At 34.7% G+C, this 144,179-nt stretch overlaps 3 protein-coding genes, 1 long non-coding RNA gene and 1 pseudogene across 4 annotated transcripts; 2 read left to right on the top strand and 3 right to left on the bottom strand.

Moving 5' to 3' along the window:
* Positions 1-1,118, bottom strand: part of LOC145575224 (uncharacterized) — a 5,108-nt pseudogene extending 3,990 nt beyond the window's left edge.
* Positions 1,119-17,220: 16,102 nt separating this feature from the next.
* LOC145575223 (uncharacterized) lies at positions 17,221-17,781 on the bottom strand. Its single transcript, XM_081633120.1, has one exon. It carries the CDS (start codon positions 17,779-17,781, stop codon positions 17,221-17,223), a length of 561 nt encoding a protein of 186 aa, XP_081489246.1.
* Positions 17,782-49,294: 31,513 nt separating this feature from the next.
* On the bottom strand, positions 49,295-96,038 carry LOC145576303 (uncharacterized). Its single transcript, XM_081634079.1, has 9 exons — positions 95,355-96,038; positions 87,177-87,757; positions 85,556-86,066; positions 70,158-70,636; positions 69,444-70,047; positions 59,119-59,588; positions 51,294-51,909; positions 50,641-51,119; positions 49,295-50,109 (listed from the first exon to the last, which is right to left on the bottom strand). The coding sequence occupies exons 1-8, from the start codon at positions 95,899-95,901 to the stop codon at positions 50,953-50,955; spliced, it is 3,975 nt and encodes a 1,324-aa protein (XP_081490205.1). The 5' UTR covers positions 95,902-96,038; the 3' UTR covers positions 49,295-50,109; positions 50,641-50,952.
* LOC145577018 (uncharacterized) lies at positions 90,743-93,709 on the top strand. The gene is made up of 3 exons (XM_081634716.1): positions 90,743-90,859; positions 91,416-91,679; positions 92,921-93,709. Exons 1-3 carry the CDS (start codon positions 90,743-90,745, stop codon positions 93,416-93,418), a joined length of 879 nt encoding a protein of 292 aa, XP_081490842.1. The 3' UTR covers positions 93,419-93,709.
* Positions 96,039-114,800: 18,762 nt separating the features above from the next.
* On the top strand, positions 114,801-115,850 carry LOC145576302 (uncharacterized). Its single transcript, XR_014098353.1, has 2 exons — positions 114,801-115,211; positions 115,697-115,850. It is a non-coding gene; the product is annotated as an uncharacterized LOC145576302 (long non-coding RNA).
* Positions 115,851-144,179: the final 28,329 nt, after the last annotated feature.

Genomic DNA, 144,179 nt, shown 5'->3' with positions numbered 1-144,179 from the left:
ATAACAATTGATTATTATAATTCTTAACGATTTTTAATATTGTAATATATAAATACTAACACTTGATACATCGATTAACAAAATAGTGAGATTATGTAAAAATAATCATTTACAAAATAATAGTGAAGAGTTAAAATAAAATGATGGAGAGTTATAATAAAATAAATATGGATTACAAATAATAGATATCGGTTATTTAAAAAATATTAGTATAATTTTGTGAAAAAAGATTTAAAAATGCAAAATATGTAAAAGTAGTTTGAAAACATATTAACAATAATACTTCAAATTTTCGAAATTTTGTTTACATCTTGTAAAGACATTTTCAACTAACATTACTAGTTATGTTTTCATTTCTTAATATTAATATTAATACCAGATAACTAATAATTATAAGACACACCATTCATTAATTTTGTAATATAAAATAAAATAGAAACTCTCGATCAATTGTTGTTTTTTAGAAGGGAAATTATGCTCCTTATTGAGATAATTTACAACTAATTAAATCCCGAATTCATTTTTAGTAAATGTTGCGAGTAATAAGAACCGTACTGGTGGTAGAAAAACATACCTGCGTAAGTGGCGTATCGTGCTATCACATGAAGAACTGTCTCACCATGATCATTCACATCGGCAATCTCAAATTCCTTTAACTCGGATTTATTCCAATCAGACTCATTGCAACTCATAATCGACGCCCAAAATGAAGATGCATCGTCGCCATCCGTGACCTCATTGTTATTGATATGTAGCAACGCCCAAAAGAATGATATAACGTTAGTGTTACCCGCCCGTGCTGCTTCATGAAGGATTGTATCACCTCTTGATAAATTTCTCACCATCCACGGTGGGTTATAAGAACGCTCAGAGATCCAGGTACAAATACACGACTTAAAGAAATTCAATGCATCATCAGAAGGTTGAAGCCTAGCAGCAATATGTAAAGACGTATCTCCTTTCGAGTCCTCCTTATGTATTAAGGCAAAGATAACAGGAATTTTGAGAGCTCTCTCAATGAAGGAAAATTGATGATGTCGAAGGGCTATGTGAAATATATTACTTCCATCTGGGGTTTGGGCTTTCAGCTTTTTATTTTGAATGACATATTTATCCATATTTGTAAATGGATCTGCCTCACCTATATATTCATCAATTACAACTGTATTCCCATTTGTAGCCGCCACATAAAGTTTATCATCCAATGTAGTTTCTACACTGAGTAATTGATTGATGAGTTTCTTCTGCAAAAAGATGAATGCATGCTATAATTATTTTAATCAAAGTTACAAATTGATAAACTTATATATTTATGGTAATTAATTAATGAAAATATATTGATAAGATAGATTACTAGGATTGGAGGAATGTCTGATCCATTTGAAATCATGATCAATTCCTTCATCTTTAAGCTTGATTATTGGAGGAATCTCAGGATTACGATGCAAGATGCCAACATGTAATGGTGTGTTTCCATCAATATCTTGTTAGGTCACTCATAACAATGGAATCATCTTCCATAAATTTTTAAAGAAAAGATTCTAATCGACTGATGCCTTAGGATAAAAAAGTTCATGATTACCAAATATAATTAGTTTTTTTGCAATTCACTTAAAGGAAAAATTAAAAAATACAGTGTTACCAAAGAGAATTTCCCAAAATAAAATTATATATTCCGTATTTAGTTGTTAATGCTCCGTAATAATTTCACGAGCTAATTACTTTTAGTTTTTTAGGTTTTTCTTTTTAAAACATATTTCTAATTCTAACTAATATGTGCCTAAAAAAATCTAGCAAATATCTTTTATATAATTAAGAGTTTCAAAATTCCAACTCTCAATTCTCACGCATACCTTTTTCTTTTTTTAAATAACTTTCAAATAATTCCAACAACTCCAAATATTGACTTAAAACTTCCAAATAAATCCAACAACTCCAAATATTGACTTAAAAAAAACAATAAACAATAACTTCTTTTCAAAAAATAAATAAAAAAACTTACATATATCCCATCCTTTACTTTTGTGGATTCCTTGTTTTTGTTTGTTTAGTTTTGTTGCAATAACCTCCAAATAACTTCCATTTCTTCAATCAATAATTCAATTTTTTTTTTTTTTTTTTTTTTTTTTTTTTTTGGGTGGATGTTTGGACCTCCACTCACAAACACATGGATACCTTTCTATCTCAGATTGGATCCAATATTATATCCGACTTTTCATTAGTCAGGACAGAATTTCGAGTTCCAACATTAGTACCTTCGTTGGTACTCTTTGGGCTATGTGGTTATTCAGGTTTAACAGGGTTTTCAATCATGATACGCCTGTTACACTACCAGTTGGTTTGCACATTTCAAACATCCTGCAATCTCATATTATCTTTATGAATACGGATACTGTTGGGACAGTTTCCCCATCTTCTGCTATTCAGGAGGGTTTGCCCCCGCCAGGGTTTCATGTGGCCCGTTTAGGGGTTTCTCGTACAAGTTCTAACTTTGTTCAGATTCAGGTTGATGGAGCTTGGTACAAGGACACTAGGCATGCAGGAATGGGGTGGTGTCTTGATAATGCAAATCCGCTGGATGACAGGATTATTGGCGGGAGTAATTTTGGACTTTGCACTTCCTCCCTCCATTCGGAAGCTTTAGCTTGTTTGTATGCCCTCCAATGGGATTCGAACCATCACATTCGTTCGACCCTAATTTTTACGGATTCTTATAATCTTGTCACCCTTTTGTGGGGCGATGGCCGGGGGGATATTTGTGTTTTTTGGCTAGTGCGTGCAACAGATACTGCATTTAGGCTCCACCTTCCAACATTGCGAGATTTACAAGGTTGACAGGCAACGTATTCACTGGGCCCACCAAATTGCAGGAGAAGCTGCTGTCCTTTTTATTTGTTTTAATAATACTGTGCTGTAGGTTTGTTCTGTCTTTTTTCCTTTATTACATGTTTTTGTATTATGTAAGTTTACGTTACAGTAGATATATGTTTACCATTAGATCTTGTTAAAACTATTTTATTTTCAATTTAAAAGAAGGGGTGATATATAATGAGTTGACCTTACACTCATAATATTAAGTTTAACTTGAGCTTGAAAATTGTAGCAAGCTTATACTGTTCTATATGTTAGAGAACTATCCTATGACCAGAATTTGGCTAGCGAATATGTTGATGTAGTCTAGCTTGACTCATGAACTTCTCAAGTTGAGGTTTATGTTTAGGTTTATGAACCTCATAAATAGTCTGCTTGGAAATATAGCCAAATATAATCCATCCCCATTGCAAAAAGAAAGCTGACTTGTTTGTCCTCTGCCTATGTGCAAAAGTATTATTACTATGTGATTTTAATTTCTACACAATTATATTATATGTGAAATCCTATTTTAAAATGGATCTCATCAATAATCTTCTGTGAAATGATACCTTCTGGACTAGACCAAGTAATGACACTTTCTATAGTTTATTTTTGAATTATCTTCATACATACTTGTCTTGCATTTTTCTTTGGGAAATTCTCTTTGATAACACTGTATTTTTTAAAATTTTCAGTGGTGAATTGCAAAAATTCTTATTATGTTTGGTAAACCTGATTTTTTTTACACTATTAAGCTAACCATGATATTAATGATAAATTGTAGTTAAATATTTAACTATAGTTAGTTTACTTATTTATTATTTTTTTTTTTACTTTAAAAAAAAGAAATAATTTTTTTTTAAAAAAAAAGCCCCTTCCCCCACCAACAACTAGGGGTGTGAAAAAAAAAAACCGTAACCGTTAACCGCTATAACCGACTCAATTTATAGGTTAATTAATCGTACCGTTAAAAATAAACGGTTACGGTTAACCGAACCGTTAAATATAGCGGTTAACGGTTAATGGTTACGATAACGGTTACACTTTTGAGGAAACGGTTAACCGATGGTTAACTGTTAAAATAAAAGTATACTTTTTATATATATTTTTTTTGGGGGGAAAGAGAAGTATAATTAATTAAGTTAACTCTAAAATAATCTTTTGATTTGTAATAAACTAATTGGAGTTTATTCTTGTTTATATCCAAATTTGTATTAGAGTTAAAACTCTTGGAAGGGCAAAAAGTATTGATTTATAATTTATTTATTGATTAGCAGTTAACCGGTAACCGTACCGTTAAGAAATGGTTAACCGTTGCCGTACTGTTCCTTAACGTACGGTTACGGTTCGTGTTTTTAAGTAACCGCTCTAATGGTTAACCGCACTGTTAAGGATTAACGGTACGGTTAACCTAATGTGAAAAACCCTACCAACAACCCACCACTCTCCGCCTCCCACTCCCACCGCGCCAGCGCCAAAGCCCTCTCTCGTCGGCGCACCGGCCTTCGCCTCTCCCTGAACCGACAGCAACAGCGACCCACCGCTCAGAATCTCGAGTATGCTCACCCTTTCACCCGCCAACCAACCACCACCAACCTAGAAACTCAAACCACAACCATCCTCTCTTTCTCATCTTTCCACCGCAACTGCAACTGCAACCACCTGTAACCCCTCCCCTGGCTGGCTACCTCGATTCCCTCCCCTACTAGACTCCCCTTCCCTGATTCCCCAATTCCCAATTTCTATCCAAAACCCTAACCCTAAAAAAATCACCAATTTAATTTCTCTCTTGAAATCCCAATTGGAAGCGAATTTGAATAACAATATCTGATTGATGTCGGTTCAGGGGGAGGGGTAGGCCGGTGCGCCGGCGAGAGAAAGGCTGGGCGCCAGCGTAGGTGGGGGTGGGGGCGGAGAGTGGTGGCTAATTGGTGGGGAAGCGGGTTTTTTTTTTTGTTAAAAAAATATTTCTTTTTTTTTAAGGTAAAATAATAATAATAATACTATAGTTAAATATTTAACTACAATTTATCATTAATGTCATGGTTAGCTTAATGTAAAAAATTTAGGTTTACCAAAAATAATAAGAAATATTGCAATTCACCACTAAGAAATTTAAAAATTACAATGTTACCAAAGAGAATTTCTCTTTTTCTTTTTACAGTGAGTTTATTTTCTTATTTCTACCTTTCATCTCCTTTTCATATTTCCTCCTTATATTAAATACAAAATATACTTTACTTTTAAAAATTTATACGATGAATATAACAAATGAAATTTTTTAAATTACCACCCAAAAATGTAACCATTTTCGAACTAACCACCCATTTAATTTTTTATTTTAAATTACCACCCCTTAAATTAAATAAATGCTCAAATTACCACCCATTTAAAAAATCCGGTGGATTTTTCGTTTGTGAGCCCCACCTAACTAACTTCCCTCCTATTTTTTTTTTCTTTTTTTCGCTCAATTTAATCATCTCACTGATATATTTCACTCAACCTATCATCATTTCCTTCATTGATTCAACACACTAATTTAATTTCATTTCTAAACCCCCAAATTTTACAATTTAAGACAAAAAAACCAACATATCACCACCATTACATTGTCACCCTTCTCATTCATTTTCTCTCTCCTCCCCTCACTACTAAAAGCTGAAGATGGCGGCTCTGGCAAAGAGAAGGTGGTTGACACAGCGGAGAAGATCATCTCCGATGGGATTCCACTGTTTTCGAGGAATCTCGTGAATTCAAAGCCCCAATTTCATCCCCAATTCGATTTGAATTCAAAGCCCCAATTTCAATCCCAATTCGATTTGATTCCATGAACCCTAATTCCCAAATCTACCTATTTACCCCAATTATAGTGAAATTTGGTAGAATTTGGTGAAAAGAATGTGAATTGAAGTTAGGAGAGCGTTTTTAAAGAGAAAAATCAGGGAAAAAAATCAGTCAAAAGGGTCAAAATAAGCATTAGGTGGGACCCACAGACAGAAAATCCACCGGATTTTTGAAATGGGTGGTAATCTAAGCATTTATTTAATTTATGGGGTGGTAATTTAAAATAAAAAATTAAACGGGTGATTAGTTCGAAAATGGTTACACTTTTGGGTGGTAATTTAAAAATTAACCTATAAGAAAATGGGATGAGAATCTTGGATGATAGATTCAATGAAGCATATGCACATGGAGTTTTGGGGTTTCTAGAGTATACCTTTTTCAAAACCAAAGGTTGTCATCTTATCGCATGCCCATGTAATAAAAGCAAAAATGCTTCCCATTACGATAGGAAGACAGTGAGTAATCATTTGGTTGTATATGGGATGGATAAGGGTTACGACTTGGTATTTTCACGTCGAAGGTTAAGTTGTGTGGAACTTGAAAAGGATGAGTATACTAATGAGTTAGATGTTGAGGATGATGATGAGATCGGAGAAATGTTAGGTGATATGTTTCCTAATATTGGTCTAATGACTCAAATAGTAATAATAATTTCAAATGATACAAGTATAACTTTAGACTAAATCAAATGACTCAAGCATAGCCTTAGAAAAGATTGGAGTAGTTGTACTCACATAAATAAATAAATAAATATACTTGCGTAGACTTGGGGTCAATACTCTTGTAATTGACATTGTATTGAGTACAGTGACCTTAATTTTAACATATTAACCTTTATTAACATATTAAAACTTGTGAATTGCTATTCGTTGCTCCCATTTTACATAGTAACGCTCCTATTTTGACTTGAATGGACAAAGATGCCCTTTATGCAAGTTGTACTATTTAAAAAGGACTTTGTTCCCTTCATGGACATTTTATATAATAACGGTCCCCTCAAAGTAGTACACCGTGAAAGCCGAGCCCACCACATCGATCCCCACGTCCTTCAAACCAAATTGGTCCCCACGACCACCTTCAATCGTTTTTTTTTAAAAAAAATTTAATCATCAAGTTTATTCTGACGGGTCTTGGATGATGGATGACTGGGACATTCGTACGCCGGAGAATGCTTTGGAACATTCTGTAAGTTTTTTTTTTATTTTCTGAAAATGGGACATCCGCCCAAAAATTTCGGATGTCCCATGGTGGATCCGCCTAAAATTTCCGGATCCACCATGGCACATCCGGAAATTTTAGGCGGATCCACCATGGGACATCCTGAATTTTTGGGCGGATGTCCCATTTAAATTTTTTTTTTTATTTTTTTTAAGTTAATTTTTTTTTTAATTGTTGTTGTGATTTAGTTTTTAATAATGTTATTATTGTTTTGTAAGTGTTGTTATTATTAGTAGTAATATTATTATTATTATTATTATTATTATTATTATTATTATTATTATTAGTAGTAGTAGTAGTAATAGTTATTTTATTTTTTGAAACCTTATTATTATTATTATTATTATTATTATATTAATTAGTAATTATGTTAGGGTATTAATTGTTTTGTTATTTATATAATTAATATTGTTATTGTTGTTGGTGGTGTTTATGATTATTGTTGTTGCTATTATGATTGTTGTTATTATTAGTATTAGTTATTAATGTTAATAATATTATTAGTTGTAATATTGTTTTATAAATATTATTATTAATATTATAAAAAAGAACATAATGACATAAATCGTTGTTTTTTTTAATTAGTATAGGATATAGAATCTGAAGACGGCGGTGACGGTGTGAATTATAGTGGAAATTTCGTCACGGATACGTTTTTTCCAATGTTTGAGGATGCGGTTACATGGGCGGATGCTGTTTCCATAAATCTGGGATTTATTTTGGTGAAATCGTCTTATAACAAAACCAGAGATGGTCGGCCGTATCGATATTTGAGATGTGATCGGTCACGGAGGAACAAGCCGAAAGATTTGGAGAACGCGATACGGAAAGACACAAAAACTAAAGCTAATGGTTGTCCTTTCTACATCAAGATATATTATGAAGTCAGCACTGATAGTTGGAAGATTCGTGCGAAAAATGATCACACCGGGACACATAACCACCCAATGATTGTGTATGAAGAGGGTCATCGTAAAGTGAGCGCATTGAGCCCGGGTGCAAAACAGGTTGTGCATGACATGACAAAGTCCAAGGTTGCGCCCTGTAACATCATGGCAACTATTGCAAAGCAATTTCCTAATGATCATCCAAACATTAGGCACATTTACAACTGTTGGAATGACTTCAGGATGGAGATGTCCGAAGGAAGAGGAGTTGTTCAGCAATTTCTTCATTTGGCGAGAGAGAGTAAGTACATTTACTGGGTCATGTCCGATGATCTCGACGTCTTGCAACATGCATTTATGGTGCACCCTATCACGGTCAACATACTCCGCACATACCCACACGTCATAGGGATGGATTCTACTTACAAGATCAATCGATATGGCATGCCGTTCTTTGAGATAGTAGGCGTGACACCGACAAACCAGAATTTTCTAGTTGGTTATGTTTTCATGCGCAACGAGTGCACGACTAGCTATCGGTGGGTGTTGCAGAGATTAAGGGAATTGATTGGGTTTGATAAAGAGCCATCGGTATTTTTGTCAGACCGTGAACTTGGGCTATGTGCGGCTTTGAGAGAAGTGTTTCCTGGGACGTCGCATTTACTATGTCGATGGCACATTAACAAAGATGTGGAGGCTAGGGTGACGAAGATGTTCAAAAACAAGAAGATTGGTGCCAGTTTTAAAAATGGCAAATGGAAACGTATTATGGATGCATCAACTGAGGCGGAGTATGATCATGCTCTGGCTACCATGAAAGCAAGGTGGGCAAGTTTTCCGGCAGTAATTAAGTACGTTGAGGGAACATGGTTGTGTCATAAAACCAAATTTGTGACGTATTGGACGAACCAAATTCTTCACTTTGGTAACACCACCAACTGTAGAGTTGAGAGCCAACATTCAGCAGTGAAAACGTGGTTTGAATCATCCACAGGTTAGTTATTTTACTATATTAGTTGTTGTCTTTATTTCGTAACTGTAATTATAATAAAGAATAGCAAAATGTTTTTACTAATTAGAATCTGAGCACCACGAGGCTAGTGTTAATGGATGGGATCAACAATATGAAGCTAGAAGGAACATGTGGGATGCATTAGTTAGATAGTAGGTGCAACAAAAACTAAGAAATATACACTGTCCAGTTCTTATTGTACATGACTAATAAAAAAGAAATATAAAGCAATTCAAAGAAGTTCACATAAGAACCACTAACAAGACCAAAAAAGCAATCTAGAGTCCCATTTTTGACTTCCAATCAAATACAAGCTGCTCCGTCATTGTCCTAGTCTCACTAGACATGTGAGGATACTCAGCTAGTGCTCTTTGGTGAATCTCCATGGACCGACTCATTCACTGCAAATCACATAATAACATATTATATAAACAACAATTATTATAAGTCATTCTAAATAGTAAAATAAACGCAAAAACTTACATAATCAGTGTTAGTCCGCTCTGGTAGATTGCTTATAACTACCCTGCCAAATCGTCTTTGTGCCGCAAATCTCAGACAAATCATCTAGAGTCATATCCATGGTAATCGAGCACGCGTCTCGTAAGTAGTCCGTGCTTGGTGTAGTGGTGACCATCTTGCCATGTACACGTAGCCCAAGAATGTTGTACACATCGTGCAACATGATCGTGATCTCCCCAAATGGCATATGAAAAGTGTTTGTATTTGGCTGCCATCTCTCAACAAAAGCAGAAATCAACTGCCAATCAAGTTTTTTAAACATCAGCCCGGGCAAGTGAGACAACCAACTACCATCAATCAAGTGGAGGTTCTCCGCTTATTGACTACCTCGCCACGTAACCAAGTTAGAACACAACTTTGACCTACTCAAACACCGCAAAACACCTCGCTCCTGCTCGATCCATATATATCGTGCCACGTGACCACCAAAACTAGGGATAACAGTCCCATCCTCAGGACCACCCGGCATCGGCTCTTGCACTAACCATGCCTCTGCAGAGCTGGTAGTAGGTTGACTCGATCCACTACCAACAAATCTCCCATACTGACCCCTATATACCATATGATAATCCTGAGGGGGGCTCGATTCTTCATCCCGGTCACCAGCATGACTAGCCGAGACTTCCTCCTCGTCAGATGTAGGTACTCCACCTGGCGAATACATAGGCCGACTACTTCCTGACTGTTGGTCTCCCGACCAACCACTAGTAGACCCGTATTGCTGCTCGGGCTGAAACGGTGCTGAACGAGATGATTGTCTCCTAACAGACGCATTCAAACGTCGTGATATTGCATGTCGAGCACCAGAACCCTTGATCTACATAAAATAAGTACAAAATCCAATTTCAGTAATAATTACAAAAAATACTACTTGTTTAAAGTTGGACTACAAAAAATACTATTCAAACTAATTAATTTCATACCAACACACCAACAACAACAACAACAACCACAACAACAACAACAACAATAATATTAATAAGAATAATAAAAATCATACTCAACAAAATAATCATACCAACCACAAATTTTAAAATATAATCATAATCATAATAAGCACAATAGCAAAAACAATAATCATAATCACAAAAATAAACTAACAATAACATACTACTACTAATAATAATAAGAATAATAAGGTTTCAAAAAAAAAAAAACCTAAAAAAAAATAAGAATAATAATATTAATATTAATAATCATAATAACAACAATAAGAATAATAATAATCATAATCACAAAAATAAACTAACATTTACATACTACTACTAATAATAATAAGAATAATAAGGTTTCAACAAAAAAATATAAAAAAAAAGGGAAAGAAAGAATAATAATAAGAATAATAATAATATAAATAATCATAATAACAAAAATAAGAATAATAATATAAATAATCATAATAAAAATCATAAAAATAACAATAATAATAATACTATTACTAAATATAACAATACCATTACAAATAATGTACTACTAACATAATAATCACAATAACAACAACAATAACAACAATCATAATCACAACAACAATAATCATAATCACAAAAATCATGCTAACAATAACATATTACTACTACTACTACTAATAATAATAATAACAATAATCATAATAAAAATCATAAAAATAACAATAATCATAATAATAATAAGATGTATTCACGAAAAAATAAAATAAAAAAAAAATAAAATTTTTTTTTTAAAAAAAAAAAAAGGAAAAAGGGACTTCCGCCCTAAAATTCCGGAAGTCCCTTGGAGGATCCGCCTGAAATTTTCGGATCCTCCAAGGAATTTTCGGAATTTTCAAGAGGATATGGACTTCCGCCCAGAAATTCCGGAAATTTCAGGCGGATCCTCCAAGGGACTTCCGGAATTTCAGGGCGGAAGTCCCTTTTTCCGTTTTTTTTATTTTTTATTTTTAAAAAATTCTACCTGTTCGCCGCCGCCGCCACCTAATCCACGACCATCGTAAGTCACCCTAATTCGCCTCGAATCAGCCATCCCTTTGCCTTGTTCTTCAAGTGGTGGTTGTAAGGTGGTTGTTGGTGATTTTTTTTTTTTTTTAGGAGTTAAATTTCAGATTTTTTTTAAAAAAATTCAGATTTTTATAAAATTTTCAGATTTCAATTTTTAGAGAGAGAAAATGAGAGTGAATGAGGTTAGAGAGTGAAATATGTGACTTGTTGAGTAGAAACTCCGTAATTATATGCTAGGGGTACAAAAGGAAATTTCTTATAAAAAAGGGAGCGTTACTATGTAATTTGCGAGCGACGTTTAACAACACCCTAAAACTTGTGTGACCTTTAATATTATTGTGAATCACGTAAACGTTAAGTTAAACATAGTGATCCTAATTTTAACATATTGACTTTTATTATTTATATTGACCAGTATGTAGAAATATTTGTTTAAAAAAACTAACCTCCTAGTTACTGTTTGACGAAATAAAAATACTCATGGCGACATTAGTAATGACCTACAACCCTTATAAATAATCTTTTTTCCCTTATTCAATCTTCCTCATACACCACCATCTCCTTCACACTGTTCACCAAGTCGCTACCACCCACAACACCATTACAACCTAAATGTCAACAACTACCGGGGAAGTGCCGACAATTTTTTTTTTTAATTTTTTTGCTGGTTACAAACGTCTGTCAAAGATGTCCTCGACGTGGTGGAGACATCTGTTGGAGATGTCCCTTCCAAAGTGGAGACATCTGTTGGAAATGTCCTTACCATGTAAGAGACATCATCTTCAGATGTCTCCACCACGTGGGGGACATCTGTTGTAGATGTTCTTCCGTTGGTAAAGATATCTGTCGGAGATGTCCCTTCCACGGTAGAGACAACTCCTTCAGATGTCCACCGATATTTTTTTAAAATTTGTTTTTTTTTAATATTTCAAAAATAATTAGTCAAAATTAGTCAATTAATCAAAATTAATGTTTTGCATCTAAGTCGATTTTTCATAATTAGTCAAAATTAATAATTTTGCACCTAATATGTGTCGGAAATGTCCCTACCACGTAAGGAACATCTATGGGAGATGTCCCTTCCACGTAAGGGACATATGTCCCTCCCACGGATAGGACATATGTAGGAGATGTCTTTACCATGGTTAGGACATCTCCCGCAGCCGTCTATAATATTTATCAGAGATAAACTAATACTATTTCCGATAGCTATTTAACTAACATCCGGCGGTATGGTGGTGGTGGTGGTGATGACGGTGGCCGGGGTATTAGTGATGGTGGCAATGTAGGTGTTGTGGTGTGGTGGTCTGAATTTGTATTTTGAAGGTAAGTATGGGTAAGGATGTAATAACATTTGTAAGTAAGGGTAACATAGTCAATAATAATGTCAGTTTGAGTATTTTTATGTCATCAAATAGTAATTCAGTTACTTTAACATAGTGATTATTTATTTTAATCAATAAAACAATCATTATTTCCAATAATAGTGGTCTAAAATAAATTAATGTGCACATGATCTATTTAAGAGTGTGTAATACTCACAAGGTTTGCAGGGATGTCTGAACCAGATGTAATCAAATCGATGATTGTCTTGCCCTTGTCATTTTTTATGCTCAAAATCAAATTCCTCCTTTCTTTTAATCGTGGTTTCTTTGATTCTTCTTTATAGGATGATTCATATTCAACACATGATTGGAGGATCATGTATGCAAAATCAAATTCTTGATCCAAAACAGCCTTATGCAATGGTGTGTTTCCATCTTGGTCACATGAAACTTTAAGAATATCAACACCAGGTATTTCAAGGATCTTCTTACTTATCCACAATGTATGATCTTTATCACTTGCATTAAGATCAGCCATTCTTAGCCGCAAGTGGTGCAAAAAAATTCCTTCCGTTCAGATCACGACATTCAATTGCATGTATATGATCAACTAGAATTCGATGAACAACAAGAACATGACCATATTGGGCTGCTCTTATTAGAGGGTTCATGCCTTGTAAGTCATGTTCAAATATAGCCAATGGATTTACATTGATCATTGCATCGATAAGTTTTGGCTTGCCAACTACATTATTGTTGTCATCATGCTCTAAGTCTTCTGGGATGATTACTCCTGCATACTCATAAAAATTCTGAACGTGTTAATGTACTACTAATTTCACTACTCATTAGTACACTACTAGAAAAAGACTGTTTTTCGACGGAAATTTTTCCTCGAAAAACGGGTTTTCGATGGAACTGTTGTCGGAAAAGCAATGGTAGGAAAAATGACCTTTTCCGACGGAATTTATGTGTCGGAAGAGAATTTCCGGGTCAGAAAAGTCCGTCGTAAAATAACGACGGAATATACATCCGTCTAAAATTACAACAGAATTTCCGTCGGAAACTTCTACCAAAAAAATTAAAAAAAAAAAAGCCACCCACACACCACCACGTTCAACTGCCACTGCCCACCCAACCCCAACCCCAAACCCAAACCCGAACCCAGTAACCCCAAAAAACCCTCCCACACACACAGATCCCCACCCAACCCCAAACCCTTACCCAGTAGCCCCGAAAACCCTCCCACACCCAGATCCCCACCCAAAAACCCACCCCAACCAGATCCCCACCTATCCACCACCACCACGGCTTCCACCTTCGATGGCAATTAAACCCAAAAAAAAAAAAAACACACACACACACACACAACACAAAATACACCACATTCACCACCTGAAATCCAAAAATTAAAATTTAAAAAAACAAAAAAAAAATTAAAAACACAAATACAAACCTTAAAACTTGAATTAGCTTCGAATTCAACCTTGAATTTGGTTTAACAAGGCCAAATTCGACCATCAAAACACTAGATCTAGTATTTTCATGGTCGAATTTGACCTTAGAAAACCCTTAATTTGTTTAACACCATCCCTATAGCGAAATCGACCACCATGCCGCAACTATACCACCGTCAAACCGCCGAGAAACATAAAAGGCCGAATAGAAAAAGAGAGGAAAGAGAGAAGAGGAAAGAGAGAAGAAGAAATAGGCGAGAAAGAGAAGTGATAAAGAGAAGTGATAAAGAGAAGAGAAAAGAATAGAAGAAAGGGAAGGAGAAGGAGAGGGTGAATCAGAGGCAAAGTCAGAGAAGGAGAAGGGGGAAACATGATGAGAGAGAAGGAGAAGGGGGGAAGGGAGGCGGATAAGAATAGGGGATTTAGGGTTTCTATTTTTTTATTTATGTTCCGACGGAAATTCGGTCGGAAATTTCCGACGGATTTTAATTCTGTCGGAAAATTAACTTTCCGACGGAATATTCCGTCAGAAAGCCCATTTACTCCGATGGATTTATATTCTGTCGTAAATTTCCGACGGATTGTTAAAATCCGTCGAAAATAATCGATGGAATAAAAATCCGTCGGAATTTCCCACGTTTCCGACGGATTTTCGTGTCCGTCGGAACCACTCCGTTGGAAATCAACCTATTTCTAGTAGTGGTATCATTTTATGTTGTATGAAAAACTGAAGAAAGATTGAAGAAAACGACTTAGCCTTTGTATTGATATTAACGACGTATACACAATACAAAATAAAACTTAACTTACCTAAAACTCCTAACAAGACAAACATGACAAATATACAATATTAACATATAATAAAACCAACAGACTTCTAATAATTGATACTCTATTTTTCAATCTATAAAGTTATTTAATAAAAAAGTTTATGTTGGATTGTTGGGTTTGTGGTTAACCCAAAGAACAATGCTGTCAAGGTGATGCTTTTGAGGGCTGCATATCTCACCCCTCCCCCCCCCCCCCCCCCCCCCCTAATATTAATCAACTTTGAAGTAACTCTAATCGTGCTAGTATATATGCTCCTTTTGGAACATTGTGATTGATGCGACACCACATTTTGACCCTCCACTAAAGGGTGGATTTCTATGTATTGTACTCATACATGCATCAATGTATGACGTACAAAAACTAACCAATCTTAATACTCCATTATTCATTGTGAGAACAATATATATACTCCCTCCATTTTAAATACTTGTTCCATTTCTTCATGCGCTGAGTTTTAGGAGAAATTGGATAAAATAATAAAATATGGAGATGATGGGGTAGGTGGAAGAATACAAAAATTGTTTTTTTTTTTGTTTTTTTTTTTTAAATTTTTTTTATGGGAAGAATAGAAAATTATAAAAAGCAAAAGTAGTGGAGAGAATTAAAGGAGAAAGAATATGAAATTAATAATATATGATTTATGATGGGTCCACTACGTGAGAGAAATTAATTAAATAGTGTGAAATCTTTCTAAATAAGGAAATGGAGAAAGTATTGATAAAAAAAGACAGGAAATGAAAAGTTGAGCAAGTATTTAAAAATGGAGGGATTAATAATTAAAAAATGATTTTTTTTTAAAACAGATTAAAAAGTGATTCTCACAATAAGAGAAGATATCTTAAAAAAAGTAGGAATACATTTAAAAATTGGCTGATTTGAATTAGAAAAGTGGTGCAATAAAATAATGGAGGGAGTAATCAATTTTCATAAACATAAGTATTATTTTTGTTAAACTTAATTTATTAAATCTATTAAACTAAACACAAACTATTGGGTGTGTTCACCCGCACCCAACACTTTGTGCGTCCACGGCGTCAGAAATAACCCTAGATCGAAACAAAGCAAAAAAATTTACAATTGGAGGTGCTAATGGTGCGACAGCGGAGGTGGCTTAAGTTAGAGGTGGTGATGGTGCATCTTCGGCTTAAGGTAAAGCTGGTGGTGGCTGGGCGGCATCGGATTGAGTGAGGAAAGACAAGGATGGGTTCGAATCGAGGTGCGTGCGAATGAGTGGCTAAGGATTTGTGGGCGGCAACATGGTTGGTTAGGGTCGTGGGCTAGGCTGTGGCAGCGGCTTGGTTGGTTGGTTGGTTGGTTAGGGTTGTAGGTTAGGGTGTGGGCGGCAACTTAGTTGGTTAGGGTCGTGGTTGGTTAATTGGTTAGGGTCGTGGGTTAGGGTGTGGGTTGTTGCCTTGTTGGGTGGTGGTGTTAGAAGGTTTGTTGCCTTTGTTGGGTGGTGGCATGATAATGAAATAATGGAATAGTGGGGAAAGAGGAGAGAGAAGGTTAAAATAGTAGTATCATATAAGTCAACAACTAATGCATATTAGCCATCCAAATGCACATATCAGTCAATATTAGAGACATATGAGATATTAATATAATCGTATCAGTCAACACAAGAAACCTATCAGCCAACAAGAGTAAAATATCAGCCAACAAAAGGTACTTATCAGCTAAACGACGGAACATATCATCCAACAAAAGAAGCATATCAAACAACGGAAGGAACATATTAGCCAACAAATGAAGCATATCAGCCAACAAAAGGAAATGATGAAATCAGCAAACAAAAGCAACAGGTAAGCCAACAAAATAAACATATCAGCCAACAAAATAAAACATATAAGCCAACAATTAAAATATACATATCAGCCAACAAAATAAATATATCAGCCAACTAAAGAAGCATATAAGCCAAATGCTATCTGATATAAGCTAACAAAAGGAGGAGGAAAAAAAAAAACATATCAGCCAACAAAACGAATATATTAGACAATACAAAAATCATAGCAGCCAACAAATGAAACATAGCAGCCAACACATATAACATATCAGCCAACAAGTAAAATATATTCGTCAAGCCTTCCGCACCAAACAGTTCGTGCATCCGTCCGCACACAATACCTTCTCTAAACTAAAATTACTTTTTAAACTGATTTATGAATATTTGTTCATTTATAAATATTGATTTACTATTTCCCTCAAAAAAAAAAAATTTGTGTGACTCGTCTTCAAAAAAAAAAAAAGTAATGTGTGAGTAAAAAATTTAGAAACACCAAAAACAAAAATGAGTAGTTAAAGTAAATTACCAGCGCAATATCGGACATAAAGATGTAGAGGAGTCTCCCCAAAATTGTTGCTGATGAGCAAGAGTTGTGGTTGAGCCTTAACGTGTGCAAACAAGGCCTCAATTGTAGCCAGGTTTCGGGTTCTAAGCGCCGAATGAAACGGCGTATCTCCCTCGTTATTCACCTTCCACAAATACGCCACACTAGTATTATTGACACTAGTATTAGTACTTGTGTCACCCGAAGCAGAACCACTGCTAACACCATCCTTGTCTTTTGGTAAGCGAGAAATGATGACATTGATGGTATCCTTGGTTCCCAACTGAGCAGCTTCATGAAGCGGGGAGTTACCCTTTTTGTTCTTCTGTCGAACAAGGTCGGGGAACCTTGTAAGAGCCACCCTGATGAATTTCGTGTGCCCACGCTGAGCAGCAATGTGGACAATGTTGTTACCAAGATCAGGTGTCTTTAGGAGGTATTTGTGTTCCTCTTGTTCACCATCCTGCAGCACGCTGGTATTTCCTAACACGGCTGCTTGGAACATCGAGGAATCCATGTATCCCTCCATTGATTAGGTCTCACTATGCTTTGTGTTTGCTATGGATATGTAGTTTGTGTACGTACCTCATAAAATGATTGGTAATGATATATAGAAAGAATTTTATGATTTCTCTACTTCTACTCCACTGCTCAAACCTTTTTTTTTATTCTTTTCTTTCTTCTTTTACTTGTTCTCCTCACTTCTTTGCAAGCATTTGCTCTGCTTCTTCTTCAAGTGAATATAAAAACAAAAAAGAAGAAAAAGAAAAGAAAAAAAAAAAGGGAACTTGAAGCAAGGAAATTAAAGCCAAAAAAAATTAAAGGGTAAGAAAATAGCTAGCATAAACACAAACCACATACTCTTCACACTTTCACTACGAGTACAAATTAATGCATCATAAGAATAGGAATCTTCGATTTTGACTATTAAGGTTATTTCACCATGTTACTAATAAGAGGTGGAGTACTTTACAAAGCCTACTTAAACATGTTTGTCATATACTCTCTCCGTCCCAAATTACTCGCAACGATTTGACTTTTTGCACTATTCACACATCTCCCTTTGACCATCTTTTTTAACTAATATATGAAAGTCAATATAATCATGTAAGATGTTTTTGAGTCTATTTTAATGTATAGTTTCTTAATATAAACTTTTTATAACTTATATAAATATACAATAAATATACCAACGGTCAAACATATACATCGGCAAGCGTGTCCAGTTAAAATGTTGCAAGTAAATTGGGACAGAGGGAGTAGACAAGTTTCAATCAATCAATTACCGAAGTAGAATTTTATAAAATTAACTTTTTAACCATTTTTTTTAATAAATATTGAATTATATACAAGTGACATATGTGCCATGTTTGACCGCATCAATTATTTTAAGAAGTATAAAAAATATAGTAAATTACCTTATTGGGATTTAAAAAAAAAAAAAAAAAACCTAATATTTATGATTTAAATTTTATGAAGTACTTGATTTTTAGGAAAAAATTCTCTAAGACCCTTTATAAAAACAACAAAGTTTAGCCCTATAATGATTTGGGGTCGGATAACATGAATCATATATCATAGAAGTTTCTATAAATGAAATAGAGCATATTAAGGTAATTACTCCCTCTATTTTTTTTTTACACTATTCATTACCTTTGACTAATTTTTTTTAATATATAAATAAATGTTATTACGTAATTCGTAATATATTGTTGGATTAGTCACAATAATAAAATTTAAATTTATAAATTTTACAAATATTTAATTAAAAATATTGATGGTCAAAGTTGTGGTTCGAAAACCCAAGAGATGTTTTTATTTTTTTATTTTTAAATAGGAATAGTTGAATAAAATTTGTGATTAATAGCGCGTTTTCTGTGTGGTGCGGGTCATTTATTTAAAGGTTACTCCGTCGTTCAGGGGTTACTCGATCAGGAGTTACTATTACTCGATCATGTGTTACTTGATCAGGGGTTACCCGACCGGTCAAGAGTTACTCTATCGGTCAGTAACCCAACCACACGGTGTAGCCAACCACAAATAAAAATTTTTAAATTTGTTTTATGCATGGTAAGTTACTCTGTGATTTGTTTCAAAAAAAAAAAAAAAATTACTCAGTTATTGTATAACACAACTACAGGTAACAAGTAGAGATGACAATGGATCGGATTTGGATCGGGTGGAGCTTCACTCGCATCCATCCATTATTCTATTAATTGCTCCATCCACATCCATCCGTCATCCGCTTCACCCATCATCCATATCCGTCCGTCCATCCGCGGATAAAACGGATGGAGCGGATAACAAATGGATGAGTATTAAAGTGAAAAAAAATCACATAAACTTTAATTTTCGGTTATTTATATAATAATTTTTTTTATTAGTAAAAAGGAAACAATAACAACATATTGTTTGAAAAATTAATTTGCAACAAAAAAAAAAAAAGACAAGTAATTTTCTTGCACATTTCATACATTATTATTAAAATTCTTAGATTAAATATATGTTAAACTGGGGGGTGGATGGTGAGCAGGTGAAAAAAATATCATTCACATCCGATCCAATCCATCATCCGCTTCATCTGCCACTCACTTCTCATCCAATTTGTTCGGGTTTTTTTCCATTTATTTAAAACGGGTGAAGCGGGTTAGCGGATATGCACTTAATATTGCCATCCCTAAGGTAGGTTGAAGATTACCATTGTACGTAATAATGCGTCAAATTTTAGTGAAATGTGAATTGTTTTGTTGTTTAAAGAGCCACAAGGGCGGTCCCAAGATCTCCTGGAATCGAGAGGGAAGCTCTAACCACTTGAGCTATCCCTCACTCTCAGTGAAATGTCAATTGTAATTTAAGTGGTTTCTGTTTATGCTACGTAGTAGCTAGCTACTTTTATACCTCTTTTTTTTTTCTTTTTTTCTTTTTTTTTTGGGGTTTTCTATATGGTAACTCTATTATTTTCACTTTTTTATGTTGTGTCTCAACATATATCATTTTTCATACAGTAACACCAATATAAATTTTGTTTCCATATGGTAACCTTGTCGTTATCCAGCCGTTAAAAAACTCTGTTAGTGGGGCCCACTATCCATTTATTAATATTTTTTCATTGATTTGTGCATTGGATGTTTCGTTAAAGGTTTTGGGGGCTATTTTATCCTTAAGGGTCCAAATTGAGCGCAGATTTCGAGATGATGAGTCACCATCAATTATTAATCACTATTGAAAGTACTTTTTTTTTTAGTCCCAAATCTAGTTCATATTGATTTCAAGCCAAAAATTATTTTATAACCAAATTGATTTCAATCCAAAAATTGAACACAAAAATCCATACTACAACCGAATAGAAATAAATAAAAATTCCCTCATACAAGCCAAAAGTAGAAGAAATAACATATTACATACAAATGGTACTATAAAACTATTACTTCCTCCTTTTTTTTTTTGTTAATTATACTGGCAACACTTTCCTAAAATGGAAATATCACAATAGTTGCAACATACTATAAAAGGAAGGTTTTTATGGTGAAAATTGTACAATTACCTTTATTTAAAGCACATGGCCACTTGATTATACTCATAACAACCACTTAACCCCATTTAAAGTATATTATATCATGTGAGGTTCACTTTTATTAAATACCGTGATAAAGTATGTGTTGCAACTATAAAGAAAAAGAGGAAGTATATTATAATCTATTTAAAAACATACAATACCAACTATCTATAGTCAAAATTGTTATATAAATAGACAGAAGGAGTAAACTTTTATATTGATATACACTTCTAAGCTTCATTGAATCATAGACTTTTCAAACACACATCACTACTAAAAAAAGCCCATTTCCGACGAAAAAATTCCGTCGGAAACACCCTGAAATCTGTCGGAAATGGGGTTTCCGACGAAAATTCCGTCGGAACTGGTTGTCGAAAAAGGTTTGGTAGGAAAAACGGTCTATTCCAACCGAATTTCCGTCGGAAACAATTTTTTGACGGAATTTCAGACGGAATTCATTAGTCGAAAAAGAGTTTTCGGTACCGGAAAAATTCGTCATAAATTTCCGACAGACTCAATTCCCTCGAAAATTTGCAAGGGAAATTCCGTCGCAAAATTCTTTAAAAAAAATAAAAAAAAAAACGCCTCCCACCACTAGCCACCACCCCACACCTCCAGCCTCTTTAACCTGTACTCAGCCACCAGAACCCCTACCCACCTAATCGAACCAGACCCACCCCTAAACCGGATCTACATCTACCACCTAAACAAACTCAACCTTGACAAACCCAAATCTAAAAAATATTAAAAAAAAAGCTCCACCACCAAAACTACCACCTTAACCCACCACCTTACACGATCTGACCCACCACCTTAACTCACCCAACCTAACCCAGATCTATAACCTTAGCCACAACCACTGGAAAACCATAACCACAACAACTACCAAAAAAATTAACCAAAAAAAGAAAGAAATAAAAAAACGAAACATACCTTTAAAACCGAAATTGGCTTTAAATTTCACCTCAAACATGGTTTATAAGGCCAAATTCGACCAAGAAAACTCTAGATCTAGAGCTTTTTTTGGTCGAAATTGATCATAAAAACCTTAAAATTAATTAAAATCGCGTAGAAGCTGAGCTAGGAGGCAGCAGAAGTGGCAGTGGAGCAGCGGGCGTGGCAGTAGATCTAGAGCAATGACGTTTGGCGGTGATGAAGGATGAGAGAAAAAGAAAAGGATCGAGAAAAGGAGGAAAGTAGAAGAGAAGTAGAAAAGAAAAGAAATAAGGAGAAGAAGAAGGAGAACAAGATCAAGAAGGAGAAGAGAAATAAGGAGAAGAGAGAGAATATGAGAATGAGAGGAGAGAGACAAGAAAGTGAAATGAAAGGGGAAAGGGGGCGGATGATGTTGTAGGGTTTTGTTTTGTTTTTTTTAAGTTAAATCCGTCGGAACTAGTTAAAATTCTGTCGGAAATTTTCCGACGAAATTTAATTCCGTAGGAAATTTCCAACGGAATTCAATTTTGTAACACCCCCAAATCTCCCTCTACGGAAATAATAGTATAATACGTATAATTATACCGTAAAGATAGACTTTGGCATATTACCGCCGCGTGATTACGCAAGGCTACCAAACTTACTAAATAAAACCATTACTTTGCAGCGGAAACTTCAATACTCTTTTTATTAATTAAACCATAATAATAACCATTATCATGAATACTCAAAATAAAACATAAAGACCAACATTTCCTAATCTAGGTGAAACCATTCCCGGGACTCTATATGCTCAATTATTGACTCCACCTGAAAATAGTCAACACTGCTTACCATTACGGTAAACAGGGCAAATCAAAACAAATAGGAAATACGGATTAGAAAAATATGCTAAGTACGATAAGTGCAAGATAATGTAAACTCAATTTATTTGCAAACATGCTTTCAAAACCAATTCCAATAATTAATCCAATAATTTCAAACTCATTATTTCAAAACCGATTCCAATGATTCAATATTCAAAATAATAGTTAATAAAACCAATTCCTTTATTAAGAACCAATTTCTTTTAATCCAATTCCTCACCCAAGTGTGCACATCCCCTAAGCTAGTCTCCTTATATTACAAGGCTATTCTTGAGGAAAGACCCGGTCATACAAAGTCTAAGGCCTTATCAATAAACCAAATCTGCATAGTGGGATTACCAACATGCTTATAAAGCATTAATAATAATAATTCAATGGTTCAATAAATCCTTTTAATATCCAATAAATTCCAATATAATTCAAACTCCTTTTTAATAATTCCACATACTTTCAAAATCAAAACCTTTTAAATAAATACTCGAGAATAAAATCTCATATTAATTAATAGCTTTTCAAAATCAACAACTCTTCCTTGAAAAACCTTTATTTAATTCTACAAACCTTTTAAAATCAATTCTTTTATTTAAACACCATAAGTAATTCAACCATTTAAAACATGATTTAAAAATCAATCATTCAAAATACTTTTATTAAATATCAATACCTTCAAACATAATTTATTTCAAAATCATAATTCAAATCAATTTAATCAATCACCAATCAAATCATGTAAAACGTGTTATTCAAACCAATCACTTTCAAAGGTATCTAGCCACCTAAACGTACCTTGATCCTTGATAGAAAAACCACACAAAAAGAACCTCAAGAACCTTGATTTCGAATATCAATCAATATTTCACACTTTCAAAGTTCAACCACGAATACACCTTGCAAATAATATAACCATAAGGTTATCACAACATAAACTCAAATCTAATGTGCATGGGCTATAAAACTCTTTTAAAATAATACTTTAATATAAAATTATAGCTTTGAAATAGGTATTTGTATTTTAGAAAACTAACCATGAAAAAAAAATAAAAGAATAGGATTAAAGAGAATTGAATTTTCGTTGGAAAGAATAGGCAGAACTTACAGAGGTCATAACTCCTTCAATATAACTCCGAATTGGGTGATTCTTAAGCCTAACCTCAAGGATTTTTTGAGAGGAACAATCTTCTATGAAACATCAATACCCCAAAAACTGACCAGAAGTGCCCGAAAACTGGCTTTAAAGGTATACGGGATAATATTTGTATGAAAAGAGGAGAAGAAAAGTATGAAAAAGTTTAGGGAAAAAAAGAATAAGAGAAAAGAAGAGAATTGGGTTTTTGGTGTGAAGAATATGAGAGGTATGAAGGGGTATTTATAGGCTAGCTCATGAAAGAATTATGGCAAGAGAATGTGGGATGAATTATGGGAAAAAGAATTAAGGAATTACTTGGAGAAGAGAATGAAAGAAATATGAAAAGTTTTGATATTAAGGTGATTGTGTATAACAAAAATATGGAAGGTATGTTGTCATGAAAAACAATATGGAAAAGAAGATTACTTGGGGAATAATCAAGAGAAATAAAAGGTAGGAAAATAAGATGATCAAATCTTTATGAGATGGAAAATAGGAATTAAGGAAATAAGGAATTTGAGGAAGATAATTAAAATACAAAACTAACAAAATAATTAACCCAAAATTAGCATATGGTGGCCGAAAATATTGAGCATATCTATGCTCATATTTTCGGACCTCCACTTATAGTTTTAGGAAAATATTTGCTAGATTTTAAGGATTAAAAATGATTGCGTAAATAATATATTTTATATAAAATAATTAATTAGGAAAATACCAACTATTCACTAAATAAAATAACTAAGAAAATCAGATTTTCTACACATAGAAAATTCGAAAATCATAGTTAATAATTTAGGAATTTTCGGCCCTTTTAAATAAATAATAAAATATAATTTTGTTTAATTAAAATATCCGAAATATATATAAATAATCCTGTTTTTAAAATAAAATAAATAGATGATAAATCTTATCTAAAATCCAAAAATAATAATTAAGTTTTAAAATACTTTAGGCGCCGAAATTCAAATATCATTTTGGCTCCAAAATTCAAATAGTAAAATAAATTACTAAAATACCCTTTTTAAGAGAATACTAATTAGAAAATACGTTTCAAAAATACGGGGTATTACAAATTCTGTTAGAAATTATTTGTTTTTTGATGGAAAATCCGTCAGAAACCAAGTTTTTTTCGACGGATTTAAATTTCCGTCAGAAATTTCCGACGGAGACGGATTTCCTACGTAAAATCTAAATTCGTCGGAAATTTCCGATGGAATTTAAATCCCTTTGAAATTTTAACCTTTTTGACGGGTTTTCGCGTCCGTCGTAACATCTCCGTTGGAAATTGAGCTTTTTCTAGTAGTGTATATGAGTGTCCCAACCAAATATAAATATTAATGGTGGATCTACAATGAGGCCTGAGCTTCACCAATATCAATATATATGTATTTTTTTAAAATTCTTGTAAGGTTCAATTTTTTAGCTTAATTACAATTTTCAATGTAATATACGATATTTAACTAGCTTTGTTTCACTGGTAATGCACTTACTTTACCTTTAGCTTGATCCGTATTTTTTTTTACTAGATGACTCTTTAAACTAAAATTTCTACATTCACCACTGATATTTATCAACATATGTTGCTCCCATACTTATTTGGCATAATTTTTACCTAACCCAAGTTCAGCTTATTTTCAGTTCAGCTCCAATAAGTTCAGTTCAGTTCAATTCTTAACTTGATTTCCTTCTCTCATAAAATATTCAGTTCACTTCAATTCAGTTCAGTTCACTTCAGTTCAGTCAATTAGAACATGCCCTTATTCATATAGACATAACAGATAACACGCAATATGAATTTACAATGGAACCTACTTATTCGATATTGTGAAATAAACTCTTTCTCTTAATATATGATGGGTGCAAATGCTTACTCCCTTTAAATTTTAATTTTATTTTAAACTTTTTTAGGGTCAAACTTACTTCTTGCACAATTTTTAATGTAAAATTGTAATTATAATTTATTTTGAAGCATTTATTTTTGTATTAGATTTTATTTACATATGATCTCTCCAAATTCCACATAAAAGACAAGAATTAAGTACATTAAATTTAAAATAACATAGTGTAAATCAAATTAACTTTTAGCTAGTCTTTTTGGCATAACTTTAAAAGATTGAAATTGAGATAGAAAAAGTACTTGGTAAGGATGAATCTATAGAAGAATCAAATATCCCAAAATTACCATACATTAAAGCAAATTTGATAATAATAATAATAATAATAATAATAATAATAAAAGACAACGTTCAAATTGCATCCATCTACCTATTTTTATGTGGTTTCTCACAAGGTTAAGAAAGATATACAATTACGCAACTTTATGTTGCTTAGAAATTAGCTTAATGCAACTACTTGTGTAAACATATGGTCAATTGCTTTCAATTCAAAAGTATGGCCAAATCCTGAATTGTTTCTCATGGACGATTTTTGGATACAAAAACATTTTCAAAAATAAGACTTTGAGCTCATACCCTTTGGTACAGGATGACGAATATGTCCCGAAATACCACTTGCCTATAGAAATGGCACATCTAATGTTGGCTGCTCAGCTAATTCATTCAATTGGAAGTATTTTCATGGAAATATGGAATAAATCCATACAATATAGCCTTGGAAGAAAAGTTTGGGATTACTTTGCAAAAAGTTGTGCGATTTGAGGCTTTTCCCCTCTCAAGATGATTGATTCACTCCATTTGTTTAATAAAATTGCAACACTACTTCGTACTTTTTATAAGAAAATGTATCGTATTATTATTTATCATTGTTAGTTGTTTCCCTTATATTTTTGTTTCACGTGATTACATAGTAGCCTTAAAATTGGGTAACAACGATGTTAGATACTAAGATTTTCCATAATCTTTTTAGAAAATACCTTGCATAAAATTTTATGGCATTTATTTAGTAACTTCTCAAGTAGTGTAATTTATCGAGCACTCTACACGAGTCCAAATACTAGTTTCTAATCATGACAGAATATTCAAGAATTAAGCTCATGCGAAGAATCAAACATAAGTCACATACTGTACTACACCGTTTTTTTTTTTTATTTATTTTTAAAGGCAGAGAAAAATTAATCATTCATGGTAAGAGAGTCCATAAATACATAAGGGGTAATTTTTGAAGGAATACAATTATCCCAGATTTGCTGAAAGCCAAAAGGATGATATTTTGCTAAGTTGTGAGCCACTATACTCCCTTTTCTTTTAACATGTTTCCACTGGAGGTTAGTAAAAGAAGAAGCCAAGACAATAGCATCATGGAGAATAGTGTCCAATTGACCATATATTAACCAAACATAAACCATAAATTTTAATTACTAAAATAGAGTATTACACAATCAAACCTCAGATATCCCAAAATTACCATATTAAAAGCAATTTTGAAAGAAACGTTAAGATTGCACCCATCTGCCTCATTTTTAATCTCTCACAAGGTTGAGAAGGATTTACAATTACGCAATTTTATATTGCTTAGAAGCTCAACTATTTGGGTTAATGTATGGTCAATTGGACGCAATTTAAAAGTATGGCCAAATCCTGAATTGTTTTCTCTTGAACGGTTTTGGATATAGAAATTGATTTTAAAGGTCGAGACTTTGAGCTTATACCCTTTGGTACAGGAAGACGAATATGTCTCGGAATGCCACTTGCCTATAGAGTGACACATCTAATGTTGGCTACTGTTCTTCATTCATTCAATTGGAAGTATTGTCATGGAACAAATCCATACAATATAGACTTGGAAGAAAAGTTTTGGATTACTTTGCAAAAAGTTGTGCCTCTTGAGGCCATTCTGAGAGAATATGAGAATATTTGCCGTACCTCTTCTCATTGATTAAACATCAATATATAGACAAGTGTAAACTAGGGTTAGGGCTAAGGATACAAAAGTAATTTACAAGCTAAATATATATAAGATTATTCACATAATCTAACACACCCCCGCAGTCGAAACGGGAGGACTGCGAACGCTGAGACTGTCTCGAAAATCATCAAATAAAACCTTAGGCAGACTCTTGGCAAAAATGTCTGCAATCTAGTAACGGGAAGGCACATAGAGGACACGAACTTTGCCCCGTTGCACTTTCTCACGAACGAAGTGAATATCCATCTCAATATGTTTAGTGCGCTGATGTTGAACCGGATTACTAGAAAGAAAGATGGCACTAACATTGTCGCAGTAGACTAGGGTTGCTTTCGAAATAGGACATCGTAGCTCTAGCAACAAGTTTCGAACCCAACAGGATTCAAAAACAACATTGGCAACCCCTCTGTATTCTGCCTCGGCACTTGATAAAGTAGGTTGACGTTTAGAGGACCACGAAATCAAGTTATCACTAAGAAAAACACAGTACCCTATTGTAGATCGTCGAGTGTCCAGACACCCGCCCCAATCGGCATCCGTATAAGAGAGAAGAGAAGTAACAGATGACTTATACAAATGTAAACCATAATCAGTCGTACCTTGAATGTAACGTAGAATACGTTTCAATGCATTCATGTGTTCGACACGAGGGGAATGCTTAAACAAACACACTTGCTGAACCGCATAAGAAATATCCGGACAAGTAAAAGTTAAATATTGCAAAGCTCAACAAAGGCGGTGATAGGTAGTAGGATCATCATATGGAGCACCAGAAATAGTGCTTAACTTCACTTCAGAATCAACCGGAGTCAAGGATAGTTTGCAATTGGCCATGCCTGCTTTTTTAAGAATTTCTCGAGCATATTTCTTTTGCGACAAAAATAAGCTAGTTTTATTCCGGGAGATAGCAATACCAAAAAATAGCTCAATGGACCTAAATCCTTCATATTAAATTCAGAGCTTAAATGAGAAATAATATAACGGCGCAGAGACTCTGAAGAAGCAGTTAGCACAATATCATCAACATAGAGAAGAATGTATGCAGTATTGTTACCATGACGATAAATGAACAGAGAATTATCAGACTTGCTATTAACAAATCCAATAGTAGACAAGAAATCTGCAAAAACGCTGATACCAAGCCTGAGGTGTCTGTTTTAAGCCATATAGAGATTTACGAAGAAGGCAAACATGATCAGGTCGATGTGGATACTTGAATCCCAAAAGTTGATACAGTAAACAGTTTCATTCAAATTACCATGTAAGAAAGCATTCTTGACATCCAGTTGATGTATAGGCCAAGAGTATAATAAAGCAATGCTAAGAACCACCCGAATAGTAGCCGGTTTAACCACCGGACTAAAAGTCTCATCATAATCAATTCCCTCCCTTTGAGTCTTACCATCACCAACAAGATGAGCCTTATGTCTCTCAAAAGATCTATTAGGCTTCGTTTTATGCCGAAAAATCCACAAGGAACAAATAATGTTAACATTAGACGGGCGGGGAACTAACTCCCAAGTACCATTTTCAATCAAAGCATCATATTCTTCCAACATAGCATTTTTCCAATTATGGTCACGAAGGGCATGAATTAGGTTATTTGGAACAGGAGATATGGAGGTAGAAGCATGGTGAGCTTAATGTTGATACTTTGGATTCGGCTTAGTGATTCCATGTTGACTACGAGTAGTCATGGAATGAGAAGGAGGTGGTGGAGGGATTGGAATAGAGATGGGAGAAGAAGAGTGAATGAGAGGAGAAGACGAGTGCACGCCTTGCTCGGCCACGCCTACACCAGCGCTCGTTGGATAATGAGTGGGCTGGCAGTGTGATCAGGAGGCGTGACACCTCTACCACCAGCGCCCGCTGGTAACCCTGCGGGGGTGGCAGTGAGTAGTGCAAGACCACGCTGTCGACCGCTACTGGGAAAGGCATCAATGGCTTGTTGATCAATTCGTGGGAAGAAGGGAGAATACAGTTGGGATGAGGGAGATAAAGGGGGAGTGCGCTGCTGACTCAAGGGAGAAGGAGGAGGGGGCAGTGCACCCCGCAACATGCTTGCGGTAGGTGAGTGATCATCTCAACCATGTTGCGGACTAGGCTTATCCGTACCTCTGGGGGGATTAGGAGAGCTTAGTATTTGTTGCCTCACAATGGGATGATCGAGAGAAGTGGATAGATCATCTAAAAAATCATATGTATGAGGATTTAGTGTATGGACTTTAGAAAATGGAAAAATCGTTTCATCAAACCACACATGTTTAGCAATAATTATTTTCCGACTAGACATATCATAGCATGTATACCCTCTATGGTTGGATGGATACCCAAGAAACACACAAGGAGTGGACCGAGAGCTAAATTTGTGTATTTTAGAAGAAGGAAAAAGAGGGTAGCATAAACAACTGAACACCCGAAGATGCCAATAATTTGGATGCTTTTGCTATAGAATTTGAGTTGGAGATTTATTGCTAAGAATTTTTGTGGGTAAAATGTTGTGGAGGTAAGTAGCCATTTCCAGAGCATGATGCCAAAAGGATGGAGGCATAGAAGCATGACAAAGGAGAGTACGGACAATGTTGTTGATCGTTTATATTTTACATTCCGCTTTGACATTTCGAGGAGAGGAGTATGGTCCAAAGAAGCAAAAAGTCATTCCGTTTTTGACACAAATTTTTTTGAAAGGATCATTATCAAATTTGCGGCCATTGTCACATTGGAATGCTTTTACTTCTCGTTCAAATAAAGTCTTAAAATATGTTCTAACACGAATAAATAAGTCATAGACTTGAGATTTAGATGACATGGGAAAGGTCCACAGAAAATTCGTGTAATATCAAGGAAAAGAACATAATATTTATGACCAAGAGAACTAAGATTAGGATATGTCCATAAATCACTATGAATTATATCAAAAGGCATAGTAGTGTGAGACATAGAATCGTAAAAAGGAGTTTTTATTAATATCCTAGCTTATGGTCCAAAGGAAGATGTTCATTCATTTGAGGGATATGAAATAAATGGGTACACATTCTGGACTGAGTGTCGGGATCATAAATCCTCATCGACTCAAAATAGTGGTGTCACTCTTGTGGCTTTATCAAGAGAGTTTGCAAGTGCGAAGGATACATCACCAGTTGCCGCACTATTATCCTACTATGAACAAATTTAGGAAATATGGGAACTAGATTACCGTGAGTTTAAGGTAGGTCAATTCAAGTGTAAATGGATCGATAATAATAGGCGCAATGTCAGACATGACGACTTCACTCTTATAGACCTTGGCCAATTGCGGGATAGTTTGGAACCATTCATCCTTGCATCTCAAGCTAAGTAAGTGTTCTATGTAACTGACCCATCCGATCCAAAATGGTCCATCGTCCTTGCTGGAAAAAGGAGAATTTTAGGGGTTGGAGATGTTGAAGACGAGGAAGAATATGATGCATTTGATGATTCTCCCCCTTTCACTGCTCTTACACTTGATGTAGCAACTGATGTAGACAATGAGGCTACTTATATTCGATCAGACCACAATGAGGGAATACTTTTATTGATGTATCAAAATAAAAATCTCAAGCTGTATTAGATGTGAACTAGTAATGAAAATAAAGTAGTTGGGAAAGTTAGAACCTCATTTATGTCATTTAGACTTCTTTCAATCCTATAACCTTGACTTTTAAGCATTTTCAACTTATAAACATGTTATATATACCAAATATGAGTTTTTATAAGGATTTGATGTGAAGGTGGAATGAAAATAAAGAAGTTAGGAAAGTTTGAACATGTTTTATATACTAAATATCTTTTGCTCCTACAACCTTGTTTTTGCATGAAATATTTGACTTTTAAGCATTTTGAACTTATAAACATGTAATATACACTAAATATGAATTGTTAAGAGGATTATATGTGAATTTGTTATGAAAACAAATAAGTTGGGTAAGTGTTTGGCTTTTTTGGTGCAGCACCTTTGATTGCCTTTACTGATGACTAACAATTTGCTTTGCTTGTGATGGTAGGTGTGTATATATCATGGGTAGTGATGAGAACCTTCATTATGATGAGGATATGGATGATGAAGACCGTGGTTCTTCTCACTCTGATGATGAGTTGTATGATATTAATAAGGACAGATTTGGGCGAACCGGAAGACCAAGCTCATGACGAGTTGCAACGTAGGCTTGATAAATATGAGCTTATAGCTGAATGTGCCCCCCTATTCAAGATAATGTTGTTTCCGAGTTTGTAGGTGATTCACAAGGACAAAGTCAGATGCAATGTCAAGTGAAAACCACCAGTGGTGGAGGGGGGGGGGGGGGGGGGTAAAGGCATCGGTGAAGAGAAATGGTAGGGGTAAAACAAAAGCTTTTAAGAAACCCAGGGTTCCCATAGTGCTTGAGTATGATGAGTTAGGTCAACCTATTGGCCAATGGCGCAACAAATTTTCCAGTCACATTGACATACTTACTCGTAAAATACCCATTACACTTAAGTGGGCCGAGATACCTCACGGGTTGCTTCAAACGTTTTGGGACGATACAATGGTAAAAGAAATGAATTTGCCACGATACCCATTACATTTGAGTACATGAATGAGGCATAACCTGCAACGGCCCAATGGTTTGCAAGGCATACCCAAAGGACTGATTTAGCTGCCTGGGCTGCTGCAAAGCCTAGACTGCTACCTGGGCAACTGCTACAGCTGCCTGGCAGCAACCTGGGCTGGTGCAACTACCTGGGCAGCAGCTTGGACAGGTGCAGCTGTTTGAATATCTCAGTTTTTTTTTTTTTTTTTTTTTTTTTTGCATTTCCTAACGTGGACGTTTGCCATTCTTACAGAGTGTGTTCAGTATTCCTGATGAGCCAGCCAAGAGAAAATGCTTTGAAGCTTTTGTACAAGAGAGATTTAGAAACTTCAAAAGTTACTTGAGAACCAGATGGATCCATAAGAAAAAAAAAAGGAAAAGACCAAAGAAAAATGTGAAAGCTACTGAAGGAGAGGAGGAACCTGATAAGAAACCGTGGGATTTATATCCACAAATAACGGTGCAGGACTGGGAGAAGTTTATGGCAAAATCAGTAACTAGAACCGCACTTGTATGTTTTATATATTAATTAGAGTAGGCTACTTAATTTTTGTTTACTACAAAGAATGATGCTAACATTTCTTAATGTGTAGGAAAAAACTGAACAAGCTAGAATCAATGTTGTGAAGAAATTGTATAGCCATTATATGGGTTGTAAGACATTTGCGGAATATAGACCAAAGTGGATCAAAGAGGGTCTATACCCCAAATCCAAAATATCATCATATGGTAAACCACTTTCTTCCACGGTCACAATTTTGGTATGTCGTGCAATTGACTGGTGGTGTGCTATGCATGGGATTGACAAGAAAACCTACAAGTATGTCATGTAGCCGGATACAAAAATAGTAGCAGATGCACTTGTAAGCAATCTATGCTACTTATGCTAATATTACACCCTTATTATTAAATATTTTCATATAAAGTACATTTTACTTAGAACTGGTAACTTTTTGTTTTGTTACAGCTCAAGCATACGTCGGAAGTGATTGAAGGCAAGCTCACTCCAAGCATTGAAAAAGATCCTTTCACCCTAGCTTTGGGAAAACCATACCACCCTGGGCGAGGTATTGGTTCTGGAGGGAAACAACTAGGGTGGGAAAAGGTAATGGGTTCAGAATACACTAGATCAAGAAGAAGTAGATCAAGTGTTAATTCGCCACATCGTATGGATGAAAAGGAAAAGGAATCAATTAAAGCAGCGATACGCGGAGAGGTGCAAGAACAGATACAAAGTCAATTCAATGCCATTTTGAAGCACATGAACTTGCCGACTTTGCCATTACCCTCAATTACCCCAGTGGACTCATGTAGTCACCCAGAAGGCGTCGAGGACGATCCACTTGTTAAGAGAGAGGTAATTTCATTACATTCAAATTACGTCATATGAACTTGGTCAAACGAGGTCTTTTACATGCTTAATTATTTTACTATTGCAGGTTCCTAGTCTTGTGGATGCAGAGTCAATGAAGATTGCAAATCCGACACCTGAACCTTTCCCTAATGTTAAGGTAAACTTCAGTAGCTAATCAAATTTGCTTCTATTAGGCTTTCGTTCGTTATTTCATAACTTATGTCCTAATCAAATATGTAGGAAGAGACGCCTTGTGAGCTTCTTCACCCTGGGGAAGAAATGGATGGAGAGTTGCAGTTGGTGGGGTATGGTAGTGCACAACCTTTTGACAAGGTCCATTTCAAGTTTAATACTAGCACCCACTATATCTTGGTTGGGATCAATTCTACAGTAGTTGGGTTTGAGGACTTACCACTACCGATGCCTAGAGAGGAATATGATTTCTTTAAGCCACGTGATGCGAACGGTAGCTTTGTGCAATGGCCACGTGATCGGGTGAGATTGATAGGAGAGGTAAGTATACACTACTTGTATTTAAAACATGTCCACAATATCTTGTAATATGACCATGTGCTTTTATGTAACTAGATTACAAAGAAAAATTAGTCCGCTAAGAGGAAGAAGGTGGAGAAGCCAAAATCCAAGGAAGAAGGTCCTCCAAAGAACATGGAACAAGGACAAGGGTTGAAGGGTGAACACTTGTCAAAGAAGAGTTCGAGAGCTTATTCTATTCCACTGGTAGAAGTCGATGTCCTTAAGTCGCTCTCGAAAGCATGTACTTTTCTTCACAACCGTGTTAGTGAGTTGCCTAGGGATAGACATATTTAAGTGAATTTACCTAAGGCATTGTTCCACTACGATGAGGATGCGATCGCATACATTTCAAGAGTGGATGTGACGGAATTTCTAACCGGTTCCATGTTAACATTTCCATCATTAAAACTTTCATGAGGTAATTCAATGCCACTATTCCGAATCATATTATTTTTATGATATTTCGGAATGTAACCAAATGCTTATGCATCCCTCGTGATGTGGAAGATTACCTTGATCAGAGTATTAAAGAATCAACGCCTGCGGGAGACAAGTTCATATTAGCCCCATGCTTTGAGGAGGACGTTTAAATATGTCATAACTAAGTTGTTTATTAAGTATATATGTTGACATCTAACAACTGATGGATTTTTATTTGCTGAATATATATATGTAGTGCTCATTGGAGCCTTATGATGATTTGTGTTTCCAATAACACAATCTACTACTTTGATTCAGCTCGTATCTGGCCACCAAGGGAGTTGCTAGTGAAGAACCTACTGAATAGGTACATACTGCTTCCTATTGTTGTACATCCTCACCTAAGTCATTGAGTAGTTATGTTTCTTACTTTGACCTTATTTTCCTGAAGTGTTATGAAGAAGCTAAATTGCAGTTCAGTTGCGAGTCCTACTTAGAAATATTCAAAGGTAATGCCTTTATATAGTGATTTGTTTAATAAACTTGACTTCGGCTATGGCTATGCATGACTAGATTAGATTTGTGTCATGTTAGTGTGCGCAACAAGACAACGGAGTTGATTGTGCCCTATACGTGATGAGGTTTATGTTTAACATAGTCAATAGTTTCACGGAAGCTCAACACGTTGAGGAGGTATGGTTTTTTTTCGTTCGATCAATACTTGCTTCCATTATTGCACCGACCACATAAACGGGAAAGTGAGAACCCGAGGAACCCACCCAAGTATATGCAAAACCCGAGGCAGCTGCAGCACCCTCAAAGCTGCCTCGGGTTCTGCCCAAGCAACTACAGCAGCAGCCCAGGCAGCCCAGGCTGCTGTTGCAACCATGAAAACAACCTAGGCAGCTGCAGCAGCAGCCATGGTACCAGCCCAGGCAGCTGCAGCAGCCCGGGGAGTAGCCGAGCCATGGTGATAGTTGGGAATTTTGGTGAATTTGGTCAATTGGGTAAAATTTTGTGAACTTGGTGCGTAATTGTTAGTGAATTTGGTAAATAAGTCATATAGGCCGATTTTGGTTAAAAAGCGTCCTAAAACTTAGTAAAATGCTCTTTTGAAGTGATTTCAATCCTTACACACCTAAGACTAGGTAATATGGGCATGCTATTGATATGTCTATTTTATATAGTATTTTACCCCCGTCCCTTGGTCATAATTGGTAATGTTTTTGGCTCTTTGGAGCCACTTTTATTACTAATTGGTGTTTTCTAGTATTTTCGTAGTTTTGGTTGAGTTTTGTAGGAAATTGCACTTTTGGAGCATTTTTTCGGGATTTTATGGAACGACTACGAGCTTTGGAGGAGCACGACCACTTTTCATAGCCCAGGGCCGGTTAGAGTCATTGAGCCGGTGATTAAGGGCTCGACATTTGAAAAACCAAGCATTGGACACCGAGTCGTCAAGCCCCAAAGTGGAAATTCGGAGTGGGCTAAGAAGTGAAGCCCAATCCAAGTCCAACTAAAAGCCGGGCCCGATCGGGCAATCCTTAGCTCGATCGGGAGGCTGCCCAGATTTAAATGTCAATGAAAAAGGCAGGCCCGATCGGGCGCGTGTTTATGAGGGGATGTGTTCAGCGATTTACTTAGTTTTAATTCGGATTATTGAAGAGTTTTGTATAAGTACGTTTTAGTGTTATTAGTTTGAGGATCTCCTCTCTTAGACTTTCTCTCTCTACTTAGTCTTATTTTCTCTCTATACAACTTTGCACTAGTTCTTGATTCAACTCATTATTTCCGTTAATTTTGGTAACGATTTCTTCTTTATTAATTTCCGTAATTTTATTTCTTTTATTCATCATGACTTATTTAATTGCTTTGATTAGTTTAGATTTAATTATGTGTGAGTAGTTTTATTTCTAGGGTTTATGGGGATCCATAAATAATACGAAGGAGTAATTTATTGTTGTTGATTATCAATGCTTGATTAATTTCCTATTGATTAATTTAATGCTATGCAACTAGATTTGCGCAGGTCTATTGTGTATGAGTTTAGCAATATTGATTCGAAATTCGAGATATGAGAATTGATATTAAGGCTTAGTTTCAATAGGCAGATTAATTTATAAATGATTAAGTCGAGATTCGAGAGATGAGATTTAATACCGGTAGATTAATTTTATGATTGTAATACGTAGCGAAAGCCCTTTATGATTTGGTTAATTGATGCATTGATGATTAATTATTATGTTTTACTCTGGAATATTGTTTATTGGTGAACCTATGCCCTAGGTCTTTTATTCATTGATTTTCTCTATTCTTATTCTTCCCTACTTCTACTCTTCGTAGTTTAGATTCCTTTCACCACAATAATAATTTGTTACTTAATAATTTGGATTGCTTTAATTAATTAGGAATAGAAAGACTAGTTTCCCTGTGGATTTGACCCTACTTCCCTATCTACTTTAGTTAGAGGATTTAGGAATTACTTTTTATTGGGTGATAAGACTTTAGCCTGTCAAAATTTGGCGTCGTTGCTAGGGAGATGGTTTTATTTTTATTTCTGACCCGGAGCTCCAAATTCCGGGATGGAGTGAGGTGGTGGTAACAAGCATGGAGCAAAAGACTAGGATGCTCAACCTCGTCGAGAGACAGGTAATTCCTACTCGCTTTGTTCATCACCCTACCTTGTCTAGACTAGGAATTGACATGTTTAAGGGAATTGGAATGAGTGGTTTATTTAACTTGCATTATGACACTTATGATTACTTGAGTGTGGAATTTATTTCTACCTTTAATTTGATTAAGTCTAGTGCATCTGTTTATCATGTTCAATTCCATCTACTTAACAATGATGTGAGAATGTCCTTGAAAGATTTTGGTAAACTTTTTGAGCTAAAATCCGATAGCCCTACAGAACCACCTAGGGATTATTGTGCCGAAGTCTACTTAGCTTTAACTGGGAATGTGTTAGAGAGTCTCCAACATGCCAAGGGAACTTGGATTCAACATCCCGTGTCAAAATTTTGGCAAAGGTTTGTTGGCCTCACCATTTTCGGGAGGCATGAACCGGCAAATGTGAGGAGGGATGAGTTAGAATTATTGGGCATCTACATAATTCCTAGGAGTAAGAAGCTAAACATCCCACTTAGGATGGCTCAACACTTCCAAAGAAGTGCTAAGGCGGCCGAGGCCGGTAAAGCTAGGACCCCTATCTACTTTGGTGGGTTAGCCACCCACATTGCGGTGAAATTGATGGATTTTACACCTAATGACCATAGGAGAGTAGATGGCCCTACCCTTATGGACCTCACTTACCTAGGAAGCCTCAACTGGATCCAACCTACCCATAGCGTGACTCAACCTAGTGAGATGTGGTGGATAATTCAAAGAGAGTCGGGTAGGAGGGATCAAGCCTTCACATTGCCTAACCCGAACTTGACCAAGTTCGATAAGGGTAAGTCCACCTACACTTTTGAACTAGGTAACCAAGGAGAGGCTCGAGAGGCTCACCACTCACCACCTCAACCACAACCCCTATTCCAACCTCCTCCACAACCCCAACCCTACATGCATGATATCCCTACCTCTTCCTTTGACTACAACATCGATCCCAATGCACCATATGACTTTTCGGCTTTTAGGAGCCAACTTGATAGGATCAAGAGGGCGCAAGGAATGGTGGAGGGTTTAGTTCAAAACCTCGACTCTAGAGTAGGTTCTCTAGATAGACGGGTTAGGCACGTGGAGAGAAACCTAGGGAGGGGTTTATACCCCGTGTATGATGATTACGCACGCCGATGGGGCTATTCCCCCCGAGGCTCTTGTTCTCGATTGGTTTCAATATCCACAAGGAGGATATTCGACCCCCGGTGCCTTTGGTAGCTATGTGGACTATTCTTCGCTCCATGGTTATGGGACCAATGTTCCTTTTGGTGGGATTTGGGGGGAATGTAGATCCTAACTACTTTGTAGGTGGTTCAGGTTATGGTGGTGTCGGCTCTAGCCATAGAGGTGGCTATGCTAGGATGAATGAGGATGATGAGGAGGAGTAGCTATTCCTAGCTACGTTCCCAAGTCAATAAGGACATTGCTTGATTTGGCTTGGCCTGGGGGGATGATCTTGTATATATGGTATTTGTATATATGGTATTACTCTCTCTCTTTTCTTCTATTTATTGCTTTCTAGTATAGACTTATTGCTTTCTAGAGTAGTTTTATTGCTTTGGAATAAGATAAATACAAAAAAAAAAAAAAAAAAAAAAAAACAAAAAAACAAAAAAATTGAAAAATCAAAAATACAAAAATACGTTCCAATGAATTGTAAATCATGCTTCCCTGTGCCCCATACTTGAAAATTGTTTTGATTCTTGGTATATGATGATGAGCATTGTGGATAGGTTAGCCATGATTTGATATTTGATTTCTTGGATACTGTAACATGCGTCAATTTTGTCCAACTGCTTGTGAATATAGTGCTTGACTAGTTGATTTGGTTAGGAATGTGTGTTATTTCTTGGTATGTCAATGAATTTGAGTATTTGTTTGCAACTTTGAGTAGTGTTTGTATGACTCAACATTATGCACATTGAGGAGGACGAAGGCATTTGTTCTTGTAGGTGACTTTCAGATGATTGTAGATACATTTGTTCCCTTCTTGCTACCATGTTGTTGCCTTGACTTTTTGTTGTTTATTAGCCACATTACAAGCCGATTTGCCCAATTGGTTACTAGTCCCAAGCTTGGCTTGGGGGAGCTATTAGTGAGTGAGGTGAGGGAGTTCTGTGGTGTGCATATTAATTGCACAATTTGGGTGGATATGAGGAGTTATTTGTTCTTGATTGTGGTTTATTTTTGATGATCTTGAATGTTGAATTTATTGGAAAAAAATAAAGCATGATAGAACAAAAAAGAGGAGTTCAAGAAAAAAAAATGAAAAAAAAAAGTGAACTTCAAAAGAAAAAAAAAAGAGCAAAAAGGAAAAATTGTTTAATGTTCAAATGTTCTAAATGAAGGTTGATCAAAAGAAGGGAAATAAGATGATGAGCTTCAATGAAAAAAAAAATTCAAGTGTGGAAGTTAAAGTTTGTTATTCACTCAAGTTTACATTGTTATATTTTTGTGAGTGAAATTGTAAGTGTTGGGATTTGTTTGATATGATTGGAGTTGTTTGATGAATTTTTGGGGAAGTTGAGTTGTGTTGGTGATGATATGGTCATTACTTGTGTTTTGACCTTGGGTTTTGATAGGATATGGCTCCCTTGAGCATAGATTTACTCTCACATTTTCCCAATTTATCCTACCTTTTACCCTATCCTTACATGACAAGCTTTGAAGACCTTCCGACCTTTGTGCATAGAGTTGTGTGAATGTGAAATTAGTTGTTTATCAATGCAAAGAATGATTTGACAAATTTCGAGTTGACTATTAGGTTGAGTGCATGTTTTCTTAAACACACGAGAGTGTGAGTTGGGAGGGCATTGTTCACGTTAAAGGGGGTTGGGATGGAGAGCGATCGAGTACATTCTTTACTCACCACATAAATGAGAGTTGAGTGTGTGAGCACTAGTCTTGAATTCTATATGCTCTTGTGGTTTGCTCTATTTGGCAATTGTTGGGGAGGATGAGTGATTGGATGGATGAGATTGGTTGATGTTGACGCATACTTGTTGGAATTGCCTTGAATTGGTTGTTCTTGATTTTGAATATTTGGGGTGAGGCATGTTTTATTTAATCATTGATGAGCTCTTTGCTTAGGGACAAGCAAAGGTTTGGCTTGGGGGAGTTTGATATGTCTATTTTATATAGTATTTTACCCCCGTCCCTTGGTCATAATTGGTAGTGTTTTTGGCTCTTTAGAGCCACTTTTATTACTAATTGGTGTTTTCTAGTGTTTTCGTAGTTTTGGTTGAGTTTTGTAGGGAATTGCACTTTTGGAGCACTTTCTCGGGATTTTATGGAACGGCTACGAGCTTTGGAGGAGCACGACCACTTTTCATAGCCTAGGGCCGGTTAGAGTCAACGAGCCGATGATTAAGGTCTCGAAATCTGAAAAATCGAGCATTGGACACCGAGTGATCAAGCCCTAAAGTGGAAATTCGGAGTGGGCTAAGAAGTGAAGCCCAATCCAAGTCCAACTAAAAACCAGGCCCGATCGGGCAATCCTTAGCTCGATCGGGTGGCTGCCCAGATTCAGAAGTCGAAGAAAAAGGTGGGCCTGATTGGGCGGTCCTTCGCCCGATCGGGCGCGTGTTTATGAGGGGATGTGTTCGGCGATTTACTTAGTTTTAATTCGGATTATTGAAGAGTTTTTCTATAAGTACGTTTTAGTGTTATTAGTTTGAGGATCTCCTCTCTTAGACTTTCTCTCTCTACTTAGTCTTATTTTCTCTCTATACAACTTTGCACTAGTTCTTGATTCAACTCATTATTTCCGTTAATTTTGGTAACGATTTCTTCTTTATTAATTTCAGTAATTTATTTCTTTTATTCATCATGACTTATTTAATTGCTTTGATTAGTTTAGATTTAATTATGTGTGAGTAGTTTTCTTTCTAGGGTTTGTGGGGATCCATAAATAATATGAAGGGGTAATTTATTGTTGTTGATTATCAATGCTTGATTAGCTATTGATTGATTTAATTCTATGCAACTAGATTTGCGCAGGTCTATTATGTATGAGTTTAGCAATATTGATTCGAGATTCGAGAGATGAGAATTGATATTTAGGCTTTGTTTCAATAGGCAGATTAATTTATAAATGGTTAAGTCGAGATTCGAGAAATGAGATTTAATACCGGTAGATTAATTCTGTGATTGTAATACGTAGCGAAAGCCCTTTATGATCTGGTTAATTGATGCATTGATGATTAATTATTATGTTTTACCCTGAAATATTGTTTGTTGGTGAACCTATGCCCTAGGTCTTTTATTCATTGATTTTCTCTATTCTTATTCTTCCCTACTTTTACTCTCCGTAGTTTAGATTCCTTTCACCACAATAATAATTTGTTACTTAATAATTTGGATTGCTTTAATTAATTAGGAATAGAAAGACTAGTTTCCCTGTGGATTCGAACTTACTTCGCTATCTACTTTAGTTGGAGGATTTAGGAATTACTTTTGATTGGGTGATACGACTTTAGCCTGTCAGCTATGAGAAAGAAAAAGTTCATTTGAAAAAAAATGTAGAAAATGGGAAAAGTAGAAGTCATATATCCCTTATTTGTCCGATTTTGGATAAAAAACATCCTAAAACTTAGTAAAATGGACTTTTGATGTGATTTCAAAGATTAGACACCTAAAACTAGGTAATATTAACATGTTAAGAGAAAGAAATAGTTCATTTTGATAAGAAATGTAGAACATAGGCAAAGTAGAAGTCATATAGGCCTTATTTGGGCGATTTTGGATAAAAAGCGTCCTAAAACTTAGTAAAAGGCTCGTTTGATGTGATTTCAAACCTTAGAGACCTAAGACTAGATAATATTGTCATTTTATGAGAAAGAAATAGTTCATTTGGTAGAAAATGTAGAAAATGGGCAAAGTAAAAGTCATATAGGACTTGATTGGGCCATTTTGGATAAAAAGCGTCCTAAACCTTAGTAAAATGCTCTTTTTATGTGATTTCAAACCTTAGACACCTAAGAGTGGGTATTATAGGCATGCTACGAGAAAAAATAGTTCATTTGATAGAAAATGGGCAAAGTAGAAGTCATATAGGCCTTATTTTGGCGATTTTGGATAAAAAGCGTTCTAAAACTTAGTAAAATGCTCTTTTGATGTGATTTCAAATCTTAGACACCTTAGAGTAGGTAATATGGGCATGCTATGAGAAAGAAATAGTTCATTTGATAGAAATTGTAGAAAATGGACTAAGTAGAAGTCATGTAGGCCTTATTTGGGCCATTTTGTGAAAGAAACAAACCTATATATGTGGCCTTTGAAATACTTGACATACATTTGGTTTGAATTTTATGTAATACGCATGATGTATAATGTTTGGTTTTTTCTTTTTTTCACAAAGGTTTGCAAGATTCAAAGGGAAGACCCGTTAACAAGCAAAGAAATTGATGAAATTCACGACATGTGGGCTTTTTTCGTGATATTTGATGGCATCTAGAATTGTTGAAGTGGGTGCACACACACTGAATTAATTAGTGAGCTTGAGTTTAGTTATTATAAACAATATTATAGTTATGTTTTTTTTATATATTTACATTAATTATAATTAGTACGTAGTATTTGTGAGTGTTATCTTTATGTATTTTGGTGTAATTACATATTATTGTTAATTAAATATATTATTGATGTTACTTTTGATATATATATTTATTTCATGTTGTTATTTTATTATTATTCTTTGTAATATTTTAATTATTATTAATTAATAATATTAATATTATTAATAAATAATAATATTAATATTATTAATAATTAATAACATTAATATCATTATTTATTCATAATATTAAAACAGATCAATATTTATATTAAAACAGGTCACTAATACTATTATTTTTAATTAATAATAATTTGGAAAAAAAAAAATTAAAAGGGAAGCGGTTTGGCGCCAAAACCGCTTCCCATTACACTTGACATAATACTATGTCAAGTGCAAATGGCAAGCGGTTTGGCGCCAAAACCGCTGCCCTATCTCTACTAATGGCAACCGCTTGCCATTTAAAAGGCTAATGGCAAGCCCCCTAAGCCCATGCGGTTCAAAACCGCTTGCCATTAGGGGGTATGAAACGCTTGCCATTTAGTTTTTTCTACTAGTGCTAATTTTTGGTTGATGTGTTATACTACCCCTGTTATGCATTAATTGCAATTTTGGAATATTTTATATCTCATAAATAATACCCCAAAAGTTATAACTAATATGTAACGGAGGTAGTTACTAACCAAATGTTTGAGAATATATATCGTACATATTTATAATTTCTGTGGCAGTTAGATAGTAACTTATAGAGGAGTGTTATTTATCAAACACTACACAATATTGACATTACTTACTGATGACATTCGTTGTTGACATCTTATAGAAAATTTGCCACTTAAATAAAAATAAAACTAAGGTTGAACTTGTTGTAATATAAGAAGTATTTTCAAGGCTATATTGAAATTAAAATAAGAAGATCGAAAAGATGATCTTATGACAATGAAAGAGTACGGTGTGTCGTGATGCAAATCACTGACTTGAAAACGAAATTCCGGCGCAACCGGGGTGCACAATTGTATTCGCCGGCACGTTACCTAAGGTTAACATACCACTTTCACACAAAGGCACTTTTGGGTGGAAGGTTGGAGCCAAGTAACTTATGCCCAATATAGAGTATGTGTTTTAGCAAGCTTGTGTTTGATATGTATTTCTTGTATATCTCAAAATCAGAATACATCCTCCAATTTATAGAAATGAATGATGGAAGAAGATGAAAGATCATGGAGGAATCTTCGATGAACAAGGAAATGAAATCAGAAATATTATGGTGATTAAAACACCATAATCAACCTATTAAATGGGGGGTTACAAGAAATCAAACAAGAAGAGGAATCCAAGGGAACCGTAGGAGTCCAACGGACAAACACGCGCCTGATCGGGCGGAGCTCGCCCGATCGGGCGGACACTCCCTTTTTCCAGACGTCTTCTCGCACCCGATCGGGCGCCCATATCTGACCCTTTGAATTTCCTTTCTTTATTTCCAACAATCCCCCACTAAAGGAAGGGAAGAAAAGCCAACAAAAGATGAGGATAAGCAACATATTGGGCATAAGAGGAAATCAATACATAACACTTAGATATTACATAAGTAATTTAAAATCTAGTGCTTAGTGAAATGAGGCAATGAACTACAAGTCTAAGGGTGAACAAACCTTGAAACCCTTAAGACTCTTGATCATGGAGTGGACGAACCTTGAAACTCCAAAATTTAGTGCAAGACCCCCACAATACATCACTCCAAAATTTGCTTGAACTACGCGAAGAGATATGCTCTTTTATAGCCAAGCATATTCACATTAGGTCTAGTGGAAGCTTTAGGAAATCCGCCCAACTTTTCCATAGAAGATAGCTAGTCTTCACAACCACATAGGTGAATCACAAGCACTTCTCAAAAGCACTTAGTCAATGGGGTTAAAACATGTTCCTAAGAACTCAACAAACGCTACATTGTAGCCATTAACCCCTAGAAGACCATGGATTCATTAAGAGCTTAATGCTCAACCTCACAATAATCATAAACAACGGTGATTCCAAAGTTTTAGCGCGTCCACTCAAACATTTGGATTCATTAACAGAGTCAAAGGAATCAACCTCAAGCGGTAGATCAGTCAAGTGCGTCTCAAATAGCACCAACCTAAATGGTTTGTTGACCCATTGAAAACTCAAAAGAGCCCTCAATCAAGCATTACAACACATGCCATAGGGATAGGAAAGTAATGCTTTTAATCTTTCCACACGGGCTTAAGGCCTATCCCCCTCGACATTTCCACAAGTTTATCAAGGATTGTTACATGTCCCAAATTTCCTTACCATAGTGCAAAATTATTTTGTTAGAATACTTTTCCAATAAGGAAAACTAGCATGTTACCAACATCAACTTAATTTGCACAAATGGTTAGAAAATATGTCACTTTCACCATTATGTGAATAAAGTAACAAGACAACCCAAAACTTGAATTGCCAAAACCTTAATTAATCGAGTCCAATCCTTGAAAATAACATAGCGCATTAATGAACATACTTCATCAACCACCAATCTCCAACACTTGCCTTCCGGAAATTTTATGAACAACTTTTCCTGTAAGCTAGTGTATTTCACAACCTTTGTACCTAAAAAGATACTTAGTAAAAGATGAAGCAAAATTAAACAATGTTAAAAATCATTCACTAATAAAATTTGTAAAATATTGCACACCATTATTTCACAAATATATGCTATGTTAAAATAAATTGCAATGCATGTCACTATTTATCACATTGCTAAGCGTATTAGCATACTCCACTCAAGAAATTCTTTAAGACCTCTTTAAGGTACACATAGATCATGCTAATGCAAAACATATTCTACTCATTGATGACATGAATAAAAAATATTATATCATCGCAAAAATCTTTCCAATCACGAAACATGTATGACACTTTGGGAAAAACCAAAACCTCATAATGATTTATTATTTTCAAAATAATAAAACATATTGTCATATTCCAAATCGTGAAAATGCTCAAAAAAATTGGAAAGATAAGAAGTTCAAGAAATTTGTTAACTACAAATCACATGTGATTCTCAACACCACCACATTATTCACATTGTAGACATACAACAAATATATTTCCTTGAAGCAAGTAGTAAGAAGCAAAATTAATCATAAGTATCAAATCCTCACAAGGTACTAACCAAATCCTTCTACCACTTTTTAGGTAATAAACCTAAGTCAACTCACACTTGAACTTTCAACAACACTTAGAGAATTGATATTGAAAAACTTTAGAAGAAGTTTTGAGAAGCATACTCCATAAGAAGATAGGAGAACTCTAATCATGTTAGAAATAAACTTACTTATCCTCAATAGCTTCTTCCAAGATAAAAAATCACTCACGTCATCAATTCATTAAGTTAAGGAAACACTCTTCAAACATAAAGATATCAAAACAACAAATCTAGGCAAACAAATAATAATCTTTAGCATAGCTAGTAGTCACTTTCATGCTTTGCATCAAATAATAGAAATGTCTAATATTAATGCCTCTTATTCCTCATGTAGTCAACTTGTTCACTCAATAAACAAAATAAATACATAGAAGAAAATATAGCAATCAAGAGACATGAGAATTCCAATATGCATAGCCAATCACTCGTTATATGTATAAACATGGTATAAGCACAAAATTGCTAAAACGAATTATTATAGTAAAAGAGATAATTCAATTGTGATGCATGGAGATTGCCAAATATTGTGGTACATGGAGATAATCCAACAATCACATACAATAATCCAACATTGTGGTGTATGGAGATAAACCAACATTCACATATAAAGTCATGGAGCATGAATCAATTGCTTAAAAGCAAAAACAAAATATTCCACCACCCAAGACTTTGAGTCCAACACTAATTCATCATATTACTCTTTCCCCCACATTGGATGACAAAGGTCTTTCACTATGTATTGAAATTAGACATGAAAAATTCTACACATTTCACATGGGGTTCATAAGAACTAAATTCCTACAAGAAAAATCTATAAACTCATAGAACCATAACCCCCACATGCCAAAGTTAAGTCTAAAATCAAAATATAGTTGATAATGGAGAAAAGGAATATGTGAACATACTTTCATAGTGCCTCTAATAATTTACCTTAGCAATCAATGACGAAAAACGAAATGACCACCACTTGTAGTGATTGTACATCCACTAAGCATTTTTAGCTTCTTGAAGCACATTTGGATCCATGTTCTTTACTTGAAACATATTGACATTATGTGGAGTTTTACTAGGCATAGCATCAAAAGAAAAAAAATTCTTAAGAATCACATTCCACACAAAAAGAGATCGATAATGATACTTTAAACAAATGCCAATAATAAACCAAATCGAACCAAGTAAGAACAAGAATGAACAAAACATGCAATAAGAATTAATAACTCTTGAAAACTCTCTCTTAAGGTGGACAATTAAAGAAGTAAAATAATCTAACCATTGAAAATAATTCAAACATTATCATACTTCAAAAATTCATCGCAAGGTTAACACAACTTAGTTAACATACTAAAATATCAAAAATAGTCACCAAAAGTATTTCAAGAGTATTAAAAAAAAAATTAATAAAAGTAGTCATCCATTCCCAACAAGAACTATGACACCACTTAGAGTCACAAATACAACAACCACTAAGGATGTTCTCCATGGAAATGATACACATATGACTCTTAGCTTCACAAAATAATCACATGATTCTCATTCAAAAACTTTTCATATTTACTAAATTGATAGAATTAACACAAGTTTTTGAAAAGAAGTATGCAAAAAGAGCGTTATCATGAGCATGAAAAAAGTCTCCACAAGCAACATAAACATATATATGTATATCAACACATATGTACCAAAAGTAATAGACTTTGACATTGCATCACACTGTACATAATCACAAAATTCATGGTAAAACTTTTAACTTACAATTTAACAAGTCTTAAACATGAACTATCTATTAAGATAGGCATGTAGACATTAGGAACACAACATATTGCTAAAAGAAATTTAATCTAAAGCAATAACCTAACATTTACTTTCTCAATGAACAAAACAACATATATGTTCAAAGAACCAACAAATTGGTAAATAAAACCAATTAATATATTTCTAAGTACTAAGTCCAAACCACCATCTTAGAACAAGGGCATAGAAATAATCAATCATACCATGTAATATCACACATATATAGCATGGATTATACATTAGCCTATAAACTAATAATCATGTAACAAATACTACATTATGGACAAAATAATCATCTAATATTATAATGCCAAAAGTCACAACTCATGTATTTGCCAAGATGATTATTAGAATTAAAATCACATGCTAAGCATACTAAAAATTAAATTTAGTTTAGAGAGGACCTCTCTTGAATTAATTCAAGGGTCAAAGATGAGCATTCTCCGTAGTACGCCCAAATTTCCTCTCCAAAAATGCAGCTCAACTTTGAAGCCATAATTCTCAAACGTGAGCAGCTATCAACGATCCAACCGTTGAAAATGAAGCCTCATATGTCCCGAACAAGCTCCCAAAATTTCGGCCCAAACGGAGAAGGATTGACCTTTGATCGGGGACCATTTCCGGGACTGTTCCCAGAAAAACGTGAATAGAATTTTTCTTCAAAAAATAATTTTCCTTGCACATTTAATCTTTCGATCAATACCCAATTAGTAGCCAATGAAAATATATAATTTTGTTTTCAAATTGATGTAATATAAGAAGTATTTTCAAGGCTATATTGAAATTAAAATAAGAAGATCGAAAAGATGATCTTATGACAATGAAAGAGTACGGTGTGTCGTGATGCGAATCACTGACTTGAAAACGAAATTCCGGCGCAACCGGGGTACACAATTGTATTCGCCGGCACATTCCCTAAGGTCAACACACCACTTCCACACAAAGGCACTTTTGGGTGGAAGGTTGGAGCCAAGTAACTTATGCCCAATATAGAGTATGTGTTTTAGCAAGCTTGTGTTTGATATGTATTTCTTGTATATCTCAAAATCAGAATACATCCTCCAATTTATAGAAATGAATGATGGAAGAAGATGAAAGATCATGGAGGAATCTTCTATGAACAAGGAAATAAAATCAGAAATATTATGGTGATTAAAACACCATAATCAACCTCTTAAATGGGGGGTTACAAGAAAGCAAACAAGAAGAGGAATCCAAGAGAACCGTAGGAGTCCAACGGACAAACACGCGCCTGATCGGGCGGAGCTCGCCCGATCGGGCGGACACTCCCTTTTTCCAGACGTCTTCTCGCGCCCGATCGGGCGGCAGAACTCTAGAATTTTACAACTCTTCTCGCGCCCGATCGGGCCGGGCTCGCCCAATCGGGCACCTGATCGGGCGTTCATATCTGACCCTTTGAATTTCCTTTCTTTATTTCCAACAGAACTTAACTTGATCACTTCAAAAATAGAGGATGTATGTAAAAACTAAATAGTGTACGTAATCAATATGTAAACAGAAAAGTTCAAAAATAAAATCTTTAATTTATTCAAAAAAAAATCTTTAATTTGGGTGTACAATAAGCCAATAATCTTTGCAAGTAGAAGAAACTAATCACCCACGTATGAGAAATATATAAAGCTCAAATTGTATCATTCAAAGAAACACCAAACACAATAAAAAAAATTAACCCTCCTAACACACTTGTTACTATTATTGGCCATGTCCAATGGCTAGCAACACTACAAGGAACATACCTGACACACCGTGATTACGATGGCATCGATCCCTTTCAATTTCTCTGTTCCTCAACACCGTTGAATTGCTGTTGAATTGGTTTCACAATAAACTTTTTAAACTAGTTAATAGCATCAACAATACGTCTGACACTGTCAGCAAGAACTGCAACAAATTTGATTGAATGCTTCCTCGTTAGAAGGAGGGTAATGAAGCAGAGTCCACAAACCAAGAGAGCCAACCATAAACTCTTTTTAGCAGTAACCACAAACACACCCATTGTGAAAGTTAGCAGCGTGAGGTAGAACGACAGACGAAGTAGGATGATAGAGATATCTAACACCTTTAGGGAGCCGTGAGTTTTTCCAATACCCATCACCCATAGGAGTAAGAATAGGCAAAGCATTGAGCAGCACATCGCAATTGTGTTGGCTACCATGAAAACTATAAACGCCGGCTTCATAAGAAGAACTGGGAAACCATTATCACCATCGAACCCGCCTGGCACTTGAAATGCCGCTGCAAATGTTATGGTAGCCAACAGGGCTGCTACCACTGACAGAGCATTGGCCGACTCTTTCATTTCTGTCTTTCGGATACCATAGGAGCTTCTAGCTAAGTACACCGCCTTTGGCATCTTCTTTCGAATTAGCTCTATTATCTGTGTATTCAACGGATGAACGAAACAAATACTCCAATATTATTGATATTATCTATCATAATTCCCCTGTTTTATTTTGTACAATTTCTTTAAACATGCATCAATAAACAACAGATGGATTAAGCTGCAAAATTTAAATACTTCCTCCTTTTTTTTTTTTTAAATGCATCACTTCTGATATTATGGACTCCTACGCAATTTTTGGAGTAGCAAGAGATAGAGAGAATTTATTAGCTAAAAGAGAAAGTGGTGTATCTAAATTAAAACTTCTACTTAGAAAAAGTAATGCATTTAATTGAAACTTTCATTTATAGAAAGTGATGCATCTAATAAAAAACGGAAAAAGTATGAACAACTTAACACTTTTTTCTTATCGGACATGTTGGTGATAAATTTATTCCATTTAATTTATCTGTTTACCAATATAGTTCTTAGAGTGCATATCGAAGTATTGTGTTGCAGGTATAAAACGAAGGAAGTGTATGTGAAACTAAAAACTTTATAGAATCATAGATCAATACAATTACTTACCTCATTTGGGACGTTATGTATTGCAAGTAAATCTGAAACTGTCTGGCCCTGTTTATTAACTAATCCAAGTTCTGCTTTGTCATCAGTTTCTAAACATTTTTGAGTCAACACAATTGCAGCTATAGAATTCCCAGTCTTTATGGCATAATGGAGGGGTGTGTTGCCCTCGTAATCTTGCACCAATCTCTGTGCATCTGCTTCTGCGATTTTGAATAATTGTTTCCCCGTCTTCTTAAAAGTTCCAGCAAAACTCTCATCAACGTCCTCACCTGTAAAACGCAACAGATGCAAGAATGTTCTGCCGCTTGGATCTCATAGATAAGCTGATTGAGGATGATGTTTCAGGATAGCACGTGCAACAACAAAACGACCTGATCTTGCTGCTCTTAGTAGGGGCGTGAGGCCTTGATCATCTCGCATAAACGCAGCTCGCTCGATTGACTTATTCTTCATCACAAACTCCTCTACTTCTTTATCATCTGCATGATTATACATTTAACCCATAAAATTTATATGTTAGAATCTAAAACTAATAATGAGGCTCTAATCATAGCTTAAATTTTTGCTTATTAGATTTTTGTTTAAGGTGAAATCTCATCTAGGCGTGACATAATATAAAATTAAACACACTGTCACATGGAAAAGAGACTTACTTATAGAAAAGCCATTTTTGGCAAAAGAATGGAGTGGAGTCTCGCCCAAGTCATTCACACGAGAAGCGGCCTCATCGTCACATTCAAGCAGAATGGACGCATCTTTGAGATTGTTGGTCTGTAAAGCCTCATGAATCGGAAAGTTACCTTTGTAATTTTTCACTGCCCATGGGGGAACATGAAATGATTTTTGTCTTTCAGCTAAACCGTCTAGAAAACGTTTCGATGCACTTACTAGTAATTCCCCTGATTTACCGCCCTTACATTTCACAGCAAGGTGAAGGGGCGTGTCTCCATTATTATCCGGTCGCGTGCTAAGAATCGGGAAGTGTTCTAAAGCAATCGCAACAAATTGCTCTGCATTTTCACTTCCATGTCTGAGAGCTATGTGAACAATATTATTTCCACCTGGTGTTTGACGACAAAAGTAGTCCTCATTATCAAGTTTTGGCTGCCCACTTTCCACATCGATTTCTGTATGAGCTTCAGCCATAGCCTTTTCAAATATTTCAACACTTCCTTTTACAGCTGCTTTGTAGAGATCTTCATTCATCATTTTATCCATTGATTCCCTTTCTTTCACATTGCTTCTGCTTACCAATGGTAGCAGTTGCTTCTGCACAGGTAGTCAAAAATAACACATTTATTAGCATTGTTCCAATTTTTAGAAGATAAAATTGTATTTTAAAAAGGAAAATTTGTCAACCCCTACTTTTTGAATTACCATTTTTGCGAACAACTAGCTTATGATGCGTATCCAAGGCATCAATATCATCATTTAATTATTTTTATTGATTTTTATTGAGTCGTCTATTAATCATGAGGCTGAGTGGCGACAACCCTAAAATTATGCGTGATTAATCGAATTAGAGTTGGATTAGAATTAGAAGATTGATAAGATATTATTTTCTAATATTATTATTAGATATATTTTGTTATTTTGGATTAATATTTAGTATTTTAGCAGGTTTTGTGTGTGATTGGCAGTGGCCACACAGTGTGGCCAGCTAACACACAAGTAACCCTTCCAACTTAGTAACCCCTGATCAACCTAGTAACTCCTTTGACCTAGTAACCCCTGACCAACCTAGTAACCCCTCCGACCTAGTAATCCATGGCAGACCAAGTAACTGAGTAACCCCTACCTGACCTAGTAACCCTTGACCGAGTACAACCACCACAACAATAATCAATCATCTTCCCACGACCAGCTGTGCGCCTCTAACCACCAACATGACCAGTCGCCTACTTCCAGCCACCAACATAACCAGCCGCCCCGCCTCCAGCCACCAACACGAACCGATTAAATTAGCTTAAATCAATTGAGTTTACAAATTAACTCAAATTGAGGGCAAAAAATGAAAAAAAAACATTGACAATGCAAAAAATGAAATGTCGGAGATTGATTTCGCCGTTGATAATAGTGGATACGACATCGCCGGACCTCAACACTAAATCAAACTTTATGTTCTTCCTCTTCATTCTTCGAGAGTTGTTCGATTTGGAACCTAAAAACCCCAACGAAATTCAAACGAGAAAGTGGTTGCGGTACTAATGGGCTTGATTTAGCAAAGAGGAGATAGAAAATGGGTGGAGCATCAGTGATAGGGGTCAACTTCGAGAAGAAGAGGAGAAGAGAGGAGAGGAGAGGAGAGAGTTAAAAAAAATACATGTGGCTGGCCACACCGTGCGGCCAGCTGCATATGAAACTTAGTGGTTTTGTGTGTGGCTGGCCACACAGTGTGGCCAGCTAACATACAAGTAACCCCCTAACCAAAAAAGCCCCTGACTGATCTTGTAACCCGTGACCAAGTAACCCCTCCAACCTAGTAACTCTTAAGTAACCCCTGACCGAACTAGTAACCCCTGACCGAATTAGTAACCCTTGACCAAGTAACCCCTCACCGAACTAGTAACCCCTGACCGAATTAGTAACCCTTGACCAAGTAACCCTCATTGAACTAGTAACCCCTGACCGAATTAGTAATGACCAAGTAACCCCCGACCGAACTAGTAATCCATGACCGAATTAGTAAACCCTAACCAAGTAACACCTAACTGATCTAGTAACCCCTGACCGACCTAGTAACCCCTAATCGACGTAGTAACCCTTGACCCAGTAACCCCTAACTGACATAGTAACCCCTGACCTAACCACCAATTCCACCGCTAAAGCAGCCATCAAACCACCAATTCTAACCACCACAACAATCAACCATCTTCGACTCCTCAATTCTCAAAGACTCAAAAATACACTCGTGAAGTCCATAACTAATATAATTGTGATAACTAGCTTTAGCAAACTTTGCAATCATTTATCACAAAATTTTCTATTAGCACCAAATCAAATGATGAACTATTTGGTATAGAGAGTGAGAGCCAAAGTTAATGTATTAATTAGCATGTTCTACCAACCGACCTCCCTTTCACTTCTATTCTTCACAACGCACTTATCGTAACCATGGATTTCGAGCTCCGAGTTTTCAAAAATGGCGTCGTTGTCTTCGATGGCGATAAAATCACCGACATTGGATCGGAAAATCCAACAACATTCTCCGTCGGCACCGTGCTTCCGTCATCATTCTCATGGATTCCGAGTTTCGAGTTTTCGAAAATGGCGTCGTTGTCTTCAATGGCGATAAAATCACCGACATTGGAAAATTCGATGACATTCTCCGACGACACCGTGCTTCCGCCATCATTCTCAACGACCTTCATGAAATTTGATTGAGATTGAAGAAGATGGAACCCTAAAAAGGAGAAAATCTAGAAATTAGGGATTAATTGAAGAAGATGAATTAAAGAATAGAAGAAAAGAGGAGAGAGAACGTGATTTTGAATTAAAAAATAAAAATAAATAAAAAAATTGTGGTTGGCCACACCGTGTGGCCAGCCATATATGAAAGTTTGTATTATTATTTATATTTTATATATTTTATTTTATCTTTTAGTTATCCTAACGGCATGGGATGTTTGCCTATAAATATTCTTTATTTTCATTAATGAAGGCAGAAAAATTTTGAATTATAATTGATCAATTTGTATGAATTGTTTTAGCAAGAGAATTGCATATGATATTTGCTGAGAAAGCTACATACCAATTTAGTTGTTATTTAGTCTTGGTTAGATTAAATAGTTTTATACCCCCGAAATTCTTGAAGAGCCCATAAAAATACGCATTAAATTGGTGTGGCTGCTGCTACTACTGTTAGGCGAGGGTAACGGTGCACTTCTTGAAGTTTCGTGCAAAACTTTGTTGAAATTAGGCCTAATAAAAACCAGTTATGCATGTCAGATTGTTTCGCTTCGTTCTCCTTTGTTTCTAAAGCGTTTGGGGTGATTTTTTTTTTCAATTTGGTTAATTTTTTTATCTTGTTTTAACATGAGAAATTTGAGAATTTTTCAAGTAGCGTAGATATTAAGCTGGGTTCGTTTTTGGGAATTGGTCAAAAATCGAATTAATCAGGCAGCGTTAAGGAAAAATTATACTGCAACCACTTGGCTTGGAATGTTTTGCTGAATTTTTGGTCGAGTCTTTTAGACATATAGGGCTAGCATCATACAAAATTTCAGAAGTTTTTGAGGTGTTTTGATTGGGTTTTGTCCTCGAACGTTCGATCAATGTCTGGACTGGTTTTGTGTGTTTTCTTATTCACTTAAACATGGAAAATCAAGCAGAATTTGCGGCATTTTTGGATGAGCTTAAGAAAATTAATGCTCGATTGTATAAATCAGAAGAAGGTAAAGCAACACTCCAGCAAGAACTACATAACCATGACTTAACTCCGCACACACGCACTCACACGATTGAAGAGATCAAACTTGCTGATTTGCCCACTTTTGAAGGCGATGGAGACCAGAAAACTTATCTTTATTGGGAACGAATGTTAGACTGTCTCTTTAGGTACACGAACCTAGATGATACTAAGAGGTTTCACTATGATATCCTCAAACTGACCAAGTATGCATCTCTTTGGTTCGAATCCTTTCAAAACCAACGAAAACGAGATGGGAAAGCACAACTTACAAGTTGGACTGAATTAAAGCAAAAGATGAAGAAGAAATTTGTGCCACGATCGCATAAGCAAGACTTGTTTTTGAGGCTAAACTCTTTGCAACAAGGGTACATGATAATTTATAGTTATATCTAGGAATTCGAGAGGTTATATATAGCATGTGATTGTAAGGATGAGGAGGAACAAAAAATTGCTAAGTTTATTCTTGGCCTCAATGCTAGCCTGCGTTTTAAGGTCGAATTGTAGCCCCTAACTACCTTCGACGACGTTTGCTCATTGGCTATGAAACTGGAAAAATAGAACTATGGTAAGAGTTCCGTTTTTGGGCAATTTTCGACACCAAAACCTAAGCATACTGCTGTCCCTGCTGCCCACGAAACTGAACAGCAAGCTGCCCCCAAAGCCGACATCATAGCTGCCTTAAAAAGAAAACTTGAAAAGGCTCCACTCTCGCAGCAACCAATAAGGAAGATAGTATGTTTTCGTTGCCAAGGTTTGGGTTATCTTGCCAAACAATTCCCCAATCGATCCAACGGAAATTTTAACGGAATTTGTCAACAGGTAGTGATACCAAAATAAAAACTCAATTTAAGGTAGTTATTCACAAATTCTAAAGTAAAAGGTAGTTGTTCACAAAAGAGGTAACTAAGCAAAATTTCCTTTTAAAAATGTAAATATTTACGAAAACTATACTAATATAATAAAAGATGTTCCTAAGAACGTTTATGTGCCACTTAAAACCCTCTTATATAAGGAGTTCTTACCGGATCCCTCCCCTATATATATATAAACACAAACAAACAAACAAACACACACACACAGATATATATATATATATATATATATATATATATATATATATATATATATATATATATATATATATATATATATATATATATATATATATATATATTCAAATGAAAAGATTCTTAAAATGAGAAGGATTTTATATGCATTTTCTTTTTATTGAATTTGTATTTTTTTCCCTAATGAAATGTGCAAAATAAAAATTAGATTCAAACTCCTCTGCTTTTTCTTTCTCCAACGCTCATTTCCTCAAGCTCTTTCACTCTCATCCTTATCTGCATCTCCCAATCAAACACTCAGCTCCCTCATCATCACCACCATTTCCACATCCATTTCCACCTTCTCTACCACCATTTCCATTCACTTCATTGCAAAAATATTTTATAGTATGTGTTCGACTTACTCCGTTCAACGAGAAGCTTACCATCCCAACAGAGGAAACTCACCCTATATATAAAACTCCTTCTCTCTCTTCAGCAAGCCTAAACTCAAAACGACGTCATACTCATTTAATCGCACCTTTTTCTGGTAATCAAAGAGTACATTCACCGGCAAAATCAATTCTATCCGTGATATATGGTTTCTAATCTAATGTCATCATCAGCATACTCACCTAATATCCAAATTATTTTCTCACCTCTAAGTCTAAGTTAATAGTTAGAACATTGAATAAACTTTAATGGAAGAGAGAAAAAGAGACAATAAAAGAGGGAAAATGAAGCTAAAATAATAAATGTGCATAATTTTTTACTAAATCAATAATCAATAATTATATACTAAAAGACACACCAGCAATGACACGTGTCATCTCTTGGTGTGTCCTAGATTTTTTGTTTTTCTTTTTAATAAAATTATACGAAGCATTTAAGAAACAAATCTTTACATATATATAATAATAATAATAATAATAATTACTTATAAAGTATATAGAAGATTTAATTTATCTTTCCAAAAAAACACATTAACAATTATATATATATATATATATATATATATATATATATATAGGGATCCGATGAGAATAGGTCCATAAGTGAAAATTATACTTATATGAGAACTGATCTAAAATTTAGAACATGTGAGTAAAAATTTAGAAAATCTACTTTATGAAATTTAGAACATATGAGTAAAATTTAGAACATCTAATTTAAGATTACGAACATGTGAATAAATTTAGAACATACGAGTAACAATTAGAACATACGCTTTAAAATCTAGAACATATAATTAAAAATCTTAGAACACACGTTTTAAAATTTAGGACATATAAGTTAAATTTTTGAACGAGTTGATTTACAATTTATAACATCAAACTTAACTAATTTATGGTTTAGAACATGTGAGTACTAATTTAGAACATTTTATTTAATTTAGAACACCTATGGAAAAGTTTAGAACATCATATTTAAAATTTAGAACATACGAGTAAATATTTCGAACATAAAGAGTATTCTCACATAAGAATAATTCTCACATATAGAAGGAGTTCTCACGATATATATATATATATATATATATATATATATATATATATATATATATATATATATATATATATATATATATATATACATATATATATATATATATATACATATATATATATATATATATACATATATATATATATATATATATATACATATATATATATATATATATATATACATATATATATATATATATACACATATATATATATATACACATATATATATATATACACATATATATATATATACACATATATATATATATACACATATATATATATATACACATATATACATATATATATATATACATATATATATATATATATATATATATATATATATATATATCTTAACATAATTTGTGACACATGGAATTATTATTTTTTTTTTTTGGAAAGACATTTTGTATTACATTTATTACAAGGTCATATATACTTTTTTCTTGAATTTTATTTTTAAAATTATGTAATAGAAGCTACAAGTTTCAACAATAAAATGCGAATATCAAATCAACAAATGATAATTTTATTATTTTTTTGAATAATTTATAATTATAATTTTAATCTATTAATAATCTATAATTATATAATTACTTCAATAATATTTGCAAACAATGTATGACACATGTTGATTATTCTTAGTGTGATTTTTTCCTACCATTTTTTTTTGTTGTTTTTCAGCATTTAATTAATATGAATATAAATGTGAAATCGAAAATTTAATATAATGTTAATTTAAAAAATAGATATTAAAATTTACCGTGCATGACACGAGACTTAACCTAGTATGTGTAACTTTTGTACTAAATGTGCATAATTTTTTGTTTAAATGTGCATTTTGTTACAACATAAAGTGTGAATCGTTGGATGCAATTGTATGATCAACATTCCTTCTCATTCTTCTCATTTTAAGATCTTTCTCATTGGATCCCAACCTGATATAAATATATACATGTATATATATATATACTGACTAATCGTCACTTATGCTCTAATCTTACGCACTAATTAATATTACAAAATAAAAGTATTGAAAACGCATATAAACTGTTAAAGTTATTTCAAAAAACTAACGGTTGCACAACCGAAGAAGTAGCAACGCCTAAGCTACACACTAGTTATTTTTTATTCAACCTTGTAAGGTACATTAGTTGCTTGTAACCGGATGCATAACTTTGGGCCTGTTTAGATTTATTGAACTGAGCTAAACTAAACTGAACTGAACTGATCGGAGCTAGACTGAATTAAACTAAGCTGAACTGAATTAAACTGAGTTGAACTGAATTGTTTATGAGAGAAAGAAATTAGAAACTGAACTGATTAGAGATGAACCGAACTGAAATTAAGATGAAGAGAATGGGCCCTTTGTCTCTTAACATCCAAGCTAACTACATCCATATTCGATACTTTTAAGTTTTAACAAAAGGTGCAAGTGAATCCATAACTACGCAAATTAACACAAAGACACATATTGAAAAAGAGATAGAGTTGAAGGATTACGCACCATGGTAGGCAAATGGGCTCGTGTTGAGAGTAAATCAAAAACTGAGTGGCCATCAGTGTTAACGATGTCTAATTCCTGTTTGTTATTGGACTGGAGACACACTTCCATGAGAAATTTTGCTTTAGTATAATCGGCATCAATAATGGCTAAATGCAAGGGTGTGTTCCCATCCTCATTTTGTACAATTCTAAGACCATCAACCTCAGAAAGCTCGAAGAAATCCTTCCAGACCGGTAGTATATCTTTCAAATCATCAGCAAGGTCTACAACCAAAGCTCTTAGGTGGTGCAGAATTGTACGGCCTTTATCATCTCTTAGCTCAGCGGATGGAGGGGACTGTTGAACAAGAAGCCTAGCCATCCCGAGTCGGCCACTTTGTACTGCTCTTAAAACAGGAGTGAAGCCCTCATAATCACGCTTGTAAGCTAGAGACTTCATCTGTTGAGAATGTTTCTCTAGAAAATCCTTTGCTACAACATTATACTTTAATCAGTACTAGTTTCTCGGTCAACAATAGAATATAAAATAAATGATACTCGTATGTAGTTGTTGAGCCATATGGTTTTGATAATGACAGACAATCTTGGAGTAGAACTAGGACATGGCTAGGCTTAGAACTGAAATGAAATAAATTCCAACTTTGTTCTCTGTCTTTTTTCTCTCTTCATTTCCCCGTTCCTTATTTTACGTGTCTCTTGTTAATTTATGTACGGAGGTAGTATATTATGTATTTTTTTTTTTTTTTGGAAATAAAATATTATATATAGTTAATTAATGCATTTATTGATTTATGCAACACAATTCAATCTTAACTTGCGAAAAGAGGATATAATATTAAAAAAACTTTCATACTCGTATACAAAATTCAAAAAAAAAAAATAAAAAAAAAAAATAAATAAATAAATAAATAAATATATATATATATATATATATATATATATATATATATATATATATATCTGACATTAATCAGTGACGATTGGTGTGCCCTATGTGGTCGGTGGTGCAGCTATGATGTGGGTTTTGTGAATGTAGCTGGTGTGGTATGTTAGGTTGGCCTGGTGTTGAGATGAGGGAGAGAAACGAATATCACCTCCACAAAAATCAGTTATCTGGTTGGGCTTATTGATCTCTTAAGTAAAAAGGCAAACCTCCTATAGATGCTGATCAAAGGATTAATTGACGACACACTTGTCCAAAATATTAATTGCATTAATTTGTCAATGCAATTAATATTATTGATGTTATGTCTTTTAAAAACTTCAGATTAACTGAAATTTGGTCTGTATCAGACTCTAATAACTTTTAAATTGACGCAATTTCTATCTTATTTCTGGAGTACCATGTACAATATACTCCAGGTTTGTAAAATTCATGTTACTTTGATATTACCTTCTTATTATTTCAATTTATATATAATGTTATTTTTAAATAAATGTATATTATTTTGCCTTTTTTTTTTCTCAGACATTTTCCTCCCACACTCACTCTCTCTTACTCTTACCTACTCTAACTCAAAATCTCACACTTTCTTTCTCTTCTCTTCTTTAAATTTTATGGGTTTCCTAGAAATCAACCTTCCACACTCTCCTTCTTCTTCTCAGCTACTCCAACTCAAAATCAATCACACTTTCTCTTTCCTCTTTTCTTCTTCCAATTTTCTGGGTTTCTTAGAAATCAATGGATTTGAAACCATTAAAGGGTTCAAATGTCTTCATGTCTAAAAATTTAGTACCTGTTGATGTGTTTAATTCTCTTCATGATGCCATAAAACTCAACGCTGTTAATGTTATTTTGATGTGAATTATTATTATTTCAATTTATACGTATGTTATTTTTACATAAGTACCTGTTATTTTATGTAAATTAAAATAGCATGAGCTGAGGTTGAACTAAATAAAAAAATAACTTATTATTGTAACAAAATAACACAAACATTTAAGCAAAATAACATAAAGTGTAGGCAAAATAACTCAAACATATAGTGTATGGAGTACCATGATCCATAGTACTCCAGGAGTTTATAATACTAACTCTTCAATTGAGTCGGATAAGAGTAAGGGGTAAAATAAAATATATGGGATAAAATAAAAAGAAATAAAAGGCTTATATGGTCCAAGCTAGAGCTGGCAATCCTGACCCAACTCGTGACCCAAAATTGAACCAAAAATATCAACTTGAAATTGACCTAAACACGAAGCTGACCCGACCCGACCCGTACCCGACCCGAAGTGGAGTTAATCCGAACTTGACCCGATACCCGAATTGGCCAGACCTAAAGTGATCCGATACCAGAATTGACCCGACCTGATCTTAACCCGAATCGATTGACCCGAACAGACCTGAAACCCGAAACGACCCGAACTATACCGAAATGACCCGACTTTATAATTAATAAATAATCAAAATAACCTAATTAACTAATTTAAGGCTTAATTACTTTACCCTAATAAACACTTATCAGAACTTGTTATTGTTATTATTACTATTACTCTTCTTTTTTTAAGTGTTACCTTTAAATTCTTTTTCACTTTTTACGTACTGTGTAATCTCTTCACGTTATTGGACATGCACTTATCATAACTTGTTAGATCTTATTGAACTTATTAGACCTAATTGAACTTATTAAAACTTATTAAATCTTATTATTAGACTTAATTAGAACTCATTAGATCTTGTTTTAACTTATTGGAATTTATTGACCTTATTAAACTTATTGGACCTTATAAGCTCATAGTAACTTATCTGAACTAATATGAACTTATTTAAAGTTATTAGACCTTAAACTTATTTTTATAAGGTGAAGTTGTTAAGAGAACAAGCCTGAACTAATTTGAATTTTTGACTAATTAATCAATGATAGTGATTATATATATGAAATAATAATATTATAATAACTCTCAACAATAAAAACAATGGTGTTGACACATAGATTTATATTTCTTATTAAAAACAATAGTAATTATAACAATAATAATTATAAATTTAACTATTTGAGCTTGTTGCCTTGACCCAAAGTGTCGACCCAAACATGACCTGACCATAACTTGACTCGACAATTGTATTTAAAGATTGATCCGACCTGAATTTGACCCGACATTGGACCCGAAGATTGACTTGACCCAAATTGACTCGACCCGAATAATAATTGACCCGAACCTGACCCAAAACCCGAATTGACCCGACCCGACTCGAATTAACCCGATTCAAACGACCCGTTTACCAGGTCTAGTCCAAGCTAAGGATGTGTATTTCAATTATTTTGATCCAACGAGCCCAAATTTTACAAATTTTAAGGTTGACCACACTCAATATGGTCCAAGCCTTTAAACGACGTGCTTCACCTTATTCCCCCTCCTTCGTCAACATTCTTCCCGGGAAAACATTCCTTTTTTGGTTTTTTAATACTTTTCTTAATTTCATAATTCTCTCTCATCTCTCCATTCTCTTCTTCTCATATTACTTCTTCTCTAATCAATTTCCTAACTAATTGTCTTTAAAAAAATTCCTAACTAATTTCTCTCTCTGATCCTCGATTTTCTCTCTCTTATGTTTTTTCAAATTTCTTTTTCTTCAACCTTCGATTTGAAATTTTGCTAATAGCTTTTCTGCAATAAAGCTTATCTCTCCTATGTTTTTTCAAATTTCTTTTTCTTCAACCTTCAATTTGAAACTTTGCTTATAGAGTTTATGCAATAAAGTGAAGCTGAAAATGGTGGCTTTGACAAGGAGAAGGTGGTTTAGATGTTCGAAGATGATAATTTTCACAATGGCTAGGTTTGAGGTTCGAAATTTGTAGCTTTCGTATTCTTTTGATTTTTTGTTAGTGATATTTCTGTATTTTATTATGAGCACTTTTGTAATTATGTATATTTTGGTATTTTTAAACATTTGTTGTTAAAAATAAGAATATATTATACGTTTCCTATGAAAATATATTTTTATTGACATATATTTTGTAATTATGAACATCATACTTATAATTTTGAATATGAGATACATTTTTTATGATTTTTATTTTTTGTTTTAGATCTATGCATTTTTTAATCATTTTTAAAAATTTAGCATTCTGTACTTTATAAATTACAAATTTGAAGATTTTATTCTTTGCATATGAAAATTAATTTTATTTTCGATTTATGTAATTATGAACATATTATGTTGATATATGAACATAAGTTAATTTGGGTTAAGGAATTATGTACCTCAATTGTGATTTGACATTTTATATGAACATTTAGTATATTTTAAATGAACATAAAAGAATTTATAATGATCTATTTTTCGTTAACAATTATATAAATAAAGTTTTAAACTATAATTTTTGAAAATAAACATATAAATATGAACATGACTTGATTAGAATTTGTACATATAATATTTGAAAATAAACATTGAAATTTTAAATATAATCAATACACTATATTATAATGAACATCAATAAATATGAACATGACACTACTCGAACTTGAACATTTATGTTTTGAAAATGAACATTGAAAGTTTAAATTTGAACACAACACTATTTTAAAATGAACATTAATTTTTTTAAGGAAGTTTATTTGTCTGACTCGAGATAATTTCATAGCTTTGTTAACATAAACTGAACATTTAGTGCATATAAAAAGAACATTTTCTTATAAAATATGAACATATAAATTAGATGTTTATGTTCATTTTCCAAATTATAATGTGTGATGTTCATTGTTTTTTTTTTGTACATTATTTTTTTACTAAATGTTCATTTTATAGGGTATGGTCTAGATATTTAATGATAATCAAATTCATTTTTCATTTACTAATTGTTCATTATTTTTGATGTATTCATTTTTTATTACTTAATTTACGTGTTCGTATTTTATTACTAAATGTTCTTTTTTTTGTGATGTGTGTGTGTGTGTTTTTTTTTTACTCAATGTTCATTTTTTACGTGTTTATGTAAATTTTTTTTACTAAATGTTATTTTTTCAAAGTATACATATTTTTTTACTAAATGTTCATATTATAAATGTGATGTATGCACCAATTTCTAGGTACACCATATATTTATTGCCAAATAGCAGTGATGTGTATTTCAATTATTGTGGTATATTTAGAGAGACACATTTATGTGTTTACAATCTCACATGACAAAGCATTAAGGTATAATTAAGGTTCTATTTGCATTAAATTAAGATTTTAGAAGGGACAAACAAAATAAAACAGGAGGAGTATTATTTTCTTAAACCTTGCGTTATATATTATGCTCGAAACTTGTGTTATTTTACTTTAAAAAATTCATATAAATCCTCTTCAATCTAATAAAACTTTGATCATATAATTCATCTTTTTGTATTGACTCAACTGCTATCCAACTTTATTTTATAAGCATCAAATACTTTTGTAAAGTAGTGTCCTTAAATAATATGAATTCTTTTGTTAGAGATAAAAGAATTATTTTATTAGTTGGATTGAAATAATTTATTCACAACAGTGTTTTCATAAAAGTTGAATTCTTTTGTTAGTTGGACTTATTTATAAATGTCACCTGATTTTTTGATTTTAATCTTTCGTTATCATATAACTAATATATAACGCTAAACTTTTAGCCAGGTTACGAGACATCGACATTTGGCATTCCAGCTTTTCGCCAAGTATCGTGCCACGTAAGCGATAATTATTTATTGATGTGACACCTAGGGTTTATTTAAAAGTATTTTTTGTAGAATAGGATAAAAAAGTTAGTATACTAAGAAAAAAAAGTTGTTTTAGAGTTCTATTTTCATTAAAATTTGGATAGATATAATAGGATTAAAAAGTTATTTTAGACTTTTATTTTCAATATAAAACTTTTGGTTTAAAAATTTATTTTCAATAAAATACCAATATTTCTATGCAAATGACGGATCTAGCTAGAGACGTACAAAAGGGAAAAAAAAATAAAAAATCAAATAGACCTATGATTATATAACCATTCTCTTAAGCCTTAACATGCAACTGGGCTTTCCCTAGATATTTAGAGAAAATGAAAAGAGATCACAACTTTAGACGACTGTTCTGGTTGTACATTAATAATACCCATAAACGGACAAGTATCATTGTCAAGTGATTATTAATCCAAGAGTAGAAAATTCAAATAACATATATATTTTAGATAAAAAAATTTTTATTTTTAAATTCGATAAACAACCCGGGCATCGCACGGGGCACAAAACTAGTCAAGATATAAGTTAATTATTATTGTATATGAATATGACATGATTGAGGCAAGGGTGATTCTACTATTCGTTGGATTGGTTGGGTCCTTTTACTACTGGTATTTATTTGCATTTTAAAATTTTAAAGGGTAATTTCTTTATGTCTCGACTCTTTGGATACTCTTGCACTCGCTCTTCCTTCTCATCCTACCCCTTGGAGTATACGTGTCTCTTGGTCATCCCCTCATTCTAGTGTTATTAAAATGAATTTTGATGGTTATGTCTAAGATAGTTCAAGGGTTGTATGCATTGTTCTACGAGATCATTTTGGAAGTAATGTTTATAGTCGTTATTTTAATATTGGTATGAGTATTCCTCTTATTGCAGAACCTACGACCCTTCGTAATGTTCTTCTTTTGACGTAGTCCCATAATATTTCAAAAGTATTCATTGAAGGAAATAACTTACTCATTATTTATATTTTGCAGGTAAAGTCCTAGTGCCCGTGGAAAATTCAGCTACTGATGGATGACGTCAAGGAGCTGCTTCGAAATTTCACCTATGTTGATTCACGCCACATTTATAGAGGGGGTAATAGAGCAGCAGACTATGTTGATTCTTTTGGCCATTTTATGCAAGCTCACTAACATATCGATCTGTTCATAGATAGTAAATTGTTGTTTTAATTTGTTTAGTCTTGGGAAAAGACTATCCTAAGCTTACTTCTTATTTACCTGTCCTTATAGAAATAAAAATGATTGAGGCAAACTCATTTAGATATATTATTTAAAATAAATGTAAGAACATAAAATAATTCTTGTTTTAAAATTATTTCATCTTATCATAACATATTATTCAGCGTGTTTTGTGTGCAACTAGCCACACCAGGCCATACGACCACTTGTAAAATAACAAAGTAATCCAGAGAACATTGACTGAGTAAAACCTGTAATACTATCTGAGTAACCCATATACAAAGACAAAGTAACACTAGTAACGATGACCGAGTAATTCATGTAACACTAACGAAATAACCCCTGTAACATTAATCTAAAAACCCCTATGATGGTTGTTCACACGGTATGATCAGCCACATATGAAAGTTCTTTAATTTTATATTTAGAATGATTAGTTATATAGTAATTCTTACACAGTTAATATACAATTTAATTACATTATTAATTCATTGGACAACTTTAATATTTCAAAAGTTAGATTCAATTTTTCTCACATTGAACCAAAGTATACAATTAAATTATTAACAACTTCATTAATATAATCCACATGCATCATCAATAGAAATAATTATAAATAGACAAACTTTTAAAAAGCGGGTGTTATTGTACAGGTGTTGTAGAGTTGTCTTAAAGTAAACAAAAGTTACCCTGAAATAAAAAGGTAACCTCAATTAAATTAAATTTACCTTGATAAAAACAAAAGATATTTATGCTTTATTGGTATAATTACTTATTTTAAATAAGTAAAAATCATATTTTAGTGAGTGAGAGTAACTGTATTACCCTTAAAAATTTAGTAATAATGGAAACTAAAAATCCCACCTTGGTTTGGTCTTCCGAAAACAATCCCACCTTTTGATTATTTAAAAATTATCACACCATTAACCCCTATCTTCTTCTAACAATAACAATCCCTGACCGGTTAGATTATATTGCTTGTTTTTGTAACCGGTTTCCTTGGTGTTTTTTTTTTTTTTCCATGTCTTGGATTTTAATAGGTTTATTCTATTTCCATAATTTAAAAACCAAAAGCCACAGCCCTAGCCCCAGCCCCAGCCCCAGCCCCAGCCATTGCCTTCCCCTCCCCATCCTCGCCCTTACCTTCCCTGGCAACCTAACCTTACTCCTACAAGGCGCCTAAACCCCACCCAATCCTCGAAATCCCAATAGCAACCCTTAAAAACACCATCTACTTCTTCTCCGTCGCTAACGAAGTTCTAGAACATGAGGAAGATAAACAATAAAGGCTTTCGTGGTGGAATTTTTTGAGGCGGGGGTTATGGGTTTTGGGGCTAGGGGTTGGATTTTCAGGGTGTTTAGGGGGGTTTTCGACGGTGGGTAAGGGTAGTTGGAGCTTGGGTTGAGTTTTGGGGTGATTAGCTAGGGTTTTTAGGGCTGGGTTAGGGGTTTTCAAGGTGGGTTAAGAGTTTTAAGGTGTGGTTGGGGGGTTTCGAGGTAAGTAGGGGTGGCGTAAGGGGGTGGTGTGTGGGGGTATTCCTGAAAGAGTTGTAGTTTGGGGTGGTGCTATGGTGGTGGCCACGGTGGGAGGAGAGAGACTTAGAAGAAATAATTTAACCTATTTATCAAGGCATAGGTCAAAGGGATCATTAGAAAAAAAAATAGGGGGCAAAGGTAGGGCTGGAAAACGAATAAGGTCGGAGTCACTTTCGTGTTCGTGTCATATTGATTTCGGGTCGAAAACCCCAACCCTAACCTGATCCGTTTAGTTTTTCGGGTTGAAAAATCTGATACGACCTGATCTATTTAATTTTCGGGTCAACCTAAAATGACCCACTTAACCTCATTCATTTCTCTAATCGATTTTATTGAATTTTTTTTTTTTTTGATGTTTAGTTTAACTAGATTTGTTGCTTTGGGTGTAAAATGGGTCATCCTAATATGTTGTTTCGAGCTTCATTTTTTGCAAATTATACAAGATGTTTGAAAGGGACTTGTTAATTATAAGAAAAAAGTAATAAATAAACAAACATCCATAGAACGTTGATATAAATTCAAAAAATAACACACAAAAATATCACTGACCATTAATGACAAAATAACAACAAACCAAACACTAAAATTAATTGGAAAAAATACAAGTATAAACCTCAAAAATTACAAGCACAAACTCATAAAGAGTACAACCATGAACCTAGAAAATAATCTAAGAACAAAATAAAAAAAATGGATACAAAGAATTAGGGGTGAGCAAAAATCAGGGTACCCTGATCCGGAATCGGAACCTGTTAGGAACTGCAGGTTCCAAAACCCGAATCTGGTTTCTTGTAATAAAATTAGGAACCTGTTACAACAGGTTTTGGTTCCAGGTAATAAAATTTTGGACCCGAAACCTGTAGAGTACCCTATTCGTAAAGGTTCGTTGTAAGGTACACGAAACCGGAACCTATCATTTAAGCCTAAATATAAAAGCCCTATACCAAATTTGTATAAAAGTCATCACCTACCTCTCTCCCTCCTCTTATTCATTTTTCATCTTACTTTTAAAGGTTTAATTAATGGTATTAATATAAATATTTATAATTTCTTATTCAATATTCTAGACAATCAATATTGGTTGGTTATATTTGTAGTAGTGTATTAAAGTTGTAAGCTTTTATTGTGAACATCCATTTTTTTTATGTAACAATTTATCAAGTAACTATTAAACTTACTTTGAAAGATAGGGTACCCTGTTTCGGAATTTCGGTTCTCAATTTTTAGGAACATGTTGAACAGGTTCCGGTTCCTATTTTTAGGAACCTGTTGCAACAGGTTCCGGTTTTGGGTTCTGAGATTTTTACAGGGTACCCTGCTACGCTCACCCCTACAAAGAATGTCGTATTGTTAGATCGACGGTGAGGTGGAGGAGGAAGTAGAGGAGCAGTAAGTTTAATGGAGTGTGCAGGAGCTCAAAAAAAAGCTTCTAAGAAACTTCAATGGAGGAGAGGGAAACGGGTGGGAAGAGATAGAAAAGGGTTGTTAGGAATTTTTAAAATGTACAGGCAAGAGTAAGAGGAAAATAGCATCTTATATATCTAGGATTTTATTTGGGCAAACAATTACTTATGGGGCATTTGGGCTTGATCATAATTTTAACTCATTAATTAATTTTTTTGGGTCGTTTTCGGGTAGAAAATCTCAACCTTAACCTAACCCATTTAATTTCAGGCCGGGATCATATCAACCCATTTAATATTTCCGGTTAAAAATCATAGAGTTATCCTAAATAAGATTAAAAAATATTTCAAATTGGCTATAAATTACCCGAAAAGAGTTTGATGTATACATATAGTATATTATGAATTTATGATAAACTGAGTGACGAGTATACACAAAAGTTTTTGTTATAAACATACGTCGTTAGATATATTTTAATTACAAATAAAAAAGGAGAGGTACAAAAAAAACATACCTGCGTAAGTGGCGTATCTAGCTATCACATGAAGAACAGTCTCACCATGATCATTCACATCGGCAATGTCAAACTCTTGTAATACAGATTTATTTGCATTACCAAGAACATTCTCACCATGATCATTCACATCGGCAATCTCATTGTTATCTTTATGCAGCAACGCCCAAAAGAAAGAAATAATGTTAGTATTACCCGCCCTTGCTGCTTCATGAAGTAATGTATCCCCTCTTGAATTTCTTACCGTCCACGGTGGTTGACTTCCAGGCATTGAGTTCCATGTATGAATACACAGCTTAAAATATTTCAATGCATGATCAGAAGGTTGAAGCCTCGCAGCAATATGTAAAGGTGTATCTCCTTTTGAGTCCTCCTTATAAATTCCATCAAAGGTAATCACGTCGAGAGCTTTCTCAATGAAGGAAAATTGATGATGTTGAAGGGCTATATGAAATATATTACTTCCATCTGGGGTTTGGGCTGCCCTCTCTTCAAAAGTAAAGATAGCTTTATCAAACACAGTTGTATCTCCTTTTGTAGCTGCCTCATAAAGCTTCTTATCCAATGTAGTTTCTACACTGAGTAATTGATTGATGAGTTTCTTCTGCAAAAAAATTAATACATGCTTTAATTATTATAATCAAAATTACGAATAGATAAACTTATATATTTATGGTAATTAATTAGTGAAAATAGATTGATAAGATGGATTACTAGGATTGGAGGAATGTTTGATCCATTTGAAATCATGTCCCATACAGACTTTCCGTCATTGTTCTTCAGGTGTATGAATAGCTCCTTCATCTTTAAGCTTGATTTTGCGTTGATACAATGTTTGATGAAACATTGTACAACCTCAAAATTTTGATTTAAGATGCCAACATGTAATGGTGTGTTTCCATCAATATCTTGTGATGACATGAGGGCACTCATAACAATGGAATCTTCTCCCATTCTTTTTAATGTCGATTCTAACTGACTGATTCCGTCTTTTAAGACTGAAGTACTTAGATGGTGCAACACTGTTCTACCGTTATAATCACTAATTCGTATTGATGAAGGAAAATGGTTGTAAATCTCTAAAGCTACCCAGATTTGGCCAGAGTGTGCTGCTCTTAAAATTGGGGTGAAGCCATGTACGTCGTGCATATATGCAGCAAAGCCACTTCTATAAATAATGTCCCATGCAAAACCTTCAACATGCAACAACATAATCAGAAAGCAAGTATATAATTCATCTATTGTAAATACAAATTTTCATTTCTTACTATATTGATGTCCTTGTAAAGGTCAATTTTTTACCGAAAAATCAACGAGAATTATCTGATTGATATTATAGAAGGATAGATAGTATTTGTGATAAATTTATGATATAATATCATATCGTATCATATCATTTCACTAATATATAAAACCGGTCTCGCAGATAAGTCACAAGACTTACCACTCAGCATTTCAGTTTATCGCCAAGTGTCAAGCCACGTAGCCGATAAATTAGTATTATTGTGACACATAGATATTAAGTAAGCGAATTTTGAATAATTTTTTTTAAGATAAAAATATTATATAAAGTTTTATTATTGATATACTTCTAATATTTCATAAATTCAATAAAACTTCTTTGAAAATAAGATCCATTTATAATATGTTTAATTTATTTAAAAATAATAATAGAGAATTAGTAAAAAAAAAAATTAAGTTCAATAAAAGTACTTTCAAGTCAATAATAACATAGATTTTTATTCACAAACAAAAATACAAAAAGTACACTATTATTATTTAACTAAATAAGCGATATGGTATCATATATCTATATATCCTACATTATCAAAAGGGATTGTAGAACAGTATTTAACATTCAAGCAAAAAAGTTTATACTGAAATTTTATTAACAATCTGATCATCTCCCGGGCACAAAACTAATAACTAGTATATAAAGTTAAGCTTTAATCCAGGCCTCAAGATAGCGACATTTGGCATTTTAATTTTTTCCAAATGTCGTGCCACGTAGGCAATAATTAATTATTAGTATGACATGTAGGATAAAAGATTGGATAGATTTAGATAAATTTAATAAGATAAAAAAGTTAGTTTATAGTTTTATTTTCAATAGAGTTTTATTTTCGATATAAGACCAGTATTATTTTTTGAGAAAATATAAGACCAGTATTTTATAACTTTCAATAAATCTATTTTTATCCCATAAGTTCCCTAAATTATGACATAAGTGAGTAAATGTAAATTTTTCCTCAATTCCCAAAAAAAAAAAAAAAAAAGACACTTCAAGTCTCTTCACTTCAGCTAAGTGTGGTGGAATTAGCCCATATGCTTAGTGATAAGGGTTTGTTTACTATACTCCGTACAAGTAGTTGAGCTACAATAAGGATTGTAGCTGTATATTTTTAGGTACTACTATGCAACATTGGATTGGATCTTTTTTAAGGACATTGGATCGATTGGATTAATCAAGTATAATTATTTAAAACAGAGAAGTTTTGTGCCATCCTCTTTATTAATAATAAGATACTTACAAAAAGTAGACACTTCAGGCCTGTTCAATTCAGCTTAATTTCAATTCACTTCAGTTCAGTTAAATTCAGTTAAGTCCAATCAGTTCAGTTCAGTAAATGTGAACAATCCCTTCTTATTGAGTTACGTACGGAGTATATATTAACCTTAGAAAAAATCCTACATAATTTTATTTATTTTAATCCAACTAATATAAGAATTCTATTCATACAAGGAAATTAATTAAACAAATTAATGCTTATATAAACCCTACCTCACCTTTGCTCAACGACAATTATTAACATTCAATTTCTGCGCACACACTCACACGCACTCTTTGATGCTCAATTTCTACGCATTTGACTTTATTTTTATATATACCATAACATTCTAGTTAAAAACAAATCCATTTACGATATACTTTAAAAATTATATCCCACAACTTTATGAGCGGTATTACTATATTTTTTATTTTACAAATATGATTGTTAAGTGATATTAATCCATGAGTAGAAATTTTGAATAAAATAAATATTTTTTCTCATATATAGGCCCTGTATACTTCACCTTTTTAATGAACAAAAATTATATTTGCTAACTTAAATTAATTTACTAAAGCGAAATTATTTAAAGTGAACTGAAATAATTTTACTAATTCTCTATTACTCCCTCCATTTCGTACTAGTTACAACACTTTCCATTTTCTGTCGTTTCATATTAGTTGCAACACTACTATATTTGGAAAGGACCAACCATTATTTAATAATTTCTCACTCCCACTAACCCCACTTTCACAAATATTTTACTTTGTATTATTTCTCTTTCCTACAACCCTCACCCACACTACTTTTTTTTTTTTAATTATTATTATTCTTATTTCTATCTCTTACTAACAATACTTTATACTATAAGCCTATAAGCTACTCTATAATTTTCTTAAACTATGAGCCAAGCCTACTATTGCAACTAATGCAAAACGGGGGAGTACATTTCCTCTTTTTAGTTACTGATTTTTACTGAACTAAACTTATTTTAACTGAAATTAAATTATTTTTAATGAACTGTAATTATTTTTACTTAATATTTTTTTAAGGTAAAGTGAAGGGCCATAGTGTGTATTTCTATAACATATATTGTGCTCTTACAAAAATCAATGGTATCCTACTCCAAAATATCCTAAATCAAAAGGGATATACACGTCTGACATAACAATGTTTGTATCAAGATCTTGGAAGTGCTCTACTTTCATCAGTTTTGGTCAGTTTTAAAGGTCAATTTTGAGTGGCTACATCTCCTTCGTTACAAAATATTTTTCAATGATTATTTTTTTGATTTTTTTTTTTTTTTTTTTTTTTTTTTTTTTTTTTGTCTTTTGTCTAGTTTTCACATACAAAAGTTTAGAATTTTTTGAAAATGTTTACTATTAAATTGGGTCAATTTCTTCCAACGGGTTATTAGTTTTGAGTTTGGACGTGTTCTTTGCTACTGTAATTTGATATTCAATATGGACGACCAAATTGAACTTATAACACATGGAGAGAATGTTGGAAATGAATCTACAATTTCAACAAGTAACACAAACATTATTAGAAATATTGGTTGAGCTGCAAGAGTATGAAAGAACAAAAGCACATGAGATGGAGGTGGTTGGCTCTAATTCTATGAAGAAGGTTAATACTATTTCAAATTTGGTTATGCAAGATGAAGAAGTCGAGGTGCTAGATGATGAATTAGATTTAGCTTTCTCTTATCCATGATTGATGGAATCCAAACAATTAATCAAGATGAACAGAAGATCGAGCTATACATCATATTTTTGTGAGAAAATTAGACACTATGGTTCATGATATATCTTTTCTAATCGTTTTAATACTTTACACATGGAAGCAATCTTGCCAAAAATTGGGATATTTCCACGTATCTATAAACTTGATCATCTCATGTTATGGTTATTAAGCTTAATTGGTGGCAAAGTAAAAAGAGGTGAAAACAATGAGGTTAAGGAAGAGAGTATATTATCATGTTTTGTTCATTTGATTTGGATGATTTCTAAGTATCGCATTAATTTGAGGGAATGTTTTTTTTCAAGAGAGGGAGAATGATGGGGATCAAGTATCAATAATTTAAGATTCTATAGTTATTTTCTTTAGGATTCTTTTTTCCATATTTGTATGATTTACTTAAGATAAAGATTAGGAATATTTATCTTTTTATAAGATGTAATTAGAGTTTGTTAGGTTTAATTTTATCTTTCAGGTTAATATATCCTTTCGAGCATGAAGAGACCTTAAACACAATTAATTTTTCGTATCGAATTTTTACTTTGCCTTGATTTTGGTTATTAAACCTTGATCATCTCATGTTATGGTTATTAAGCCTTGATTTTGGTTTTTTAAAGTTAAATTGCAGGATTGGAGTTTTGGAGGAATTCGGTGAGAAGTTACAAAAATAACTCTTAAATTATACTCCCTTCATATTTAAATACTTGCTCCACTTTCCTTTTTCGGCCGTTTTTAAATACTTGCTCTATTTCCTTATTTGGAAATCTTTTATGATATTTGATTCATTTCTCTCACCTAGTGGACCCAACATAAATCATATTTTATGAATTTCATATTCTTTCTCCTCCAATTCTCTCAACTACTTTTTCTTTTTATAATTTTTTATTCTTCTTCCTACCCCACTACCTCCATATTTTATTACTTTCTCCAATTTCTCCTAAAACTCCGCGCATAAAGAAATGGAGCAAGTATTTAAAAACGGAGGGAGTATAAAAGATTCATCTTATTCATTCATTTAGGGATTTTTCTCTTCACCTTATAAAAATAGATTTCAGGTCTAATAAATTCAGATAAGTTACAAAAAGGTCTAATAAGTTTATGAAAGTCTAATAAGTTTAATAAGGTCTATTAAATTCAATAAGGTCTAATAAGTGCTAATCAAGTCTAATATGGTCCAATAAATTCTAATAAGTTCAATAAGGTTTAATAAGTTTAATAAGTTTAGATGAGTTTAGTTAAGTTCAAATAAGTTGATCAGCTTAGATTAGTTCACTTCATATAAGTTTAGGTACAATAAAGTGAAGAGAACACACCCTTACTTGACTTTAAACATAATAAAAAGTTAGTTATTAAAACAAAATCCTTAAAGATCATTTAATGTTGGTGTCAAATAACTGACTTTTTAATCAGTTATTAAAATGTTCAGATAAGGTCTAATAAATTTAGATTTTACCTTTGATATCAAATAATTGGTTTCTTGAAATTAGAGACAATTCTCACCTTTTATTCTTGTAATACTGTAGAGTAATACAGAAAGATTTATTATAGTCAAATGTTGGTTTTAATGGATATTAGAGAATCCTTTGAGCTTTGAAATTACAGGTATAGTCGTATAGGTGTCAATGGCAAAGTTCAGATTTGGTTTTAGAAATTGAATAACAGTTTTTTATTTCTTTTTTTTTTTTTTTTAAGACTTGGCATGACATCATCATAAAGTGGTTCCACTAGTCTTAAGATAAGATTTCATAATTTTTTTGCATTGATGTTGCTTTTTCTTAACAATGTCTTAAATGAAGTCTTGATTTTTCAAGACCCAAGTTAAGACTTGATCGAAAAGTAACATGGGTGATGGTAGCATGAAATATTGATGATGTTGGCTATGTATAGTTGTATAGGTTTTGAGAAGTCATAAATGAGTTGACAATTCAGGGTTGAAGAGTTAAAAAACATTGAGTCTGAACAAATTTTAACCATATTATAAAGTAAAAAATTAATAAAAATATAGTAAAATGTCTTGAGATAAGACGGGGCTAATCTATTTAAGTCAAGTGGATGGATGGACAAGATTTTTCCTTAAAAATATAAGGTCAAGATGAAAACTAATTACAATAGCTACAATTTTATTGTAGCCATTGAATAATTTTTCTTTAATTTTAGGAGTGGTAATTTAAAATAAACAAATATAAAAAAAATAAAAATAAAATTATACGGTGATAAAACCAAAATTTGGTGTTTTGAGAGGGTACTTATTTACAAATTTTCCTTTAATTAATGATGAATTGATTGAACATTATTGTTGATTATATTGATTAAATAGCTATTAACTACATATATATTCCAGCCTCTTTCAAAACCATTCTCCAAAATTTTGATACCCTCCCACCCCAATTCTCTTTTGCTCCATCAGCCATCCTCCCTCCTTTAACTCAGAATCTGAAGTTTTTGTTCCCCTCCCAGCTTCGGTTTTAGCCCCCTTGACCTCTCTTTGGTCATCCTCTATCATCATTAAACCTATAGGGAGTTCGTTTGCAACGAATTTTCTCATTTAGAAGCTGGTGTCATTGTGGAGTCTCCCCACTCCGATGACAATTTCCAGCCTTGGCAAGGGTTTCTTTGTGGTGAAAATACCACCTAACCTTTTATTATCCATTCTAAATGGAGGTCCTTGGTTTATCAACTCCACCTACCTCTCTGTTCAACCATGGAAGCCAGGGTTTAGGCCGTCTGAAGCTTCTGTCTCTATAGTTCCGGGGTAGGTCTCCCTACCAGAGTTACCCATGGAATTCTTTGTTCCATCTTTCTTAAAGTTTATTCACAACTCCATTGGCACTTTCCTCAAATTGGACCCTGGGATTGGGAAAAACACTTTAAAATGGCAAGAATATTAGTATTAATTGATGTGGCGGCTGCTCTAAAATCGGCTGTATGGATTGGTCATCTCCATCAGACGTTAATGTGGGAAAACATTCCTATGTTTTGCCATGAATGCCATTCTACAATCCATGAAGCCACCCACTGTAAGGGTTTCCTCAAGCTGGAGGCCCAACCTTCTCGGGTTGACAAAATTGAGGGTTGGAGTGTTGTCAACCATAACAAGAAAAAAAGTCAACCTTCTAAGCCCAACCCGAAACCACAATTGAAAAAATCCTTTTCACTTTCCCGCCTAACTGATTTTGAACTATCCAAAAACATTGCTTCCTCCCACCTAGACAAGGATGATGTGGCACCTCTCTCTCCACCCAATCTCGCTCTAATTCCTAACCCTTATTTTAACCAGATCTCATCTTAGCCGTCTGTTACCTCCCTTTTCTTAAAACCTAATTTCACTTTCAGCCCCTCTCAGATCTCATTGCCTCCTCTGCACGCCACAAACAATTCCAATGGATCCCGATTCTCCCCCCTCAGCATACTCATCGAATGTCCAACATCTCCTTCATCTCCAACAAGCCATAGCTCAGATTCTGTCGACTGCTCCCAACCCGAATTAGCCAATTCAACCCTTTCAACGTTCCCCATTTGGCCCTCCTTCCAAGATAACCACCACTATGAAGGGCCCTTGCCCATCAGCTCTATACTTCTTGGGAGAAGTCGGTTATAACTTTGGCGGAGGTTGATCCGACCAAGTGGACCTACTTTATGCAGACCTCGAGGTGCAGGACCAAGGTCGAGCCTTGGGTCTTGCGAAAAGCTTACCTACCTGTAATACCCCGTATTTTCATACGTATTTTCTATTTAATTAATTAGGAATTATTTTATAAAATGGGTATTTTAGTAAATTTATTATTTAGAGCCAAAATGATATTTGAATTTTGGACCAAAAGTATTTTGAAAACTTATTATTATTATTACTTTGGATAAGATTTATTATCCATTTATCTTATTTTAAAAACCGGATTATTTATATATTTCGGATATTTTAATTAAAGAAAAATTATATTTTATCAATTATATTAAATGGCCGAAAATTCCCATTTATTTAGCTAGGAAATTTGGATTTTCTATGCATAGAAAATATGATTTTCTTAGTTATTTATTGGTGAATAATTGGTATTTAATTAATTAATTATTTAATTAATCATTCTATAATATTTACACAATTATTTTTATTCCTTAAACCGAGCAAAAATCTTCCTAAATACTACTAAGGGGATCCGAAAATGTGAGCTATGGAAAGCTCAAGATTTTCGGCCCTCTTGTATTATTTTGGGGGAAATTATTTTGGTAAATTGTATTTTTAATTATCTCCCAAAAATCTATTATTTTCCTTAATTCTATTTTTTCATCTTCTTAATATTTGATCATCATATTTTTCTTACCTTTATTCCTCTTGATTGTTCCCCAAGTAATCTTCCTTGCCATATTATTTTTCATGACAAACATACCTTCCATATTTAATTATACATGATCACCTTAATATCAAAACTTTCCATATTTCTTTTATTCACTTCTCCAAGTAATTCCATAAACCCTATTGCCATAATTCTTCCCACATTCTCTTGCTATAATTCTTGCATGAGCTAGCCTATAAATACCCCTCCATACCTCTCACATTCTTCACACCAATTCTCTTATTTTCTTCTCCTCTTTTTACAAAAATCATCCCGTTTATCTTTGAAGCCAATTTTCGGGCACTTCTGGTCAATTTTTGAGGTATTGACGTTTCATAGAAGATTGTTCCTCTCGAAAAATCCTTGAGGTTAGGCTTAAGAATCACCCAATTCAGAGTTATATCAAAGGAGTTATAGCCTCTGCAAGTTTTGCATATTCTTTCCAACACAAATCCAATTCTTCTCTTTTCCTTGCTTCCTTATCTTTTCTTCTTCTCTTCTCTTATTCAATTATTATTATTATTATTATTATTATTATTATTATTATTATTATTATTATTATTATTATTATTATTATTATTATTATTATTATTATTATTATTATTATGGGGGATTTATAAAAATTATTATGAGTAGTTTTAATTATATAAAATCAGATTTTAATGATGTTTATGAAAATTAATTTAAAAGGTTCATGCACATATAGTTGGGGGTTTTTAATTTAATTGTTGTGATTATTTGTTAACCTTATATTGATTAAGGTTATTTTATTTGTAGGGTGTGTTCGATCAAGATTCTTGAGCTTCCTTTTGTGTGTTTTTGCTAAGCGAGGGTCAAGGTACGTTAGGTGGCTAGATACCTTGAAAATGATTGGTTTGAATAAGCATGTTTGAATGATTTTATGATGATTAAATTGAATTAAATTGAATTGAATTATAATTTATGAAATAAAAGCATGTTTAAATAAATTGGTTTTGATAAATAAATTGGAGTATTGATTTTATATCACGTTTTAAATAATTAAAATTATTATTCATGTTTAAAAGGTTTGATTTTGAAAGCATGTGGATTTAAATAAAAAGGGAGTTTGAATTATTATTATTAAAAGTTGGAATTATTGGATTTAAAGAGGATTCATTGAATTATTATTATTAATGCTTTACAAGCATGTTGGTAATCCCACTATGCGGATTTGGTTTATTGATAAGGCCTTAGACTTTGTATGATCGGGTCTTTTCTCAAGAATAGCCTTGTAATATAAGGAGACTAGCTTGGGGGATGTGCACACTTGGGTGAGGAATTGGATTAAAAGGAATTGGTTTTCAAGGAATTGGATTTTAAAGAGGAATTGGTTTATTGAATTGACTATTGATATTGATTATTGAAATTGGTTTTGGAATTTTGAGTTGGAATTAATGGTTTAATTATTGGAGAGGATGGAATAGATTTCAAAAGCATGTTTGCTAATAAATGGAGCTTAATTATCTTGCACTTATCGTACTTAGCATATTTTTCTAATCCGTATTTCTTGTTTTGTTTTGGTTCATGTTGACTAATTTCAGGTGGAGTCAATAATTGAGCATTTGGAGTCCCGGGAATGGTTTCACCTAGATTAAGAAATGGTTGTTTTTATGTTTATTTTTGAGTACTCATAACAATGGTTACTATTTATAGTCTATTATTAATAAGAGAAGAGTATTGAAGTTTTCCGCTGTAAAGTATTGGTTTTGTTTAGTAAGTTTGAGTAGCCTTGCGTAATCACGCGGCGGTAATACGCCTAAGTTTATCTCTACGGTATAATTGTATGTACTATACTAGTATTTCCGTAGAGGAAGATTTGGGGGTGTTACACTACCTTCACCCCGAGTTGATAAATCCTCCATTCAACGACATGTGCATGTTAAAGGAAGGAGATAAAGAGGTATCTCCTCCTCACTTCCCTTCCATAAAAGATCTACGAGGCTTCTCACCTTAAATAGCCGCCTTTGTGGAGGAATGGATGAACACTCTGCTTTAATCCTTTCAAGAGCTACTTCCAGGGGGGACTTCTTGTACTTGGCGGATCTAGTGCCTATATTGCCTCAATCGAGAGAAATCTTTATGTTGACCTTAACCCCAACCAAACTACACTTCGAGATCCAAGCTCCAGCCTTTGCCCTTCTCAATGTGCCAATTCGAGTCAAACAAAAAAAGATTCGAAGATTTTGGGCAAGGATCCAAACACCAGTACCACTTCTTGAAGATCTCAATCAAGCCTAGAGAAAGGGACCCTTATGTTTGGGAAATTGAAAAATTCTTAGCTCTGAACGATCTGACACCGTGAGCTGCCAAAATGGAGCTTCATCGCTATCTCCCCTTCCTGCTGATCAGATGATTTTGTCTTGGAATGCCCATGGTATAGCTCGCAAGAGCTTCCGCAAAAATTTAATGCACCTCATCCACACCCCATAACCCGAATCTCCTTCTGCTGACTGAGTTACGCACTTCCACTTTTCACACAATTGGGGTCTTGAATGACCCCCCTTTTGATAGCCTCCATGTTGCTGAATCTATAGGCTTCTCTGGGGGTATAACCCTTCTATGGAACTTCAACACTATGGAAATCACCACTTTTCATACTGACTTCATTTTATCTATGGAATTGCTAAGGTAAAACACCTTAACTCGTCTTTCTTCTTTACAGGTGTATATGCTAGCACAGAAAATAGAGTTAGGAAAGCCATGTGAGCTTATTTCCATACTATTTCTGCTTCCATTGATCTGCCATGGGTAGATATTGGGGATTTTAATGATATCTCTTCCCCCTCAGAGAAACTTGGGGGTAATCTTGTATCTGTTGCTAGTTGTAATAGATTTCTACATGATATTGATGCTTGTGGCCTTGATGTGGCTTCACAAGGGTATATGTTCACTTGGACTAACAAAAGAAAAGTTAAACCAATCATGGAAAGATTTTATAGAGGTCTAGTAAATTCTTTGTGGCTGCAGCTCTAGCCTCAAACTAATGTAAAAAATTTGTTTAGACACTCCTCTAACCACTGACCCATTCTTCTCTCCCTCTCTACCCATCCTCCCCTAATGCCAGTAGGACCTAAACCTTTCAAATTTGAACCCTTGTGGTACTATGAACCAACCTTTCTTGATTTTATTAACTAGAATTGGAACCCCAACGAACCCTCATCCTTTCCACACTAAACTAATTGCATTGTCTCAATCAATGACAACCTGGGCCAAAGAGTTTTCAGGTGACCTCTTCAACAAAAAGAAAAAGCTTATGGTTAGAATCAAAGGCATCCAGCTCAACCTTGAAGCTCACCCTCATAATCAATTCTTGTAGAATCTTGAGGATTCCCTTTTTGAATAATTAAAATCCGTCCTAAACCAGGAAAAACTTTACTGGATGGCTAGAGCCAGAGAAAGATGGCTTCAGGGAGGTGATTGAAACACCAAGTTCTTTCAGCTTTCTATTATTCTCAGAAGACCAAGGAATAGGATTTCTTCCCTTGATGATAGTGTGAAGAATACCATCTTTGATCATGTCTAACTCCAGAACCATGTTCAAACTCACATTAGAGAGCTTTTCTCTTCTTCTAAGCAAGCCATGAGGCTGCACTTTACATATGGGAATATCTCTATATCTTACCCCCACCCCCCACTATGGATGAGCTAAAGTTTACTATATTCAAAATAGGTGCTTTGAAAGCACTTGGATGGGATGGTTTTCATGCTTTATTCTATCAAAACACTAGGAAACCATAAAGAATGAATTATTTCCTCAAATTACTCAAATTTTCCATAAGGGGTGTGTCCTTAAGGAGCTAAATAAAACTCTCATCACCCTCATCCCAAAGTCTGATTCTCCTAAGACAATGAAGCAATTTAGACCAATTAGTCTTTGTTCTACTTCTTACAAGGTGGTCATCACTAAGATCCTTGTAAACAGGCTAAGACCCATGCTATACTCTATGATCTCCCCCAACTAGAATAGCTTCCTTCCTGGCAGGGGCACTTAGGTTAACTACATAGTGGATTTTGAAATTCTCCATTCCATGAGAATTAGAAAAGGTAGAAAGGGCTTCTTTGCTATTAAAATAGACCTAGAAAAGGAATATGACACTTTGGAATGGGATTTTATCCATCAAGCCCTTTGCCATCATAGGCTGGATGCTATGTCAATCAAGCTCATTATGAGCTACATCTCTTCTAACTCTTCTTCTGTGTTGTTCAATGGGCAACCATCTTCCTTCTTTCCTTCTTCTAGGGGAATAAGGCAAGGGGATCCTATCTCCCCTTATATATTTATCTTACGCATGGAGTTGCTGTCAGAGATGATAACTGAAACTTGCTCTGAAGCTTCTTGGTCTCCCTTAAAGCTTCTAAGATCCCCTCTCTCTATCTCCCATCTATTGTTTGCTGATGATATTCTCTTGTTTGAGGAAGCCTCTATCTAGACAGCTTCCGCTGTCATGCATGTTTAAGAAGATGCTTCCAATGGTGGCATGGATGAAAATTTGTGGGCCTCTGAAATTTAGGGGTCTTAGGGTAAGATCTAATGTGATCTCTAATGAAATTTCTATGGCCAAGCTGTGCTAGAAAATGCATTATTATGATAACCTTGCATCTAAGGTCATATATCACAAGTACATTTCTAACAGGCACACCTTTAAACCCTTCAAATCTGGCTTTCACATCTTGCAAGACATGGGAAAACGGTGGAACCTCTTCTTTTCTTCTACTGCTTGGATTGCTGGCCATAACTCTCATCTTTCTTTTGGTATGACAAATGGTGTTCTCTAAGTTATCTTGGGCAGCTCATTCATGGCCCTTTAACCCCTACTGATGAGTCTCCCATCATTGGCCAAGTGACCAATCAAGAGGGGTGTGACTTCTCTACTATATCTGCCCATCTCCCCCTGATATAAAAGAAAATAAAGATCAATAATATCAAATTTCTCACTAGCACTGAAGATAATCTTATTTGTTCTCATGCTAATAGAGAGTCCTTTAATGCTTCCACCCTTTATTCCCAAGTCTGGCTGGAGGCTAACGGGGTGGAGGCCAGCTCAACCTCTGATTTTTGGGAGGTAATTTGGTCTGCACCTATTCCCCCAAAGATTAAAACTTACTTATGGCAGGCCAGCCTTGATGCTCTTCCAACATCCAAGCCTTAGCTAGGACAGGCATCCCGACCCCTGCTTCTTGGCCTTTCTGCCAAGTTGTTGATGAATCTCCAACCCATATCTTATGGGAATGTCCTAGAGCTGTTGATATATGGCAGTTGCTTAACCCCTGGACCTTAGCTTCACAAGCTTCAGGGATTGGATTAGAGTACATCTAACCCACTCTCATTCTCATGATGGTATCCCTTGGCTCCTGATCTTTGTTGTGTCTTGCTGGCCTATATGGAAGGAATAGTTAGGTCTTTTCCCAAGTTAATACCCCTCTTCCAGCTCTTACCAAATCTGTCAAATCGTTATGTACCGAGTACTTCTATGCCCAACCTTGTAATCCTCCAGTTGATCCTTTTAGTAAGATGATTCATCCTCCTTTCCCTTCTCAATTTGTTATTCTAATTGATGCCTCCTTTAATCAACATACCCATGAGGTGGGTATTGGAGGTACCTGCGACACTTCTTTTAAGGAGTGGTCTGGGGGATTCTTATTGAAATTCAAGTCTGAAGATGACGTTTTTGTTAAGTTTCTTGCTATGTTAGTTGTTGTTGCATGGGCTAAGTGTCATAATTGGAGTGATGTGAACATATGCTTTAATTCTAGAACTACTGTTTACAAGTATTGTTGGTGTGCCTTAATTAGATATAAATATTTTAACATTGTAAGTGTTTGTAGGGAGTTTATAGCAAAGGACAGAGGGATTGAATGTTTAGTGGCTCCCAAGAAGCCAGGTGATTCAAGCCCACCTGCTGGCGTTCCAAGCTGGTCTAGTGCCTGCTGGTGGGCATGAGGTGCTGTGAAAGCTAGCTGCTAACCCTTTCCCAAATAGCTCTATTATTCAAATCTCGGATCTAAGTGTTATTAAATATGTTATGTACCCTAACTGCTACTAGTATTGTTGCTACTTTGAGCCTGATAGGCCTTAATTAATCTATTTACCTATTTTAACCCAAAAAAAAAAGAAAAAAAAACTTCATAAATATTCCGTGATAATGGAATCATACCTTTTTTTTTTTTTTTTTTTTAAACCGGAATCATACTTTATTTGATACTCCATCTTTGAACACCAATGCTATCCGTCTTAAGATTGTCATCATTTTATTTACCTTGAAAATAAATGCCTACATTTTCTATATTAATTTATAAAAATAAATTTTATTTCTTAATCTTGGAAGTTATGCATGATTAGTTGTGAAACTAGTATTTGGCCCTGGCTATGCCCGCTTCATTACTTTTTTGTTTTATTAAAAATAATATCAATTGTAAAATATTGCAAACTAGTTTAGTTCCCGTGCCATGCACAATTTTAAATAAACACATTGTGAGATTTATTTGTAGTATAGAGAAAGAAAGTTTTCTACTCCGTAAATTTTTTATATACATGGTAAGTAATTTATACTATAACATATTACTTGTAAAATATATATATATATATATATATATATATATATATATATATATATATATATATATATATATATATATATATATATATATAAAGAAAAAAAAAATGAACGATTTTGAACATTGACATATTAACATACCTATAAAAAAAACTACTTGGTAGGAACAAAGGATATAGCATATGAAAGGTTTATTAAATAAAAAAACAAAAGTAGATATAAAAAATAAACTAATGACATCATCATAACAATTTGGCGGGAAATTTTTTTATGTCAGAGTGACATGTGTACAAGTTGGAGAAGATATGATGTCAGCAACGTTTTATTTTAGTATTACTTAATAGATATTATTAAATATCAAAATACTCATATATTATTCAATCTGCAGTAACCAAAATTTTACATATGTTTAATTTATTTTTAAAATTAAAATTATAGAATATATGAACACAAATAACACTTTTTAACACGACTTTATTGTCATAAGTTGTGTCATTGGAGCGGCGGTTAAATTTTATTTTTATTGAATGTAAAGTCATGGGTTCAAATATTATTGATAACAAATTATAATTTGAGGAAAAATTGGTGATTGATTGTATTATGACATAACACTACATAAACAATGGCTACACATGGCGGGATTTCATGTTTTGCCATTGAGTTTTAATAATATATTTGTTTTAAATTATTATCCTTTTTTAGACAGAATTTATTATTATTATTATTATCTCAAATAAAAGAGTTTAATTCATTTAATTGTTATAAACTTATAGGTTATTTTTAAAATTATACTCTTATACTGCGCTTTTCTTAAATTTTGTTAAAATGAGAAATGGGCATTATGGTATGGGACGAAGAGAGTATATGATTAATTAAGAAACCATGAGTTTGGTATAGTAAGAGAAGAGAAACTCACGTACCGTCCATACGACGGCAGTATTTTGCAAGCAAGTGAAGAAGAGTCTCACCGCTGTCGTTTATGTCTAACATTGCTTCGGGGCCACATAAGCCATCCAATATATTTAATGTTTGGTAGTTACTGGTGCGTACGGCTTCATGGAACATTGTATTGCCTCTCGAATTTTTCACGCCCCACGGTGGTACGCAACGATTTTGGCCATTGTTATCACTCCAATGCTTGATAGATTTCTTCAACACTTTCGTTGCTACATCCGATGGTACCCTGGCAGCAATGTGCAATGGAGTATCTCCATTTGAGTCTTTCTGGTACATCAGATTTGGATATCTTTCAATTGCTTTGTCAAAGTACTTTTCATTCCCATGATGTAAGGCTATATAAATGACGTCGCTTCCATCTCCTTCAGAAATCAAATCGTTTATATATTTATCTTCATCATGTTTTATAGCATACTCGTACGTGAGATGATTGATGATCCTTCCCGTATTGACTACCCTTTCCATCATATTTTTCTACAAAGCATAAAGTATAAGTTAGCTTAAGTTTAGTACTGCTAGAATATAATGCAATTATGAAAGATAATCTTCATTATAGTATAATTCACAATAAAATTGTGGTTATTGTATTAAATCAAATCACAACCGTTTATTTTTATTGACTAATATAAACCGTTGCTATAGTTTATTTTTTATTTTATTTGTTAAAATATTAAAATAAATAAAAATAAAAAAACCTACCACGTTCTTTTTCAGTTTCTTCTTTGTTTAAGCAGTATTTTTTCGCCCCCTTAACTTTTCTTCAATCTTTCTTCATTGTTTTCTTTGTTTTGAAGTGGATACAAATAATTTAATCTTCATTGTACTTTTACAAACCAATTTTCTATTTAAATTACTTGCAGTCAAAGTATTTTTAAAGACCAAACTATATTGTATGTCTGTATCTTTTCAATATTGATGCATCAAGCTATCAAGTACCTGTAAATCTGTAATCAAGCAAAAAATTAAAGCAATCTTGAATTCAAGCAACTCTATTTGAATGGTTGGACTTGAAGCCAATTGTTATAATCAGATTGAAGAGAAGTAATGAAAGAAGATACTGAAAAGACACCAATAAGAATGTGAATTTTTTTTTTTGATTTTTTTGTTGTCAAATTTTTTTAAATATAAAATAAAAATAAATCATATCAAAAGTACACATTAGTTAATAAAAATGAACGCTCGTGATTTAATTTAATACAATGGCCACAATTTTATTGTGGTCATTTGAAAACTGTCCCTAATTTTACATGCAATAATAATATACCATAAGTTATTCAATGCTCCACCAACCAATTATAATTCTCCAAACTGATTAATTCTAAACTTTGAGATTAAGACTCTGTTTGGTTAATCTAATTTTAAACTTGTCCAAATAAGATTAGCGAAAATAATATAAATTCATATAAGTTCAAACAAAATAATACTCTGTTTCCATTATTAGAAACTACAAATTATTAGTAACAAATGTTTTCTTTTCTATCTGTCTCTCTCCTCATCGCATGCAACTTTATTTTTCTCTCTTCATTTATCACTTACAAATAAATTTTACCGAGCATAGCCTTAGAGAAGAGTAGTTGTACTCACGAGGTTTGCGGGGATGTCTGAGCCAGATGTAATCAAATCGATGATTGTCTTCCCCTCGTCATTTTTTATGCTCAAAATCATGACCTTCCTTTCTATTAATCGACCCATTGTATATGTATATCCATCACTTGTTGCATAGTCAGCACATGATTGGAGAATCAAGTACGCAAGATCAAATTCTGAATTTAAAATAGCGTTATGCAATGGTGTATTTCCATCTTGGTCACATGAAACTGTAAGAGCATCAACACCAGTTATTTCAACAAGGATCTTCTCACAGATCCACAATGTATGACCTTTATCACTTGAGTTAAGATCATCCATTCTTAGCCGCAGGTGGTGCAAAAAGTTCCTTCCATTCTGATCACGACATTCCATTGAATGTGTATGATCAACTAGAATCCGATGAACAACAAGGACACGACCATACTGGGCTGCTCTCATTAGAGGGTTCATGCCTTGTAAGTCTTGTTCAAATATAGCCAATGGATTCGCGTTGATCATTTCCTTGATAAGTTTTGACTTCTCAGCTGCATGATTATTGTTGTCATCATGCTCTAAGTTTACTGGGATGATACCTCCTGCAAACACATTCCGAACGTGTTAATGTACTACCAACTTCACTACTCATTAATATCATTTTACGGTGTACGAAAAACTGAAAGATCGATACTCTTTTTTTCAATCTATAAAGCTGTTTCATAAAAAAGTTTATGTTGGGTTTGTGGTTAACCAATGGTCAAACTTATGCAGTCAAGGTGACACTTTTGAGGGCTGCATATTTCACCCCTCCCTCCTAATATTGATCAACCTTTTTGTTTTTTTTTTTTTTTTGAAAGGGAGCACAAGGCTTAATCATTCATTAATAAGCTTGTCCATGAGAGCATAAGGAGATACATCATTAGGCACACATTTTTCCCAAATTTGCTCAACATCAAAAGGGATATACTCAGCAAGATTGTGAGCTACTTCGTTGCCTGTCCGTCGAACATGAGACCAGCATATATGCGTGAAGGAAGAACTCAGCCTCACTGCATCAGAGAGAGTTGCATCTAAATCAGTAATGTGGTTGGCTCCTTTTGATAAGCGGTTAGTAACCACTTGGCAGTCCGTTTCAATGATAACATTGTCAAAACCAAAATTGCGCCCCAGCTTGATTGCCATAACCATGGCCTTAGCCTCTGCAACATCAGTTTGCCACCAAGCACGTAGTCTTCTGCAAGCCGAAAACAACACCTCACCACAGCTATTACGAGCAACAACACCCAACCCGACCCACCCTTCTTCTGATAATGATGTCAGTATATGCTCCTTTTGGAACATTGTGGGTGATGCGACACCACATTTTGACCCTCCACTAAAGGGTGGATTTCTATGTATTGTACTCATACATTGATAGATTTTGTATATTTGGTAAGGATGATTTTACAACGGTCATTTGAAAAATGACTATCATATTATTAAGGAAAAATTAACAACAGTAAGTCGAACTTTAGGTTGTCTTCCAATATTAAGTTCAACTTTGATTAATTCAAATACTCCCACCATTTTTAAATACTTGCTCTAGTTCTCCATGCCCAGAGTTTTAGGAGAAATTGGAGAAAGTAATAAAATATGGAGATAGGGGTAGGTGGAAGGAAAAAAATTGTAAAAAGTACTCCTTCCGTTTTTAAATACTTGCTCCATTTCTCCATGCGCGGAGTTTTAGGAGAAATTGGAGAAAGTAATAAAATATAGAGGTAGTGAGGTAGTTGAGAAAATAAAAATTTGTAAAAAGCAAAAGTAGTGGAAGAATAGGAGGAGAGAGTATTATGTTGGGTCTACTAAGTGTGAGAAATGAATTAAATATTGTAAAAACTTTCCAAAAAAGGAAATGGAGCAAGTATTTAAAAACGGTCGGAAAAGAAAAGTGGAGCAAGTATTTAAAAACGGAGGGAGTAAAAGTTGTTGAGAGAATTGGAGGAGAGAGAATATGAATTTATGTTGGGTTCACTAGTTAAAAAAAATAAATTAAATATTGTAAAAGCTTTCAAAATAAGGAAATTGAGCAAGCATTTTAAAACGGCCGGAAAAGAAAAGTGGAGCAAGTATTTAAAAACGGAGGGAGTATAAGTCTAACTTTGGTATCTATTTTTCATAAATGGGTATTTTTACTTGTGACCGGTCAAATAGATCATCAATTAACTTGTACATAATTAAATCTCAATTAAATAAAAATTAACTTAAGTAATAACAAAATTATTAATATTAACATTAAATTTAAATACAAAAATTAATAAATAATTGGAAAATTTGTCAACAATAATACAACTTTTCAGCAGTCTGCCAAAAACAAGTCAACCTTTTGATTATTTTTAAATAATACAACCTTTTAACGGTGTCCGTTTTAAACAATTATTTTTTTTTACCTGCAACCTGAATGACTAGTTAATTTTTTTTTTCTTTTTAATAAATTCGTTTAACATTATTATTCACTCTTAATAACAACTTTAATTATGATTAATTAAAAATTAAAAAATTTCATTTCAAAAAAAATAATTAAAATATTAAAAAAAAACCATCTCCTTCACTGCTTCACCAGCCACTGCATCACCACCAAAGCTACAACCTCCCTCCCCTGCCTTCCGGCGCCGGCTGCCCAGATTTCTTCTCCCCGGCGCTGGCGCTGACATTCCTCCCTCGCGCGTCACCTCATTCCCTCTTCCCCTTCGCTTTTCCATTTCTCCTTTCTTCTCCGGCTACCTAAACCTTCAAACCCCCTTCTTAGAAACCATCCCTCCCCCGCAAAACCACCTAAATCCAATCCCCCACCCTCAAAACTCCCTAATCGGACCTCCCCCGCAATTTCTAGGGGTTTGATTAGGGTTTTCCGAGGGTAGGGGATGGGATTTAGGTGGTTTTACGGGGGAAGGATGGTTTAATTTCGGGGAAGGGGGTTCAGTTCGGTGGCTCAGGCAAGCACCGGGGAAGAGGGAGGGAGCAGCGCACAGGAGAGGGGGGTTAGTGTCGGTGCCGGGGGAGGGGGATTTAGCCGTGGCCGGCGCTGGGGGTAGGGGGTTGCAACGCCGATAGTGGCTGGTGGAGGAGGAGATAGATGGGTGGAGATTTTTATAATAATAATAATAATAGTAATAATATTTTAAATTTAAAAAAATAACAAATTAAATTGTCAAACCAATAAGGTAATGACACGTGTCACATTTAACTTCTTAATTAGGTTATCAACAGGTCATAACTTGTTTAAGCGGACACCTTCAAAAGGTTATATTATTTAGAAATAATTAAAAGGTTGATTTGTTTTTGGCGGACCGTTAAAAGGTTGTATTATTTTTGACAATTTCTCCTAAATATTTTTTTCAAAAATTAAGGTGTTAGATTAGGTGGTCCTAGGTTTGCGGTGGGCGCTGACTAGGGTGGAGGTTTTAGGGGTCCGATCAACTTGGGTGGAGCTGGGTGGGGGTTTCGCCAACGAGGGCAAGGGTTGGGAGTGGGGGGAGGGGGGTTCGTGAACATGGGTGCGTTGGGTGGGGGGTTCGTGGGTTTAGATAGTATATTTGGGTTCAGGAATGGGTTGGGAGGAGTTGCCGACTGGGGTTGGGAGGCTGAGAGGGTTTCATGGGCAAGGGTGGGGGTTGGATGGTGTTTTGCCAGCAGGGATAGGGGTTGGAGCCTGGTGGTGGCTGGTTGGGTGGGAGTGGTCCGGCAATTAGGAGGTTAGCTTACTCTAAAGTTAATTGTGTTTGTTAGCTGTTCATTAGGATTTAATTTATAATTTAATTACCCATTAAAAAAAATTAATTAACACAAATCTCACCAACAATGTTTTGACACATGGAACATTAACATGTTATTAACCCATATAACATGTCATGTCTTTATCACTACAAGAAATAGGTCATTTTGCGACGGAAACCTTGCAACGGACTACAATTCCGTCGCAAAAAGGGTTAATTTGCGAGGGAATAAATTCCGTCGCAACTTTGCGACGGAAACAAACTTTTGCGACGGAATTTCCGTCGCAAAGTTTGCGACGGAATTTATTCCCTCGCAAAAGTTTGTTTGCGACGGAAATAATCGTCGCAAAACAATATTAAAAAAAAAATAAAAAAAAAACATTTTGCGACGGATTCTGCGACGGAAATTCCGTCGCAAAAAGTTTTTAAATTTTTTTAAAAAAAACTGAAGTTTCGCTGAAGGAGAGAGAAAAAGAAAACGAAGAACAGAAAGAGGAAAGCGTAGAGAGAGATAGAGGAAAGCGTAGAGAGAGAAAGAAAATCCGGCCACTTCACCGCCGCTGTCGCCACCGGAACGACCGGAATCCGGCCACTCACACCTACTAACGCCCACCCCTTCCGTTCACTCCCACTCACGCGCACTCACGCCCACCCACGCCACCCCCTCCGTTCAAGCCCACTCACGCCCCTCCGTTCGCCGGCGGTGTGCAGCCACCACACCACCCTCCTTCCGGCAGCCGGATTTCCGCCACAACACCCTCAAATCCCGGTGAGTATTCCACTATCCCCCTTTGTTTTTGTTTTCAATTTAATTTTAATGTAAACCCTAACTTTTTCTAATTATGTTTTTTAATTTAATTTGTAACTAAATTTTATTATTTAATTACTTGTGTTTAGTGTAGTGTAGTTTAATTTATATTGCAATGTTAGAATTAGTTTAATTTTTAAGATATATTGCAATGTTAGAATTAGTTTAATGTATGTTAGTTTAGTTTAAAATACATGTTAGATTAGTTTATAATGTATGTTATTTTAGTTTAAAATATATGTTAGTTAGTTTATAATGTATGTTAGTTTAGTTTAAAATATATGTTAGATTAGTTTAAAATATATGTTAGATTAGTTTAAAATATATGTTAATTTAAAAATACATGTTAGTGTATGTATGTTTATTTGAATGTGGGTAATTGTGTGTTAATTATATGTGTTTCATCACTAGGCATACATTCACTAGTGAGATAAGATGTCCAAGGATGGGTTAGGTTGGAGTGATAAGGACCCCTGGATATATGTCATCTAAAACCTCATGTAGGTTTGATTTTATGAAGAAAAGAACTTAGCTTGATACTTTGCTACTATTGTTTGTGACTGATATGATTATATGCGTGAGTTGTGTAGAAGTTGTGACAATGAAACGAACAGAGCGTAGCTGGATGTATGAGAGGTTGTGTGGGCGGAATTCTATTGATCCTAGATTCGTGAAAGGGGTTAAGGAATTCATTCAGTATTGCAAAGATCATCCTGAGAGTAGTGACCCCGAGGAGATTAGGACCTAGTTTTAGGACCTAGTGAACCTATATTGCCACTTATGAACTATTTCAAGCCTCGAACTCAAGTAACTATGTTATTTAGGTGTATTATGGTCAAAAATAAGCTCATTTGATAACAAATGTGAGAAATAGGCAAGTTAGAACCAAAAACGCCCCATTTTCACCCAATTTTCCTAGTTTTAGGACCTAGTGAACCTATATTGCCACTTATGAACTATTTCAAGCCTCGAACTCAAGTAACTATGTTATTTAGGTGTATTATGGTCAAAAATAAGCTCATTTGATAACAAATGTGAGAAATAGGCAAGTTAGAACCAAAAACGCCCCATTTTCACCCAATTTTCCTAGTTTTAGGACCTAGTGAACCTATATTGCCACTTATGAACTATATCAAGCCTCAAACTATTGGTTCTCATTCTTTATTTTTATTTCTGCATTGTATATCCTTTGTTTGTTACAGGAGGCGTACCAACACAGACAGGAGGAATCAAGAACCCAGGGTTCCCAACTGTCTGAAAATGAAATTTTCTTTGAGGCGGCTGGTGGTCGTAATAAGAAGGGTCGTGTTAGAGGTCTTGGTGTTGGTGCTGACTTGTACTACGGCACATCTAGGGGACGAGGATCGGGTTCTTCCAGCCAATACGTACCGTCGGTCATAACTCAAATGCAGGAAAACTTCCACAAGGAGTTGAATGAGAGGGTGGAAGCAATTGAGAGCCAGATCGATAGCCGTGTGGCGGAACAGCTCGATGCTCGAGTGGAGGCTCGAGTGGCAGAACGGATGGCTGAAATCGAGAGGAAGAACAAGGAGTTCTTAGAGGAGTTAGCCAGTAGATTTACAGGATTGACCACTCCTTTCACTTGTTCTACGATTCAGCCTCAGATTCGAGACCCCAGGAACGACCCGGGTGGTGGTGGTGGTGGTGGTGCAGGCCAAGGACAGCCAGCTTGTGTTTAGTTAGGTGTCATTTTTCGATTTTTGTATATGGATGACATTGTAGTTTAAAAAATTATATCATGTACCGTACTTGGTAGTTACGGCTACGTGTTGTATATATTTGAATTATGTTAGGGCGTGGACTTTTTGACTGAAATTATTTTAAATGCACGTATTTTATTAAACAAGATTGCATGAATACAGGTTCCAGGAAAACAAAACAAAATACAAAAAAATTAAACAGGATTGCAGGAATACAGGTTCCAGGAAAAAAAAACAAAATACAAAAAAAAAAAAAAATTAAAATTACAATAACTTTGCGACGGAATTTCCGTCGCAAAATTTGTGACGGAATTACATTCCGTCGCAAAATTTGTGACGGACTATTCCGTCGCAAAATGACTCCTCTTGCTACGGAATTTTCGTCGCAAATGTTGTTTTCAGCTACAACTACCTTTCCGTCGCAAAATCCGTCGCAATTCGTTTTGCGACGGATATTCCGTCACAAAAGGACTGTTTGCTACGAAAGTTCGAGCGACGCCATGCCTGTGACGGAAATCCGTCGCAAAGTCACTTTGCGACGGAATTTTGCCAGTTTGCGACGAATTATTTCCGTCGCAAAACGGCCCTTTTCTTGTAGTGTATATTGGAAGAGTGACCATAAAGTTTATTTGGCTTATTTTTGAATTAATTAAAGTTGAACTTAATATTGGAAGACCACCCAAAATTCAACTTATTGTTGTTAATCTTTTCCAGGAAAAATGAAAACCAATAATCCCACCTTTATTTCTTCTTCCCAAACAATCCCACCTTAGCTTTTGATTATCCCAAAACAATCCCACCTTTGACCCTTATCTTCTTATAACAATCCCTAACCTGTTTTGTCAGGATGGTAACATATTAGAGTAGGTAATTTGCCACATGTCGATTGTTTATTGGTCACATTAATTTAATTTTTTCAAAAAAAAAAAATAAAAATCATTCCCCCCCAGCCTTCTTCCCTTTCCCATGACTACCTTCTTCCATGGCTTCCCAAGTTCCCATCCACTTTCCTCTTCCATGAAAACACCCCATCAACAATTCAACACCCACCACCACCCCATCATCCCCTTCATCTTCCTCCATTTAATTTAATTTTTTTTTTAAAAAAAAGAAAACAAATCAGAGAATTGCCACAGACCCACCCCACGCAACATTCCAAAATCACCACCACAACCTGGACCACGCCTCCTTTTCCCCCCACCACAACCCCTCAACCCTCTCTCACTCTCTCCTCTGACCATCGTTGGTCCGTTATCAAATCCCTCCTTTGCCGATCTTTGCTTCCTCTGTCTCCTCATCTTTGGCGACATTCTAATTAAAGACAACGATGAAATCCACTATTCTATGCTAAAGTCATGGATAATCGCAAACTTGCTGCTTGTAATAAACATGGCCAAACTAGGGCTGAACAGGAGATTCTTCAAATGTTTGTTTCGAGGTGGGGGTTTCTGATCCGCGTAGGGGGTTTTCCATGTGAGTGGAAATTTGGTGGTGTGAATTTCGGGATGGGCTATTCAGGTGAGAAGGTTAGGGTAGGGGTGGTTCAGGCAGCGACAAGTGGTGGGGATAGGGTTGCAGTTCAACTGGCAAGGTGATATGGAATAATAATGAAAAATCTTACCTCTTTTGGAACCTTCGATATTTAGTAGTTTAATTGTTATTTTAGATTTTGCTTACAAGTTTTTACCTTTCATTTGAAAAGGTTTTTCTTGAAATTCGTACTACAGAAATTATTATTATTACTATTTTTCTTTTAATACTGATTTTTATAAATGACAAATATTTTTAATGAACATGGATACGTTGTAAAGTAAGTGGGACTTGTCTTCAAAAAAAAAAAAAATAAAAAAAAAAGAGTAAGTGTGAGTCAAAAATTTAGAAACACCAAAAACAAAAACGAGTAAAAGAAAATTACCAGCACAGTATCGGACATAAAGATGCAGAGGAGTCTCCCCAAAATTGTTGCTGATGAGCAAGAGTTGTGGGTGATCCTTAATGCATGCAAACAAGGCCTCAGCTGCAGCCATGTTCCGTCTTCTAAGCGCTGAATGAAACGGCGTATCTCCCTCGTTATTCACTTCCCACAAATACGCCATACTAGTATTAGTGAGGCTAGTATTAGTACTTGTGTTACCCAAAGCAGAACTACAGTTAACACCGTCCTTGTCTTTTGGTAAGCGAGACATAATGACATTGATGGTCTCCTTGGTTCCCAACTGAGCAGCCTCATGAAGCGGAGAGTTACCCTTGTTGTTCTTCTGTTGAACAAGGTCGGGGAACCTTGTAAGAGCCGCCTCGATGAATTTCGTGTGCCCGCGCTGAGCAGCAATGTGGACAATGTTGTTACCAAGATCAGGTGTCTTTAGGAGGTATTTGTGATCCTCTTGTTCAGCATCCTCGAGCACCCTGGTATTTCCTTCCACAGCTGCCCGAAACATCGAAGAATCCATGTATCCTTCCATTGATAATTTCTCTCTCTCACTCACTCTCTATGCTTTGTATTTGCTATGGATATGTAGTTTGTGTACATACCTCAGAAAATGAATGCTAATGATATATAGAAAGAATTTTATGATTTCTCTACTTCTACTCCACTGCTCAAAACTTTTTTTATTCTTTCTTCTTTAATTTGTTCTTCTCCTAACTTTTTTGCAACCTTTTGCTCTACTTCTTCTTCAAGCGATAATAAAAACAAAAAAGAAAGGGAAAAAAAAAAAAAAGCAAACTTAAAGCAAGGAAATTAAAGCCACACACTCTTCGCACTTTCAATCTTAGGGCCTGTTCACATTTACTGAACTAATTGGAGCTGAACTGAATAGAGATGAAATGAATATTGTATTAGAGAAGGAAATTAAGAGCTTAACTGAACTGAATTGATTGGAGCTGAACTAGACTAAACTGAACCGAAATTAAGCTGGAGTGAAGAGGCCCTTAGACGGAAAATTTAGAATGGGAATCTTCAATTTTTTTACTATAAATTATTCCACCATGTTACTAATCAATGGTGGAGTACCTTACAAAGCCTACTTTTCTCATATAAACAAATTTTAATCAATCAATTACCTTAATATGATCTATTTTAATTCTCTGCTTATAAATTATTTCTTATAACGATTCAAATTAGCTGACCCCAAATCATTTTAGGAACAAAAACTTTGATATGTTTGTTGTATTGTTTCATAATATTTGCAATGATTTGATATAAAGTGTGAGTACAAAATGTCTAATCGTTACAAATAATATGAAATTGACGAAGTAGTATTTAATTTGCTCTTTTCTCACTTCCTTGCAATCTTTTACTGTGCTGCTTCTTTAAGAGATGAAAAAGAAAAATTAAAATTAAAAAGCTAAATTAAATCCCAAAAAAGAGCAAAAAAAAAAGGCATGAAAGTAGCTAGCTACTATGTAGCATAAACACAAACCACTTATTCACTTAAATTACTATTCACATTTTCACTAAAATTTGACGCATCATTACAATGGTAATCTTCAATCTTAGTTTCAAAATAAAAAAATAAAAAAAAAATCTTCAATCTTGTTACCTGTAGACTGTAGAGTTGTACTATACAATAACTGAGTATTTTTATTTTAAGAAACTAGTTGGGTCTCTACGCACGCATCAACTAACTGTAATAATTAATACTCCCTCCATTTCATAATGTCAGTGCCATATGAAATCAATCACATAAAATAAGAAAAGAAATATATTTAGAATCTAACATTAAAGTAAAACATAATTCATAATTAGTTTACCTTATTTAACTTTTTAATTTTTTATTAGGAAAACACAAGTCATAATTGCATAATTTAAGATAAAGATTTCCTTACTTAGAGTCATGTCATCAATTCACAACTTATTAATTAAAAAAAAAATCAAGTTATAAATGAAATATATTCAATATGGGTATATCTTTTTAAAATGCCCAAAATAGTATATGGGACTAACATTATGAAATGGAGGGAGTATAAAAATTTCAACTTTAAAATTAAATATTTAAATTGTATTAATTAAAAAATGTAATGTAAAAATCTAGTATTCCATTAAAAAGTAAATTTTAATATTTTTCTAATTATTAAGGTTGTTATTAATAAGTATGTGCATGCACAACAAAAGTATCAAATGAGAATGCATAGTACGTGTTATTATGGATCATTTTTACCAAAACTAATAAATTTAATCATATTAATCAACAACCAAGCTATATCAAAAGAAGAAAAAAATTAACGTTTGACATAAATCCTACAAATAATTAAGTTAGATTGGATTAAAAAAAATTATTTTAAATTGAAAGTTTATGTGATGTATTTTGAATAATAACATTAATAATTAATTAATAAAAATCATTGCTTGGATGCAGAGACTTAAAATAATATGTGGTACAAAGAGTGAGCCTAAATATGATATGTATAAAATATTTATTACACATAATCTTCCTTAAAAATAAAAAGCCTACTTTAATTATATTTTGGGTCACCTATGTTCATACAAATACCTAAGCTGACTACAGTCTATAGCCATACATTTTAAAAAGCTTAAGAATATTTAGATTATACCCTCTAAAATGTTTATGTAATTATCTGCCCTCATTAATGATAAATGTTTTTATTTTAACTCTCAAGAATAGTGTGCTGATATTGATACCTCTAAAGGGTTGTTTGGTTGAACTTCTTGGAATGGGTTGGAATAGATTTAGAATCCTTAATATTCTACGAATTTATTTGTTTGATTGGGTTATTTAAGTATGGAATCTCATACTTGGGGGATCCTAACTCCACCTCATTCCCTTGAAATCTCATACCCACCTCCCCTCCAAGGAGTCATAATCCATACTACCAGTCAAGTATGAGAATCCATTTCAAAACCAAATAACTTTAGATTGGTATGGGATATAGAATCCATACCACTCAAGTATGAGAATCTATACCAATCCATTCCAGCTTAGTGAACCAAACGATCCCTAAAGATATTTGTTTATATATTGTCCCTCATTATTAATGATGCCAACACTTAAGTTAAGACATGGCAAACCAAAAATGTTTTTCGAATATGGCTAATTGTATATGGCGTGTGTTAGTTGCCCTACTATAATATAAAATCTATATCTATACTTAGTATTTAAAAACACAAACCACAAATTTTTCATATGACACATGACATCACAATTCACAAGTCACTCATCACCCTATATGGCACATTTCACCTCCCTTAATATTTATGTTTAAGTCTTTATGCATTCTACAAGTTGCAAATTCAAGTAAGAAAATGGAAGTGTTTCGTTTCCACCAAAATAAAATAATGTTCAATTAATTAGTACACATTACATAAACATATGAATTATAATAAAAATTGACTTTTCATCTCCTAGACTTTAAATATAATTTAAACTAATATTTCATTTCATATCCTACAATCTTCATGTATATATATATCTAATTAAATTTATTCATGTTCTTTCAAAGTTCTACCCTCACTCTTTTTTTCTTTTAAGTTTTAGAAAATAAACAATTACTTCATATAAAAGCATACCTACATATGAAAATAATTAACCCAAGTAACAACCCATGCATTGAACGGGTCAAAAAGCTAGTTATTTTAAAAGAAGTCACGACGAGCGACCTATATCTATCCTCTTCTATTCTTTATCATACACACTCATTTAACATTTTTGTGATAAATGCATTTGAGTATTAGAAAAATAGTCATGCGTAATCTTATATGATTCACCCTTTTTTTAATTTATTATTATTTTTACTAATATGTAATTAAATTGAAGGTATTAATGATATAAAACAAGCATTTATAACAACCTTGCAATAGGTTTATAAGGGGTGCAATATATTTTAAAATAGGACATTTTGTGAAAAACTACGTTATAAAACACTTTTTTTTGCGAGAAACTACCTAATAGAAAAAATGTTGTAAGAAAATACCTTATAAAAGGGTAAATGTTGTAAGAGACTACTATTGGTCGGAAAGTCACCGTTGACTTTCTTTTTCCGGCGTTGACCACATCACGTGTCAATCGAGTGACTTTTAATCACCCTTTCCCTCCTTTTTTCTTAATTGGCATGTGACATGGTCAACACCGAAAAATAAAAGTCAATGATGACTTTTCGACCAAGGTTAGTGTCTTACAACATTTACCCTTTTATAAGGTAGATTCTTACAACATTTTTTTATTAGGTAGTTTCTTGCAAAAAAAGTGTTTTATAAGGTAGTTTTTTACAAAATGTCCTGTAAAATAATAACTTCCACAAATTCTTGAATACGACTTACTTTCATTAGCTTATTGAAAGACATGTTAGAGTTATCCTAAAAGTTTTTAAAGTTACGCTTTTTATATAATATTAAAATTACTACTTGTATATCTAACATAAATTTTATCCTTTAAAATACTAAATAAATAATCTATTAGTTTGATCTTATTAGCCTTATAACATGCATCCACTTGAAAATACACATTAAAATATAATCAAAATCATTACAACTTAAAAGTTACCCTTAAATTAAATGAAAAATTAAAGTTACCCAAAAAAATTGTTAAATTCACTATAATATTGACTGTCATTCAATAAAATTAACAAAAGTCCGCCTTAATTATACAAGACATATATATTAGAAGGAGGCGGACTCAATTATATGGAGCATTACTCTATCAATCAACCATATAAAAATCCGTCAAAAAAAATAAATAAAAAAAAATTAACCATATAAAAAATACGATCCCATAATATATATAACATTCACAATTCTATCTACTTACAAATTCACAAGGGCTAACAATTAAATTTAGTTTTTCCTTAGGATTTTTTTAGAAAACCATCAACCATTAAACAAAAAACAGTACATTAAATTTTTTTGTCAACAAAAAAAAAAAAAAAAAAGAAAAGAAAAGAAAAAAGGCTGTATGTATCATGCTTCATGCATTATCTACATTAATTTTTTTTGAAGAGATTTTCTTTGATTAATTTGTTTAGCAACGAGTACTTGCTGGAATCGTTTCTATGAGGATATTATATATTAACTTTCAAATGTTATAATTTACACTTATTTATAATTAAAGATATTATTTGTCAAAATTTTGCCGAGGAGAAATAGAACACTTATAAAAATATGGAGGGAACGATATATATACACCATAATACTCCCTCCATTTTGTTTATAAGCTAGAGTTACTATTTTCGTCCATTTTTTTAAGCTAGAGTTCCATTTTTGGAATTCTTCTACAATTTAATAATATTGTCTTGTTTGGCAAAAGTAGCGGTAGCGGGTAGCTTTTAGCGGTCGAGTAGCGGACAGCTATTAAGGTAGCGAGTAGCAGTCAATTAGTAGTGGGTAGAGGTTAGCTGTCAAAAGTAACGGTTAATAGGATGTATACAAAAGTTATCCTTATTGAAATTGTCTCAATAAATAGATTATTATTTTTCAATTTTTATAATGTACACTTATTAATAATTAAAGATATTATTGATCAAAAAATTACATTGAAATACGTTTTAAGGAGAAGTTTAACACTTATTAACATATGGAAAGACGGAGAGAGATGTATATATCCAATACCAAAAAAAAAAAAAATTACTGTGCATTTAATTTATTTAGTGTACTTGAGCAGTTGAACTCTAGAAGATTTTGTAAAACAAAACAAAAAAAAAAAACAATAATTACTCTGCATTTATTTATGTAAAACAATTTCTTGTGCATGTACCCTTTTCAAGCAAACCATGTTTTCTCTTTTTAGAAGGTAATAGAAATCACGGAATACTTTTTTTTTGAAACACATCACGGAGTACTTTACCATGCATACAAACAAATTCACAAATTCTTATTTGTGGCTGGGCACATCGTATGTCTGGGGTTACTGACCGATCGAGTAACTCTTGACCGGTTGAATAGCCCCTAATCAAGTAACACATTATCGAGTAACCCCTGAATAAGTAACTCCTTATCGAGTAACCCTTGACCAACGAAGTTCCCCTAAATAATGACCCCTACAACACGGAGTAACCAACCAAACAGAAAATGCGCTGTTAATCACAAATTTTATTCAACTACTCCTATTTAAAAATAATAAAATAAAATCATCTCTTGGGTTTGTACATTTGTTGAACCACAACTTTGACCATTAATGTTTTTAATTAAATATTTGTAAAATTAAATTGTAAAAATACATATTGTGACTAATCCAACAATATATTATGGAGTCTATACACATTATATATGTATATGTATATGTATGTATGTGACATATATGTGTGTGTGTGTCTATATATATATATGTGTGTGTGTACACACATATATATAAATAATGAATGTAAAATTTCAAATGATACATTTAAAAAAAAAAAAAAATAGAGGGAGTTATTACCTTAATATGCTCTATTACATTTACAGAAACTTCTATGACGTATGATTCATGTTATCCGACCCCAAATCATTATGGCTGGGACTACAACTTTGTTGTTTTCATAAAGGGTCTTAGTGAAGAGATTTTTTTTTCCTAAAAGTCAAATACTTAAATCATATATATTAGTTTTTTTTCTTTTATAAATCTCAATTAGGTAATATATATTTTTTATACTTTTCTAAATAATTGATGCGGTCAAACATAACACATATGTCACTTGTATATAATTCAATATTTATTTAAAAAAACAAGTTAAAAAGTTAATCTTATAAAATTTCATATTATAATCTATTTAAAAACATACAGTACTAATTATTTATATTCAAAGCTGATATATGAATAGACAGAAGGAGTAAACACTTATATTGATATACTCTTCTAGGCTTTGTTGAATCATAGACTTTTCAAACACACATGAGTGTCCCAAACCACTATAAATATTAATGGTGGATCTACAATAAGGCCTACCTCCACCAAAATCATTTTTTATTTTTTTTTTAAAAAAAAATTCATGTAAGTGCAATTTTTTAGCTTTATTACAATTTTCAATGCAATATAAGATATTACACTAGCTTTGTTTTACTGGTAATGTGGTAATGTACTTACTTTACCTTTAGCTTAATACGTATGTTTTTACTAGATGACCCTCCAATCTAAAATTTCTACCTCTGCCACTGATATTCATCAACATATGTTTCTCCCATATTTATTTGGCATAAATTTTACCTAGCCCAAGTTCAATTATTTATATATGGCTAATAAGGAGTTATTCATATAGACATAACACGCAGTATGAAAGTACAATGGAACCTACTTATTCGATATTGTGAAATAAACTCTTTCTCTTAATATATGATGGGTTCAAATGCTTACTCCCTTTGAAGTTTTATTTTATTTTAAACTTTTTTTGGGGTCAAACTTACTTCTTGCACCATTTTTAACGTAAAATTGTAATTATACTTTATTTTGAAGCATTTATGTAGTGTTTTAGTATTAGACTAGCTTCGTTCTCGGTAATTTTCAATAACTATTTTTTAAAGGATTTTGCTAACGAATGCTCTCGGGGCGTTAGATAAGCATTTAAAATACTTCTAAAGTAGTTAATTTGGGAATGTATGCCAAAATCACACATCGATCGATGTAATTAATGTTCATTTTAATTTAGTATTTCTATTTTTAGTTAGCTTATCCAACTCTTCCGGCGCGTTCGTTAACTTTTGCCTTTATTAAATTAAGGAAATTTTGAATTTTGGTACCTCAAAAATGGACTTAATTGAATTTTCGCACCCGTTTAAAACTTTTTTTTTTTTAATTTTGGTACCCATCAAAGTGTAAAATTAGAGGTTTTGGTACCTCCGTTCATGTTCTATAAACTATTCCGTTAGTGGGGTCTATTATTTAATAATTTAATTTATTAGATAATGGGCCCCACTAACGTAAAAAAGAAAAAACTTTTAAAAAATAAAACACCTTAAAAAAAATTGACTAGCCATTGCCATCCCTTCCACCTCCCCGTCAGCCATCCATCCCCCACCCCGTCCCGGCTGCCGGTGCCCAAACATTCCCCCGGCGCCAGCGAGCCCACCTCCTCCCTTTCCCTCCTCCGATCTCAACCGCTAAACCACCGCACACCGCCGCACAACTGCCCTCCAAAACAACCACCATTCGCCGAAAACAACCCCTTCCCTGCTCGACGGCCTCGTCCCTCCCCTTGAAACAACCACCCTCCCCATTTTGCAGCCCCCTAAAACCCTAAAACCCACATGAAATAACCCGAAAAAAAAACTTGTTTAGGGTTTTATACAACCCAGAAAATAGGTAGTTTTCTAGGTTGTTTTATGTGGTTTTGCGCGGGATGTTTCAAGTGGTTTTGCCGGTGCGTGTTGAAGGGGGTAATTTTGGTGGTGGTGGTATGATGGAGCGGTGAATTGGAGGTGAATCAGGGAGTTTCAAGTGGTAGTGGTGGTGGCTGGAGTATATTCGGCGGCTTTGGTGACTGAGGGCTACGTACTTGGCCGCGGCGGCAAGCTGCTGTGGCTGGGCTTCGGCCTGGCCGCGGCGGCAGGCTGATGTGGTTGGTTGCGTTAGACACCCAAATGTGTCTCCCCAAAACCAAACCCAGTGATGAATACTTTTCACGTCATTTGATTATCGAACGAAGTGAAAGTGTGAAAAGTCTAGTGATGTGCTTGTTTTTATTAAAATATCTCTCTTGCTGTTTTTGAAAATTTTTCTTTTTACACTCTGTTTATGAAAATAGCCGGTCCAATTTAGTTTGGTCCATGATAAGGCTCTAATAATAGTGTAGTTGGATTGGGATCGAAAAGAGCTTTCCAACGATATATTATAAGCCCAATTTCGATGAATAATGAGGAAGTTATGGCTAAAATACTAAACTAAGCCCAAACCGGATTTTACCTACGATCCAATGATCATGTGGAGGGTCCAAAGGTTTAATCCCATTTCTAACCTAATTAGGATTTATTAGAAGCTTCTATAAGTTTCTAAAAGATCTTAATTATCCTTTTTTAAAAAGATAAAATCAAAGAATTCGAAATTGAATAAAGCTTCTCTTTTTTAGAGTCCTTGTTCAGTGCGAAATGGAAGATGGTCAGATATTAATTTCGTGACTCATAAGTTTTATCCAAATATTATATAGTTGGATAGATCTTGAAATTATCTTTCCAATGATATATTATAATATTAATTTCGAGTTATAACGAAAAAGATATTAAAGAAATACAAAACTCTATTTAAAACTGACACTCTTTCACTATTTCGGACATATCATTTAATCTATAAAAGATTTTAATCTGATTCTAATTGGGTTGGAAAGTAGACTTCAAGAGCTTTCCAACGACATATTATATGACTTATTTGGACTTTTGGATCAAAAGATATGATAAAAACAAAATTCGCAAAAAACTGTCCCAGCGCCAAACGACAGAGTCTATCGCCTGGCGCTACTACCTGTCGCCTGGCGCTAATACCTATCGTCTAGCGCTAACTCCTGTCATTCACGACAGGAGGTCTTTTATTCCGAATGGGACTCGAACTCTTTTCTATTGTTTTCGAACTATTTTTCCTATAAATAAGGTCATATCTCTCCTTTTTTCAATCACCAACAACCCAGAATTCTCTAATTCTCTCTATTCTCTCTCTTAAGTAATAGCTTATTCTTTCTCTCTCTAGCTTTCTAAACTAGCTTTTTCACAAACACCATACCGCATACATTAGTTTTAGACACACCTAGCCAAGTTCGAAGTTGCCTTAGCCCTAGACGTGAAAGGTTGATAATTTCTGAGGGTTTGGTCCCAAATCTCTATTTCAATTATTTAATTTAATTGTTTATTATTTTCCTTGAAGTTACTAACGTGTGTATTTTTTTATTAGAAAGAGATACGAGGCATCCACGTAAGTAATTTAACTGTTATTATTTTGTTATAGAAATCATGCTTTGATTATTTTGATTCCTAGTATCATGTTAGGATGTCTTTATGATTCCTAGTATAATGTTTAGGGTAATAACTAAGATTTCTAATATCATGCATGTTTCTATGATGCTTCCTATTCTTTCTTATATCATGTTAGTATCATGTTAGGGATAAAGCTTTGATCCTTAATGTTTAGTGACATGCTAGGATTTGTTATTAATCTTGTTAGCATCATGCCTAGGATCTTGCTAATATTATGCTTTAATGAGATTGAGAATATTATTATGAAGATGATGATTGTTATTATTGTTGCTTGATATATATTATTGTTATTGCTTGATCACGCCTTTTATGCATGTTTAAATGGAATTTGTACTTGTAATCATGCTTAATAAGATAATTAATAATCTTGTTTTGGTTAATATGATTATAATACAAGTGATCGCTAATAATAGGTTTGTTTATGTATTAATATTCAACCAACATAGATTAAACAAGTTTAGGGTTAATATATTGATTGTATGTTAGTCAGAAAGCGCACATGAATACGAGAAGAATAAAGTAGAGGCCTATTTAGGGTAGGTTCAATCTCTTTTAGATTGGATTTGTACTTTCATCCCCGAATATCCAGTCATGGTTCCAGACCAGTATGGAGTTAGCGATCTCATGGATCGTGAAGGGTGTAACCTTCACCCTGTGAACGGTTTACAAGTTCCTAAAACTTGTTGGAGACTCTTTTGCTCTAGCTTCCTTCCCTTTAGACGCCACCGTGCTTAAGTGTATGATTACAGTGGGGCTCGAGTGTGGGATTCTTGAAATATTCCCTACTGTTGCGCACCTTATAATTGGTGTTTTGGAGGCTGGAAGGTGGTTATCGAGGTTGCCGGCAGCCGTACAGGGAGGGGGGAGGGGTCTAAGGGTGGCTAGGAGGTGGCAAGACTATGGCTAGGGGGGCTAAGGGTGGCTGGGAGGTGGCAAGACTATGGCTAGGCCTTACTAACGGAAAACCTAACAAAACATGGATGGAGGTAACAAAGACAGGTACCAAAATGAAAATAAATTTTAAACGGGTGCGAAAATTCAATTAAGCCCATTTTTGAGGTTCCAAAATTCAAAATTTCCTTAAATTAACATTACACTAAAAATTTCAACTTTCATATGTTATACTCATATTAATTGAATGCTGAAAAACAAAAAAAATGGTACTCCTTCCGTGTAGGGAATAATTCAAGAATCCCACACTTGAGCTCCACTGTGATCATATACTTAAGCATGGTGGCGTCCAATGGGTAGGAAGCTAAAGCAAAAGAGTTGCCAACAAGTCATAGGAACTTGTAAATCGTTCACAGGGTGAATGTTACACCCTTTCACGATCCATGAGATCGCTAACTCCATAGTGGTCTGGAACCATGACTGGATATTCGGAGATGAAGGTACAAATCCAACCTAAAAGAGATTGAACCTGCCCTAAAAATAGGCCTCTACTTTATTCTTCTCATATTCATGTACGCTTTCTGACTAACATACAATCAATATATTAACCCTAAACCTGTTTGATCTATGTTGGTTAAATATTAATGCACAAACAAATCTACTATTGGCAATCACTTGAATTAAAATCATATTAGCCTAAATAAAATTATTAATTATCTTATTAAACTTGATTACAAGTACAAATTGCCTTTAATCTGCTAGAAAGGGTGTGATCAAGCAATAACAATAATAATATAATATATCAAGCAACAATAATTATAATTGATACAACAAATCATCATCATCATAATCTCAATCTCAAAGCATAATAATAATAGCAAGATTCTAGGCATGATACCAACATGATTAATAACAAATCCTAACATGTCACTAAACAATAAAGATCAAATCTTTAACCCTAACATGATATTAACATGATAGAAGAAAATAAGAAGCAACCTAAATATGATACTAGAAAGCAATAAACAACATCCTAACACGATAATAGGAATTAATAAAACCTAAGCATGCTTTCTAAGGGAATAAAGCAATAAAACAACTTACTTTGTTGCCTCGTATCTCTTTCTATCAAAACAATACACACGTTAGTAACTTCAATAAAAATATTAAATTAAACAATTAATTGAAATAGGGATTTGGGACCAAACCCTCAGAAATTATCAACCTTTCACGTCTAGGGCGAAGACAACTTTGAACTTGGCTAGGTGTGTCTAGAACTCTTGAATGCTGTATTTTTATTTGAAAAGGGAAAGGCTAGAAACAGGGAGAAAGAATAAGTTATTGCTTAAGAGAGAGAAGAGAATAGAATTAGATGATTGTTGATGATTGAAAACGGGGAAATACGACCCTATTTATAAGAAAAATAGTTCGGAAACGATCAGAAAAAGACCGAATCCGATATGGAATAAAACTACTTTTGTAGCGGTGCGACAGGATCCAGCGCGGCGCGACAGCTTGGTCGTTTGCGACGGTTCACGCGTTTTCTAAAATCCGTACAGTCCTTAATCTAATGAAATTAGACTAATTAACGTCCGTACTTATCTTTTTAAAATCAGATTTAATTCTTTTTAAAACACTTGTTTTATTCCGAATAAAATTCTTTATTTTCTAAAAACATAACTATTAATCCTAATTCCATTAGAATTTAAGAGAACCTTCTAGAATCTTCTATAAGATTATAGTCAATCCTAATAACTTTAGGAATAATAATTAATGGGCCCTCCACTTGATCATTGGGCCGTATATAAAACTTGTTTCGGGCCCAACTTAGTATTTTGGCCATAATTTCCTCATTATTCATCGGAATTGGGCTTATAATATATCGTTGGAAAGTTCTTTTTGAACCCAAGCCAACTACACTATTATTGGACCCTTATCATGGACCAAACTAAATTAGACTGGACATTTTTATAAATCAAGTACATTTTCGAAAATAGAAAGAAAGTATTTTTATTAAAACAACCGCAGGACAAGACTTTTCACACTTTCACTTCGCTCGATAATCAATGACGTGAAAGGTATTCATCACTGGGTTTGTTTTTTAGGGAGACACAATTAGGTGTCTACAAAAGCCCCCACTTTGACTGAGTTTGGAGAAACGCATGTTTCGAAAACAAAAGTCAAAGTAGCGATAGGGACGGAGAATGATTCAGAACATTCTGCGATCCTAAATCATTCTTGTAACGCCGATACCTACAAACTAGCATTAGTTAAACAGATAAAAGAGTTAAAAATGCGTATCTTGCACCGTCGAGTACACGTCTCTGGGGTAACCGATTTTGTTGATGCATTTTGTTGTGACGACCTTCCTCAAGCTAAGGGATATCGCCGAAGACCGCTCCGCTTGTCATCGTCTTCATTTTCCGTTGTGATAATCTTCCACATCTTAGGGAACACCATCGAAGATTACTCCGCTTGTCGCAACCTTCTGCCGTTTTGTGACCATCATATCTTCCACATCCTAGGGAATACGATCGAAGATAACTCCGCTTGTAATCATCTCTCATTTTTTGACAATCTTCCATATCCTAGGGAACATCATCGAAGATAACTCTGCTTGTAGCAATCATCAGTTGTTTGTGAAAACTCTCCACATCCTAGGGAACGTCGTCGAAGACCATTCTACTTGTAACGATCCTCAGTTTTGTTGTGACAATCTTCCACATCCTAGGGAACATCGTCTATCATTGCTGCTTCATCACAAGCTATTTTCTTGAATCATGGTGACAACCTTCACAATCATAGAGAAATGTCATCGAAGACGGCCTCATCACGAACCGTTCTTCTCAAATCTAGGTGACAACTTCCACAATCATAGCGAACGTTGTCGAAGATCGCCCATCTTGCGCCATCTTTTCAAATCTAGATGACAACTTCAACAATCTTAGCGAAAGCCGTCGAAGATCGCCCATCTTGCGCCATCTTCTCAAATCTAGGTGACAACCCCCACAATCTTAGTGAAAGCCGTCGAAGATCGCCCATCTTGTGCCATCTTCTCAAATCAAATGACAACCTCCATAATCTTAGCGAAAGCCATCGAAGATCGCCCATCTTGTTTCATCTTTTCAAATCAAACGATAACCTCCTCAATCCTAGAGAAAGCTATCGAAGACCGCTCATCTCGTGCCATCTTCTTAAATCAAATGACAACCAACTCAATCATAGAGAAAGCTATCGAAGACCGCTTCATCTTGAAACGTCTTTCTCAAATCCAAGCGAGAGACCCTTTAACCTTAGAGCCTCCACTGTCAAAGACTTCTTCATCTTGAGTATTCAAATTTTTCTTGTCCCTATTCTTAGGAGTAATTGACCTTTCTAGCTTTGGGAAGAACCTTATCTTAAGATTCTTCGATCTTCAAGTCCATTTCTGTAGAAATCTTCCATCCTAGGAATTCTTTGTGACTATGATCATTCACTACTCAAAATGTTCTTAATAAATTTTCAAATTTGCTTCTTTTGATCGTCATCAGGCCGATCATCAATCAAGTCTGTAATCGGGCCGATTATCGATCAACGGATCAAATGTTCATCAAGAGACTCAAATGGGTTAGTCGCGGACTAACCAATCAAAATTGTGAGACCATCGAAGGCTGACGCGGGAAAATTAGAGCCATCGTGCAGCGACAGGTCTATCGCGCAACGATAGGTCCATCATGCTGCGTCAAGGTGTATCGCGCTACGTCACGGAACATCATGCTGCGACAAGGTAGATCGTGCTGCGTCGGGGTGCATCGTCGTGCTTGAATCCAAGTTGGAGTTTATTCTGCTCATTCAGCTTTGGACTTAGTGTACCTGCATCTATATTCTTGGACTATAGGATTTTGCTCATGTTTTTCTTAGGGTTGACCTACCTAAGGCTTGGTGTTATTTAAACCATTGTGTGACTGAATGTGTTAACACGTGTATGCATTGTATTGTGATGTGCTTGACTCGAAAAGCAGAAAATAAAAAAATTTCCGTCATTTTTATGGAGGGTACCGACTTTCTTCCGAAAAAGAAAGACGCGAAAAGGTTGAAATGAAGTGAAGTGTTTGAGTGTTTCATGGTGCATGTTGAATGAGCTTAATCGAATGTATGCGTTTGATGTTGTATCTCATGGTGCAAGGATTGTAGCATCCTACACTATCTCAGTTGTTGACTCGATGATGAAAGTATTTAGGTAACTTAGGCACGGAGGCTAAGCACTTCATACTTTGTGATGCAATGATGATTACAAGTGATGAGTGATTTTGAGATGACAAGGCATGCATGCTTCAACGTTGTGTTAAGATTTCATGACAAAGGGCTCCTAAAGGTAGGATTATTTGGTCATGTATCTGTGATATGTGTGAAAGTGACACTAAAGTTAGGCCGCAAGGCTAACGGTGTGGAAATATATTTTTTGAAGAGCCAAATAATGGTGACTCTTAGGCTGGGTAGGCTAATGATGTAGGGATCAAGCCCCCAAGTCTAGCTCTACATGGATAGGGATGAGCATTGGAGATCCCTTGAAATGATCATGTGTAAATATGAATATGAATGCATTTTTTATTACGGCCACACCTCAATGTGAGGTTGCCTACGTATCCGTTAGGAATCAAGCCGAACGTAACTCTAGCCGAACCTCGCACAAGTGTGTGTACACCTCAAAGAGGTCTTTTAAGGGTTGTAACGCGGTTAGGCTAAAGATTGAAGAAGAAAGGGAATAAAGGCTCAAGACCCTAGATAAGCCCCTAAGGTGTGTAACCTTGCTTTTGAATCTTAGTATTTGTATGCTTGAGATTTCCTCACTTTTGAACTCTCTTTTGTTTATATTTTTGCTATCTTTTTTTGCTTAAATTTTTTTTTTTTTTATATTTGAATCTTTTTTGATAAGTGTGGGCAATCCCGATCATGCGGTCTATCACTCACTTGGCATTCATGTTTCTCAGGCACGGTACCGAGCACTCGATAAGAGACGCAATCTAAGATGTGTTCATATCAATGAAATTAGAACACTTGTCCTTTTGCACACTTTTATTATTTTTTGCTTTTTTGAATTTTTGAGAACTAGGTAAAATCACTTAAGCTTTTGTATTTAGAATTTGCATAAGTTGCACACTATCTCATCCCAAGGTTAGGTAGATGTGGGTTGAAAAAAGAAAGGTCTATCGTTAGATGAGGCTCAAAGTGGTTTATCAAGAAAGGATTTATATTTTTAAAGGTGAAAGTGATATGACATGGCTACAAGGGTGCCTCAAATCACTAGTATACCTTGTTCTTAGTCCGGCATGATTTTTTTTTTTTTTTTAAATGCAATGTGATGATCATATGCAAAGAAATAAATGTTCATTTTATTAAAATGGAAAAGGATAAAACCTATGGAATAAATCTAAGAAAAGTAAAATGTTCCTATGCTAGACTTTATTGGGGAAAGGAGGAATAAAAAAGCAAAAAGAGGTCATGACATCTTGTCGTTGAAACCCGCCTTATGTCTTGTGCTTTATCATCACTCGGTCTTCTTACCAGCTGGAAGTATGGGAAGTTTGTTATTATCAATCAAATATTGGATGGCCTCTTTTAGCTTCTAACAGCTCTCAATAGTATGACCCCTACCTTGATGGTACTTGCAGTGTGCATCTGGGTTCTAATTACGCAACCTCTTTTCAGGTGCGGGATCTTGAATAGGTCCAATGGGAGTAATGAGTCCCTTGGCATGGATTCGATCGAAAGCGGTATCATAGCTCATCCTAATAAGGGGTGAACTCTTTCCTTAGTTGCTTTTTGGGTCCTTGATTATCCATGGCTAAGACTTCATTGAGGTCAAAGGTACTAACATTGTTACTAGAGTAGGTGTTTTCGGAAGAAGAAGGATTGTCGTTCTTCTTTCCTTTCCAGCCACTGTTGTTACTATTGTTAGTTGCTTTTTGTTTTGAAAGGACATCTTCAATGTCAACGCCTATGTCATAGACAACCTTGAAAGTATTCAAGTTGTATTGGTATTTCAAATGCTTCCAATACTTCTCTTGGAGGTTCTTGATGAACATCCTTACAGACTCTTTTTCAATAGGGACTTCAACCATCTTAGCGGAAGTCTCCCTCTACTTGTTGAAGAAAAAAGTAAATCCTTCGTTCTCCTTTTGCTTCAACATTTCAAGTTCTCTATGGTCAGTTTTAACCTGAACGTTGCACTTGTATCTATTTATGAAAGCGTTTATTATGGCATCCCAAGAAGAGGTCTTCTATTTTTCAAGGGAAAAGAACCATTGTTGACAAACGGTTTCTAAAGATAATGAAAATAGTGAATAGAAAAACCTTCTATCAATCCCTTTAATATTCATTATTGTTTCAAAAGCTCTTAAGTGGAAGTAAGGATTGCCAGTTGGCTTAAATCTAGGGATGTCATTGGCATTAAATTTATGTGGAAGAAGTTCTTTGTCAACCGAGACCCCTTGTGAGCTAATCCCCTGATAACTTGTTGTCATTGGAGAGCTTGCTCAAGCTTTCCTCTATTCGCTCCATCTGTTGTTGTTTCGCAGGGTCATTGACTTGAAGAGCAATAGTCTTCATCATCTCAGTTAAACTAGTAAGGTTTTGGCTAAGTTCATTGACTTCTTTCTGAGTTGACATTTTCTTCTTAGCTTTTCTCTTTTGTCGAATTGGTTTATCAAATAGTAGTACTTGAATGAAAGTGTTGTCCTTGATTAAACGCCCTTCCCTCCTTGACCAAATGCTGTGGAAAGGGAAGTCATGGATGTTTATTATTATTTATTTGACTCAAACTCAATTCAACATGTATAGATGGGAAGAGATCATGGAAGAATGGGGGGAATGACATGTATGGAGAAAGCATGTGGAGCGCGGAAAGATGATGTAGATGGAGAGATATGGAAAAGTTAGGAATATAGTGGACCCCAACTCAAATGACGGAAAGAGACGACTCATGCATGAACCTAAGACATGGTTATGATGTGAAAAGAGTATGTACAAAGTGTGTGAATACTTTTGAGTGTCAGTGATATGTTCAAGACTCGTGTCATGACCATGGGACTAGACTATGTGATTAGACTCAAACAAAGACTAAGTTAAGACCTCATCTATATACGCTAAACTAGATAGGCTGTAGTATTTTAGTCATAACTTTTGATCTGTGACTCCGAATTGGACAAAACTAACGCCAAATGAAAGATAAAACTCGGGGCTACAGATCCATAGGCTGTACGACTAGTAAATCTTCCTAGAACTTCGTCTATGACCAAAACAAGTTGACGCTTGTGCAATATACGGGAATAAAAATCCAGGTTGACACAAAGGAGCTATAACTCGATTTTAGACATATTTATTAGCTCAAATTAATTAATCAATTAATTAAGAAAAATCCTTTAGTCATTGGTTAGTTTATTTAAGCATATTCATAATTACAAGTCAAACCAAACGGTTAGTTTAATCACATGTAAGTATGCACAAGTAGTCAAATAAGCACAATATGATGCAATGAATTTGCAACCTAGCCATGGCTCTAGTTCTCTAAAGTTCAAGGATTATGATTAGTCAAAGAGGGTCCATGGTTATGAGCCCGGATGCATCGCGCGGAAGCCTTACCTTTGGAAGGGTTGGTGTGTATGGATGGGACCCCGCAAGTTAAACTTGCTTCTATGGTTTGGTGAATTCACAAACTCGGATATACCCGTCGTTCTGATGAGCGTTCGATTGGGTAGATGGAGTGTGAATTCCCATAGGGTTATACCACATGTAGAACACATATGGGTTCAGAAAAAATGAGAAAAACTCAATCAGGAATTAGAATCGAGCAAACAGTACTAGAACTGGTCAAAGTAAGAAGGTAGATTTCTGGCTCGATATTGGAAGAACTTAGCATGAGACAACAGGGATCGTCACGAGACGACGACCCTGTCGCCACGCAACATTGCTGTCGCACAGTGACAGTGCCGTCGCACTGCGATGGGAACTGTTTTCTCAGCGCCAGTTCCAATATGCCTCAGCAGCATTTTGTTCTTAGAATTTTCCAATTTTTCGTAGCATTATTTCGATTTGAGTTGTGAAATATATTTTCCAAATTTCCTACGTGTAAAAATCCTATCTTTTTGACGCATTACGAATGATCTATCCAATGCGGACCTTTTTTATGCTTATACCAATAATGTCAATCAAAATTACGCACATGAATACTTAGAACGTTTCGAGTCTCATCCACTCATTCTAAATTATTGCAAAAATAAATTTTAAGAATTAAAATAGAAATCCTCCCCAGTGGAGTCGCCAAAAACTGTAAGGAATAATTAAAGCATCCCACAGATGAGCCCCACTAAGATCATAAACTTAAGTATGGTGGCGTCCAAAGGGCAGGAAGCTAGAGCAAAAGAGTCGCCAACAAGTTTTAGGAACTTGTAAACCGTTCACAAGGTGAAGGTTACACCCCTTCACCACTACACCAAAAACTAGAATAAGAAACGCAAGATAGAGAACGGTTAACTTAGATAGGCGATCTCTAGGATTTTATACAACGCCTATCTAACCTAACCGTTTGATTTGATTTTTTAATTATTTTTTTTAAATTGTGACTTTGCTATATAGAACGCCTTTCTTAGTTAACCGTTCTATTTGATTTTAACATATTAAAAAAAAATAGCAAAACCCTATTCGTTGTGGGCCGGTTTGAACGCCCATCATATTTCTCTCAAGTCTCAACTCCCATAAGCCGTTCATGGCTTCTCTCTTCCCTCTCTTTAAAACTTTCCTCTATCTCTTTCTTTCTCCCTCTCTCCCTACTCAGATCTAGTTTAAAGCTTTTCCATTGCTCTTACCCTAACTCCAATTAACACTATCTCATCTCTATCACCTTCTCTACTTGGAAAACAACCTTAATTTGGAGCTTCAACAATGGCAAGACAACAAGCAATTAAGAGAAAACTCATCGAATTCTCTCTTCCTTGACAACTATGGCTGCCTAATTTTCATCAAGCAAGTCAACTTCTATATTTTCTCTTTAATTTCATATGAGCCTTAATTTCTTTATAATTAGATTTGATTGTCGAATTCATATGAGCATCAATTTTCATTTGAATCTGTGATTGTGAGGGTTGTGGTTTTAGGATCGATGGATTTCTATAGTTTATTATTAACCGTTTATGTCTTATTTGTTGTTCTTCTTTTCCCAGATCTGTTTTAATGTTTTGGTTTTCATTTTGTTGATAGTTCATTTGACCGATTAATGTCAGATTATATGAATTGAATTTATGATTTTTGTGTTTGTGATGATTAGTTTTGAAATGATGGTGATGATCTACAATTTTGTGTTTAAATGTTTTGTTTTATTGTCGGCAAAGTATGATTGAATATATTATTGTTAAACATGAATTATTTTTATGGTCAATGACTTATATAAATATCTACTTTTAACTTTTATTTTGTGTTGTATTATTTTTTTTTTTTGTTTATTTCAACAGATTACTCGGACGTAAAGGACAAGAAATTCTTAAAGATCATGGATTCATTTTCCAGTATCATGTTCTTCGTTTTTGTATTTGAATTGTATCAAAAGTACTTGAGATGTAACTAATTAAATACAAAGGATAATAAAGTTTGTTTTCATTTGGTTCTCGGTTTTTTACTTCAACAATTTCAATATTTATTGATTGGTGATGTTTATAGTTTAGTAGATATTCAACCTCATTCGTAGTTCAAAATTAAATATTATGATTTTGGTTAATTTTATTATACTAAAATCTATGTTGTACATACAGGATCATGAATTTATATTATACTGGAAAATAGAGGAATAATACAGTAGCAAGAAAGTATATGGCCGGATTTATTATTATTTTTTTAAAAAAAAAAATACATTAGAGAACTGTTATCTAACTTGACAGTTCTATATTGTAATGCAATATAGAACGGTTAAGTAGCCTAAACCGTTCTTTTTTCCTTCCTTAGTTTACGTTTTAAAGAAGGGAAAAGAGAACGGTTGTGACTAACAACCGTTTTCTATTAGTTAGTATATAAAACGCCTCACTGACCCGTTCTATATACTTTATAGATCGCTTAGCAGAAGAACGCCTCTAAGGCGATCTATAATGCCTATTATAACAGTTCTCTAAGGCCTTTTTTGTAGTAGTGCACGATCCATGAGATCGCTAACTCCATAGTGGTCTAGAACCATGACTGGATATTCGGGATGAAAGTACAAATCCAACGTAAAAGAGATTGAACCTGTCATAAAAATAGGCCTCTACTTTATTCTTCTCATATTCATGTGCGCTTTTTTTACTAACATACAATCAATATATTAACCCTAAACTAGTTTGATCTATGTTGGTTGAATATTAATGCACAAACAAATCTATTATTGGCGATCACTTGAATTAAAATCATATTAGCCTAAATAAAATTATTAATTATCTTATTAAGCGTGATTACAAGTACAAATTCCCTTTAATCTGCAAGAAAGGGCGTGATCAAGCAATAACAATAATAATAATATAATATATCAAGCAACAATAATTATAATTGATACAATAAATCATCGTCATCATAATCTCAATCTCAAAGCATAATAATAATAGCAAGATTCTAGACATGATACCAACATGATTAATAACAAATCCTAGCATGTCACTAAACAATAAAGATAAAATCTTTAACCCTAACATGATAGAAGAAAATAGGAAGCAACCTAAATATGATACTAGAAAGAAATAAACAACATCTTAACACGATAATAGGAATTAATAAAAGCTAAGCATGCTTTCTAAAGGAATAAAGCAATAAAACAACTTACTTTGTTGCCTCGTATCTCTTTCTATCAAAACAATACTCACGTTAGTAACTTGAATAAAAATATTAAATCAAACAATTAATTCAAATAGGGATTTGGGACCAAACCCTCAGAAATTATCAACCTTTCACGTCTAGGGCGAAGGCAACTTCGAACTTGGCTTGGTGTGTCTAGAACTCGTGAATGCGGTATTTTTATTTGAATAGGGAAAGGCTAGAAAGAGGGAGAAAGAATAAGCTATTTCTTAAAAGATAGAAGAGAATAGAATTTGATAATTGTATATGATTGAAAATGGAGAAATACGACCCTATTTAGAAGAAAAAATTGTCCGGAAACAATCAGAAAAAGACCGAATCCAATCTGGAATAAAACTACTTCTGTCGCGGCGCGACATGGTCCAGCGCGGCGCGACAGCTTGATCGTTTCGCGATGGTTCACGCGTTTTCTTAAATCCGTACAGATTCCTTAATCTAATTAAATTAGACTAATTAACGTCCGTACTTATCTTTTTAAAATCAGATTTAATTCTTTTAAAAACACTTGTTTTATTCCGAATAAAATTCTTTATTTTCTAAAAACATAATTATTAATCCTAATTCCATTAGAATTTAAGAGAACCTTCTAGAATCTTCTAGAAGATTATAGTCAATCCTAATAACTTTAGGAATAATAATTAATAGGCCCTCCACTTTATCATTGGGCCGTATATAAAACTTATTTCGGGCACAACTTAGTGTTTTGGCCATAACTTCCTCATTATTCATCGGAATTGGGCTTATAATATATCGTTAGAAAGCTCTTTTCGAACCCAATCCAACTACACTATTATTGGACCCTTATCATGGACTAAACTAAATTGGACTGGATATTTTCATAAATAGAGTACATTTTCGAATACAGAAAGAAAGTATTTTTATTAAAACAACCGCATCACAAGACTTTTCACACTTTCACTTTACTCGATAATCAATAAAGTGAAAGGTATTCAGCATTGGGTTTGGTTTTGGGGAGACACAATTAGGTGTCTACAGTTAGTAACTTCAAGGAAAATATTAAATCAAACAATTAATTTAAATAATTGAAATAGGGATTTGGGACCAAACCCTCAGAAATTATCAACCTTTCACGTCTAGGGCGAAGGCAACTTCGAGCTTGGCTAGGTGTGTCTAATTCTCGTGAATGCGGTATTTTATTTTAGAAAAAGGGAAGGTTAGAAAGAGGGAGAAAGAACAAGCTTCTAGCTTAAAGAGAGAGAGAATAAAAAGATGATTGTTGATGATTAAAAACGGGGGAAATCGACCCTATTTAAAGAGAAAAATGACCGGAAATTATTACAAAAGAGTTAGAATTCAAATAAGAATAGAATTCCTTTAGACGCGGCAAGATAAGGACTATCGCGGCGCGATCGGATTATTGCGGCGCGATAAGATTATCGCGTCACGATAAAAACAATTTTTTTGCGGATTTTGTTTTTATCATAACTTTTGATCCAGAAGTTCAAATAAGGCATATAATATGTCGTCGAAAAGATCTTGAAGTCTAATTTCCAATCCAATTAAAATCAGATTAGAATCTTGTGTACAATAAATGATATGGAAGAAGTAGTGGAAGGGTGTCAGTTTTGAATAGAGTTTCATATTTCTTTCATATCTTTTTCGTTATAGCTCGAAATTAATATTATAATATATAATTGGAAAGATAATTTCAATATCTATCCAACCATATAAGATTTGGATAAAAATTATGAGGCACAAAAATATCTGATCATCTTTGAACGTCTTTTATTTCGAATAGAATTAGGACTTTCAAAAAGAGAAGTTTTATTCAATTTTAAATTCTGTCATCTTATCTTTTCAAAAAGGATAATTAAGATCTTTTAGAAACTTGTAGAAGCTTCTAATTAATCCTTATTGGTTTAGGAATGGGATTAAACCCTTTGGACCCTCCACATGATCATTGGGTCGTAGATAAAATCCGATTTGGGCTCAGTTCAGTATTTTGACCGCAAATTCTTGGCTGCATTCTAATACAGCCAAGATGGATGCAACAAGCTAAAACGCGGGCCTCTATTAATGTAACGCAATTTCTATTTTCTCCTTTAACTTTCCCTTATACTGTTCTTCCTGCTAGGCTGCTAGAACTTTCCTTAATATCCCTCTTTCCTTATTTCATTTATATGATTTGATTCCTTTCTTCATTCAAATTACAAATTTGATTGCAATTTTCTCTCTCCTTTTTCTTTTATTCCATTTGATATTTTCTCTCTCCTCTTCTTCTCTTTGAATCAAGATTTTCTCTCTCCTCTGTTCTTTACTTAATAATGGAGGTGGTTGTTATTCTTGATGAAATAATTTATGTAGGTTAGTTTTTGTGTTGTTTATAATTACTTATTATGTTATATTTTTGTTGAATTTGTAATTGTTTATGATTTTATAATTTTACGAATTTGATGAATTTCAATTTACTATTGATTAATTGATTTTAATGACATTGATTTTGATGAATTGAATGAATTTGATGAATTTTTTGATTCATTTTTCTTTTCTGATTTTAATTATTTTATAATTTGATGAACGTTCAACTGCATTTTTCTGATTCATTTTGTGATTTTATATTTTATGAATTTTGCGATGAGTTTCATGAATTTGTTGAAAAACTATCTACATTTTGATGAATTGCAGTGTTTCAATTTACAATTCCTATTGATTTCTTCAATAAGTTATGAAATCTTTAATTGCTTAATCTGTTATGTATTTTTTTTTAGTTTAATTAAATTTGTTTTTAAGTTCATTTTATGAACATTTTATATATTTAACATTGTATACGTTTATGATTTACATTTCGAACATATATATATTCAATATGAACATTTCATTTCTGTACTATGAACATTCATTCTGCAGAAGTGAGCAAGGTACATTCACCAAACAATGAACACTGTTATTTCACTATATGTAATCATTGTGAACATTTTTTGTCCACTTTATGAACATTTATTGTGCAAGTCACGAACACGTTGTTATTTTTCTTATTTCAGATAGTACAAGCCGAAGTATCTGAATTAATGATGAAAGAAGCTGGAAGTGAGTAGCAAATTTGTTATTTACATTTTTGTTTTTGGACATGTTAATTTTAGTTTTTTTTTTAAAAAAAAAGGTTATATTCAATTCAATTGTAATTGTATTTTGTTTAATTTCTATCAATTTGATCTATGTATGAATTTCGATTTATTATGTGGTGATTTTGTAATGAATTTTGATCAATTTAATTAGGTTTGTGAACATGTAATTCATATGAATTGAATTTTTGACCTTTAATTATGAACATAAGAAAATTGAAGAAATAAAAAATTAAAATGATTATGAAAGATACGCATTATAAGTTTTACAAAATATGAACATGCATCAAAAATATGAATATATGCATTTTAGAAAATGAACATACGCATTCAAAATATGAACATATGCATTGTTCATTTTTTGAATATGTATGAACATAAGAATTTCAGAAGGTGAACATATACATAAAAAAAATATGAACATATGAATTTCAGAAAGTGAACATATACAGTTCAGAAAGTTTACTTAAGCATTCAAATATATGAATATAAGCATTGAAGAAATTGAACATATGCATAAAAAATATGAACATATGCATTTCAAAAAGTGAACATAAGCATTAAAATATGAACATATGCACACGCATTCAAAATACGAAATATGCAATAGTTCATTTTTTTGAATGTGTATGAACTTAAGAATTTCAGAAGGTGAACATATACATAAGAAAATATGAACATATGAATTTCAGAAAGTGAACATATAAATTCATAAAGTTTACTTAAGCATTGAAATATATGAATATCGGCATTTAAGAAATTGAACATATGCATAAAAAAATATGAATATATGCATTTCAGAAAGTGAACATAAGCACTAAATATGAATATAAGCATAAACAGACAAAATGAGAACATTTTATGAACATTAAGAATATTTCTCATATGAACAACAAATATTAATATTATGAACATTTCAAAACATTTTATGAACATACGGTATCCGTTTGATTTCACTAATTTTTTTTAACAATTCCAATAAAATTTCGAACAACATAGTATCGAATAATACTCAAACGAATTTAAGTGATATTCATAAAAATTCAAACAAAATTAAGTGATATTTACATAAAATTGCCTTTTTTGGGGAGAATACGTTTGATTTTTTATCTCATTTCAAATATCCATGGTTGTTTTTAGGAGAGAGAGTAAATTGTAATTGATTGTTAGAGAGAGAAAATCAAATTGAGAAGTAATAATTTTTAGAAATATAAGTTTGAGAGTGACAGTAAAAAATTAAAGTAAGATTCTTTACTTATATATGGAGTTCTTGTTGAATATCCATAGTGGTTTTTGAATTTTTTTAGAGAGAGAAAAAATTGCAAAGAAGAGAGAGTAAATAATTATAATATTATGCTTGTGTAGTTGTGTGAATGGGGAATAAATGGAGAAGTTGTCTTTTTTATACAGAAAGAGAATTAAAGCAAGAAAATCGGAAGATTGAGGGAGTTTGTTGGGTGGGCCATTTTTAGTGGCCTGGTCCGTATTCCTGTTTGGGTTGTTGGGCCTTGTTGCAGCCATCTTAGTATTTTGACCATAAATTCCTCGTTGTAACTCGGAATTGGGCTTATAATATATCGTTGGAAAGGTTTTTTCAAGCCCCCATCCAACTACGCAATTATTGGGCCTTGATTATGGAATATACTAAACTGGATTGGGCATTTTTCATAAATAGGATACGAAATGAATGATTTTCGAAAACATAAATGAATTATTTTTATTAAAACATTTTAGAAAACCGAAGAATTCACGAGGCTCTTCACATTTCACCTTGCTCGATATCAATGACGTGAAAGATATTTATCACTGGGTTTGATTTTTGGGGAAACACAATAGGTGTCTACACTCCATGTTTTTTTAAGTGTTACAGTTTGAGCGGCACATAGTTTTAGGCAATTTAATTGACTTAAATAATCTAAGAGGGTAAGTGGGGTAGTGTGAGTATTAAAAAATTATAAAAGAAAGATAGCGGGGTTCATAGTTTATTGAAAAGTAATGAATGTGAGAGAAAAGATATAATAAAAAAAATAGTAGCGGGTTTGGGTGGGGACCATGAGAGGAGAGAGATATAATATTTTAATGTAGCTTTTTTCCAACAAAGGAAGTGTAACACTTATTAAAAGACGGCCGAATTTGGTAAGTGTAACACTTATTAAAACACGGAGGGAGTAGGAAAAAATCACACTAAGAATAATCAACATGTGTCATTTCTTGGCAAGTATTATTGAAGTATCCATAGTAATTATCGATTATTGTTAATTAAAATTCTAATAATAAATTATTCAATTAAATAACAAAAGTATCATTTGTTGATTTGATATATTTGTAGCTTTCATCACATGTTATAATAAACGTAGTATGCATAATATGTATTTCCCAAAAATAAAAAAATACTCCATATGTCACAAATTATGTAAAGAATATTTTTTTTGCCTTAAATTTATAATTGTCAATATATATATATTTTTTTTTTGAAGAAAACATCAAATTTTTTATTATACCCTATAAGTAATTATTATAATTAATATTTTTTGAAGAAGATTATTATTATATATATGTGAAAGATTTGTTACATCATATCAATTATAATATATTTCTAGTTGTAAAACATGTCACAAAATATGTCTAAAATAGTAAAATCTGATTACAGAATACTTTTTTATATATATAGTTGTCATTATTATATATTATAAAAGATATGGAGTATATTAAAATCTTTTATATTAATGAAAATAGCTATTATTTTAGTATAAGTTTTTTTATTTTATTTTTTTAAAACAAAAAACTAAAGACACACCAGGAGATGACACATGTCATTGCTGGTGTGTCTTTTAATTTTTTTTTTATTATTGATTGATTTTATTTACATATGATCTCACCAGATTCCACATTAAAAAAAAAGTACATTCAATTTATAATAACACAATGTAAATCAAATTAACTTTTAGTAAGTTTGGCATAACTTTGAAAGAGTGAAATTGAGATAGAAAAAGTACTTTATACGGATGAATCTATAAAAGATTCAAATATCCCAAAATTACCATACATTCAAGCAATTTTTATATAAAAAAAATGTTCAGATTGCATCCATCTACCTATATTTATGTGGTTTCTCACAAGGTTGAGAAGGATATACAATCACGCATTTTATGTTGCCTAGAAATTAACTCAACTATTTGTGTAAATATATGGTCAATTGCTTGCAATTCAAAAGTATGGCCAAACCCTGAATTGTTCCTCCCGAACGATTTTTGAATATAGAAACCGATTTTAAAAGACAAAACTTTGAGCTCATACCCTTTGGTACAGCCGTACAGGAAAACAAATATGTCCTGAAATGCCGCGTGCCTATAGAATGGCACATTTAATATTGGCTGCTCATTTATTCAGTTGGAAGTATTGTCATGGAAATATGGAATAAATCCATACAATATAGCCTTGGAAGAAAAGTTTGGGATTACTTTGCAAAAAGTTGTATTCAATAATTGTTTCGTACAGGCGAGTGTACCATGCAGATGGTATACCCGGAAGAACATTACCCTAAAAATAAAAGAACGTTACTTATATATAAAAGAACATTACCTATAAATAAAGAACATTACCTATAAATGAAATAACATTATCTATAAATAAAAAAGGAATTATAATAATTTATTATATATTATAAACGAACATAAAGTACATAAAAATGAACGTTACATATATTAAAAAACAGAGCTCTTATATTATAAATAAAAGAACATTACATATATAATAAAATAGCATTATTTTTTAAAAAAGAACATTACATATAAATAATGGGAAAATGCTACTACCCAAACCTATGGAAGAAGATGATGAACAACAATGGTAGTGCCAAAAATTCAAACAATCAAGTAATTTCATGATAATAAAGCTTCATGTGAATAACAAACATTATTACAAAACACAAAATATAGGTTACAAATAACAAGCAAAGAGAGTTCACCATTGAACCACAACCTAGGGTTTCATATTCATGAAGTAGAACAAATTAAAGATGAACAAAGAAAGAGAAATCATACCTCAAATGAGTAGAAAACCCTTGTAAAGTGGACTAATGGTGGAAATCAAGCAAGTAAAATACTCAATTGCAAGTTCTTTAGCCAAAATAAAAAATACCCAAAATTCTCAAATCATGAAAATCCGAAAATTTAGTTGTGAAATTCGGGTTTTAGAGTGTAAAATTTAGTAAAATTGTGCGTATGAGTGATGAATTAAGCACCACTACTACAAAATTGGCCAAAGAGACTACCTTAGGGATGGTCTCTAGCTCACAGGTCTCTTTGGCCTAAGAGACCATTTCATCAAAAGTGGTCTCTTGTTTTATAAACTAAGACCACTTATTTAAAATAGATGGTCTCGGTTTTTCAAAAATATGAATAATTTAATGCACAAGTGACAAAGTATATACAAGTATTTGCACAAGAGTCTCATGTACTCAAAAGTATGAATAATTAGTTAATGCAAACTAAGACTACTTATTTAAAATAGATGGTCTCGCTTTTTCAAAAACTAAGACCACCTATTTGTGAGTGCAAGTGACATGCTTTGACTCTTGTGTATGACCATGAGACTAAGTGCTTATACTCAATTAAGTACATGGGGTTTCCCTAGCGGAGTCGCCAAAAACTGTAGGGAATATTTCAAGCAATCCCACACTTGAGCCCCACTGTAATCATACACTTAAGCATGGTGGCGTCCAAAGGGAAGGAAGCTAAAGCAAAAGAGTCGCCAACAAGTTTTAGGAACTTGTAAACCATTCACAGGGTGAAGGTTACACCCCTTAACGATCCATGAGATCGTCAACTCTAATAGATCTGGAACCATGACTGGTGTTCGGGGATGAAGGTACAAATCCAACCTAAAAGAGATTGAACCTGCCCTAAATAGGCCTCTACTTTATTCTTCTCGTATTCATGTGCGCTTTCTGACTAACATGCAATCATTTGGTTAACCCTAAACCTGTTTATCTATGTTGGTTGAATTTAATGCACAAACAAAACTATTATTGGCGATCACTTGAATTATAATCATATTATCCCTAAATAAGATTATTAATTATCTTATTAAGCGTGATTACAAGTACAAATTCCCTTTAAACATGCATAAAAGGCGTGATCAAGCAATAATAATAATATATCAAGCAACATAATAATAATAATCACAATTAAAATAATCATAATCATGTTAAAGCATAATAATATTAGCAAGATCCTAGGCATGAAACTAACAAGATTAATAACAAATCCTAGCATGTCACTAAACATTAAAGATTAAAGCTTTAGTCCTAACTTGATACTAACATGATATTAGGAAAGAAATAGGAAGCATCATAATAATATACATGACATTAGAAATATTAATTAACTCTAAACATGATACTAGGAAGCAATAAAACATCCTAACATGATACTAGGAATAAAAATAATAATCTAAGCATGATTTTTTATATCATAATATCAATAAAGCAACTAAAGTACTTACTTGGATGCCTCGTATCTCTTTCTAATAACAAAATACACGCGTTAGTAACTTCAAGGAAAATAATAAAATAAAACAATTAAATTAAATAATTAAAATAGAGATTTGGGACTAAACCCTCAGAAATACCAAACCTTTCACGTCTAGGGCGAATGCAACTTTGAACTTGGCTAGGTGTGTCTAGATCTAATGTATGAGGAATTTTGTAAGAGGGAAGGTTTAAAAAAAGAATTAAGAGAGAGAAAGCTTCTAGCTTTAGAGAGAGAAAGAGAGAGATGATGATTGTTGATTGTAGATGATTGAAAACGGAGGTCCAGGGACCCTATTTATAAGAAAATAGTCCGGAATCGATAGGAAAGAATCAGAGTTCGAAAAGGAATAAAACACCTCTCTGTCGCCAGGCGACGAAACTGTCGTTTGGCGATGCAGAAGGTTTTCCACGCGTTTTCAACGCGGAATATATTTTTCGATAAAATTAAGTCGTTAAATCCGTACGAAGGGTAAAATCATAATTTCATTTAAAACACTTCTTTTATTCCAAATAAAACTCATAAAACATAATTATCAATCCTAATCCCTTTAGGATTCAAAAGAACTTTCTAGAAAATTCTAAAAGACTATAATCAATACTAATCGCATTAGGAATGATAATTCATAATAGGCCTTTCTCTAGATCATTGGGCCGCATATAAGAACCAAATCAAGCCCAGTTTAGTATTTTGGTCATAATTTCCTCATCATTCATCGAAATTAGGCTTATAATATATCGTTGAAAAGCACTTTTCGAGCCCAATCCAACTACACCATTATTGGACCCTTGTCATGAACCAAACTAAACTAGATTTGCTATTTTCATAAAATAAAGCAGGTTTTCGAAAACAGAAAGAAAGATTTAATAAAAACTAACCACAACATTAGACTTTCCACACTTTCACTTCATTCGATTATGATTCGACGCGAAAGGTATTCATCACTGGGTTTGGTTTTGGGGAGACACATTTGGGTGTCTATAGAAGCCCCCACTTTGATTGATTTTGGAGAAACTTATGTTTCGAAAACAAAAGTCAAAGTATCGATAGGGACGGAGAATGATTCAGAACGTTCTGCGGTCCTAAATCATTCTTGTAACATCGATACCTGCAAACTAGCGTTAGTTAAATAGATAAAAGAGTTAAGAAACGCGTATCTTGCACCGTCGAGCACACGTCTCTGTAGTAACCGATTTGTGTTGCATTTTGCTGTTGTGACAACCTTCCACAAGCTAGGGAACGCCATCCTGTTGTTTTGACAATCTTCCTCAAGCTAGGGGATACCGCTTGAAGACTGTTACGCTTGTAATTGCCTCCAATTTCCGCTGTGATAGTCTTCTGCAAGCCAGAGAACACTATCGAAGATTGCTTCGCTTGAAACAATCTTTCATCGCTTTGTGACCATCTTCCGCAAGCTAGGGAACACGATCGAAGATAACTTCGCTTGAAATCACCTTCAGTTGTTTGTGACAACCCTCCGCAAGCTAGGGAACGCTGTCGAAGATATCTTTGCTTGAAGTCATCCTCATTTGTTGCGATAATATTCCGAAGAAAATTACCGAAGATCAACGCTTGTTGACCTTTAAAGCTCGCTTGAACTTTGCTTCCGTGATTTTTGCTGAAATTGCTGCGGTGCCAGTACGTCGGCGCTTTTGATGCTTGTGAACTATTATGTCGGTGCCTCTACTATTTATGAACCATTATGTCGGTGCCTTTGCAATGAGCTAATGTTTAGGCGCTTTAAGCTAAGTGAGACGATCAATTATCAGGTCGATCACTTTATGTGATTGTAATCGAGCCGATTACTAAGTCATGTCAAGTTGCTTATAGGGGCTAACTGGCGTACCAAGGAACCCAAACTGCTGACGAGGTCCACATAAGCATATTACGGGGCCATATACTTTGTCGCCGCACCAGCGCCTGCTGGAAGACGCTGTCGCCGCAGATTTTGCTTGTCGCCAAACGTTAGGCTTGTCGCCTGGAGATAATTTTGTCGTCTGGCGCTGCACTCAGGATTTTCGAATAAATCCCCTTTCTTCTTCATTTCGCCGCTGCTGCTGTTATTTGTTCGCGAATTACTCCATACTTCAAATTACTCGTTTTCGCTCATTTCTCAACCAAATTCGCTCAAACGTTTTGCAAATTGAAGCTTAGTTCATCTAGTTTCCTGATCTATGTAAGTTTCCTTCAAACTCACTCGAATTTTGCCGAATTTTTGCATATTATTTCACGAATTTTCTGAAAATTCGAAACATACTTTGCTTAGTTTGCTTTGTTTATTCAATTTTATGCCATGAGATTGCTTGATTATGCTTGTATATTTCCTTGGGTATATTTTGAGACTTGTTTGACTCAATTTGGTGGAGAAACGAACAATTCACCATTGTTGAACCCCTTGAGGTCGTGAGAACAATGCGGCTTGTTCGTTGCGTTTTTACTAGCTATTTTTGTACAATTTGTCACAATAATTGTCAGTATTGCAAGAATTTGTTTGATTGCTTGAAAATGCTATATATGCTTGAATTGAATTCGTGCTCTGTTTTAGTACTACGTACTCTTTTTTTTTGCGAACATAGTATCATGTGGCTAGGCGAACCTTAGATACTATAGAGCCTTAATTTTTATTATTTTGCATAATATAGTATGGCTAGACAACGCGGTTTCGGTTCTCGGTCTAGGGACACTCGACGGGAGCACGAGCCCGTCGGTGAGGGCGAGGAGCCATCCACCTCTTTAGGACCTTTCCCTGAGTGGGATGAGCGCACTTTGTTTTTGGCTCCCGAGCACCACATCTTTGAGAGGGTGCGTCGTGGGATCGTTAGTGGGAGGACTCGTAGCCATGGCTCTGGTAACGAGACCATTGGTTCGTTGTACGACAAATATTTTCGCAACGATAAGGAGTTACGGCTGCTCTGGGAGTCTTGTGGGCTGACCGCCTTGTTTTGGGCTACTCAGGCCATGTAGTCTTTCGACGCGAGCCACCACGTGGTTCGAGCTCCGGTGGAGTTCTTTTGGGACACCACCAACACCTTTCACTTTCCTTGGGGTGAGATGACCGTCACCCCTGATGACTTCAGTCTTATCTCGGGACTGGAGTTCTGTTCTGTTGCACTACCATTTGACAGTAGGATTACTATCCTTTCTCCGATGGTCTAGGAGTTGTTGGGTCCGATTACTTTTCGGGCCTACGCCGAGGCTGAGCTGACACGACTTAGTGCACGATGTATCCTCCGATCTACTCTGGCGATGGCTTTTGAAGATGATGCGACCACCAATGAGCAGCGGGTGCGCATCTTCGTTCTTATCTTGCTGTCAGGGACCTTTTCTCCTGACAGAGGTAGTCGAGTACTTCTCTACTACCTGCCTGCTCTCCGCGATCCTCAGTTGGTCAGGACCTATGACTGGGCCAGCTTGGCCTATGCTGAATTCTTGCTGGGCTTGCGACGCTTTTGTCATCACACAACCTTCACCGGAGATATCACACTCTCCAGCTTCTGGAGAATTGTAGAGGTATACTTATATTCCTTTATAAAGTTAGCTCTAGATTCTTTTTAGCATTCCCTGATCCTCCTTTGCCTTTGTAGATTTGGTTCTATGAGTATTTTCCATTGCTTGCGCCAGCGAGACCTTCTCCTCGCGAGCTCCCTATTGGCGGCTGTTGGGGAGGTTGCATCAGTAGCGAGGCCACTACTAACCGTGTACGAGAGTTGATCATCTCGGTATGTTCTTTTGGACGCTTGCTTTCTTGTATAGATTTTTAATAAACTTTTATCTCACAGGCATGTTTTGTAGGAGCTTGATGTGGTGTATCGGCCATGAGCCGATCTGGCCGTTCCCGCGCTGGCTGCGCTGTACACTACCGAGAGTCGCTACTTTCAGGGGACGTACGAGGCTGTCGTGTACCTTGGTGAAAGAGTGGCTGTCCAGCACTCTTTGAATATTTTTGTTGTCCCTGCTTCTCCGCCTCGACACATGTTTCATGAGGCGATGCTGATAAACTTGGCGGAGAGGTCACCTACTGGTACCCCTTGGCGATCTCATGCCCGTCCGGGGCGGTGTTACGATCAAGATTTGCTGCCAGTGCTAGCTCCGGTCCCTGTTTTATCCGAGGAGGCGGCGGTATGCTTTTTATCCTCTCCTTTTTTGCTAGATAGCCCCCAAGTGGACTTTAATCACTTAGATTTGTTTTTTTCCAGGCTGCGCCTACTGAGTTCGTTCTTCCTCGGATGTCCATCAGCTACCAGGGGACGTATGACCCAATTGAGGAGATGATTCCTCCGGCTCATGAGGATCAGCGCTACGTCGAGCGGTCTAATCCTCGTCACCAGACTCGGGTGAGTTACCTGCTTGTTGTTTATTTATACTTATCTTGTATTGTTACTGACCTTGTTTTTTACAGTTCTCTCGCGAGGTGGTGACAGCGATGGCGAGGTGCATAGACTCCTTTTGGAGTCAGCTGGTGAGGATGAGGAACCGAGCTTCCTGTCGCCGTGACGACGTTACTGAGGAGGTATCACTTGTTCTTTATTTTGTATTTTTTATCCTCCTCTTTTCTTTGCATCTGACTTGGTTTAATTTTGCAGGGACAACCTATTCCTTCACGTACTCGGACGAGACCCGAGGCTAGGAGGGAGCCGTCTAGGTCTGGCTTGAGGCGTCGTCGTACTATTTCTGGTGGCCGAGGTGGCCGATCTGATGCTGCTCGTACTGAGACATTGGAGAGCTCGGGTTCTTTGTTTGAGGGTGCACAGGTTAGGCTGATGGGCCAAGGGGGCGTAACATCGGCTCCTCCGATGGGTGGTGGGACGTACAAGTTTGGCTCGTCGTCACAGCAACCACAACAGCCTTAGGCTTTGTCGATTTAGTACCAGGGTGAGCCTGGGTAGACTGGCCCTAAGTTGAGGTTCCCGCCTACTGGCGAGTTTGGTGCCGGTGAGGAGCATACTCCTCGGTGTGCGATGTTCTTCGATATGATGAACATTCCTCCTCATCTGCGTCCTCCGGCACCATAGTTGTAAAGTCATTGTACCAATTCGAATCATAATCAGAAAAACGCGGTTTGCATAGCGCTTTGAGTTGGCGTTGCGGCGTCATTCGTCGCGACGCGCTGTATGTCGTCGCCAGGCAAAGAATTTGTCGTCTAGCGCTACAGTGCGTTCCTCCGAATCCTTTCAGGAGTCGAACTGTACTAGTTTTGTGCATAAATAGCCCCTTAATCTGCCGATTTATGTTTAATTTGAATAGATTAATCTTTAATTATAATCTTAGCTTCTCAACAAGTAATCATGTCTTTAGTCACTAAGAGTTTTAGCGATTTTACTCGTGAATGGTGTCGGTCTTTGACTACTAAAGAGAGGAAAGAACTTGACTTTTTTCACATGGGAGGTATTTATGGTATTAAGGGGGTAGATATTGATATAGACTTTATTCATACCGCCTTAGAATATTGGGATACAGACACGCATTGCTTTAGACTAGGCTGTGATGAAATTAGCCCTTTACCGGAAGAATTTGGTGCCATTCTAGGCTTCCCTTCATTAGATCTTGCGGTAATTCCTAGAGTGGATGAGTATTATTATAAAGATTTTGAGCGCTTCTTTAATTTAAAAGACAGAGATCTAACAAATATTGTGGATGGTAGCGTAGTTAATCTAAAAGAATTTGCACGCCACTATTTTGGTAGACCGTATTCTGAATCTTTTCATGTTTATAGAAGAAGGGCTTTCCTCTTTTGCATGCTTAACCAATATCTTCTCAGTAGTGGTAGAAATAATGAGGGTCAACCAATTATCGTATTTGTCTTGGAACAAATTGAATCTGGAAGGAATCCAATGCCATTAATTGTTGGAGAGACTATGCTTAGTCTAGATGAATTAAAGAAATATCCAAAAGCACCTTTTCGGGGCTTTCTAATTTTATTACAAGTAGAAAAATAATATTTTTAATTACAGAAATCAAAAACATATTTTTGTATAGTAATTCTAATTATTTGCATTGAATTATTTTTGCAGATGTGGTTAATGGAGAGACTAGAATTAATTAGTCCTCCTGACAATATTGAAAAGTACACTCCAAACTGCTTTGTAAGGCGGAAGAAACGTTTCTCTATAAAAATGGGTCGCCATGAGTGGAGTAAAATATTTGCCTCTTGTAACTTTGCTATTAAATGGGTCGTCCCATGGTGGAAAATCGAGAAGATGGTTGGTGTCAACAAGCAACCCTTTTGCCGTCTTCCAAGCTTAACCAAGATGACTTTTTATTATCCCTGCAGGGTAAAAAGGCAGTACGGTCTGCTTCAAACAATTCCTTCTAGGGATCTCCGTCGTCCCTATGAATTCCCTGTTTTGTACGAAGTAGAGAGGTTTGACACATATTGGAGTGCTAGGCCTTTATGGGAAGTGATTACCCAAAAGGTTCCTCGTTCCTTGCCCAATAATGTAAAGAATTGGCTTCTTAATAAGCCTAAAAAGGACAAGAAGAAAGATCAAAGTAGAACCAATGTAAAGAATCATCTAGGTGACAAGATAATTCCTGTTAAGGAACGCTTAGGTGAAAAAGTTAAATTCAAAACACCTATAATGCCGAAGAAGAGAGACACTACTAAAGGCAAAGAGAAAAGAAAGGCTGACTCTTCAGAAAAGAAAGTTTGGGTGAAAAAGAAACATGGTGTCCTAGCTAAAGGAGAAACTATTTACTCCAAGATTGAATGTAGGTCCTCTAAAGGATGCCTACTATCTAAAGTCATGGACGATGAAGAAGACGTTGACAAGAAATGGAAAAGATCAAGGAAAGAGAAGAAAGATTGAAGCATTGCTTAACTTCCAATTTATTAGACTAGTTTAATATACAAGTCAATTTATTTTATTAAGCTTTTATTCCATCAAAAATGTAATTTTACTTTATTTTATTAATGCAATTTCAGCTTTTTTTTTAAAATTTAAATTAACTTTGCATTTAATTTATTAAAGCAATGAAAACAACTTAAATTATTTTCCAGAAAATTTCTCGAGTGCGGAAGTTGAAAATTTTCCGAAATACACCGAAATTTTCCCAGATATTCGCAGAAAATTGGCGCTGCAGTTTTAAGTCTGTCGCCAGAAGATGCTGTCGTCGTCAGGCGACAGGCTTCGTCGCCTTGCACTGCAATCTGTCGTCTGGCGACATACTTTTATTTTGCTCTGATGCTGCGTTGAATTTTGTTGATGCTGGGATGCGAGATTTGTGAGAAGTAAAGTGGCCGCACCCTGTAAAGGGTTGCCTACGTATCCTTTCCTAAGGAATCAGGCCAAACGTAGCTCTCTTGAGTGTCCTATTCAAGTAATTATGGGTAGTACTTTTTAAGTTGGTCAAGAATCGTCATGTTTGAGAATTCATTACCATCCATATCAGTTAGTTTTGCTGCACCTCCTGACAGGATGGTTTTGACGATATATGGTCCGGACTAATTAGGCCTAAATTTACCTCTTAGATCCAAAACATTTTTCCTTAATGCTTTTAACACCAAGTCTCCTACTTTGATGTTTCTTGTCTTGACCTTCTTATTAAAGTGTCTAGCCATACGGGTTTGATAGCATTGAGTATGATTTAGAGCTTCTAGTCGCTTTTCATCGAGTAGGATTAGCTCTTCATATCTTGCCCTATTCCATTTGACTTCATCGAGTTTACTTTCCAATGCAATGCGTAGAGAAGGTATTTCTAGCTCCATAGGTTGTACAACATCCATTCCATAAACTAAGGAGAATGGCGTATTTCCTGTTGATGTACGAGTTGACGTGCGATAACCCCAAAGTGCGAAATGGAGTTTGTCAGGCCAATCCTTGTAATTTTCTTTCATTTTCTCGATAATAGTTGTAGACACCCAAATGTGTATCCCCAAAACCAAACCCAGTGATGAATACCTTTTGCGTCGAACGATAATCGAATGAGGTGAAAGTGTGGAAAGTTTAGTGTTGCGGTTGATTTTTATTAAAAATTCTTTTCTGCTTTCGAAAACAACTCTATTTTATGAAAATAGCTAATCCAGTTTAGTTTGGTCCACGACAAGGGTCCAATAATAGTGTACTTGGATGGGGCTTGCAAAGAGCTTTCCAACGATATATTATAAGCCCAATTCCGATGAATAATGAGGAAGTTATAGCCAAAATACTAAACTGGGTTCGGTTTGATCCTTACATGCGGCCCAATGATCTAGGGAGGGCCTAATGTTAATTATTATTCCTAAAGTTATTAGAATTAATTATAGTGTTCTAGTATTCTCTAGAAGGTTCTCTTTAATCCTAATAGAATTAGAATTAATAATTCGATTTTGATAAGTTTTATTTGGAATAAAATATTATTTTGTAAAAACTACGATTTCGGTTTTCATACGGACTTTATAAATCGATTTTGATTGATAAGTGGACTCCGTGTTTGAAAGCGCATAGGAATCCAGGCTGTCGCCAAACGACAGGCCTGTCGCCACGCGACAAGCCTTGTCGCCAAGCGACAGACCCTGTCACCTGGCGACAAAGTCGGTTTTGCAGCGACATCGTGGAGCTTTATTCCTTATCAAATTCTACTTTTTTATGGACTGTTTTCTTATAAATAGGGTCCTGAACCTCCGTTTTCGATCATCAACAATCATCATCTCTCAAAAGCTAGAAGCTTTCTCTCTCTATTCTTTTTCTAAACCTTCCCTCTTACAAAATTCCGCTTTCACGAGCACTAGACACACCTAGCCAAGTTCGAAGTTGCCTTCGCCTTAGACGTGAAAGGTTATAATTTCTGAGGGTTTGGTCCCTAATCTCTATTTCAATTATTTAATTTAATTGTTTGATTTATTATTTTCCTTGAAGTTACTAACACGTGTATTTTGTTATTAGAAAGAGGCACGAGGCATCAACGTATGTAATCTTATTGCTCTATTCTTGTAGAAAGCATGTTTAAATTTTTTTAATTCCTAGTATCATGTTAGGATGTCTTTATTGCTTTCTAGTATCATGTTTAGGGTGTCTTTTACTCTTTTCTAATATCATGTTAGGGCTAAAACTTTGATCTTTAATGCATAGTGACATGCTAGGATTTGTTATTAATCTTGTTAGTATCATGCCTAGGATCTTGCTATTATCATGCTTTAGCGTTATTATGATTATTATTATTATCATGATTATAATTATGATGATTATTATTATGTTGCTTGATGATTATTATTGTTATTGCTTGATCACACCTTTTATGCATGTTTAAAGGGAATTTGTACTTGTAATCACGCTTAATAAGATAATTAATAATCTTGTTTAGGGCTAATATGATTATAATTCAAGTGATCACCAATAATAGTTTTTCTTGTGCATTAAATTCAACCAACATAGATTAAACAGGTTTAGGGTTAACCTAATGATTGCATGTTACTCAGAAAGCGCACATGAATATGAGAAGAATGATGTACAGGCCTATTTAGGGCAAGTTCAATCTCTTTTAGATTGGATTTGTACCTTCATCCCCGGACCCTATTTGGTTCAAGACCTTTTGGAGTTGACGATCTCATGGATCGTTAAGGGGTGTAATCTTCACCTTGTGAACGGTTTACAAGTTCCTAAAACTTGTTGGTGACTCTTTTGCTCTAGCTTCCTTCCCTTTGGACGCCACCATGCTTAAGTGTATGATCACAGTGGTGTTCATGCTTGGGGTTAATGCTTGAAATATTCCCTACAATAGTCTTTAAATTTTTATTAGCCGCCTCAACTGCTCCATTTGCTTGGGGTCTATAAGGAGAGGAATGATGGTGTTGAATACCATATTTTTGTAGCAATTCTTCACATTCTACTTGAAATTGAGTTCCATTGTCACTTATCATCTCATGTGGGACTCCATATAGACAAATAATGTTCCTTTCTATAAAGAGTGCTACATGTTGTGCAGTGAGTTTAGCATATGATTGTGCTTCAACCCACTTCGTGAAGTAATCGATTACTACTAGAATGTATTCGTGACCTCCTGTCCCTGGAGGGTTAATTTTACCGATGATATCAATTCCCCATGTTGAAAATGGCCATGGTGATGTGTAGGTGTAGAGTAGAGATGGAGGAACATATTGTAAGTTAGCGTATATTTGGCATTTAGGGCATCTTTTTACGTATTGATGACAATCCCTATTCATGGTAGTCCAATAATACCCTTCTCGCATTATCTTTTGGATTAACATTTTTCCATTAACATGAGTTCCATAAACGCCTTCGTGGACTATCCTCATGGCTCTTTGTGCTTCCTTTTTCTCTACACATAAGAGAGCTCGACCCTTAGGTACCTTTTTGTGTAACTCGTTATCTATGAGTACATATTGGGAAGCCAGGAGTCTTAATGCTCGTTTTGCTCTTTTGTCAGCATGAGGAGGATATTCTCCTTTGGTGACATAATTGAGCATGTCTGAATACCACGGTTCTTCTTCTTCTTCTTCTTCTTCTTCTTCATCTTGAATCACTTCGTCGTCTTCTATGGCTTGAATGTAAGCCAGTTTATGCCTTTTCTCTATGGTTAAAGGCATTTGCTCGATTTCCGTGGGAATTCTAACCATTGGGGCTAGTCTTGCCAATGCATCAGCAAATTGATTTTCCCCTCTAGGTAGATGTGTGTATTCTACTTTTTCCAATTGGTTGGTGAGAGTTTCCAAGTAAGTTTGGTAAGGGGCTAAACTTTCACTCCTTACTTTCCATCTTTTAGAGATTTGGTTGATGATCAAAGAAGAATCTCCGAATATTCGAAGTTTCTTTACTCCCAATGCCAAATCTGTTTCGAGGCCTACCACGCATGCTTCGTATTCAGCAGCGTTGTTGGTAACGTCGAAATCTAACTTTATGGAGATTGGAACATGTTCTTCTTTAGGTGATAGTAATAGTACTACAACGCCACATCCCTTTTGGTTTGAGGCTCCATCGAAGTATAAAGTCCAAGTATCATCTTCTGTGACCATCAAGTCTTCATCTGGAAATTCGTTGTCGTGTATTGGCATCGAATCTTCTATTAGAAAATCTGCTAAGAAGTCCGAGACCACGGATCCTTTAATAGCCTTTTGAGGCATGAACCTTACATCAAATTGGGCTAGGTTGACTATCCACCTTGATATGCGCCCATTAAGTGTAGATTTTTCAAATAAGTACTTGAGTGAATCCATTCGAGATACTACAAAGATTGTATGCATGAGCATGTAATGTCTCAACTTGGTTGTGGCCCACACTAATGCGAGGCACAATTTCTCAAGTGGTGTGTAGCGTACTTCATACTCGAGCATTTTCTTGCTTAGGTAGTAGATCGCATTTTCTTTTCCTTTTACTTCTTGTGCGAGCATAGCCCCCATTGTCTCTTTGGTGACTGTTAAATACAACCTAAGAGGAATCCCTGGAAGTGCTGGTGCTAATACGGGAGGATTTGCGAGATAAGCTTTGATCTTTTCAAAGGCTTTTTGACACTCATCGTCCCATATCACTGGCACATTCTTTTTGAGTTTCTTGAATATTGGTTCACATATTGTTGTTAGCTTTGATATGAACCTACTTATGTATTGCAACCGGCCAATAAATCCTCGAATTTGTTTCTCGGTTTTGGGCGGCGGCATTGACATAATTGCTTTGATCTTGTTTGGGTCTATCTCTATTCCTCTAGAGCTTATGACATATCCCAAGAGTTTGCCTGAGTTGACTCCAAAAGTGCACTTGGATGGATCTAACCTCTTGTTGTATTTCCTTAGCCTTTCGAAGAACTTTCTTAAGGCTACTTGATGTCCTGGGCGATCTTTTGATTTTACAATCATGTCATCCACGTAGACTTCAACCTCTTTGTGCATCATATCATGGAGTAGGGCAGTTGTTGCTCTTTGGTAAGTGGCACCCGCGTTTTTCAACCCGAATGGCATTACCATGTAACAGTAAGTACCCTAAGGTGTTATAAATGTTGTTTTCTCCATGTCTTCTTCCGCCATGAGAATCTGGTTGTACCCTGCGTACCCATCCATAAACAAGAGAAGCGTGTGATTCGCTGTATTATCTACTAAGATGTCGATGTGTGGTAAAGGGAAGTCGTCCTTTGGACTTGCCTTATTTAGATCTCGATAGTCGACACACATCCTTACACTTCCATCCTTCTTTGGAACTGGGACCACATTTGCTACCCATTCAGGGTATTTGGATACCCTGATAAAACCTGCAGTTATTTGCTTTTGAACTTCTTCTTTTATTTTAAGAGCTATGTTGGGTTTCATTCGACGCAACTTTTGTTTTACAGGTTTCATTCCTGGAATTAGTGGTATAATGTGTTGAGCTATTTCTCTGTTAATACCTGGCATATCTTCATATGACCAAGCAAATACATCGATAAATTCTTTAAGTAGATTAATTAAATCGGTTCTTTCATCTTTATTAAGTGTTAGTCCGATTTTAACTTCTCTTTTAATGGTTGGATCGTTTGAGATATCAAGCGTTTCAGTATCCTCAATTACCGGTGTTTTATTTTCAAGTGTTTCCATTGCTTTAATGATTTCTTTGTCACTTTCATTGTTAGTTAAGCAATGCTCGTCATCTTGGGTTAGAAAATAACACGAGGAGTAAGAGGAAGAAGACATATTATTAATGCACAAGTGACAAAGTATATACAAGTATTTGCACAAGAGTCTCATGTACTCAAAAGTATGAATAATTAGTTAATGCAAACTAAGACTACTTATTTAAAATAGATGGTCTCGCTTTTTCAAAAACTAAGACCACCTATTTGTGAGTGCAAGTGACATGCTTTGACTCTTGTGTATGACCATGAGACTAAGTGCTTATACTCAATTAAGTACATGGGGTTTCCCTAGCGGAGTCGCCAAAAACTGTAGGGAATATTTCAAGCAATCCCACACTTGAGCCCCACTGTAATCATACACTTAAGCATGGTGGCGTCCAAAGGGAAGGAAGCTAAAGCAAAAGAGTCGCCAACAAGTTTTAGGAACTTGTAAACCATTCACAGGGTGAAGGTTACACCCCTTAACGATCCATGAGATCGTCAACTCTAATAGATCTGGAACCATGACTGGTGTTCGGGGATGAAGGTACAAATCCAACCTAAAAGAGATTGAACCTGCCCTAAATAGGCCTCTACTTTATTCTTCTCGTATTCATGTGCGCTTTCTGACTAACATGCAATCATTTGGTTAACCCTAAACCTGTTTATCTATGTTGGTTGAATTTAATGCACAAACAAAACTATTATTGGCGATCACTTGAATTATAATCATATTATCCCTAAATAAGATTATTAATTATCTTATTAAGCGTGATTACAAGTACAAATTCCCTTTAAACATGCATAAAAGGCGTGATCAAGCAATAATAATAATATATCAAGCAACATAATAATAATAATCACAATTAAAATAATCATAATCATGTTAAAGCATAATAATATTAGCAAGATCCTAGGCATGAAACTAACAAGATTAATAACAAATCCTAGCATGTCACTAAACATTAAAGATTAAAGCTTTAGTCCTAACTTGATACTAACATGATATTAGGAAAGAAATAGGAAGCATCATAATAATATACATGACATTAGAAATATTAATTAACTCTAAACATGATACTAGGAAGCAATAAAACATCCTAACATGATACTAGGAATAAAAATAATAATCTAAGCATGATTTTTTATATCATAATATCAATAAAGCAACTAAAGTACTTACTTGGATGCCTCGTATCTCTTTCTAATAACAAAATACACGCGTTAGTAACTTCAAGGAAAATAATAAAATAAAACAATTAAATTAAATAATTAAAATAGAGATTTGGGACTAAACCCTCAGAAATACCAAACCTTTCACGTCTAGGGCGAAGGCAACTTTGAACTTGGCTAGGTGTGTCTAGATCTAATGTATGAGGAATTTTGTAAGAGGGAAGGTTTAAAAAAAGAATTAAGAGAGAGAAAGCTTCTAGCTTTAGAGAGAGAAAGAGAGAGATGATGATTGTTGATTGTAGATGATTGAAAACGGAGGTCCAGGGACCCTATTTATAAGAAAATAGTCCGGAATCGATAGGAAAGAATCAGAGTTCGAAAAGGAATAAAACACCTCTCTGTCGCCAGGCGACGAAACTGTCGTTTGGCGATGCAGAAGGTTTTCCACGCGTTTTCAACGCGGAATATATTTTTCGATAAAATTAAGTCGTTAAATCCGTACGAAGGGTAAAATCATAATTTCATTTAAAACACTTCTTTTATTCCAAATAAAACTCATAAAACATAATTATCAATCCTAATCCCTTTAGGATTCAAAAGAACTTTCTAGAAAATTCTAAAAGACTATAATCAATACTAATCGCATTAGGAATGATAATTCATAATAGGCCTTTCTCTAGATCATTGGGCCGCATATAAGAACCAAATCAAGCCCAGTTTAGTATTTTGGTCATAATTTCCTCATCATTCATCGAAATTAGGCTTATAATATATCGTTGAAAAGCACTTTTCGAGCCCAATCCAACTACACCATTATTGGACCCTTGTCATGAACCAAACTAAACTAGATTTGCTATTTTCATAAAATAAAGCAGGTTTTCGAAAACAGAAAGAAAGATTTAATAAAAACTAACCACAACATTAGACTTTCCACACTTTCACTTCATTCGATTATGATTCGACGCGAAAGGTATTCATCACTGGGTTTGGTTTTGGGGAGACACATTTGGGTGTCTATAGAAGCCCCCACTTTGATTGATTTTGGAGAAACTTATGTTTCGAAAACAAAAGTCAAAGTATCGATAGGGACGGAGAATGATTCAGAACGTTCTGCGGTCCTAAATCATTCTTGTAACATCGATACCTGCAAACTAGCGTTAGTTAAATAGATAAAAGAGTTAAGAAACGCGTATCTTGCACCGTCGAGCACACGTCTCTGTAGTAACCGATTTGTGTTGCATTTTGCTGTTGTGACAACCTTCCACAAGCTAGGGAACGCCATCCTGTTGTTTTGACAATCTTCCTCAAGCTAGGGGATACCGCTTGAAGACTGTTACGCTTGTAATTGCCTCCAATTTCCGCTGTGATAGTCTTCTGCAAGCCAGAGAACACTATCGAAGATTGCTTCGCTTGAAACAATCTTTCATCGCTTTGTGACCATCTTCCGCAAGCTAGGGAACACGATCGAAGATAACTTCGCTTGAAATCACCTTCAGTTGTTTGTGACAACCCTCCGCAAGCTAGGGAACGCTGTCGAAGATATCTTTGCTTGAAGTCATCCTCATTTGTTGCGATAATATTCCGAAGAAAATTACCGAAGATCAACGCTTGTTGACCTTTAAAGCTCGCTTGAACTTTGCTTCCGTGATTTTTGCTGAAATTGCTGCGGTGCCAGTACGTCGGCGCTTTTGATGCTTGTGAACTATTATGTCGGTGCCTCTACTATTTATGAACCATTATGTCGGTGCCTTTGCAATGAGCTAATGTTTAGGCGCTTTAAGCTAAGTGAGACGATCAATTATCAGGTCGATCACTTTATGTGATTGTAATCGAGCCGATTACTAAGTCATGTCAAGTTGCTTATAGGGGCTAACTGGCGTACCAAGGAACCCAAACTGCTGACGAGGTCCACATAAGCATATTACGGGGCCATATACTTTGTCGCCGCACCAGCGCCTGCTGGAAGACGCTGTCGCCGCAGATTTTGCTTGTCGCCAAACGTTAGGCTTGTCGCCTGGAGATAATTTTGTCGTCTGGCGCTGCACTCAGGATTTTCGAATAAATCCCCTTTCTTCTTCATTTCGCCGCTGCTGCTGTTATTTGTTCGCGAATTACTCCATACTTCAAATTACTCGTTTTCGCTCATTTCTCAACCAAATTCGCTCAAACGTTTTGCAAATTGAAGCTTAGTTCATCTAGTTTCCTGATCTATGTAAGTTTCCTTCAAACTCACTCGAATTTTGCCGAATTTTTGCATATTATTTCACGAATTTTCTGAAAATTCGAAACATACTTTGCTTAGTTTGCTTTGTTTATTCAATTTTATGCCATGAGATTGCTTGATTATGCTTGTATATTTCCTTGGGTATATTTTGAGACTTGTTTGACTCAATTTGGTGGAGAAACGAACAATTCACCATTGTTGAACCCCTTGAGGTCGTGAGAACAATGCGGCTTGTTCGTTGCGTTTTTACTAGCTATTTTTGTACAATTTGTCACAATAATTGTCAGTATTGCAAGAATTTGTTTGATTGCTTGAAAATGCTATATATGCTTGAATTGAATTCGTGCTCTGTTTTAGTACTACGTACTCTTTTTTTTTGCGAACATAGTATCATGTGGCTAGGCGAACCTTAGATACTATAGAGCCTTAATTTTTATTATTTTGCATAATATAGTATGGCTAGACAACGCGGTTTCGGTTCTCGGTCTAGGGACACTCGACGGGAGCACGAGCCCGTCGGTGAGGGCGAGGAGCCATCCACCTCTTTAGGACCTTTCCCTGAGTGGGATGAGCGCACTTTGTTTTTGGCTCCCGAGCACCACATCTTTGAGAGGGTGCGTCGTGGGATCGTTAGTGGGAGGACTCGTAGCCATGGCTCTGGTAACGAGACCATTGGTTCGTTGTACGACAAATATTTTCGCAACGATAAGGAGTTACGGCTGCTCTGGGAGTCTTGTGGGCTGACCGCCTTGTTTTGGGCTACTCAGGCCATGTAGTCTTTCGACGCGAGCCACCACGTGGTTCGAGCTCCGGTGGAGTTCTTTTGGGACACCACCAACACCTTTCACTTTCCTTGGGGTGAGATGACCGTCACCCCTGATGACTTCAGTCTTATCTCGGGACTGGAGTTCTGTTCTGTTGCACTACCATTTGACAGTAGGATTACTATCCTTTCTCCGATGGTCTAGGAGTTGTTGGGTCCGATTACTTTTCGGGCCTACGCCGAGGCTGAGCTGACACGACTTAGTGCACGATGTATCCTCCGATCTACTCTGGCGATGGCTTTTGAAGATGATGCGACCACCAATGAGCAGCGGGTGCGCATCTTCGTTCTTATCTTGCTGTCAGGGACCTTTTCTCCTGACAGAGGTAGTCGAGTACTTCTCTACTACCTGCCTGCTCTCCGCGATCCTCAGTTGGTCAGGACCTATGACTGGGCCAGCTTGGCCTATGCTGAATTCTTGCTGGGCTTGCGACGCTTTTGTCATCACACAACCTTCACCGGAGATATCACACTCTCCAGCTTCTGGAGAATTGTAGAGGTATACTTATATTCCTTTATAAAGTTAGCTCTAGATTCTTTTTAGCATTCCCTGATCCTCCTTTGCCTTTGTAGATTTGGTTCTATGAGTATTTTCCATTGCTTGCGCCAGCGAGACCTTCTCCTCGCGAGCTCCCTATTGGCGGCTGTTGGGGAGGTTGCATCAGTAGCGAGGCCACTACTAACCGTGTACGAGAGTTGATCATCTCGGTATGTTCTTTTGGACGCTTGCTTTCTTGTATAGATTTTTAATAAACTTTTATCTCACAGGCATGTTTTGTAGGAGCTTGATGTGGTGTATCGGCCATGAGCCGATCTGGCCGTTCCCGCGCTGGCTGCGCTGTACACTACCGAGAGTCGCTACTTTCAGGGGACGTACGAGGCTGTCGTGTACCTTGGTGAAAGAGTGGCTGTCCAGCACTCTTTGAATATTTTTGTTGTCCCTGCTTCTCCGCCTCGACACATGTTTCATGAGGCGATGCTGATAAACTTGGCGGAGAGGTCACCTACTGGTACCCCTTGGCGATCTCATGCCCGTCCGGGGCGGTGTTACGATCAAGATTTGCTGCCAGTGCTAGCTCCGGTCCCTGTTTTATCCGAGGAGGCGGCGGTATGCTTTTTATCCTCTCCTTTTTTGCTAGATAGCCCCCAAGTGGACTTTAATCACTTAGATTTGTTTTTTTCCAGGCTGCGCCTACTGAGTTCGTTCTTCCTCGGATGTCCATCAGCTACCAGGGGACGTATGACCCAATTGAGGAGATGATTCCTTCGGCTCATGAGGATCAGCGCTACGTCGAGCGGTCTAATCCTCGTCACCAGACTCGGGTGAGTTACCTGCTTGTTGTTTATTTATACTTATCTTGTATTGTTACTGACCTTGTTTTTTACAGTTCTCTCGCGAGGTGGTGACAGCGATGGCGAGGTGCATAGACTCCTTTTGGAGTCAGCTGGTGAGGATGAGGAACCGAGCTTCCTGTCGCCGTGACGACGTTACTGAGGAGGTATCACTTGTTCTTTATTTTGTATTTTTTATCCTCCTCTTTTCTTTGCATCTGACTTGGTTTAATTTTGCAGGGACAACCTATTCCTTCACGTACTCGGACGAGACCCGAGGCTAGGAGGGAGCCGTCTAGGTCTGGCTTGAGGCGTCGTCGTACTATTTCTGGTGGCCGAGGTGGCCGATCTGATGCTGCTCGTACTAAGACATTGGAGAGCTCGGGTTCTTTGTTTGAGGGTGCACAGGTTAGGCTGATGGGCCAAGGGGGCGTAACATCG

Source organism: Chenopodium album, chromosome 13, assembly GCF_948465745.1.
Source record: "Chenopodium album chromosome 13, dcCheAlbu1.1, whole genome shotgun sequence".
In the NCBI taxonomy this organism is placed as follows: Eukaryota; Viridiplantae; Streptophyta; class Magnoliopsida; order Caryophyllales; family Amaranthaceae; genus Chenopodium; species Chenopodium album.
The sequence above is the reverse complement of the archived record's forward strand: the minus strand, read 5'-3'. Positions and strand labels throughout refer to the sequence as shown.

Excerpts from the sequence above, each read along its gene's own strand:
- LOC145577018 (XM_081634716.1), top strand. The coding sequence starts at position 90,743 with ATGGGTTGGGAGGAGTTGCCGACTGGGGTTGGGAGGCTGAGAGGGTTT. Across the intron at positions 90,860-91,415 it reads TTGGAGCCTGGTGGTGGCTG|AGAGAGATAGAGGAAAGCGT; the intron begins GTTGGGTGGGAG and ends AGGAAAGCGTAG. Across the intron at positions 91,680-92,920 it reads CACAACACCCTCAAATCCCG|GAGGCGTACCAACACAGACA; the intron begins GTGAGTATTCCA and ends TGTTTGTTACAG.
- LOC145576303 (XM_081634079.1), bottom strand. The coding sequence starts at position 95,901 with ATGGAAGGATACATGGATTCTTCGATGTTTCGGGCAGCTGTGGAAGGA. Across the intron at positions 70,637-85,555 it reads ATACTGCCGTCGTATGGACG|GTTTTGCATGGGACATTATT; the intron begins GTACGTGAGTTT and ends TGCATGTTGAAG. Across the intron at positions 70,048-70,157 it reads CAAACATTCCTCCAATCCTA|AAGAAACTCATCAATCAATT; the intron begins GTAATCCATCTT and ends ATTTTTTTGCAG.
- LOC145575223 (XM_081633120.1), bottom strand. The coding sequence starts at position 17,781 with ATGGAGGGATACATGGATTCCTCGATGTTCCAAGCAGCCGTGTTAGGA.